Source organism: Onychomys torridus, chromosome 17 (genome assembly GCF_903995425.1).
Source record: "Onychomys torridus chromosome 17, mOncTor1.1, whole genome shotgun sequence".
Lineage (NCBI taxonomy): Eukaryota > Metazoa > Chordata > Mammalia > Rodentia > Cricetidae > Onychomys > Onychomys torridus.
The window spans coordinates 40,366,525-40,510,703 of NC_050459.1; the positions used below are offsets into that span (position 1 = coordinate 40,366,525).

Genomic DNA, 144,179 nt, shown 5'->3' on the forward strand with positions numbered 1-144,179 from the left:
ATGAGGCTGTAAAACAATGTGGAAAGACGTATATGACCAGATAAATGAAGCCAACCAGTGTGTGGCATTGCCCGTCGATGACACCCTAGATAAAATGAAACCTTGAAGACAGTAAGTTAATCAGTGGATGCAAGGGCTTTCCTGGGATGAGGGGTGGGAATATAGGAACATACATGACTTTTAGGGAGGTGAAAACATCCTTCATGGTAATGTAATGGTGGACACATGTCATACTTTTTTTTTTTTCAGTCTAACAGAAACTATACCAACAGTGAAGCTGGATGTAAATGATTATCATGTATGTGGCGATGGAAGTCATCAAATGTAACACACACACACACACACACACACACACACACACACTCACACACAGTGAGGGAGGCCAAGAGTAGGGGGTTATATATGTGGCATCGGGGCCGTATAGGAAATCTCTGGTACCTTCCTCGGCTTCCTGCGAATCTAAAGCTGGTCTGTGTTCTAGAAACTAACATTTCAAAACACAGCAAAGATCTGAAGTCGATGTTTAGTCACTTATTTGATAGAAAATACTGATTTTCCTTGTACCAACTAAGGGGCATTTTACTCACCATGCTTTTATTTGAGGCTATTTATGACATCAAATTATCTTATTAACACACACACACACACACACACACACACACACTTTTGTCAAATGTATGATTAACTTTCTAAACACTTTTAAAAGTATTTGGTTTGCAGACCTTAAGAACAATATTGGATTAAAAGGGAAAAGGTCATTGCAACAATAATGGTCTTGATTTTAATTACTATTATTAATAACCACTAGTTGTCCACATTAATGGACTTGATGACCTGGTGATGTCTCAGACTCCGTTACAGCTGCTTCTGTGAAAGGTCTTTGTCAGATCGGTAAAATACTTCCATTCTGAAGCACAGTGGTCTCAAAAGTCTCAAATAAAAGATGTATACCTATGCCACTGAAAGCAAAGAGTGGGCACTGCCAAGAATAAACAATAGAAGATGGTGGGGGCAAAGAGAGAGGGGATAAATCTGAAATCTGAAAGGGTGTTGTTGAGGGAGGCCAAAGAGTCTGCTGGTTTCCCTTCGTGTGCCCAAGGGCACACTCCTCTGCCTATTTGAAGTCCAGCTTTTCCTCTTCCAGATGAGCAGTCTGTGACTCTGGAAAGAGTTGGAAGCTGCTAATTCTGTCCCTCCTTCAGAGTGGTTCTCGGTCGGCCACCACCAAGATGTGCAGATCTCCTATCATGATGTTTTAAGTTGACACACTGCTCTGTGTCTCCCTTCCCATTTCACAGTTTAAATGGGAACTCAGACATTTTCGTGTGACAACCCACTTCTCCTAAGAAACAGTACCAAGCACGTTGGTTGATGTTTAAATGATTTTTTTTTAACATTTCAACTCTTTTATAATTAATAGTTATCATCAATCAATCAATCAACCTTTCCCACGATGATGTCTACTTATCCGGCAAAGACATAGAGGAAGAACACGGGGTCATTTGTTTCAGAGAGCTGAGGCAGGTTTCAGAATGGCTTGCTCTTCTCTGTTGTGCTGAGATCACCTCCCTTGGTCTCTGCGGAAGATAGAGTTCCTTTGTTACCTTGGATCATGGTTTAAATTAGCTTAACTTCCCTCCTTTTTCTGATTTATGTGATGGGTGATTGCTTAAAGATGGCGATTTCCCTACGGTCCAGATCCTGACAAATGGCACTCCTCTGTCATCTAAGACAGAACCTTGGGAGTTATTCAATAGCCTTCCCTTTCCCTCACCACCCACATGCTCAATTAATCACCAAGACTTGCTGATTTTTAAAAAATGTTATAACAATCGTCTGTCTGGCCTGCAAAAGACATAATACAAATGGTGTCCATAAGCCAACCTTTGGGCGTGTGGAATTGTAATAGATTGTCAAATTTTTAAATAAATAGAACATGATGTTCAAAGACGCAGCACGTTGTTGGATTTCCCTTGCACATTTGCTGTTGCTATAGTGCATTGTCCACCTGTGTGTTAACAAGCTTGCTGCAAGCCTCTGACTGCAACTGGTTTATAACATTGGATGTTGGCCTTGAGATCACACCAAAAACTAAATATTTATCTAATTTACTTTTTTGAATGGTTATATAAGATTCCATTGTACGCACATGCATGACATCTATCAATTACACATATTCTTGTCAATTAATATTTAGAATTGCTTGTAATGTTTTGTCTTGGCAAACAGCGTTGAAATAAATATCCATGGACCTATCTCCATGTATAAGGAAGCTTACCGATGGGCCGTAGTGGAATACATACGCTGGAGTTTTGCAAATGGGTTCAGGTGTGCAGGCTATTTATCTCTGTAAGTGGGACAGGTGGGCGGGGCCTGAAACATCAGGAAAATCTGGGCACTGGAGGTTGCCTCCACTTACCCCCACAAGCAATGTCAATCATCTGAACACTATACTAGTTAGCATTCATTGACAGCAAGATACAGCCTGAAGTTACTTGAGAAAAGAGTTTCAATGGAGTGGGGACTGCCTAGTCAAATTAGTAGATGTTCACATCTGTAGGGGTTTATCTGGACTGTTGATTGATGGAGGAGGGTCCAGGCGGAGGTGGTGGTAGCATCCCTTGTGGGGTGGATCTGGGTTGTATAAGGAAGCCAAGCAGCATATTTCCTGTGGTTTCTCCTTCAAGTTCCTACTTGGGTTCCTATCCTGACTTCTCCCTGTGATGGACTGTGACCTGGAAGTGTAAGCACCACCCGCCCTTTTCTCCTCTGAGTTGCTTTTGGCCAGAGTGTTTGATCGCAGTAACAGAATGAAACTAGAACAGATACCACATATAGAAGGGTTTCCTTTACATAAAAATTACCCACTCTGAAAAAAAATGATCCGCTCTGTACTCAAAACAGCCCTATGGGCAAGCATTGGTTTCGCTCATTTTACAGACAGGGAAACTGAAGCACAGAAAGAAGCCAAGGAACATGACCAAGGTAAGTGATGAATGAGTGGTAAAAATGGTGACTGGTCCCTGAGTGCTGCTGAGCGGGGATGCTGCTGCTCCTTGGTAAGTTTGTAGAAGCAGAGGTCTAACCGAGTACCTGCAAACTCACCAGCTGGTGCCACTTTGTTTTGCAAATGCTTCGTACCGCTGATGTAATGAACTGCCATGGTTCCAGTACCACTGGAGACTATGCATTAGAGACGTGGCATTTTCATTTGAAATAGACCTTTATTTTCCAGGAAGGAATATCAACGAGCCGTGTTCTAGCTCTGAGAATCAGCATCGTCTGTTTCTACCGGCTGAGCAGATTACAACGTCAGGGTGAGACATCAGGCCAGGTTAGTGATTCATCCTCCCCAGGCAGGCGGACCGAACCAAAGTCCTATGAAAAATGGAGCTTGTATTTTCAAGTGACTACACTTTCCATGGGTTCCTTCAACAAACGTTTAGTGTGTTGGTTTGCTTGCCTTGGGTTAAGGATTATAAATAGTTTGTCGCTGGGACAGCGAAAGTGTCTCCACACTACAGAAAATCTCCCCCTACTTCAGCGACGACACGTAGACACTTTGCTATGGCAAGGTGCAAGTAATTGTAGAGTTGGTTCATAAGGTAGCTGGATAGATAACACTTTGAGTAAGCCTTTCCTCCTAGCTTCTAAACAATGGGCAATTGTTACTCTATTGTTTGTATTTTGAAAGACACTTTTATCCTCCCTGTGACCTCGTACTGATGACTAGGATTCTAATTCCAATTAAAAACAAAACAAAACAAAACTTTGTGTTCCGGAAAATTTTTAAATTTCCTGAAGCATTTCCAGCACAATGTGGATAGTTCCCATGAACTTTGTTTTTAACATTATAATAAAACATGGTATTGTTGCCCAAACTAAGAAATTAGTATTGTTGTAATAGTGCTAACTAACTCTTTGGCATTCACTTGGATTTACTGAGAACATAAAAAAAAAAATTTTTTTGATCTCTCTCTCTCTCTCTCTCTCTCTCTCTCTCTCTCTCTGTGTGTGTGTGTGTGTGTGTGTGTGTGTGTGTGTGTGTGTGTGTTCATCTATGTGAGCATGTGTGCATCAGGGTATGTGGATACACAGGGGTTCTTAGGCATCTGGAGGCTAGAGGTTGACATCCGTCTTTCTTGATGCCTGCACACCTTATTCTTTGAGGCAGGGTCTCTCACTGAACTGGAAGCAGGATGATTTGGCTAGACCAATTGTCAGCAGACCCCTGGGATGCTCCTGTCCCCAGTACTGGGATCATAGGTACATACCACCACCCACAGCTTTTTTATGTTGTTCTGGGGGATTGAACTCAGGTCCTCATGCTTGCCTGCCAAGCACTTCAGCCGCTGAGCCATCTCCACAGGCCCCTTTTATGATCCTTTCTGATTGAGGATCTCATCCAGGATTCCATATTGCATACAGTTGTCATGTCTTCCCAGTTGCCTCTGGTTTGTGATAATTTCTTGGTCTTCCTTTGTTTGTTTGTTTTTTAATTGTTATTGTTCTAAGAGTCTTCAGGAATACTTGCCTACTGTGTTTCCCAGTCTGGGCTTGTTTCCCATGGTGAGACTGGGATTATGACATTTTTGGAAGAGCACCATTGATGAAGGACCTTTCACACCTTACTACATGAGGAGGCCTCTGACACCCTCAAGGCATCCAGGTGACAGCAACCTTCTTCAATTAGTTCTTCAGTTATGTCTGCATGTTGTAACCAAATGACTGACAGTTTGAGGGAGGAAGGACTTATTTAGCCTGCATTAGCAGAATTTCCACACACCATGATGGATTGGCAAGGTGGATTTTTTGACTCATGGCACCCAGGAAACAGAACAAAGATAGAAAGGGGCCGAGGGAAGATATATCTTTCAAAGACACACTCTCCAGTGACCCACTTATTCCAACAAGGCCTCCCTTCCCATAATTTCCATCAGAATGCATCAGTGGATCAAAGCCTTAATTAGACCATCACTATCATTTACACCCCTCTGAAAACATTTGTATAAACCCAGAGATATTCCTTATTAACATAGGCATCTCTCAATCAAAGACATTGACATTCGGACCAGTCACCACACTGTGTCCATGTCACCCTTGCCAGGTTTCTCCACTGCAAAGTTATTTCCCCTTTTGACTCTATTTCTGGCAGTGAGTCTATCTACCCTCACCAAGGAGGAAGAGGATGGTGGGGATGGTATCTCTCTTACTGCGATGGGGAATAGCCTTTTTTCAAAATGCATTTACTCAGTTGTTTACCTAGACCAGTTGAACTTCCGTATTTATTTTTATATGTTGGCTTATATTCAGAAATAACATGGCTTGTTCTTTGGTCTAAGCTGTCTGCCTTCAGTCACTGAAAGTTCTTCCAGGTTGGCTCCTGTGTTTCTTTGACATCGCCTTATGTTTTGGTCTTCTCCATAATTTCACCACTCACCAGTAAGTGACGCCTTCAACAGCCGCTCCTTTCAAATTCTAATGGTGATGTTTTGGTTTTCCCATCTCAATTTAATCAAGATAACTAAGGATGTTTAGAGATTTTTTTTCTTTAACACAGGCTGTGTTCGCCTTCTGAATTTCAGTGACAGAATGTATTCTCCTTCCTCCAAAGAGAAGACTATCAAAGAAACCTAGGTTTTCACTCCATCTTCAGTACTGCAGGTTATCTGTTGTTAGCATTTTCTAAACCGTGATTTCCTTTATGTCAGCGAGGTGCAAATACTCTCAGAAAAGGTTGGCCGCGGGATGGAGAGATGGCTCAGCAGCTAAGAACATTTGCTGCTCTTCCAATGGACACAGTTCAGTTCCCACCTTGGGCAATTCACCTGGAACGCCAGCTTCAGAGAGCTCCAACACCATTAGCCTCTGTGCACACTTGTACTGGTGTGTCTACACCCTCCACCACACAATTTAAAAAAAAGAAAATCCTTTAAGAAAAAGAAAAGGTAATCTGTTAATCGGTTTCCATAGTTTTTGTTTTTTTGTTTTTTCCATACTGAAAAAAAAATTCTCTGGTTCTTTGTAGATATCAATTGACCATCTCATAATCTAACTTATTTTAATGTTAACTATGTGGGTTTAACACAGACCTCAATGTTAAGAGCTCAGTCCCACAAGACTGCCTCTACTTCAGATGGCATTGGAAAGTACAAGGATATCCCTTGTCCTTATAACTGACTGGATATAAGGCAGGGCCTCTTGGAACCCATCCCTAGGGTTGATAATTTTCTATGATGGCCATAGAATCTCAGGGAACCACTCACTGATACCCTTTTGCCATAAAGGGCACAGTTCAGAACTGCCAAACAGAAGAGGCATGCCTAACCCTTTCCCTTAATACATCTCTTCCCATTTGCTGTTCTGAATTGTGCCCTCTATAGAAAATGGGCACAGAGCACCTAAAGCTGGACATTTCTACAATGGGAGGACTGAGGGGTAGTTTTAAATTATTCATAATAAGCTCTTTTCAACCACGCCTGAGTTTATGATAACTCTTAGAGAATGGGGCATGTAATTAGATGGTTGGAAATTTCTGTTTCCTCTTTCATGAAGGTAAGGGAGAGGGACTACCATGTGGGTTAATCATTCATAGTGATTATTGATCAATCATGCCTGTATAATGAAAACTCCATAAAAATTCCTCACAGTGGGGTTTCCAGGTTGGTGAATGCACAGTGGCACTGGAGAAGATGGGGAGGGCAAGGAGACTATGGAAGATCTCCATTGTAGAAGCTCTGTTCCTGGGGCTGTGGACCGGGACCAGATACGTATTCATACAACCTTACCAAGAGCTCTAGCTGATGACTGCATGTGAAATTCTCTGTGCTACAGGACATGGATATTACTGTTCTTGCTTTCATCTGCAGTATTATTGTCTCCATGCTTCTAAGGCCTGCTTCTCACGGCTTAATTTTTTTTTTGCACTTATGTATTTATGCTCACCTGTGTATGTTTGGAGGTCAGAGGTCAACAAGGACAACAATGAGAGAATCATTCAGGAGCTGATTCTCTCCTTTGGTGATTTCCGAGGACTGATCTCAGGGCCTCAGCCTTGGTGGAAAGTTCCTCTGCTTGCTGAGCCCATCTCATAGGCCCTAAAGCTTGTTTTTCAAAATGTAAGTCTAGTGATGGCATGATCTTGCTCAGGCTCAGCCTTTGTGTCTTGCTGTAAGTGGTGGTACCCAAGCTCCACTTCTGGTAATATATATGCGTGTGTGTGTGTGTGTGTGTGTGTGTGTGTGTGTGTGTGTGTGTGTGTCTGTGTCTGTGTCTGTCTGTCTGTCTGTCCATCTATCTAATTTTACTCTAGATCCTTTGACTCCAATTTTAGTAAGGCGAATCTATGATCTTTTCTATATAGATCTTCGCTGCCTTTTAATTGTTCAATGGACACATACAATTATCTGAGTGATACTTCAATCTCTCCCAAGGCCAGCAGTATGCTGTGTGATGCTCAAAGCTGGGAACTGGCACTGAGCTGTTGGTGTTCACTAACTCTTAGGTACACCATTTAACTTGGAAGACCTAGTTTCAATTTTGAGGCCAGCCTGGTCTACAAATCAAGTTCCAGGACAGCCAGGGCTGTTATACAGAAAGACCCTGACTGGAAAAACAAACAAACAGACCTGGCTTCCTTGCTTGTAAAATAGGAACAGTCAGATTGTACCTGCTGGTTAGGTATTAGCAGACTCCAGGGTTGTTAGGGATGGTCCCCTCCCTCATAATCAGCTGCCTGTAAAACCAGGAACAGATGTTGTAGGACTTTGATTGCCAGCCAAAAGAATAGAATCTGAGTCAGATCTGTGGTCCAGAGTTGAGACATATATTTGAGCTGCTGAAAGGTCATTAATAGCTGACTGTAGAATCCTTATAAGATTTCTGTCTATCCAGAGGCTTTCTGATAGAGAAACTCCCTCTTAAGAGTTAATTCAAAAGAGTTTGTTGATCACTTGCACAGGAATATGCTTCTGTAGAAACTGACACAGAGACTGTGGAAATAGTATAAAGCCAACCTAAAATGTAGGCTAGCACAATGACCTCATCAGCCATTGTCCACTCTCATCCCTTTGAAAGAGTGCTTGTCTTAGTTAGGGTTTCTATTGCTGTGAAAAGATACCAGGACCATGGCAACTCTTATAATGGAAAATGTTGAATGGAGGCTCACTTACAATTCAGAGGTTTAGTTCACTATTGTCATGGCAGGAAGCAAGGCTGCACGAAAGGCAGACATGATGCTGAGGAGGTAGGTGAGACTTCCGCAGGCAACAGGAAGGAGTCTGAGTGTCACAGTGAGTGTAGCTTGAGCAAAGGAGACCTCAAAGCCCACAATGACACACTTCCTCCAAGACTATACCTACTCCAACAAGGCCACACTTCCTAACAGGACCAGTTATGGGGGCCAATTACATTCAAACTACCACAGTGCTCTACCAGAATGACCTTGGTCATACCAACTCTCAGCCCTGAGTGTGTGCCCTAGATAAAGGTTTGGTTAGCCATTGCCCACTCTCAGCCCCTGCAAGTGCTCTACTTTATAACAAACCCTACATATCTTCTACAATGCACTCTATGTGTCTCATCTAAATTCTTTCAGCCGAGATCACAAAGACTGGAGAGCTGATGGGAAGCCATAGCAGGATGGCAGACACATTGTGGTCCCTGATGTGATGTAATGATCCTCTGTGGTGCACTGTGTTGCTGAGCTGTGTTTAGTAGGTCTGATGTACTAATTGAATCTTCAACCTTTGGTACTTCTGCCTCATAGGTTGGGATTTTCGGAATATAATATCTTCATAAATCGAGGAATATCTACACACGATTTTCTCTAAAGGAAACAAATACTTCTTTGTTTTTGCATATTGGAAACAACACACAAAATGAGACACTTTCTAAAAAAAATTTTTATTAGCTTATGGGTGTTTCACCTACATATGTATGGCCATGCACCATAGCCATGGAGGCCAGAACGGGGAATCAGGCTCTGGGGACTGGAGTTACAGATGCTGTGAACCACTATGTAAGTGCTGTGAATTAAACCAGGGGGTGAGAATAGGTAAAGTCAAAGAACGTTCTGGTAGAGCACTCAGAGATGAGAGTGGACAATATCTGATGGGATCATTGTGCCAGCCTACGTTTTAGTTGGGCTTTGAACTATTTCTGCAGTCTCTATGTCAGTTTCCTACACTGGTTCAAAGCCAGTGCACTTAACCACTGAGCCGTTTCTTCAGCTCCAAGTCTCCCCTACCTCCCCCCCCCCCCCCCCCCCAACACACACTTTTAAAGAAAGTTTATGCTCAGAGTTAGAAACACAATATATGTCCCAAATATTCAAGGTGGAATTTCCAAATTGAATTCCAATGTGAGATAGGAGAGAAAGGTCTCTACTTTCATATCTGGAAGCCTTCCCCTCCTGGGGCAGTGTGGGGTTGGAGGTGGGGAATCAGTGGTTTAGTATATTCAAAATAGCCCAACACCTTATTCAGAAATTGTAAAGTGGCCCACATTGATGTCTCCAGGAGTACCCAGAGACACATCTCCAATGACAGGGCCTGAAGTAGATAGCCCTCCACAATTTGTATAGCTAAAAGACAGTCCTGTCTTAGGTGATTTCTGGATGGGGAGGGAGTGTTAGGGCAAAAAATTGGCTGCTGGGGCAAAGGTAAGGTATTATTATTACCAGGTAATTCCCCGGTAGAACAATCCCAAAAGTCAGAAGCAGAAGACATATGGACCATGGGTTTAGACTTACTTATTTGGGACTGGCTCTTGGGGTCTTTTCTAAAAAGAAAATGTAAGGTCTTAATTTATTCTCTTATATTTTACTGTGCGTATTTTCTGAAATATTGGGCTTTTATTTTGGACAGATGAACCCAGTTAGTGATTGCTCTGGTTGATTTTTGTCAATGGGACATAAACGGGAGTCACTTGGAAAGAGAGAAGCGTAACTGGGGAATGCCTCTATCACATTGGCCTGTGGACCAGTCTGTGGGACACTTTCTTGGCTAATGATTGATGTGGGAGGGCCCCAGTCCACTGTGGGTGGTGTCGGTTCTGGGCAGGTGGTCCCGGGATGGATGAGAAGGCAAACTGAGATGACTATGAGAAAGAAGCCAGGAGGCAGCGTTCCTGTATGTCCGGGGTTCTCAGCCTTCCCAACGCTGCGACCCTTCATACAGTTCCTCATGGTGTGGTGATCCCCAACCATACGATTATTCTCACTGCTACTTCAAAAGTGTAATTTTGCTACTGTTACAAATTGTAAACACCTGATATGCAGAATATCTGATATGTGACCCCCAAAGGGGTCACACCCCACAGGTTGAGAACCGCTGCTCTACGGTCTCTGTCCCTGCCTCCAGGTTCCTGCTTTGGCTTTCCTTGATAAGATGGTGGCCAGTAACCTGGAGGCCAAATGAACCTTTCCCTCCACAAGTTGCTTTGGTTAGTGTTTTATCACAGCAACAGAAAGCAAATTATGACAGTAATTCCCTAGAGTCTGGTAGCTATCCGGGTACTTCATAAGTCCCAATAGGTCCTCTTTAAAGCTAGTTACATGAATGACTACCTCTGTAGGTCTTTAGGGGAACTAGGTCCCTAGCTGAACAGGGTTTGGATGAGAATCCTGGGCAGGGGTTGTTAGAAATTTGTTTTGGTACACAACTAAGTAATTTACCTTTTGGTTATACATTCCTCTTTGGTATTTAAGACCATGTAGGTAGCCAAAAATTAACATCATCATCATCATCATCATTGCCAGTCAAGACTGTGTAGGGATGACCCTTAGAGACCTATTATAAACAGGTCTCTAAGGAGCATCCCCAGGGCTCCTTTAATTTTTTTTTTCTATCTAGTTGTGTTATCTGGACTGGGTCCAGGTCTTGCTGACTATGTGGCTTCCCTTGGAAGCCTCGAGGATACTTTTCTCTGTAATTAAATTACCCTGATCTTTACAGAATGCACACTGACTATAGTCCGACTGCCGGGTCTCCATGACCTCTCTGATAAAAAACAACAGGCGACTCACCAGTCCTTCTGAGGTCCTGGCAGCTGGCCTGGAAAAAAGGCGAAGATGGAAAGGGGGCTCTTTTTTAAGCCCCTTCATCTTTATTAGTCTTGGCGTCTTACGGCTCTTGAAAACCTGGAAGGTCAGATACACCAGTCCTAGAGAGTGAGCAGAGACTTGAACTGTTGTGTAACATTTAGAGCAGTGTTTCTCACCCTTCCTAATTCTGCGGCCCTTTAATACAGTTCCTCATGCTGTGGATCCTCAACCATAAAATTGTTTTCATGGTTACTGCATAACTGTAATTTTGCTGCTGTTATGAACTGTCATGTAAATATTCGTGTTTTCTGATGGTCTTAGGTGACCCCTGTGAAAGGGTCCTTTGACCCCAAAAGGGGCCGTGACCCCCAGGTTGAGAACCACTGATTAAGATAAAGCTTATGAAGACAGACAGATTTTTAAATAAATCTCGATTCTGTTAAGACTCAGTTTCAGAAATCACTCAATTAAAAATTGGCAATTATCCACCTAAAGAATGAATTCATTTCAGACATTTTCACTCTAGTGATAATTGGAAATTTACATAGCAATTCTATTGTATCTAAAAAGAATATGTTCATGTAAGAAAAAGCATGCTAATAAACATTATTACTTTAAAATAATAATAAAGATGATTACTTAAACCAGAAATGATGCAAATAATTAATTCTGCTCTCAAGTATCATGGGGAAAAGCAACGAAATAAAACTATAGGAAGGAGAAAGACTTTATTAAAAGTACAGGTTACGTCAATTAACGAGAAAAGAGCAGAATTTATAAATACACTGGAAATCTTAATAATATAATTTAAACGCTTGTAAGACAAGACCCGAAGCAGCGGTAAAACCAACACATTGGAAGACAAAGTGAAACCAAGGAAGTGTGTAAACTGGCAACTGGGTAACTAATCCTGGGAGTCAGGACGAGCTAGGCGGATTAGTAAGCATGTAAACTTTTTAAGAGAAGACTCAATTTCCTTGACAAACTTAGCAGAAAACGCAATTATCTAGATGAAACATTAAAACCCTCTTTATCAAAGCCAGTTATCATAAATGTTGCCAAGAGCGGATGAATAACTCGATATTCGAGTGGGAAACTGAAGAGGCTGATGTCGAAAAACGTGGACACGTGAAGTGTTGAATTCCTAACAACAATAACAGAGCCATGTTGCGGAGATCAAAAGGCCAAGATGAAAAGCCAAACTAGAGAGCAAAACCGTCCACTCTCTACCAAGACAGAGAAATGTAGCCGTCATTTTACCCGCTTTTTAAAAGTATGAACCCTGATTCTCTCCTAAGCTCTCCTAAGCTCCTGAGTTATGTGGACTTGCCCAGCTAGCAAAACTCAGGTTTCAGGGTCCAGCTGAGTCTGCAGCTTCCTCGAGCTTCTTCATGGGAAGAAGGTCTTTCAATATGCACAATGCTCAGGGCTGGGCATCCGGCAGCTGTTAGCATATTTCCCTCCCCCCCCCCACTTCCATCTTTTCAATTTTTCATTCTTTTCTTCCCCATCCTCTTCCTTCATGTCTCATCTTTTCTATGTAGTGAAGTGATATTATGTTACTATTTCAAATAGATAAGAATAAAATTGTGTAGCCAGGAGGTGGCAGCGCACACCTTTAATCCCAGCACTCAGGAGGCAGAGGCAGGCGGATCTCTGAGTTCAAGGGCAGCCTGGTCTATAGAGCGAATTCCAGGAGAGCTAAGGCTACACTTAGAAATACTGTCTTGAAAAACACAAAACAAGAATAAAAATGTGTTTTCAAACTAAGAAACATCGTGAGTAAGCTATCCTTTTTCTATTTTTAATAAAAAATGAGTTTAATTGCAAAAGACAAAAATGGAGTTTCCTTCTTGCCTGCATCACCTAGATGTAATCTGGCTAATTTCTTTTTATCCGTGGTGCCGCGTGAAGGTTTGGCTTTAAACACAGGGATGGTGACGCAGGAGGAGGATGTTAGCCAGTCAGAACCATGAGGATGAGTAAGAGTCACCACAGCCTGACCGGCCTTGTGGTTCCCTCGGGATCCGAACAACCCTCTAACACTAATACCACCCACTATTTTCTAAGTCGCTTCTGTGGCCACACATATTTTATTAGCTTTTATATAAACATCTCATTTAATGTTGCACCAGATGAAAGAGCCACTGTAGAGGGTTCCTGTGACCTGGAGACTTAGTTAGTCCTTGCCATCTCCTTGATGAACTGGGCCTTCTTCTCCTTCCCGGACTCCTCCTGTGATGGGCTCCTCTGCCTACTTATTCCTGTGTAGGAACATGCTTGGTTGTTTCAAGCTCTTTTTAACATGACCAAGTCCCATCCTCCATCTCACCTTTACCCTCATGCACAAGGCTGCCTCAGTCCAACCTGTCAGGCCTGACCTCTTCAGAACCATTCTAGAATCTTCTCTCTGGCTCTGCAGCTCCTCTCTTTCTCAACTCCTCCTCCGGGTTGAGTGTCAGGCACAAAGGGTTTATTTGCATTTGAAAACTAGAAACAGCAACCCTGTGTTTAGGGGCATACGAAGACAAAACTCAGTAGTGGAGACCTAGATAAGTAATTTGTCTTTAAATGCTATGGCTAAGACAAGACTGCATAGCTCACAATAGCTCACCTGAACATATTCTCTAGTTTATCCCCTAAGACTTTGGGGTTGCTAAATGATTAAATGAAGAGGTCAGATGGTTTAAATGAGGCAGTACAAGTTTACAGACTTCTCTTTTCCCTGGCTCCTCCCTTCAGCCAACACAATTACAAACTTAAGTGTTGACTTGGTCATCTTTTAAGACTCCACCTCTCAGTGGATGTTTATATTTATAGAACATTCTACTAAAAACAATAAGGTTGTATTTTCTCCTGTTAACTCTAGGGTGTTAGAGAATCCAGCCTATCCAGAGGTAGTCAGACTCTGGACTTTGTGAGGGTGAGCAGAAAGGTTTTTAAAAATGGAGTGCTGTTCCTTTAAATTCTGCAAGTGAACTTGGCTTCAGAAGGCCAGCAGCTCCAGGTCCAGCCCCTAGAAGAGAGACCAGCTCCAGGCTCTCCATCTGCAGACTTTGCAAGGGGACCTTGGTGCCAGCTGGCTCTGGCAGGCTTTTGGCAGCATGGCAGTAAAGCTTGGGGCCTTCCTGCTTGTGTTTGGGCTCAGCGTGGTGTGGCCAGCTTCTGCCCACCGGAAGCTCCTTGTGTTTCTCCTCGATGGTTTTCGCTCAGACTACATCAGTGAGGAGGTCCTGGCGTCCTTGCCTGGTTTCAGAGAGATTGTGAACAGGGGAGTCAAAGTGGATTACTTGACTCCGGACTTCCCCAGCCTCTCCTACCCCAATTACTACACCTTAATGACCGGTGAGTACCCACCATGTCCACTTGTTTGAGAGGAGGGCACAGATGCCCTCTGACTTTGGGAATCTTCATGTTCATATGTCCCGAGTCCCTCAGGACATGAAGGATGGGCAGGAGTCTGTGGTCCCAGCTAACTCTTTCTTTTTGGCCATAGCTGTGTCTTTCTACAAACGTCCTCCCGAGGAACTAGTTCGCACTGTCTGTAAAGAGAAGAGATGATGATAACAAAAAATGGAAATTGGAGATTTTAAAAAGTGGTTATTGTTGTTTGCTTCACGGACTTTAAAAAAAAAATAACATCACATCTTCTAAGTTCAGGTGTAGAAGATGGACAGGTCTCCGGGAATCTATACCAAGTCCCTCTGTCTCTTTACTGCTGTCTGAATTCTTGCAGATTGACTTATCAATGTGTAAGACTGATGATGACTCTCGGGAACCCTCAGCAGGGAACTTCGTTTCTAGACAACTTGGAAGGGACATTTTGGGTCACACTCTTCAGTGTTCTCCAGCCATGCCACTCTCTGCTTTGCCCTTTTTTTTGGGGGGGGGCTTGTAAAATGATATAGAGACGAATTGTTTTTGTTGTGGAATTCAGATTGCCCAGCATCTATGAAATGGGGGGGGTAGGCAAAATGTAAGCACGAACCCCTAAAGAAACAGACAGAATTCCAGCCGCTCATTTGGGAAAAGTGGGTTTGGCTAAAGATGACCTCCCCTCCATCTGGAATTGCCTGAATGTCAAAGGTGATTCCAGAAGGCTGAGCCTGTCTATGTGATGATTCTTAACTTCTGCTTTTTTTTTTTTTTTTTTCATCTAACCTTGCAAAATCAGCAAGAGGTGTTCAGAAAGTTTGTTTGTTTGTTTTCAGCCAGCTATCCAGGGAGGCTAAGATTGCAGTCATCGCGAGACTTCACTGTGTACTCTGAACTCACTGAGAACTTTGAAATTACATTACCAGACAAGACTTGAGAACTGTGATATCTCATTAAATAGCTTTATAGAACTCCAAAGCCAAAGGAGTCTGAAAATATGCAATGTGTCTTCAACTGTGTGTTCCAACCATAGAAACAATCCAATAAATGATGGTCACAGAGAGGGAGGGGCCAGGAACCCTGGGGTTTCTGTCTTGTATGGGTGTCCTAGGTCTACATAAAGTCACCATGAGCTGACTTCCCAGATTAAAGGGAGTATACACTTAGGAGAACTGGAAATGAAGATATGGGGAAGAAAAAACCCAGGCTGCACACAAGCAAGGAATTCATTTGTTTCCCTGCCTAACAGATAAACCAGTCTTTAAGATAAACAGTTAACAAAGGACTATTGGCCTTCCCTTGGCCTGTCTGTCCATGCTCACTTACTTGCTCATTGGGAAGCAGTTGGCAGGCTTCTGGGTTACACATAGATGTTATTGTGTGTCCCAACCCGATTCTGCACGGGGAGTGTCACACACACTGGCCACCTCCCTCACCACTTGTCTTTCAGAGCCTGCTGCGAGACACAATTCATAAGCTGCCCTGTGCAGCTTTTTCAACTGCAGTGGAGAATGAACAAAATCCGGTTTGTAAAGTCTGACCCCAGTAAGTAAAAAGGGACTATTGCAAACCCACATAGACGGGGAGTCAGCGACATGGACGTTTGTTTTTCAGACCCACGTGGCTGATATGGCACAAGGATGAGTTTGCATGAAGCCTCTGTAAAGCAAATACACACCTTCTTTTCAGGCTATAGGTCTCTAGGGGATATGGGCTAAGTGATCCCATGAGCGTTGTACATCCTCAGGCTGTGTCTTAGTAGTCTCAAGAGAGAAAGCTATCCCACGGGGAAAGACTATATCTCCAAGCACACAAAACTCTTATGCTAATTTTGACAATAAAGCTAGCTGGAGGAAGAGGAGAAGGAGGGGGAGGAGGAGGAGGAGGAGGAGGAGGAGGAGGAGGCAACATACACCTTCTGTCTATAGATTTTCAGATGGTAAATACATGATCTGATTTGAAAGTCTTCTTTTCTGTTTGTTTCTAGAAGTGATTCTAGATGTAGGCTGTGGCCAGCCGGATTCATGTTTATGCTGAGATGTCTTTGGATATGATTCATCCTGCACCTGAGGAGTAAACTCACAGTTTGGGGGAAGAATTTTCAGACTATGAAATCTATCTGTATCATTTTCACTGTCCTGTAACTGACCAAAGGACAAATTTAGACTTTTTTTCCACTTGATGTCGAGAAATTCCATTTGCGCTTGCTTCTAAGGAAGAATATACCCATTGACAATTCTATTTAAGCATATGGTTTGAGCATCCGAGCATTTTATAAACCAACAAAATTGTTAGGTAGATTATACCCAAAGATAGGCTGTTTGGATTTCTCAGAATTCACAAGAGAAGCTGTTCTTGCTTCATTATGTGGATTAGTGTGCCTAAGATCAAAAGCCCTTAATATTTTTAATTTCACATAATGAAGGATAATGGATTATTGGAAGGAAAACACTCCAGCCTTGGAGTCAGAAAAATTTAGTTGGAGTCCTTGCAGGAAGGGGCTTTGACAATCCTCTGATTGCCCTCAGCCTCTGTATCCTCGGCCCCAGCATAAAATAAGGTGAACTGCCAGGTCTAGATCTCTCCTGTGTTTCAGGTGCCGCTGGATGCAGGAATGGAAGTGAGTGATGTACAGGAGTTCAGGATGTTAGGATTGGTCTTCCGTCTGTTGTTTAGATGTGGCATGCTCCACAAGGCTTTCATGTGCTGGAGGCTTGGTCCTCCGTATAGTTATGCTGAGAAACACTTTGGAAGCTCTCAGAGGGAAGGACTACCAGGAAGTCCTTGCATCAATGCAGAACCTGCTCTCAGGAGAGAAATTAACATAGTTCTCATGGAATCGGTGAGTTCTCACAAGATTAATTTACCATAGAAACTCGAGCCTGACCCCTAAATGTTCTCTGGATTTCTGATGTGAGATACGTTTTATTTCTTCCTCGTGTTCTCCTGCCATGATGCTAAGTGCCGTCAGGACTTTGACAAAGACCAAATCAATGGAATCACCCAATCTGGGACTTACAGCCTCCAGGACTATACCAAACAAACTAATTTTCTTCATAAAATCCTCCGCCTCAGACATTTCATGGTAGCAACAAAAGCCAGATCAATATAACCTTCTAGGGAGGCTTTCATACAGACATTAACAAATGCCCAAGACAGAATTTTCTAGAGTAGTCAGTGGAATATCATGGTAAATAAACTTATTTATAAGCAGCGTTTCTCTTGCCTCATCTAACAGGAAGAAGCCATTGTGCTGATTATCTCCCCCGCCCCCAAAGGTGTTTCCAACAGGATAACTGTGAACAAAATTCTGATAGTGATTAAGAAGATCAATCAATTGATTGCTGTAATCATGGAGTTTTAAAACAAGGTTTCTCACCAAGGAGGTGTACACTGCATTTGAAGAAAAAAGTCACTCAGAGAATAGATACCTACTAATATTCTAAAATATATCACAATGTGTTGTGAGCTCAGTTGCCCATATGCTGCCCAAATTCTAGGAGGCATTCCAGTCCACGCAGTATCGGAATATGACTAGGTTTGTAACAAGGTCTTTAAAGAGTGATTTTGTTAAGATGAAGTATTAGATTAGGGCTCTGTTACGCTATGACCAGTGTTCTTATAAGAAAAGGAAAAAAAAAGTTGTAGGTTTTTTGTTTTTTGGTTTTTTTTTCCAGCCAGGCGGTGGTGGTGCACACCTTTAATCCCAGCACTAAGGAGGCAGAGGCAGGGGGATCGCTGTGAGTTTGAGGCCAGCCTGATCTTACAGAGTGAGTTCCAGGACAGCCAGGACTATACAGAAAGACCCTGTCTCAGAAAGAGGAAGGAGAGAAGGAAGAGAGGGAGGAAGAAGAGGAAACTCCAGGTGTGTGGTGTGTGGTGTGTGTAGAGAAAAGGCAAGGTTATGCCACAGCAAGAAAAGGTTCAAAGAGAAACTTCAGAACAAACCAAATCTGGCATCTCTTTATGCTTGAACCTCTGGCCCCCAAACTGCGAATGAGTTTACACGAAGTCACTCCACCTGGGGTATTTTGCTACGGTATTCTGTTTGGGTCTGAGCTTGTCGGGGTCAGGGTGGGGAAAAACTGGACTAACACAAACAGACAGGATCCAGAAACAGGTCAGAGAGAAGAACATTCTTCTAGTCACAGGAGCATGAGGAAGTATTTTTGTTGGGACTGAGCCATGTAGCCCAGGTTACCTCTGAGCTCCTGATCATCTTGCTCAGCCCACTTTTCTTGATATTGGAATTACAGATATGCTCTTCTATGTCTGGCTATGAGAAAGCAAGGTGAAGCTTAGATTTGAGTGGGTGTAAATAGGCAGAAGCATGGCTTATGTTGCTGTAGCTACCTTTCTGCATAATCTGAATCTGAAGTTAGGTGTGTGTGGATCAAGTTAATGTTAGTTAAAATGCAACCACCGTTTCAATGCTGTTAGAGGACATTCCGCTTAAAGTTCATTTTACTGGGGATCTTTCTGGAAATCGAGAGTTTCCTTGGTGGGCAAATTCACAGTTAACTTGGTGATTTCACATAAAATTAATGGAGGAAAAGAGAGTGATTTGTTCAATCCAGGTCATGGGTCAGAGAAAATGCTATCCAGAGTAGCATAGCATTGTTTTGCTAAGGCCAATGGAATGCTTGTTTGCCAGTTTTTGAAACGCTTGGCTAAGAAGTTCAAGTGGTCCAGAAGTGTCCTCTGTAGCAAGAAAGCCAGTCTAGAATTTTAGCTTCATTTTTAAAAGTCTGCCAAGATATGAAAATGTGCTGAAGCGGTCATTTCTACACTTAAAAACAGCAAATAAGAATTGAGGCTGAGTGTTGTGCTCTAAGGACCACATAATGTTAGCAGGAGAACGGGCTAGAAGGGTAAGCATCAGAGACCGAGTTTGCCTAAGACCTAGGACAAAGGGTTCCTCAGGATGGGTTCAGGAGGCGGCAAGAATCTGAGTAATGATGCTTTGTAAATCCTTTGTGGGGATCAAAGCAAAATCCAGGGCGCTAACTGCCCCTTGTTAGTATCTGTGCCAGTGTGCTTCCTATCACACTCCCAGAAACTGCATGTGATGTAAATTCTTACCAGATACCAAGGACACAGCACTCTAGGGCTAATAGACTGCACGGTGAGACATGCTTCCCTACAGTTTAAGGAAAATGCCTGATGTAAATTAAAACCAGCCATCACTTGGACCAAAGGAGATCAGTATGGGAAGTTCTTAAACAATCACATTTTGAGAAAAGCACCCATTCAGAGGTTTTGCAGATTTCAGGCTGTTGTGGGGGTAGGGCATGAGGTCCATGAACCTCTCTATCCACCCATAGCACCAGGGAGAATGAGAAAACACCCTTGGCTTCCTCTCCTCTCTGCCCTGGAATTCAGCAATGACACAAACCCACTAACCTTGGATGTAAAGCTCCTCAGATTTAAATGCCTCTACTAGTGAGTGTTCTGTAACTAGGTACCTTTTTCTCTTGTCCCTTTCTCTCCTACCAACCCCTTGAGCTTCTGTTTTCACAAGTGACATCCTAGTGATCCAGGCTCCATTCCTCACTTCAAGGACCTGGCCCAGGACCAGCATTGGGCACCCCTAATGCTCCCCCTCTTTGAAAGCCCGTCTAGGTGCTCCGTGTCCCCCTCTGCTCTCTCTGCTTCCTCTTTGTTCATTGGCTGCTTGATCCTGTCTCCTAGCTCTTCTTCATCTTCCTGATCTTTCTGTCTCATGGCTGGAGTCAGCTGCACTTTCAGGGTTCATCCCCAGTCTGTGTTTCTTCCATTTCCCTTGCCAGGGTCCAGTGGAAACCATGTCCATGGTTGCCAAGAGTCGCTTCCCTGCTCCGGCTCTTCTGTGTCCTATCATCACGTGTCAGAACCAAAGAAGTCCTTGGAAAACATGCATCTGTCTGTGTCACTCTTCTGTCAAGACTTCCAGAGAGTCCATTGTCACTCCAAGAGACCCCAAGAGAGTCCTTACAAAAGCAGCCCCAAGCTGCTCCCGTTTTACCTTGTCCCCGACCACCCTCCCCAGGCTGCTTCACATCTGTCATCTTGGTATTCTTGCTGAACCAACTGTGTGCCCATCTCAAGACATACTGAACTGCCTGCTTCTTCCCAGCACCCTCAAAGCCCCCAAGGCTGTCCCTCTGCCTCTTCTGATTCCTTCTTCAAAGCTCTGGTAGCAGCTGCATTTTTCTCACCCTCCTGAACTGGAATAGCTGAGTCCCACTCCACCATTCTCATCCATTCTCTTCTTCTGTTTCACCAGAGCACAGATGCATGTGTTTCTATCTCCCCAAATAAAGCTTGTTATCGTGAAGAAGCATAACGTCACAATGACTCAGACATTCAGAATCTCAGAGTAAATGTTCCTAATAAGGAGGGGGAAAAAGCCTAAACTCATGGTCAAATGAAAGCAATTAAGGTGCACATTTATATCTAGTCATAGATCTCAAAATGTATCTTTTAGTTTTGATTGTAAGGTTGGAGGTACAAGAAGACTAGAGGGAAATTTTCCTGGGAGAAGGGGTTGTGCCAAAGGAAGGTATCCAAGAGAATGTGACACGGGCAGAAAATTTAACCAGAACACTAGTAGTCACCACAGCCCAAAGGGGATCTAGTTGTAGTCAAGATTTCAAAAGCCAAGGAAGCAGGTGAAACAGCAAGACACAGACTAAGACGAAGAATCTAGAACCAACACAGAGAACTGCAGGAAAGGAAGGCAGGCTTATTTTCGTGTAGTCTTGGCTATCAGGCACAGGGAGGCAGCTGGCTGCTTCAGGAGTCTTTGGGGCTGTCCCTGTATTCTTGGGTTCCAATCCCTACTACTCAAGAGATGGTTGGAACCCAGATAGGTATAAAGGGAAGACCATGTGAAAACACACAGAGAAGATGGCCATCTCAAGCCTAACAGAGAAGCCTCAGAGGAATGAACCCTGTTGAACCTGAGTCGTGGACTTCTGGCCTCCAGAACTTGAGAAAAAAGTAACTCTTCTGTGTAAACTACCCTATTATGACCTTGTAAATGGACCAAACAAGATGGACACCTGTCTGTCATTGGAAGAGTTGAGAGTTTCCAGACAGGCTGCATCCATTCCCAACCCTACTTTGTGAGAATTTCTGGAGACTTCTGCCCTGAAATTAAGGCACTTGTAGAACTTGAGTTTCCTAGGACTTCCGTAACAAAGACTAAAAATAAGGTGGCTCTCATCAACTGGTATTTATCTCCTCAGAGTTTTTGTGGCCAAAAATCTAAAATTAGAGTTGTGGCAAGGCTACATTCTGTAGTCAGAGGATTTCCTGTGTCCTGGCCTGCCGGTGGTCAAGACAAATCTCTCCCACTTGAGTCCCCCAAGTAAACATAGAGGCTTATATTAGTTATAACGGCATGGCCATTAGCTCAAGCTTCTTACTGACTAGCTCTTACACTTAAACTCAGCCCATTTCTGTTAATCTATATGTCATCACTTGTTCTGTGGCTTTACCTGTGTGCCTTTACATACTGCTCCCTGGACAGTGGGCTGGTGGGAAGAGGATCTCAATAAGGGATTGTGTACATTGAGTTGGCCTGTGGGCAGCTCTGTGGGAGGTTGTCTCAATTGCTAATGCAAAATGATGTGGGAAGACCCAGCCTACTGTGGGTAACACCACTCCCTAGGCAGTAGATCTGCAGCCGTTCAAGAGAAGAGGAATTGACCTGAGTGTAAGCAAGCAAGCAAGCAAGCAAGCATGTGCACATTTATTGTTCTCTGGTCTTAAGTTGGATGTGACTAGCTTTTGAAGTCCCTCCCTGCCTTGGCATCCTCAAAATGATGGACTGTGACCTAGAACTGTAAACTGAAACAAACTTTCCTATCCTTAGTTGTTTCTCATCAGGGTGTTTTATCACAGTAACAGAAGTGAAACTGGGACATAGGCCTCTTACTTCTCTCCAAAGCGAGGTCACATTTGTAGGTTCTGAGGACTAGAACTTCAACACATATTGTTGAAGGATACCTGGAACACATGGTATAGTGGAAAGAGTGAGGGATTTGCTACCAAAAAATACAATTTGTCTTAGTTATTGTTCTATTCCTGTGAAGAGACACTATGAAAAAGGCAACCCATTAAAAAAAAAGCAACATTTAATTGGGTGCTTGCTTACAGTTTTAGAGGGTTATTCTGTTATCATCAAGGTGGGAAGCATGGCATCATGTAGCAGGTGTGGTGCTGGAACAGTAGCTGAGAGCTTTCCATCCTGATTCACAGGCAGCGGGAAGGAGAGAGGGAGGGGAGGGAGGGAGGGAGGGAGGGAGGGAGGAAGGGAGAGAGAGAGAGAGAGAGAGAGAGAGAGAGAGAGAGAGAGAGAGAGACTGACTGACTGACTCTGGTCTGGCAACGACTAATCCTGTCCCAGTTCTTCTGCCTGGGTACCTAGCATTCAAACTCATGCGCCAATGGGGACCATTCTCATCCAAACCACCACAGACCAGAACAAGAGATATCCTAAAGCTGAAAACGGAATAATTTGAACAACATGCAGACAGGTGCCTGGACCTGGGAAGGAGTGGGTGTTATGGGGAGTTACAAGGATCTTGACCATTTTCATAGAGAAGCTGGTATAGAATTAAATATTGTAAGATAAGCAGAAAGACGTTTAAGTAGGAAATTAAATTTGAACCAGGTATTCAAAGAAAAACACCACTAAAGGAGGGTCATGGCATAGACCAAGAGAAGCAAGTATGAGAAGACGAGCGGAGAGGTTAAACACACTTGTCATGTAGGTGTGGGTTAGCGGGATACAGAGAGATGAGTGTGTAAATTTATTCTAAATTTAAAAACAACACATGTGGCTGGTGGGAGACTTCGAAAACCCAAGGAAGGATCATGTGGTGAGTCCATCCCTCCTTTCCTCCACAAGCATTTAAGCAGTCTTTCTGCGTGAAGGGGGGGACTTGAGTTGGAAGACTACCTTTGAGGAAGCACTTACTGACCGGCTGAGGGGTGGATGTAGAAGAATTTAAGGGAGGAGGGTTGGAGTAGTTTCCAAGGCTGAGTTGTGCTCTCTCTGCTTCCCATGCATCTGAGAGAGAAGAGTTCTCACGAACGCACAGCCAACACCTAAAAGCATCTTTCCACATTCCAAAGGAAAACCCCATCTCTAGAAAGAGCCCCATAAGGCTTCTGAAAACACACGGGGTAGCTGAAGTGTGGGGCAACAGAAGCCCTAGAGAGCTCTAGCCATTTCATACCTTGAAGGGAGAAAAAAGGGTTGTAAGTATTTACAAGGAATAATGTCTCCCGGCACATCATTATTTAAGCTCCCATCAATGACCTCTCCACACTGAAGTGATGCTTTTCAAAAACTGTGTTTCTCTCAGCCTCCATGATGATGAGGAAAGTCCTTACTATATAGCACTGGTCCACTGGAAACCCACTCCCTGAAGGAGCCTTAAAATGTGTCGAAAGCTTTTGATTACAATAACAGCAGGCCTTTTTTTACCCACAGAAACTTCATCCACATGGCGCCCTTGTGGTCTACAAACCACGGCGGATCTAGGCCTGGTCTTGTTTGCGATAGGACCACATACCTTTTCCTAGGGCTTCTGGGAGTTTGGTTAGACTGGTCTGTTCTCAGGACCTGCTTCATCCTGAAATCCTGTGCCAACAAAATGGGTTAAAATGACTTAAAGTTAGTTTGGAGGGAGCCTAGTTCAGCAAGTTAACATTCCTTTCAGAGCCCCTCTAACAACACCTACTTGTGTTTCCTTGGGTGAATAGGGCCATTGCCTCCACAGTGTAAACAGGCAGGTCTGAGGCTCAGGTCCTATGGGTAGCATTTGACTCTTCCTGGACACTTATCTTAATTGTAACTAACACATATCTTCAGCCCTTTTGAGAACAAAGACAGAAATTCCAATAGTCAGGTCTTGGAGTGATTTGTAGGCAGACATTGAGACAAAGAGCTACACGCCCTGGAATTATGAATGGACTTGTGGTTTGGAATACTTCAGATACTTTGGCCCTGGAAGAAGAAACTCCCCATGGTGTGCCTTTGAGAGGTAGTGCCTCTGTGGTTGCTCAGTCTGTGGAAGAATCCATAGTCGTGAGAATGTATGCAAGCATCTACAACAGGCCCACATACAACCCGTGTGCCGTGCGTTGTAAATGGGTTGGGCCAGGTGTATACTCATCAGTCATTCACCTTCAGCTGTGAGCAGCCTTGTCTACTCAACCCAGCATACCTAGTTAGAGTGACCCACATGGGACAAGTTGGTAGACCAGAGAGGGCCCATGAAAGGGAGTTTGAAATCAAGTCTCTTTTCCTGATGATGCCACAATTAGCTGAGATTTTTGGATAAGCCACAGTAGCATGCTAGTCCTGTGTCTGAAAAGATTGTCAACTATGCATTAGTGATGATGGCCAAGTGTGTGCTAAAGGTGTTGTAGATGTCAGAAATCTAGTAGTGAGGCTCCAAGAAGAGTCTTAAGGGCTACAGAGGGAGCCGGGGGTGTGGGTGTGCTGGCTAATTTTATGTCAACCATACACTGCCTAGAGTCATTTGGGAGGAGGAAACCTAACTGGGAAAATACCTATATCAGCTTAGCCTGTGGGGCATTTTCTTGATAAATGATTGGTATAGGAAGGGCCAAACCCATTGTGGGTGGTGCTGCCCTGAGTAGGTTGTCCTGGGTTCTCTAAGAAAACTATCCAAGCAAGCCATGTGTAGCAAGCCAATAAGCACCACTCTCCATGGCTTCTACATCAGCTCCAGCTTCCAGGTTCCTGCCCTGACTTCCCTCAGTGATGAGGAGCTGTAAGCTGAAGTAAACTCTCCTGCCCAAGTTGCTTTTGGCCATGGTGTTTTATCACAGCAATAGAAATCTGAACTAAGACAGAGGGATGATGATCCATGATGAGGTTTTGCAGCCTGGGTTATAATCGCAACAACTTCACTTTGACCTACTTCATGCATTCAAAGAAAGCTGTTTGCAGTATCTGTACTGCACACAAATTAAACAAATACACTCTCTGGCTCCACAGCATGTCTAGCTTTCCCCAAAATATATCTGTATGTTTAAATGCTTGACTTTCACAGGTGGACTTGAGAAAACATTCTGCTTTAATGCTTGAAGGCAAAATAAACTTAAACAAACATCAATGCTTTGGATGAAACCTCAAGTGCTGTATTCTTCAATCACTCACTAGTATAGTCTGGGGACCTAACCTAGGACACACTCCCCAGGGCCCCGCCACCTCTATCCAGTGATTCCATACTGGTCCAAATTTTCCCTAGACACATTCAGCATCCCAAAGGTGAAATGCAGAAAGTGCTCTAGAGGGTCTGGTGTGTTCATCTTATTGAACAGAACAGGACACAGAGGCCAAGACTCAGGTCCAAGAGCACACCAAAAGCAGGTATCTGAATTGGGAACAGGTATCCTCTAAGACCATGGATGGAAGCATGGGGAGTCCTTCTCTGTGCTTCCGGCCTTTTTTTCTTGCCTTGTCCCCAACCCTCATCATTGCTGTATGCTCTTGCATGGCTAACCATACCTGGGTTGCTGTTGCTTCATTTTTCATTCCCAGGGTGTGCAAATTGAAACAGAGATGTGTTGTAGAATATTACTTTAAGGTGTGTTGATTTTGTTTATGTTGCATTTGTTTAACTCTGTGAAGCTGTGTTACTGTGCCTGGCTAAAAGACCTGATGGTCTAATAAAGAGCTGAACGGCCAATAGCAAGGCGGGAGAAAGGATAGGCGGGGCAGGCAGAGAGAATAAATAGAAGAAGAAATCTAAAAGAAAGGTCAAGGAATGAGAGAGAAAGGAGGAAAAATTCAGAGGCCAGTCAGCCAGCTACAGCCAGATGTGGAGTGAGCAGGAAAGAAAAGGAATACAGGAATAGAGAAAGGTGAAAGCCCCGAGGCCAGAGACAGATGGAATAATTTAAGTTAAGAAAAGCTGGCAAGAAACAAGCCAAGTTGCCGGGCGGTGGTGGCACACACCTTTAGTCCCAGCAATCAGGAGGCAGGTGGATCTCTGTGAGTTCGAGGCCAGCCTGGTCTACAGAGCGAGATCCAGGAAAGGCGCAAAACTACACAGAGAAACCCTGTCTCAAAAAACAAAAAACAATCCAAGTTAAGGCCAAGCATTTATACTTAAGACTAAGCCTCCATGTATGATTTATTTGGAACCTGGGTGGCTGCTCCCCCTCCAAAAGAGTAAAGAGCAAAAACAACAACAACAACAACAACAACAACAACAACAACAACAACAACAGAGATGAGATTCAAGTAAGGAAGGAAGTGGAACTGTCTAGGTCACACACTGCTTAATGTTCAAGTCAGAGTAAGTGCATTTTCCCCGAAGCATTCATCAGTTCTTTCTTCTAGCTGAAGTTCTTAATTCTGGAAAGAGCTCTCACATTTTCATTTTATAGCAGGTCCTGCAAACTATGGAGCCTGCTTTTCTTTCCTTCCTCCCTTCCTCTCTTCCTCCCTTCCTTCCTTCCTTCCTTCCTCCCTTCCTCCTTTCCTCCCTTCCTCCTTTCCTTCCTTCCTTCTTTCCTTCCTTCCTTCTTTCCTTCCTTCCTTCCTTCCTCCCTTCCTCCCTTCCCTCCCTCCCTCCCTCCCTCCTTCCTCCTTCCTTCCCTCCCTCCCTCCCTCCCTCCCTCCCTCCCTCCCTCCCTCCTTCCTTCCTTCCTTCCCTCCCTTCCTCCCTCCCTCCCTCCTCCCTTCCTTCCTTCCTCCCTTCCTCCCTTCCTTCCTCCCTTCCTCCCTTCCCTCCCTCCCTCCTTCCTTCCTTCCTTCCTTTCTCCTTGCTTCCTTCCTTTTTTGCTTCCTTCACCTTTCAGCCCTTTTTGTGGAAGATGAAGCAATATTTCATTATGATTTTAATTTACATTTCCCTAATGACTGATGGTGTTGTGTATCTTTTCATGTGGTTTTTTTTTTGATATTTGATAATTTCATAAGAGAATTGTCTAAATCCTTTTAGCCTTTTAAAAAGTTGGATTGTCTTTTTGAACTTTTTCACTGTAGGAGTTCATGTATACTCTGGGTATAATTTTTTTATGAGATATATGATGATCCAGGTTGTGAGCTGTCTTTTGCCTTTTTGATGAAATGTCTTGAAGTACAAGCTAAATGCGAATGGAGTCTTATTTATTAGTTTTAAAATCACCCTTTATATTTTTTCTGTCATATTTGAGAAGTCATTATCTAACCCAAAATCCTGAAGATATCCCCTATATTTTCTTCTAAGGCCTTTATATGTCTAACTCCATTTAGCTTTGTGAATTATTTTGAACTAAAAAAAGAAAGAAAGAAAACAAAATATATGGTAGTTCTTTTTCTACTGATTTTACAAAATAATCCTTACCAAAAAGTGAGCATAACTGTTGGAATTTACCCTTAGGTTTGCAATTTTAATCCACTTATGTATATGTATTCTTATGTAAGGATCATGTCATGATTGCCACATGGCTTTGTAGTGGTTTTAAAAGCAGTATGTGTAAGTCTTCCCATTTTGTTCTTTTTTTAAGTTCTGTGTGTGTGTGTGCCTGTTCTGAGTTTTCATACAAATTTAGAATAAGTTTGTCAGTTCACACCAAACAAAAACTAACAAACAAAAAAGAGCATGCCAATCAGAATTCTAATAGGGGTTGTATTGAATTTTTAGATCAACTGGGAGGATCTCTTAATAAATCCTCTGATCCATGAAAATGGGATGTCTTTCCATTTCTTTCAAGTTTCTATCAACAATACTTCGTAGTTTTTGTTGGACTAGTTTTGCATTTTCTGTGTTAAATATGCCTATGTATTTTGTTCTTTGGATGTTGTGCATGGAATTATTTTCCTAATTTAAAATTTCTAGGATACAGGATGCATGAGATCTAGTGTAGATGTTGTGTCTTGCTACCTTCATGATTTTTTAAATTAATTCAAATATTCTTACGGATTCCTTAGCATTTCTGCACACAAGAGCATGTTTTCTACAAATAAAAACAGGTATTTCTTCCTCTCTGGTCTTGATCATTATAGGCATCTGGGAAGTTGCATGGATCCTTATAGAGGATAAAGCAACTCTAGAGAAGACACATAGCTTCTCTAATATCATGTAGCCAGGGAGTGAGTACATCAGAGTCGGGAGAGAGGGCGTCACCACCCCTCTGTTGCTTAGCATTTTTACCCTGCCACTTCCAGTGGGGACAGTCACTCTTAGAAGACATTGGACAACCTATGTTCACCGGCATTCTGATGGTCTTCCTTTGTTACAAGAAGATACTTTAGTCAAGCAGGATTTCCAGACTTTGTGTCATGCTAAGTACGATACACATTCAAATACAACCCTCATAGGAACCCTGTAGGATAGTGACAATCGTTCTCACCTCACAGATGGGGAACCTCAACTCTGAGATACAGAATTACTTGTCCATGATCACAGAGCCTATAGGTAGAAAAAACAAGGTCACAAAATCCTATCCCCCTCCCATGGCATCATGTGGCTCTTCCTTCTTGGTTCCAAGGACAAGCTTTGCAGGGCAAGACTGTCCTAAGCATCATTCCTTCAGAGATCTTATTGCTGCCTTGTGCACACAGCATCTGCCTGTGCACACAGATATCCTGCACTGTCCACACAGGACAAAGATCACTGCCTTTCCAGGCTTCCTCCAGGCTAAGCAACCTCATGTCTCCATGCATTTTTAAACCTTCCTTTGTGCGTCTCAATGGACAATGTGAACAATAAGTGTGCCTGGTGTTGAATATAAAAGAGAGGATTCAACCTCAGACACTCAGCTACTTATTCCTAACAGCCAAGGCAGTACAATTGTGAAAACTGGTTTAAACAGGCCTCTTTTGATAATCCACATCTGGGACACTGACCCAGACCACCAATGTGCAGCTTTAGGCTAGTTGCTTCTTCTTACACTTGATCTTGGGGACATGGGATGGCACAGAGTCTCAGTCAGGGCAGAGCTGGACTCACTTCCCAATCAGCCTGCGACATGCTCTCTGACACTTTGTAGAAACTCAGTAAAATAAATACAGGCTCTTTGCTTAAAAACAACATTGATGTGTGTGTGTGTGTGTGTGTGTGTGTGTGTGTGTGTGTGTGTATGTGTGTGTGCATGTGTGTATGTGTGTATGTGTGTGTGTGTGTGTGTGTGTGTGTGTGTGTGTGTGTGTATGTGCGTGTGCATGTGTGTGTGTGTGTGTGTGTGTGTGTGTGTGTGTGTGTGTGTTTAGGACTCAGTTCTCCTCTTTCATCATGCGGGTCCTGGGGATTGAACTCAGGTCATCAGGCTTGTTACAAACACCTTTCCCAAAGGTCTTTTTCCAGTCCCTTCTTCCCTCTTATTATAAAGCCATTGGTAGCTTCTTTACCCCATATAGTTTCTCTTTTTAGCTGTTCCTTTCCCCACACGTAGCACAAAGAAAGGTCTTGCTACCCATCTATTTAAGTGACAATTTCAGCTGAGGAACAGTCCAAAGGAATGTGGCAAAAGCCACCTCAGACCCAGCTGTCTGATTCTCTTTGCCCTCTCTGCCCAGTGCCAGCCCACACTCAACCCAGGATCCATTCTGGGATCTCCAAGCAGGAATGGATGTAATTAAGTGTTTTGCTAACTCTTTCAAATGTCGTAAACAGCAAGGCCATGGAGGCCCCACAGTTTACCTTTATAGAAAATTCCAGATTGGTGAGTGACCCAGCACTCTCGAGCTTAAAAACAGCTCTTTCGTATCACCCAAGAGATTTTCTTGCTTTGGGAGTTTAAGCCATTTGAAAGCCAGAGTCTGGGAAAATCCTCAGGAATAGCAGCTCCCTGAGGCGACTCGGTGTGAGGTAGAAGATATTCTGTGTTAGTTCAGCTCCTATTTCTGGATGGTTCGTGGTCAGCAGGAGAATATGAAATTTTTAATAGCATGAAATAAAAAGCCAATGCTTCTGCCAAAACGAGATCACCCCATGTTTTACTTTGCCGTGTTTTATAATCTCTCAGTTGGCTGCCAAATCCAGTGACTTACCCCCCTTCCTCCCTATCCACATCCACATGTAATCCAGGGCAGCAAACTGCTTGCTTCTCTGCCCCTTGAAGAAGTTCTTGTGATGAGAGATTGATGGACTAGAAGCAAGAGACACAGGTTCTTGTCTGGGCTACAGAGAGATGCAAATTTTGTTTTCTAAAACAAACAAACACAAAACAAAACCCAGTCACTTTGGATGCTGTTTGTTTCCTTACACCAACGCGGGGGTGAACTCCAAGGAGAACATTCACAGGTTACTGCCAGGGTCCTTTTTATCTCGATCCTTTCTGGTCCGTTTCCTTCTAGAATCTTCTGACTTTTGCTCACACCAATTCAAAGGTTACTGCTCAACCCTGTGACTATACCCTCTTCACGTCTGTCACCACTACGTTGAGCAAGACCCTCAGCAGATAAATCCCCATGGCTGCACATTTACTCTTTAAGACATAAGTTTAGTCTGAGTGAGCCTCTTCTACTTAAAGCTCAAGTTATAACTGAAGAAAAGAGGAGGAATGTTCTGGCTTGAGGTAGGATTTGTGGGGCTGGGAACCTAGGCCAAATTTTTCTATTTAAAATCCTATTCTTCATGATCAATTCCCCTGAGGAACAAAGTTGAATCCTGTTTTGGGAGATATCAAATGGCCTCCGCCACCACCAACCCCACTTCACTGTAGAATCACCCCTACTTAGTCAGAGTCATGGCTATAAAGCAAGGGCTGATGGGAGAAGGATCCCTTGATGTACACACAAGGAACTATTTATTATATCAGCCCCAATCTACTTCCCTAGCGGAGCAGAGCTGTTGAATTCCTAGTCTCTGCTTGACCCAAGACCGAGTGGACACCCTGATGCAGTCACTGGACCCAAGATCGAGTGGACACCTTGGTGTAGTACAAAGGGAAAGTCCAGGAAATTAACTTTCAAAATAGTGGCAAACACATGTATTTACTTACTTATCTGTCATTTTGCTCACTAAAGTCTTCTGTTTCTATTCAGTTTGAAGTGGTTGTGTCCATCAGGCCAGGGTCTGACCTCTGCATGGAAAGGAGAGTCCCTTCATCACACAAAGTCACAAGTAAAGGCAAAAGCTGCTTTATTCACAGGCCTAGGCAATTCATGTTTAACTTCACAGTTGTGGACTTGTGGAATCTTTATTTTAAAATTCTCTTCCACCTATAAAATTACTGGTGTATTTTTCTAAATCTTTCTTCATAAGAACTACTTTTTCTTCTAACTAAATTGTTCCTAAGTTTTTAAACATCTGAGACAATTAGAATCAGCTTTCTTCCTGAATTTTTGTTTTGTTTAGGGTTTAAAAATAGTTATTATTTGTGAGTGTATATGTGTGTCTTTACATGTACGAGTGAGTATGTATATGCACCACATCCTGATGCGGAAGACTGAGGAGAACTTCGTGAAATCAGTTTTCCTCTTTATATAGGTCCTAGGGACTGACTTCAGGTCCCCAGCTTTGGGCAGCAAGCATCTCTACCCACTCAGCTATCTTGCTGTCCCTTAGTTGGGTTTTAGGAGACAAGGTCTCACTCTGTGGCCTAGGCTGGCCTCAAACTCATGGCAATCCCCTTGCTCAACCCTCCCAAGTGCTGGGATTTAGGTACAAGCATGCATCACCACACCCCATGTGGCAACACTTTTTCCATGTAGATTCTTCTGAACTCGCTTTACCTCTTCCATGAGTTGAGCGTCTGCGGGCCAATGACAATTATTCCCAGTAACCTCAGCCTATAGACTAGCAAGACAGAAACAAGTGAAGGGTGAAGGCTTCCAGCCCGTGCTGCCTGGTTTCTAGAACTTCAAATAAATTCAGGGGTGGAGTGTGTATGTGAAAATGGTGAAGAAATTACCTTCCTAGCTTAAAACGCAAACCTAGGGAGATATTTGATTTAACTAAGTAGAATTGGGTTGATAGCTTAAGAAAATGTTTGCTTTCTAAGTCCTGAAATTTACCCCCACAGAAGCCAACTGGAGATAATATTTTCTTAAGGAAACACCATTAGGAAAGGCTTCAGACACAATGTCAACCCAGACCCGGCTTCCAGAATTGAAACATAAATGCACGAATAAAAACAAAAGACCGCTGGATTTGTTCCACTGGTTTCTCATTACGTTCTTTCCTGAGATGATGCTCTGTGAGTGTAGGCTCCTTTAAAGATGGAATAAGTGATCTGTAAGGAGATATTCCCACTCCTATGAATGACTGATTCTAGCATCCAATAACCAATTCTTATTAAAGAGTGCAATGCTCCCTGGGACTGGGAATACAAAGTCTTGTTCAGCTTTGTATTCCAGCTTCGGGACAAGTCCTGACCAACTCATTCATTCATTCATCCATCCGTTCGTTCATTCATTCATTCATTCATTCATCTATCCATCTATCAATTCATCCATCCATCCATCCATCCATCCATCCATCCATCCATCCATTCATCCATCAGTATCTTCAGAGTGCTTGCTATGCCTATATAATGGGTTGTCATCATCCATTTCTTCAAAAAGTTATCTATTGCCTTCTACAGATCCAGAAATAGTCTCTTTTAGGCCATGTGTGTATGTACGAACCAAGCAGGGCTAAGTGTCAAACTCCAAGTTGGTGAGGGGTTGGTTCCAGACAGTAAACAGCTGGCTGAACTTTGAGCAGTCAGAGTCCGTGCAGAAAGGGAGCTCCTGCAAGGACTATGTCTTTTGATCATGGCCCTCCCAGAAACTGCTTGCTCAAGTCTCAGGAAACTGAAATTGAAGCCTGATCTCTGAAGGAAGACTGAGCAGCCTGTTAGGGTGTCTGTCTGGTCCTTTCAGTTGACGCTTGAAATTAACCATGAACTGTCTTTTGGAGCTCACAAAAGCTTCCTAGTGAGATCTGAGCTTGCTTTACCCAGCAGGGCTGCATTAGGGGATGGCTTGACCACGTGCATGGTCACCGGGTGTTTGGGATGGTCTGCACTTGGCTGTGCTGGGGGGGAGGGGTCTTTTGCTCTACCCCTTGGCATTCCTTTAAAAGCCCTTTAGCAGAGACAGAAGGGGCTGGTGACCCAGGCCTTCCGGAGGCTATCCTGAGTTTCTGTCTGTCTGTCTCCTCTATATTTTTATCTACATATTCCTTACTTCTCCTTGCTCAAGAGTACCCTGAGGGGGAGGGGGGCAGGCCCCAGCAACTGTTGCCCAGTACACACATGCACATGCATGCAGGAGAATGAGTGTGACTGGGAACATTGTATTAGTGAGATATACCAGATGCAGAAAGACAAACACTGTACGTTTTCTCTCATATGTGGATCCTATGTTTTAGTGTGTGTGTGTGTGTGTGTGTGTGTGTGTGTGTGTGTGTGTAGGGGGTGTGCAGGTCATGAAACTAGAAAGGGGACCTTCATGGAAGGAAGCAAAGAGAACTAAAAGGGAGAATGATAGAATGTGTGATGGTAAAAGCAGAAAGGAGAGCCGGGCGGTGGTGGCGCACGCCTTTAATCCCGGCACTCAGGAGGCAGCGCCAGGCGGATCTCTGTGAGTTCGAGGCCAGCCTGGGCTACAGAGTGAGATCCAGGAAAGGCTCTAAAGCTACACAGAGAAACCCTGTCTCAAAAATAAAAATAATAATAATAAAAGAGCAGAAAGGAGGCTTTGGGGGGGGGCAAAAGGAACCAGCTGAGGTGGGGCATTTACTGTTTTCTCTTAATTTCAATGTTTCCTAGGCCTTTGCTGATTGCCCTTATTATAACTTCTTCAGTCACCTTGAAACCGTTTCAGCCACTCTGTTGATTATCTGTAGACCCCTTCCGTGCAACAGTACTCAAGATATCAACACCATTCTTCAGAGCTCAGTGGCCCCAGCCTGTTGGTTCCCAGGAGTGCTCTGCTCCTTGGCAAAGTCCTTCCGCATTATAGACTGGTAGGTTAGACTCGTGTGGCCCCATGGAGAAGCAGGACATCACACAGCTCAAAAGCCCCACTTCCGTGTCAGAATGGCCTCTGTTCTCCCGAAGATGGGAGCAGACCGTTCAGCCTCTCTGCACTTCTTTCTACTCACTGATTTTAAAAGAATGTAATAGTTGTGCCTATTGCAAGAGGGTTAGCAAGGAAATTATACAAGTAATTCTGAGTGTTTTACTCGCATGTATGTCTATGAACCATGTGCATGACTAGCGTCCATGGAGGTCAGAAGAAGGCTTAAGATCCCCTAGAACCAAAGTTATGGAGGGTTGTGAGCTTCGATGTAGATGCTGGGAACTGAGCCCAGGTCCTCCGGAAGAGCAGCCAGTGTTCTTAAACACTGAGCCATCTCTCCAGTGCCTGCCCTGGTCTTCTAATCTGAGTCCCCTTTCTCATGTAGCCCAGCTTCGTTCTAGGTTTGGTGGTGGGGATGCAGACTACCTTTGTTGTGGATAGAGATGCCTGCTCCTCAATGGCCCTAATTGAAAACACATCTCAAGCTTCCTAGTCATTGTTAGATGTTCCATTTAGAGACTGCCTCGTTGTAGGTTCGCAGCCTGATGAGGATTCTGATTCTTTCCAGTTGTACAATACAATGCTTTCCTCTGGAACAGTAGGCATAAATGAAACTGTTCTATTGCTTAACACAGGCTCCGTGGAGGAGTAAGGAGGAGGAGAACAGGGAAGGTCTGAGTTCTCCACTTATGAAAATAAAAGCTACCATTAAGTCAGCGAACAAATTTTCATAAGTTGAACCCCTGATCCTAAAAATGCCTCCATCGGATTGCCTGTGGGCAACTCTGCAGGACTTTTTCTTTATTAGTGGTGGATGTGGGTGGATTTAGCCCACAACGGGACAGTGCCTTCCCTGGGCAGGTGACCCTGAGTTGTATTAATAAATCAGGCTGAGCAAGCCAATAAACAGTTAAGCATCCTCCACGGCTTCTGCTTCAGTTCCTGTCTCCAGGTCCCTGCCCTGACTTCTCTCAGTGATGGAGTGTGACCTGAGAGACATAGAGTGAAACAACCCCTTCTCTCCTCACATTGCTTCTGGTCGTTATGTTTTATCACAGCGGTAGAACCTCTACCTAAGACACTGGTCATGCCCTGACTTTGAAAAGGGGAGTTGATCTTCATTTGTTCAAGTGTGGAGATGGATGTGGGCTTGAGGGTTTGCACGCTTGGGACCAGGGACTCACTGACCTCCTCTGACAAAGCAAAGAGAAAACGGAGGCTGGGGCAGATTAGGGTGTGGTCAGGACCCCAATCTAAACACCCTAGAGTGAGGAATGAGAAGAGTCCTGGGAAGACAAGGTAAGACTAGGAGACCTGGGAAGGTTTTGGAGCAAGTGCTGGGTCCAGCGGACTGTTCAAGAGTCTCTCGTGATGACCCATGTGTCACTCAGCAACGCTTTGGGTGGATGATTTGCTTCCTGTCAGTGCAGAGAAGCAGCAGTTTCAGCTTCAAAGTCATCACTGAGTGTAAACAAGAAGGCAGCAGAGTTAACAAAAGCATCCACTACCTGTTCTTCCTCTTCTGATGAAGAAACCAGGAGTCATTCAAGATGACTGGCAGGTAACTGGTGAAACTGGCCTGCACTCTGGATCTCCTTCAGTGCAAAGCTTGGGCAGTAACACAGTCCGTGACGTGGTTCAAAGACCGTGGTCAACATCGCTCTCCTGTTTTGGGTCTCCCAACTGTAGACACGCATAGAGCAGTAAGGTCAAGTGCAGAAGACTTAGAGGTGAAGCTTGGTGTTAAGCAGGTAGGGAGCTTAGACCGCGTGACCGAAGTTTTGAGTTCAGCCTCCAGCTCTGCCAAAAAACAGTGTAAAATACTTAAAGATACCACAGGGCTTGAAATTCAGTGGCTTTACCACTTAATGATGGAGAAAGCAGAACTTACTTCTCCCAAGTCCTAGTTCTTTGGCATGTTAAATATCTGCTACAGAATGTTGCTATCAGGTAAGAATTCTGGAAATCTCTCAGCACAGAGCTTGGTGTGTAGAGAAAGTTGCTGCTGTCACCCGTTATCATTAGGAGTGTCCCCAGCACACTACATCTCACATATTTCATTAGTTTGGAACAGAGTTGAAGCACTAGCATGCCACATGTTGTTTCAGAGGTGATCGACAATTTGGTTGCGTCCCTGTATTATTTATTTCCAAATGAACAAAAGCTTCTGAATTCCTGACTCAGCTTTTCACTAGAGTATGGCTCCTTCGAAGCCATTTTCTTCAGAGCTAGGAGAACTACAATCAGCAGGGTCCTCTACAATGGGTGATCAGCACAGGCCCTCATGCATCCTTTGTACTGTCCTAGTATTTTTCACATGATCCCTGGAGGGCATTTACCATATGATATTGTCAGACTTCCCCTAAAGCTGGGATCCCATCACCTCCCCATCCTTATGCTTTTCCCAGCACCTGACACCATGCTTTGAAAACAGTAAATACCACAGGAATGGGCAAGTGTTGGAAAAATGTCCCTAGTGGCCTTTTTAATGTTGACTCTGTCTTTTGAGAATGAGTCCCAGGAGACTTACCTACTCCCTTAGTGGAAAACACAGGGAACACATTCAATACTTCAGATTTCACCAACTATCATGGTGCCCACCAAAGGCTTCTAAAAATGAATGACTTGTCTTGATGTAGTTAAAATAGTTTTTTGTTTTGTTTTGTTTTGTTTTGTGTGTGTGTGTTTTGTTTTGTTGTTTTTTTTTGGTTTTTTTTAGACAAGTTTTCCCTGTGTAACTTTGGCTGTCCTGGAACTCACTCTGTAGCCCAGGCTGGCCTCAAACTCACAGAGATCCACCTGCAGTTAAAATAGTTAAGTAAAAAGTAATGTAATCTTGCACAAGGCACCATTAATCCCAGCACTCAGGAGGCAGAGGCAGGTGGATCTCTGCGAGTTCGAGGCCAGTCTGGTCTACAAAGCAAGTTCCAGGACAGCCAGAGCTGTTACATAGAAAAACTGTGTCCTGATAGATAAACAAACAAACAAACAAACAAACAAACAAACAAAGTAATCTCACTTTAATTCTTTGGCCTTTAAAGCTATAGGTTGAAAGTAATAGAATCCAAGAAGGCAGAGAAGGTGGTGAAATTGGTTTACTTGAGGAAGTATATACAGAGACACACCCTTTTTGGAGGAGCCACTGAGGAGTGTTTATCAAGGTTCTTAAAACTATCCATTGAACTCTAGCATTGCATAATTCAATTTTTGGATGTCCAACAAAAAAGAAAAGGATCAAAAATGAGATTTCATAAATACAGATGTTGTAGAATATTATTTGAAGGTGTGTTACTTTTGTTTATGTTGCATTTGTTTAACTCTGTGAAGCTGTGTTACTGTGCCTGACCAAAACACCTGATGGTCCAATAAAGAGCTGACCAATAGCGAGGCAGGAGAAAGGATAGGCGGGGCTGGCAGGCAGAGAGGACAGATGGAGGGAAAAATCTGGAAGGGGCGATCGAGAAGGAGCGGACATCCGGGGCCAGCCACCCAGCTACACAACCAGCATTAAATGTCCTGGGAAAGTATGCACGGCCGGGCAAGGACTAGGGTGGTGGCGGCTTGAGAGGATGAGGACACAGAATGATGACTTGAGTCAAAACCAGTCAAGTCCCAACGCTGTCCTCCAAGGCCTCTGGGAACTATCTGGGTCAGTACTCGTGACATATGTAGGATAGTCCCAAGCTGAACTTGAGGAATATTCAAGACAGGAAATGAAAAGGCTGACCAGGCGGGCGGCAAGGCTCAGGAAGCTAGACTCCGGCTACCAGAGAGGAGTGGAGATTTTTTTTACCACCAGTAGAGGGCAGTGTCAGGCCAGGCATTTCTCAATCTCAGGCAGATGCCTTCTCAGCTATGCTGAGCCCTTCTCTGGTCCTTTACTGAGTCTAGACGGCATTTCCTTTCCATCCTTCTAGCTTCTCTTAGTCTGTCCGGAGTGAAGTGTGGGTAGTGACGCTTCTCTGATTTATCTTCGGGGAGATTGGGAAGTAAATACCGTGCAAAAAACATACTGCCTATCACCATCTCTTCTAGATACCATTTAAAGGTATGCCCTGCTCAATAAGGCAGTCCTTTAACGGGTATATAGATAGCAGATGCCCTGAGTTACCCTGGGCATCTGCCAACCATCATTTAACCCTGCTAGAAGGCGTGGCGATATCTATTTCTCAAATAAGCAATTGGACCTATGGGCGTAGGTCAGTGGTGGAGACGTGGCTTGTGCAAGGCCCTGGGTTCCTCAGAACTTAAAGAAAACAGAAAGGAGAGGAGAGGAGAGGAGAGGAGAGGAGAGGAGAGGAGAGGAGAGGAGAGGAGAGGAGAGGAGAGGAAAGGAGAGGAGAGGAGAGGAGAGGAGAGGAAAGACAAGACCTCTCCGATGGGAAAACTTAAGGTTGGTGAAGCTCAGCGGGTTGGGTCAGGTCCCAGGGCTAGTGAGTAACATATAGGATTTCAGCTTCCGTCTATTGGCCTCCAAAAGTATCTGAGGCCACAGCCTACTCACAGGTCCTGAATTCCTGTTCTCATACTTCCTAGAGCTGCCCTTAGCTAACTTAAAACCACACACACACACACACACACACACACACACACACACACACACTGTCCCTTTTCAGTTGTATGGAGCCCTTAAACTGAAATACTGAAATTATCCGTGCAACAAAAAGACACTTCCCACACCTGCCAAAGTGCTGAATTGCTCACTGAGTTAAGTCTTTCAGCCCCCAGGCAAATTATCGTTCAGCACTGCATCCAGGAAACACAACACACCCATATTATTAAGCTGGCCCCGTGTCTACTCCAAGTACATCTGTTTCTAGTCTGATCACTGCTGGCCGCTGACTGGGACATCTAAGCTGTGGCTATACTGGGCTATGATGCTGATGTTAGCTCTAGGGATGCTGTTAACCCCTGACTAAGGAGAGAGAGGCTAGTCTGGTGTTGCGGGAGTCTCTGGCCCGAGAAAGTGAGCTTAGATAGGCCAGCATTCTATCAACTTCACAAAATCTAGCATCAACAAACTGAATGAATCTCACTGACAAAAATGAGCTTTCTACAGGGTGACGAGATGGTTCAATGGCTGAGACTGTCTCCCGCCAAGCCTAGTGACTTGAGTTCAATCCCTGGAACTCACGTGGTGGAAGGAGAGAACCAACTCAGCAACCAGACTGCCAGTGTGCACCATGGCACTCATGTACACACGTACACACACGTACACACACACACACACACACACACACACACTCACTCACTCACGTACAAACATTTCAATGAACTTTCTTTAAAAATTGATAAGGTGCCTCCTGAGTGCTGAGATTAAAGGTGTGTGTCACCACTTAGGAAGTAGAGGCAAGCGGATCTCTGTGAGTGAGTTCAAGGCCAACCGGGGCTACAGAGTAAGTTCCAGGAGAGGTGCAAAGCTACACAAAAACAAAACAAAAAATAATAATAAATGTAGGGTGCAACAATCTGGGTCATAATTAAGGCTCTGCATGTTTTTATCTTAAAAATTATCAGAAGCCGAGTCATCCGGAGACTGGCTTTGAAGCTGCGGGGCCGCGTTCCCTGCTGCCATAGCCTCTCAGATAACAGAACAATGAAATCAGCCCAAATCTGGGGGTCCTCTGGGGTGGTGGTGCTGCTGCATTTCTCTTTAGAGTGTTGAAAACCCTCAGAATTCACAAGGAACTGGTTGGTCAGTGTCTTCCCCAAATCATGCGGAAACAGCTAACCAAGACTGCCCACTGTTTTGGCCTCATCTACCTGGTCATTAAAAGCAAGCTAGCACAAGAAACAATAATTGTAGCATGAATATTAAAAGGTCTTATTAATAAAAACAAACCCAGAGCCAGTTATTGGGGTGAATGCTGGAAGATCAGAGAAGCAGAACAAGCCACAGCTTCCTCACCTCGCCAATTCCTCAGCTGAGGAGTTTCCTCAGCCTGGAAGTTTCTGAGTCCACATCCAAATGGCTCTCAGCTGAACTGTTGCTCAAAAGCCTAAAAGCTTAACCAGCCAAAAGCTTCTAGTTTCTGGTCCTCATGCCTTATATATCTTTCTGCCATCACTCCCTGGGATTAAAGGCTCACTTCTTAGGATTAAAGGCGTGTGTCATCACGCCTGGCTGTTTCCAATGTGGCCTTGAACTCACAGAGATCCTGAGGGATTTCTGCCTCTGGAAAGCTAGGATTAAAGGCGTGAGTGCCACCATTTTCTGGCCTCTGTATCTAGTGGCTGTTCTGTGCCCCGACCCCGGATAAGTTTATTAGGATGCACAATATTTGGGGGAACACAATACCACCACAAATAATCAATCTCATGGGGTCCTGACAGAATGCTCAAACAACTATGGAGACCCTAATGGATAATTTTTATGTCCCCTGAAGCCCTCACCTCCGAGGAGATGATTTTAAGAGGTAGAGACTTTGGAGGTACATAGTTGAGGAAGGCAAAGCCCTCTGATATGATTAGTGTTCTGATGAAAGAAAGAACAGACCCAATAGGGACCCCTCCCCACCCTTTCCTCTGTGTGAAGAAACCCCCAATCTGCTGCCTTCAATCTCGGATTTCTCAGCCTCCATAACTGTGAGAAATGGCATTTCTGCTGTTTAATAAACAAGACTTTTCTTCCATGTGCTTCTCTCTCTACAAAAGGGAGAGGGTTTGGCTGATTGGCTGGTTCGAGATTCTTGATTGAAGCCATTGTTAGTTCACCCTCCTAAAAGAGCTAGCTTTGATCTACCAATTGCTAGTGTCTCGGGTTACTGGGGTGACGATTTGGAATCTGATCATCCTTTTTAGAGATCACCCATGGACCAATTAAAAGCTCGACTGGAGAACGTGGCTTGGATCCAAGACCTGACTCTGCCTTGCTCTTCGTTAATTAAATTCTCTGTCCTTACTTCCGACTCCTGCCCTAGGCCAGACAGCTGGAGAACTCCCTCCAGCTTGAGACTTCCCATCCTAGGGAAGAAAGAGGGGTTCCCACCTCCTGCAGCCAGGCAGCATTGGAGGGATAGGAGCCTGGGAGTCTCAAGTCACCATCTCCATAAGTTTGAGAGGCCTTGGGGAAGAGAGAGTAGTCGAGCCCCTCAGAGAGGAAGCTGGCGGCTTTACCGCAGGGCAAGGCCATTGGTGGGATTCCAGGGTACAGGTGTTGGCGGAGTTCCATCTATGGGAGGAGAGGCGATCAAAATGAGTGATTTCTCCTTCCAAACCCCTTACTGTTGTTTGGGAAGATACCAATGGGTCCAAAGAAATCCTTTTTCACTTGTAATGAACTCAGCCACTTTCCAAGTTTGCCCAGAGATCGCAGTGGATGTTACCATCTGGAAACTATTTATTTTATGTTTGCTATTCTTTCAGACAATGTATCTCAACTGCAGTGTCCTCTCCTTCTGCTTTTCCCAGTCCCCCCCCCCCCCATCTCTCCTCTTCCCCAGATATTCTGTTTCTCTTCAGAAAAGAGCAGGCCTCCCAGGGCTACTGACCTAACACAACAGAACATGATATAATAAGACTAGGCACAAACCCTCATAGCCAGGCTGGGCAAGGCAACCCAGGGGGAGGAAAAGGGTCCTAAGAGCAGAGTCTCCCCCAAACACCAAGCTGAAAGCCACAATGTGAGCCGGGAAGTGGTGGCGCACGCCTTTAATCCCAGCACTCGGGAGGCAGAGCCAGGCGGATCTCTTGTGAGTTCGAGGCCAGCCTGGGCCACGGAGGGAGTTCCAGGACAGGCACCAAAACTACATGGAGAAACCCTGTCTCGAAAAACCAACTAACTAACTGAGTGAGTGAACGAACAAATGAACAAATAAATAAATAAATAAGCAGACAGATAAATAAATAAATAAATAAATAAATAAATAAATAAATAAATAAATAAATAAAAGCCATAACCCATATGCAGATGACCTAGTGCAATAGTGTGGACCTATACAGGCTCCTTGATTGCCACTTCAGTTTCTATGAGCCTTGCTTAGTTGATTCTGCAAGCTATGTTATCCTGGTGTCCTCGACCTCTCTGGTTCCTACAATTCTCCCAGACTTCTTTCAGCCTCCCTGCTCTTGTTGTACTGAGGATTGAACCCAGGACTTTATCACTGAGCTGCATCTCTGGGCTTTGATTAAAACAAACCTTCCAAAAGTAAACAGGTTCAAAGCAGAAGTCCACGTTTTCATCATTAGGGAATTGCTCAACGCTGTTGAACCCTACGGAATCATGAAACAGTGCTCCCCCACCAGCTTGCCTGGTGACCTCAAAACTGTGGGTGTGAATGTCTCCAAGGAAAAATCTCTTTTAACATTTTGGGTGTTTTTTTTTTTTTTTTTAATTGCAGTCCTTACACTTCACACTATAATCAAAGCCTGCTATCTTCAACTTGCAATATTTGTGACTCACTCTAATCATGACCCCGTCTGGCATACATATCGGTAGTCACTTAGAAAGAGGTGCAAACTGTGAGCTTCCTATTTCAACTTCACCTGGCCTGTTTCATGCAAAATGACTTCTTTACCTTGATATACTGAACTCCATCTTAGGACAAGTTAAGAAAATAGGATATATTTCCCAACAGGGGTGATATGTAATGCAAATTTCAATTTGTAAGTTCAGTGCTTGCAGCAAAGCGTGGTTAATTCTTTTACATGTCTCCGCTGAAAGGAAGTTATTTGCAAAGTTCACTAACCTAAACAGAGTCTAACTTAATCCTTAGCCTCCCAAATGCTCCAGGATGTGTGCTTCAGGGGCTCTAATGTGTAGCGATCTGACTTACATAACATATCCTTAAGCTGCCTGGCTTGGAACTGGATATATAAAGATATTTCTTGGCACCATGTCAGTGCAAGGGAACATGTATATATGACCAGTGTCTAAAATGCATTAACCCGAGACCCCAGATTTCAGAACTCTGGGAGCCTCTCTTTCCACAGCTGGACGCTTTCCAGAGGGAAAGGAAACCTGAGATCATAGTCTCCTTTGTCTGGCAGCATCCCACCCTTAAGAGGTACTTACAAGGATGCTGTGTGTGTATGTGGGGGTGGGGGCAGTTGGTTGTGGGAGATCACGGTCTGTCTGGTATTCTGGAGTTCTGTGTGCGTCCAAGTGGACAGCTTGGTGTCTGAGACAATTGCTTTGAAAATGGCCAATGCTTGGAGGACTGGGCTGGCAGTAGGTTTTGGTACCAGCAAGCCCGTAGATGTTGAGGGAGAGATTCATTTTGACCTCAACGCTCTGCCCTCTCGCCGGCTGTACTGCCCCAACCCCAGCACTCAGCCACTGTGATCCTTTAGTTTCCCCACCTGAAAATCAAATGTCAAGAGTGTGTCTGTGTCTGAGAGAGCTACACCAAATGCCACAAGGCCAAAGCAACTGAATTGGGACTCATTCAAGGTGACCAAGGACTGGTAACAGCGGCTAAACTACCCAGCAAACACCAGCCAAGCCCCATTTCCCACCTCACTCCCCTCCCCCACCCGGCCTCCACTCTGTTATAAACTCCACACCAACAGACCCTCACTCCAGCCTCTGGGCCCAAGATACCCCAGGGGAACGGCTCCTCTTGCAGACTTCAACTCCGGTCCTCGTACTCTGGCCTGATTTGTTCCCTTGAATTCCCCCATTGCTTGAGGGTGATCGTTTCATAGATCACCTAAAAGTAGCCACAAAAACCATACCATATCCTTTTTGTGTGTGTGTGTGTGTGTGTGTGTGTGTGTGTATGTGGGGGGGGGGGCATCAAGTGTGGATTATGCTTGAGGACCTCCAAAGGATGCCTGTCACATTACTGGACCAGATTAAACTTTGTACATGCTATGCTACTTTCTCCATACAGACTTAGAAGAAAGGGTGGTTTGTAAACCAGGCACAGGAAGAGGCTACCAATCACATGAGAGAGCGACTGTCACAATCGGCTGTAATAAAAGTTCTGTTGGGGAGCTCTCTCGGGCTTGCTCTGGGGCTCCTGCTCCTGCGCTTTCTCACTGCACAACACTCCTGTTGTTCATGGATCTCTAGGAAGCCATTCTGAATTATGGCTGGGGGTACATGGTGAATTCTCATGCCCACTGGTGACACAAGACATCCCTTTGTTCAGTGTTTCCTTGCTGTATACACTACCTCCTTCTTAGTTACTTAGTAACCATGTTATCCATTGACTTTCTCAGTATCATGGTGCTTGCATTAAGAGTAAGCCTTAGAACAGTGTGCAACTTAAAGCTTCAGGATTACTTATTTCTAGGATATTCCATGTTTCTAGGCTGCAGTTGGTTTTGAGTAGCTGAAACTAAGAAAAACAAAACTTGCACAAAGGAGGACAACTCGACTGAGTACTCATTCTTACCCCACGAATCAAGTGTTAGGAGGTCCCAGAGGAAAGGAGCCACGTGAGGCCCATTCCAGTTCCGTCAGAGATGTGCCCAGTGGTACCCTGAAACTTACATATCTGTGTTCAGGGGGTACATGGCCCATGTGGCCTCTGATATTAAGGATGTCCGTTAAAGCTATCAATGTAAATTAAAAAAAAAAAAAAAACCTTTGGATTTTGTTTGTCCATGTGTGGGGGACTTCATCCTTCACAGCAGGCCTATAGCCGACAGAAGGGGGTTTGATAGACAGAGGAGGGTCCTTGATGATGACACCCTTGCTCTTGCTCTTTGGCCCTGGACCACTCTAGTCCTCCCCACTAGACAGCCCTAAGTTAAATGGCACGAGGTGTTTATTGCTGGGATCTCCAAGGAGTCCAGCTTTGGATATGTTTAGTGTGCTGAGCCAGCACAGCTTTGAGGGACCGCTCTTTCCAAAGCAAGTGAGGCACATTCTTATTTTCATCAGCAAGTGTGGTTAAAAAAAAAAAAAAAAGCAAGCATCTTTATTTTGTCCTAAGAAATAACCTGTGTCTCACCTCTTTATTCCTTTCTAAGGAATCTTCTTGCGTTGTTGTTGTTCTGTTTTTGTTTTTGTTTTTTGAGACAGGGTTTCTCTATGTAGCGTTGGTGCCTGTCCTGGATCTTGTTCTGTAGACCAGGCTGGCCTCGAACTCACAGAGATCTGCCTGGCTCTGCCTCCAGAGTGCTGGGATTAAAGGCGTGTGCCACCATTGCCTGGCCACTTTCTATGCATCTTTGTGTGGAGTGTGGGAGAAACCTCACTTACCTGTCAAGCCTTCCTTGACCCTTCCAGACAGACTAGGCTGTATGCTCATGTGCCTTGTGTGTGTTTCTCTGGGCTGCTTCTTAGCCCTGCTGTGACTACAGTCAGTAAAAAGAAAGAGATGATCTTCATAGCAACAGGTGAAGTGATCAGGGCATGCAGTTATACCTGACTCTTTGATAAGCAATAAGGAATTCTTAATATAGCAAGCCATGGGGAGCAAGCTAGTAAGCAGCACCCCTCCATGGCCTCTGCATCAGCTCCTGCCTCCAGGTTCCTGCCTTTGGTTCCTGCCTTGACTGCCTTTAAGGACAGATTGTGACCTAGAAGCTATATGATGAACCAAACTTTCTTTCTCTTCTAAATTGCTTCTGGCCAGTGTTTTATCACAACTGGGAAGCAAGCGAGAATGGGGGAGTGGGTTTCTCCCCAAACCAAGTAGCAGTATTCTTGCTTAAACTGGACTCCATAAGAGGGAAGCTGAAGTCAGGTATGGTTGAATAGAAGGCTCAGAGGAAGAGGAGCCTGGTAAAGTTCAGCCAAGAGAAAGTTCTGGTGACCACCAGTGACAGGTACAATTCACAGAGCCTCTTTTCTCCTGTGTCATGTGAATGCTGTCGAATTCCACAGTAGTAAGTAGAAATACAGAAAGCCTCTGGGGATGCCATGGCATCAGAACACATTAAATAAGACTTTGCATCGCTACTGGAAAATATTGAGAACTGTGCTGCAGAAAGTTTCTCCTAACGCTTTGGGTAAATGTTCCAGATAGCCAGCCATAGCAAGGCTCCATGGAAAGCTCAAACCGGAGAAAAAAATCAAGCCCTGCCTAGGTATAAAAATAGATATGGGTCAGGCAGGAAGATGGAGATGAAACACTCTGTAGGCTGTGAAGCCGGTACACTGTGTTTTGTTTTGTTCTGTTCTGTTTTCACAGCTACTACTTACACACACACACACACACACACACACACACACACACACACACACACGCACCTGCAATAAAATCGCAAGAATGAGTTGTAAAAAAGAGGGAGGCTAGGTAAAGAAATCTGCTGAAGTCAGGGATCAGGCTGCTCCAAGCACAGCGACCAGCCTCGCTGTGCTCATGGGAGCTGAGCTGGGAGAGAAGAGAGAGAGGGCAGATGGGCTAGGGGCGTCCAGCCTCCTGCTGGCTTTCAGAAAGGCAGCTTTTTCTGCAAGGAAGGGCTAATCCTGGGGACTGGCCCAGCACCTGCTCTTCAGCCTTTGAACAGTAAGGACAGTCCACCAAAAAACCCAAGCTCGGAGCTGAATCTGAGGTGGTTCTTTGTGGAATGGCTGGATCCCCCCAGAAAGGCTCTCCAGGCATACCCTCTCTCCTTCTCCCCACCTCTCTTTCTCTCTTCCTTCTTCCTTCCCTGCCTCCCTCCTCTCAATCCAGACACAACAGCTCTACAGCGTCCTAACTTTTCAGCTAGACAGCAGAGAGCCAATGAAAGGTGGGAGGGCTTGGACTCCGGATTCTGCGCACTGGGGATGGAGGCGAAGGCAGAGGGGCTTGCCCTGGGACTTGGCGTTCGGCGGTTGTTTAAATTACTTTAGAAATTGAATTTGATTGTTTTATGCTTCTTGACACTGAGCATCTTCTGTGAACTACCTTTGCAGTGTCTATTCTTACGATTGCCTCGTGGAAACATGAGCGAACAGACATGAAGAAGATAAGTGTCTGAATTCATTGTTCTAAAGGAAGAACTCATAAGCGCTTTTGCTGGAGGGGTGGGGTGGGGGCTCCTTAATGGGCTTCAACTTTCCTGAACTAAACGTTTTGAATCAAGAAGAAAGATGTTTCTACTTGATGAACTAGTCAGACCATACTCTTCTTTCTCCTTAGCAACAGGGACATCACTGATGGTCATGAGGCTGAAGGGAAGCTGCAATCTGGTCCCCTTCCTGGCTTCCTGGGTCCCTGGAAACCGGTCTCGTTTATGCAAAGATCCTCTGCTGGGTATTAAATTAAAAACTACTTGAAGATGGAGACCATGCTTCACATTTGACTCTCTATGCTTATCACAGTATATGGTAGATAGGTGTGTGTGTGTGTTCAATTAGTGCGAGTCAAATTCCTTAACCGAGGAGAAATTGCTTGATGATTCTAGTATCTCTGTTCTGTTTCACTTTGAAATTTTATTAGTTCATAAGCAAAACCCTTAGTGGGGATAAAAATACTAATGCTACAGCTTTGGGGGAAAACTCTTTTGTTTAGATCTTTGGGCTTCATGTGTAAAGCATGGTTTTTGGAATGTCTGGCTTTCTGTGAGAGAGCAGGCTTCCCCTTTTTAGACATTTTGGTGTTCAGTGTTTCAAAATTGTCCTTGGTAGTTCCTCTTTGTTTTTGTTTAAAAAACGGGGGTTCGGGGGCTGGGAGTCTAGAAGAAATAATAACATCAAACAAACATAAAACACTACTCTGACTGCATTTGCTTGTAAGACTTGCTTAAGTGTGTCCCCTGCCCCCTCCCGCCCTGTGCCAAATGACTCGCTCAGATTGCAGCGATTTTTGATGCCCTTGCCAATGTTTGTGTTATTTTTAACTTTAAAGATGTAACAGATTGCTCTAAAATAAATAATTTAATCTAATTGTTCCAAAGAGTCCCAGCGCTCGCGACTCTCACTTCTGGCTTCTCCACTGGGATGGAGCTCTGTCCGACAGAACCAGCCCTCGCTTTGGTACCTCACTCCATGTGGAGGGGTGTTTTCTTGCTCCCCCCCCCCCAAATGGAGTTTGTTTTGCACTCTTTGGTTCCATATGTTATAGGGTGGATTATTGTTTACCACGGAAGCAGTAACTTGTCTCTTCCAAGAAAGGAGAGAATCATGTTCCTTGCAGCTGGATCCCCGATCTTATGGGAGGAGACTAGAAGGGATGCAGAATCAAAGTCACAAGAATCCACTCTTTCCAGACTGGTGCATATGTAGCCCTCAGGCTAAGAAAAAATGTGGTTCGTGCATGCGTGTGTGCTTGTGCGTGTGCGTGTGCGTGTGTGTGTGTGTGTGTGTGTGTGTGTGTGTCACTCACAGAGGACCAGAGGTCAAAGGATAACTTGAGAGAACCAGTTCTCTTCTTCCACTATGTAGGTTCTGGGAATCGAACTCAGCTTCTCAAGCTTGGTGACCAGCTCTTTTACACACTAAACCATCTCACTGGTCTCCTCAATGTAACTTGAAATGGGGCGGTTGGAAAGGCTTAGCTTTGTGCAAAGGATCCCACCCTCAATCAACTATCGGAGAACTGTTTTATTTTTGAGATAGGGTCTCATCACACTGCTCTGGCTGATCTGGAACCTGGTGTGGAGACCTGGCTGGCCTCAAACCCAATGGTGGCTCTCTTGTTTGTCCCCATGGCATCGTCTAAGGAAAGGACAAGTTGTGGGACTTTCTTTCCTAAATGAACACGAGAAGCTCTTGCAATCAGATTAAACAAAGATGAAAAACAAGGAATAAAGTGACCACGTGTTCCCTCATCCCCACAGGCCGCCACTGTGAGGTCCACCAGATGATCGGGAACCACATGTGGGATTCCAGAAGCAACAAGTCCTTTGACATCGGGGTCAACAAAGACAGCCTTTTGCCGCTCTGGTGGAATGGGTCGGAACCATTGTGGATCACTTTGATGAAGGCCAGGAGGAAAGTCTACATGTATTACTGGCCAGGTGAATGTGCTGACCTCCAAGCCCCTCCCCTTTTCCAAATCTCAAACACCATGAAGTCTGCCCAAGAAAATAAGGCCAAGTCCTTCAAAGACCAAGCTTTGGTTGAAATATGGGATTTTCACTTAATACCCATGTTCTAAGGGCTCATTAAAAATTTTAGGAATTTTTAAAATTTAACTTAAATTTTTCTTGAAGGCATATATTTTATATTGAAAGAATTCCCTCCTCTATCCCTCACTGCCCACTATATTACCCTCTCTCTACCCCATTATCTCTCCCCTCTAACACCAATCTCCTTTGTTCTCCTAGATAATTTACTTTTATTTAATGTATATAAACACGGTTTTCTGTGACTATAAAAAGCAGAGACAGAACATGAGAGAAAACATATGATCTCTGTCTTTCTGAGGCTGGCTTACTTTGCTTAATACATTTGTCTCCAGGTGCATCCATTTTACCACAGATGACAGAGAAACCACCTTGTATATATGCTGCCTTTTCCTTATTTCCTTATTTTCTCTGCTGTTGCACACCCAGGCTGGTTCTATAACTTAGCTGTTGTGAATCACACTGCATTGAACTGATACGCACGGGTTTCTGGGATAAGACTTAGAAGTCTTTGAATCAACACTCAGGAGTGAGGGATTAGACTGGCTTACATGCCTGCCAGCAGAGCACAAGGATTCCCTTTTACCCACACCTCTGCGAGCATTTGTTCTTTTGTCTTTGTTTTCCTGGTGACTGCTATTCTGACTGGGATATGATGGAATCTCAGTGCATTTTTATTTATATTTCTATGATAGCTAATGAGGCTGATTCCCCCCCCCCCAAATTTGTATTTTTCTTTTATGAGCTGTCTGTTAATGTCACTATCCCATTTATTAGCTGGTTGCTTGTTTTCTTCTTGCTTTTTTTTTTTTGAGTTCTTTGTATATCCTGGATAGTAATCCTCTACCAGATGTATCAATGACAAAGATTTTCTGTGGCACATCTTAAAAATTGAATGCTTCAGCTCTGTAGTATCTGCAGGTACAATGTCATTTCCTGGTCCCTTACTACGGTGTCATACACTTGAATTTCATGTACAACATTTTCAATATAGAAGAGAAATCAATTTTAGTTTGCTCACTGACTTTTACAAAGGAGTTGAATACCATTTCTGGACATTCTAGACATTAGAAAGAATGTTTTTATTTATTCTTTGAGAATTTCATCCAACATATCTTGAATTTCTATGCACCTTTAATTTTCCTCACAGCATTGAAAATGGAAAATCAAAGCACTCACAACTGTTTGGTAATGACTTAGAGGACTCCTCTTACTGTTGATGCATTTGATACACCTAGATAATTGGAAGCAAAACTATTTTCCTATAATGAAGTAAGTGGTGCTACAATCTGTCTTGGCTACCATGAAAGCCGGTGGATACGGTCATCCTGTCCATTGAATCATTAAGAATGAGAAGATTCAGGGGCAGCCAAAGGAATTTGCTACCAAACTAGAAGACCTGAATTCAATCTCCAGAACCCACATCTTGGAAGGCGAGAACAGACTCCAGCGAGTTGTCACACACACACACACACACACACACACACACACACACACACAGGTAAAAGTATGAGGGGATTCAATGTTGACACAAGGATACCTTTGCTACAGTGGCTTCATTCCTTCGGCAGGTGACATACACTATGTTTTTTCCAAGCACATGGCTATGGCACTTTCCCCCAATGCTGTAAGACTGATTCTTATCATCATTTTACCAGCTATTGGTAAAAGCCTAAAGGAAATGCAGGGATACATGAACAGTAGCCTGGTGGGAGGCAGAGAAAAGCAGCAGAGATCTCACTGACTTGGGCTGGGGCGGGATGGGGGGAGAGCAGGAACAGATGAGAGAATTGTAAAAGTGCAATGGATTATGGGAGAGGGCTGCTGACAAGTGTGGGGGACAGTGGAGGGAAAAATGACTAATCCAGAGCTGAGTCACAGATGGCCTGCACCGAGGGTGTTGGGTGGATACTGTCTGGAGGTGGCCACATGGAGAGATGCTCAGGGTGCTTTGCAGATCTCAAAGGATCACAGGACACAGCAGAAGGCAGCCCCACTGCTGAGCTGTGATGCAACCTTTTAAGTTGTTACAGAGCAGGGACAAGCATCCACAGGGAGGCTCACGAAGGCCAGCACACACAGCATTAAGTGCAAATTGGGCCGAAGAACTAACTGGCTTATTCCACCAACAGGGGTAAATTCAGAGTGACACCAGGGATTCTGTGCATAAACCATCAGTCACCTAGACTGACATGAGATGCTCTGGATCAAGGGAGGAAGAATCAGTTACGTTTGTCGTCACTGTGACCAAATATTTCTGACAGAAATTACTTAAGAGAATAAGGGTTTCCTTTGACTCTTGGTTTCAAGGATTGAAGACCATAGTCACTTGGCACCATGCACTTGAGTAGAATGTTATGGTTCATGGAGCCCATGGCAGAGAACAGCCACGTACATCACAGTAGACCAGGGATCAGACAGCAAGACAAGAACCAGAGACCAGACTAAAGCTGTCAAAGGCCAACTCCTAGTGATCTACTGTCACCTAGGTCCTGTCTCCTAAAGGTTCTGCAGCATCCCCAAACAGTGCCATGGGAATGGGCATCCAAAGCATGACTCTGTAGGGGAACATTTGTGGCTCAAACCATAACATAAAAGTTTAGGGGGCACTCCTTTATCTAAAACAGAGACCCAACGGGGGCTGTGAAGACTGTTGTTAGATTAAAGAAGTATAGGCCAATCTAGGGAGGCTTGTCTAAAGGGCCAAGTTCAGATTTAAGCCCGTTATGGTGAGGTCTAAAACAGAAAAGAACACTTTGCGTAGCATTAAGGTTACTTTTAGAAACATTATTATCAATGAATGCAAGAGGTTGTATGCATAGGCACAGAAAGACTATGACAACTGGCTTGTCATTGGCCGAAGGACCACCAAGTGAATATTGCCACAATACAGCATAGTCATGTTCCATGGTATCTGGTTGGCTTTGTTGTTTTTACTGTGGACCTTAAATGCTTAACGTTTTGAAAGGCACTACCTGCACAACTATCACCCCTGACACACACCAACATTCACAGGCCTTGTTTGCATGCAGCCCTATCAATGGTGGTAGGTATAGCCAGAGAAGCCAGTGTTATGGCAAGCTGGGAGGAAATCCCAAAGTGGCCATATTCCAAAGCTCTTACTGTAGTCTTAGAGAGCATTGTTTTCCTTTCATCTGGGAGAATCTTAATTTATATGTCACTGAATATGTGATGAATCTCAAAGATAATTTCCCTGTACAATATCTTATTCCTCCTCCAGAACCTTACCTTACCTTATGGGTAAGAAGGGGCCATCACGCCTTACAAGCCATAGTTGAACAGCTAATAGGCACGGTAAAACGGCCTGATTAGCAGTTATGGAGTTAACAATGAGAAGAAAAGAGGTTTCCTCAGTGACCCACATGGAGGTTAGCCAAAGATCTGGACTGAGGCCTTCAGATAAATGAGACGAAAAGTCTGTTGTTCCTTAGACACTGTCTAGTCCTTCGAAACCGAGTACCCCACTGAGGTTTTTCTGAGTGCAGGCTGCCCAGCCCAGGCTGCAATACCCCAGTCCCCTTCATTCCTGCCAATAAAGGGCTGAGGGAGTCATGGTCACGGTTGTCCATTCTCTCTCCTCCCTGGTGCCTTCCAGCCTCAGACGGCGACCTAACAAGTGCTCATTTGTCTCTACAAGATTAAGTGAAGCGCCACGGGCGTCTTCTAAACATGCCTGGATTATATTTTTCTCCTTCTACCTCCTGTTCCCTTTTCCCCTCCTGATGGGACATTGCACAGACTTCTCGGTGAGGCCTGGACAGTCTTCATTGCTTCGGGGAGCTGTGTTATGACACTTTGAGTCTTGCCATTAAGTCAATGTTTACAAGTGTAACTTAGAAATGGCACTAGTTCAAGCCTTCCTGTCAGGTAGATAAAGCAACCGGGTGAAAAATTGAGTGACGGGGAAGAGTCCACCCTCCCTCAGCCCAAATCTCAGGACATTTAATAGTTGTCAACAGAGCCATCAAAGCTCTGCCCACTGGTGCCGTTCAGTTATACCAGAGGAAACCAGTCTCAGGAAAGAGTTCCAGGCTGAAACAAGCCAGACACAGTATAACAGGGACCCACCCACCGGTGCTCCAAAACGGTTAAGAACTAATTACATGTTGGTCACAAACTTTACCTTTTGATGCCAAGGAAATCCTATTTTGAAGGGCAGAAAGATGGTTGATATCTTCAGTTGATATTGAAGAACAACTCAAAGGTAGATGGCTGTCCTGAGGAAGAAGTCAGAGAATTGGGGCAGGTGATAAGATTGTATATGGAAAAAACATTTGGCTCCTCATATCACAAGTCCTACCTTATGGTGGCAACAGGTTTTAAGTTTATTCTTTAGTTGCCTATTAAGGGTTGGCATTCCAGGTCTGTGTCCCTTCATTATGGACTTTGCTGTTAATTTTCAACAGCCTGCTGCCAAGAAGACTTGAACAAAACCACCCGTTTACCCTAGGATGATGTTAGGTGTGCCTTGGCTCAATGCCACTGCCTCTTCTTGTTCTGTTCAAGTGTTTAGACCAATAAGCTACTTTCTATGAGGAAAACACACATGGTTACCAGCCTTCTCTCTCTCTCTTTCTAGAAAAGTGTTGTAGGCAGCTTCTACTCCACTCAGATCCAGTTTGGGCAGTTACAATCATAGTGATTTCATTTGAATTAGCAAAAGGAACATACTAGATGTTGGTCAAGAGTTATGGGTCACATACAGTACCTTCATCTACCCTGCCATGGTGTCAAATTGATACCCTTCTGTCAAGTTCACCTTAGATGCATGTCATTTGGGCACAGGTCAAATTAGAAGCCAAGCATCCACCACACACAAAAAAGTGTGAACCAACATTATAACTCCACCATTGCCTCTGTGTATACTACACCAAATATCTGGATAAAAATTGCCATTATTTTTATTTAAGACTACAGATTTGACACACAAATAAAAACAATCTGAATGGTCACTAGATTTTCCAATACCGTCACCAGTTTGGCATTAGTCTCTGAGAAGAATGTCATTTTAGAACTGGAAAAGGCCTTGGTCTGTACTTTGTTGGCTCCATCACTTGGTAACTATGGACTTCTTTTGGAAACTGATGAAAACTACAATTTTGAGGATTGAGGGTATAAATAAGTAAGTGGCGAAGAACATCTTTGATATGTGCCAGGCTCTAGGTTAATCTCCATAACCTCGAAAGAAAGAAAGAGAGAGAGAGAGAGAGTGGGGTGGGGGAGGAAGGAAGGAAGGAAGGAAGGGAGGAAGGAAGGAAGGAAGGAAGAAGGAGGAGGAGGAGGAGAAGGAGAAGAAGAAGAAGAAGAAGAAGAAGAAGAAGAAGAAGAAGAAGAAGAAGAAGAAGAAGAAGAAGAAGAAGAAGAAAAGGCAGACAGGTTCCTTTCTGAGAAAAATATATCCACGTCTGGGGAGGTAACTCAAGCCTGGAGACCTGAGTTCATGTAAAGGTGAGAGGAGAGAATCGGTCCTTCAAAGTAGCTTTAGATATTTGTGTTATTTTCCATATTTATGCTTTGGTGCACTCTCACCCTCTCTCTTTACAATAATAACTACATTTTAAATATATATGTATATGTAAACACTGCATTTATAATTATTGACCATGTAGTACATGAGAACGCAGCAGAATTGCAAATAGTTTTTGATGCAGTAGCATGTACATACCTGTGGTATAAAATGGATTTTATTTGTAATATGATATAAGCAAGGCAAAAGTCCATCAAAGTATCCAATGCAGGCTCTGTCACTAACTTTTCTGGCAAGGGTAGGCTTGGATCAAAACTCTGTTAGACTCTAGGCTGGTATGACATTGCATCATTTCCTTTGACTGGAACTTTGCAAGCTCCCCAGCACTGATGTTGATGGTTTGTGTCAGGAAAAAAGAAAGATTACAGATTCCCCATTCCAAATATGAGACTGTCTCCATAAGTGATCCTCCAGAGCATTCTATAGGACTCCCAAGCATTGGCCATTTCTACTGCGGAGACCTCATGGTAACACTTCTTGGCACTGCTGCTCACAGATGCCTTTCTTCCAGCCCTTAAAATTTTAACAGTTGTCCAACCAAATCCAGTAAGGTGATAGCGTGGCCAAAAGAGCTTATAGTCTCTCTGCTGAATCTTTTATGTTCAAGCAGAAAGTCTTAAAGAAAATTCCAGGGCTGCAGTTCTTTTTAATCACAAATTGTGGCAAAGCTCTTCCCTTGTAAAGCATCTCTAAAGGATGTGACTTGTGGCTATAAAATAAGCTCCTAGAAGACAGCCGGGAACTAAAATGGACACAGGTCCTCACTTATGCCCTCCTGCCATGAGCTTACTCTCCAGAAGATGAGAGAGGTGGTTATGCAGTACTCAAACATATAGAGAAGCACAATTATGAAAGATGTAACAATGTATATCGTCCATCTAGTAAGGGACAAGGCATCATCTGAGAAGGTTATCAAAGGAGGCCCTGGAGAAAGAGGTAAGTTCACAGGAAAGAAGACAAGTAAGGAGAAGGAATCAGGAGGCTACCAGGAAGGGGCACACACATTGAAGGAAGAGCATGCCTTCGGGTGTGTTTCAAGAGACTGAAAGAGGGAGGCTAGATGTGATGTGGATGAGGCAAGGAGAAGCCTAGGCTCAGAACACTATTCCACATCTCAGAAAGACTTCTCCAGCTGCCAAGTGCAGGATGGAATGGAGATGTTAAAGCAAATAGATGAATAGAGATGGACAGTTCAGGAAGTTATTGAAGGTGCTGCTGCTTGGGAGACATATTTATAAATTAAATGCTAAGACTTAATAGTGGATTGGATTTGGGGTTGAGGAGTCAGTCAGCGATAAACACGACACTAAGTTTCCGGCTTATAGAACTATCTGGATGGCGATTTTCTACTGAAATTAAAAGACTAACGACTTGGAGGTGGAGGAGCATTGCCTCTAAGTCTACTCTGAGAGGTGAACTGGCAGGTTTGGAGCTCAAACAAGAGAGTTGGAGATCCATTTGTTGGTGTGGTAGAGGTCAGTTAAGCTCTGAGTATAAAGACACCCACCCAGCGGGAGACTAAAGCAATTCAGTTTGTTCCAACTAATTTCAAACATGGCCCTGAGAAAATTTCATTTTTAGTGATCCAGAAAGAGGAAGATGAGCCCCAAAAGGAAACCAAAAGGGATGTGTAGCTTGAGAGACAAGAGGAGAGGACAGAGTCAGGAAAAGAATAGCAGAGGGAAGAATGATGTCGTTCTTATCCGGTAGGATTGGGACAGTTTCTCTGAGCAGGTGATACCAAATGAAACGTCTTCACAGACATGTGTACAAAGACCAAATGGGCAGGATGACTTCAGGAGAGCAGTGGGCATCACTGCTGTTTTAGGTCATTAAACTGTATAGAGATTGCAAACAGAATATGCAATTAACTCCTGAGACATCACCAGTAGACTCTGAATTTCATAGCTTGTAAATTTCTCCAACATATCCAGATTAGATTAAAGCAATTCCAGTTGTTCCAACTAATTTCTAAATATTCTAAACATTTTTCAACATCATTTGTCACCTTCCAGGAACATGTACATAGTTACACTGTATTGGGCATTACCTGGGATCTGTAGATGATGGCAAGCTCACAGAAGGTGAAAATAGGTTAAATGTGAGTAACTCACCAGTTTTTGGTAGGGACCTAAGCAAGTATTGTGCTACCTTGTACCAGGCTTTTTCTTTTGGGCCACCAACTAGCTCTCAAATCATGACACAGAGACTTATTAGTTTTGAATGCTTGGCCTAACTTAGGCACATTTCCGGCTAGCTCTTATAACCTAACCTGTTTCTCTTCATCTGTGTTTTGCCTCAGGGCTTCTTACCTTTCTTACTTCTGTATATCTTATTTCCACTGTTTCTCTATGTCTGCCTGGCTGGAGTGTGTCCGGCTTCTTGCCCTGAATGCGACCCTTGTTCTCTCCTCCTTCTCTTATTCTTCTTCTCTGGAGCCTAGATTTCTCCTCCTATTTATTCTCTGCCTGTCAGCCCCGCCTATCCTTTCTCTGCCTAGCTATTGGCCACTCAGCTTTTTATTAGACCATTCAGGTGCCTTAGGCAGGCAAGGTAAAACAGATGCAATACATCTTTACATAATTAAACATATGCAGCACAAACAAAAGTAACACATCTTGATGCATTTAAAGTAGTATTCTGCAGCAGAAACAAATGTACCACATCTTTGCCTAGTTAAAATAATATTCTACACCATTATTCTAAAGGGAACTGGAACTTTCCTCCTATAGAAACTGAGGGATAATTGTACATAAAGCTGATTTGATCTAATTTGTGTATTGATCAAATTATTTTCAGTCAAATTGCTTTTCTCTAAATTTATTTCAACTAAACTGTATGTCACTCTATATACTCTGAAGTGATTCACTTGGCCTCTAAGGACCTACAGTGAGGAATGCCTCCATGTATTGGAGGACATCTACCAGAGATCTTCCATCTGTGTTCACTACCCTCAGTTGTCACAGCTATGCCTTAGAGGTTTGCATGTTGGAAATGCAGGGGGTAGCTTGGAGTGATTTGGTAAAAACGTATCACTAAAAATGAAATTTGGAATCACTTGGGTATACTAGTCATTAATGTCCTCCTTCCTTCCTTCCTTCCTTCCTTCCTTCCTTCCTTCCTTCCTTCCCTCCTCCTCCTCCTCCTCCTCCTCCTCCTCCTCCTCCTCCTCCTCCTTCTTCTTCTTCTTCTCTCTCTCTCTCTCTCTCTCTCTCTCTCTCTCTCTCTCTCTCTCTCTCTCTAAGACAGGGTTTCTCTGTGTAGTTTTGGTGCCTGTCCTGGATCTCACTCTGTAGACCAGGATGGCCTCGAACTCACAGAGATCTGCCTGCCTCTGCCTCCTGAGGGTTGGGATTAAAGGTGTGCGCCACCACCGCCCGGCTCCATGACTGCTTTCTTGTGTGATCTGTATTCCTGACGCACAGAATACAGACTGGCTGTGCTATATACCCCTGCTACCAAGCAGCTTAGAGTCTGATGGTATCACCAGGTAGGCAAAAAGTAATCACTTCACAGCACGACCACAAACAGCACTCACACAACCCCCTCTCTGCTACTCCAGCACCGTTTGCTCACACCTAACCTGACCAGGAAGTTTCAAGTACTGTTGCTGCAGTATCCCAGGCCATATAATACTCAGTCACCCCTGTGCTGGCCTAAGTTGAAGGAGGAGCTAGCAAGAGGATTGCAGGCTTTGAGACTGACCAGGAAAGGAATGCATGTGCTGCAAGACCAGGCATCATCCTCAGCGCTTGATAGCTTCTCCCCAGACTTATGTCTGGGTTCCAGGCATTCTACCAGCCTGTGAATTTGTGAGTTTGGGGATCATTCTCACCTTGATTTCATCTGGCTCAGACCAGATGTTGATGTTATATTGGCGCTCAGGAACACAGTAGGTCTGCTGCCCCATCTCCATGGGTACCCAGGAAAAGGCACTAGACTGCTATGAGCATCAGCCTGCCTTGGGTGCTCCAGTCATAATTCCTCTTCCTGGAGGGGTCTCTGGAAAGGATTCTAGGGAAATGTTTCCTTGTCCATCTCGCTCCCTAGCTCAGGGAATAGCTGAGAGAATCGATACTCCAAGAACATACAACCCAGGAAGCAAGCAAGTCACCATCCATCCTATCTGGCTCCAAATCCTTTGCAAATTGCCCTGAGCTGGTCCTGAGGATACAGACTGAATTGGGAGGGATGGGAAGGAATCTCTTCATCAGGGGCCAGAGATCCAGGAACCCAAGTGAGTTGTGCAGGAAAATGCTTCACTGGTATGTTCTGTTCTAAGTAAGTCCAGCCTTCTCTCTTTCAAAGGTCTCCTTAGGGAAGGAGACTTTGGTCGGGATCACCACATAGTGCAGGCTTCCCTGGTAGGGAGGAGTCACATAGACCTTTCACAGTCCTATGAGTGAGATATTCTTGACGCAACTGCCTCAGACATGAAGATGCTATTTCTGGTGTATGCCAAGGGGCCTTCAGGAGCTATGACTCTCATAGAAGCTGCTCTATCTTCATCTTGTTCCCCTGGGGAGGAGGATAGTCCCTGACCCTGGTCTAGAGGACTTTTTTCCTGATTTAAAGCCAACTCTGACCTGTTTGGCCTAGTAAGCAGAGCCTTGGCCCTGTGGAGCATGCTTACTCTCTCACCCTGGCTTCCTGTTAGTCACTTTTTATGCCCAATTGGGCACTTTTTGTCAATCCCCTGGACTCAAGTGTCACAGATGAGCTGCTTCTCATCTGGTTTGTCCTCCTTAGCCTGCTCTCACTTTGTACACAAGGCCAGTCTTCTACAGCACAGCCAATCTCCATACCCCTGACATCAGAAGAAACCTATGATAGTTCTTCTGGCCTTCTGGGACCAGGCCAGCCCTGGGGAAAGGGTCTCTGAGATCAAAGGCCATGCTTCCCTCCCAAGACTTGTTCCCACAAGCTCCTGTACCTCAGATGTGTTTTCCTGGAAAAGGTTGCGTGTTTCTATGAGAGTTAATTGGCTTAGCTGCTTTAATAAGCTCTCTTGAGACATGTATTCAACAGTTGCACACCTGCCTCACATCACATAAAATGCAGCTCACAGGAGTTATTGTTACAAGATGTGTCAAAGTTGGCAAGCGGGAACTCCACTTGGAAGGCGAGACCTGTGCTCTAGGAAGCTGGGAAAAATGTGACGTTTATGGTCTCGGGTTGGTGGTCCTTGGAGAGAGTTGCTAGGAAGCCAGGCGCATTGAAGAAAACAGTGTGTGCGATGGAAAAGCACCAGAATTAGGAGATCAGATGGTTGGCCCACAGAGAGGCGTTGGGACACTCACTTCTGTCTGAGGGTTTTGTTTTCACAGCTATGAAAGAACAGGGTTTGATGAAAGCCTGTTGGGTATTGCTTTGAAATATTTCCTTCCACAAGGATGCTGTGTCTACATGACGCATCGTCCACACTGGATTTGCATATTTGTTTGGATTGTTTATTTTGGGTAATGAGGCCTTGTTGTGAAAAAAATAAGTATATTAAAATAATCTTCTGATAGATGAAAGATGAGAAAAACTGCCTTAAAATATTTAGGGCAAAAGTGCACAAATATAGTGTGGCCCCCGGTAGTTGTTCCTACTATTTATATTCTTATCAGAATACTTAGTAGTACAAGGTGCAACTACTCAGCAAGAAGCTAGGCTCTAATAAGAACAAGAGTAGGTCTTGATGAATGTACCTTAATTAAGGACAATTCCCTTCAAAGTCCACTAGTAATAGTGAGGAAAAGGATGGAAGAAAAGGAGAGATCATGTCCTCAAGGTTGTTATGAAAACAAAAACTGACTTCCAGACCATGCTTCATACTTCCCTCAGACCTACTTAGGTGACCTGTGGTGACCGCAGTGGACAAATTCCATGTTCTCTGAGTAACCACGAAGCAGGCCTGGAGGTAGCAGCCTGGAAGTTGAGAAATACTTGCCCACACTCACAGATCCCAGAGTGAGCCTGTGGCAGATCCAGAAGGAGTCCACAGACTCCTGATTAGAGAGCTGTCCACACAACACCCTCTTCCAGTCTGCTGATTCCTATCAGACAAAGACCAAAGAGAACAAAACAAAGCACCCACACAAACCCACCTAGCAGTAATTAACTCTGCTCTCTCCGAAACCAGTGGTTTCATTTATACCCTGTTCCATTCAAGGCCATTGTCTTTTGCTCCCTGGCTTTCCTTTGTTAGCCATTTACTCATTTGTGGCTTTGAGCATCCCCAGTAAGGTGCAATGTTTTTGTTTTTGAGAATTCATTCAGGAAAGACCATGGTAGACTGATAGAGAAGAAGGATTTCCTTGCCCCAGACTTGTCTAGTTGGCTACTTACCCAGTTCATTTTGTGAGGCATATGGAGGTATGTGGCTTTCATCCAAACTGATGGCACCCTTGGACTTGCATTCAGAACATTATTCAACTGGGGTAGGACTTCTTGCTCCATTGTCTGGATCTCTGACCTTGAATGATAATGCTCAATTGGCCCTGTGGGGATGGTTATTTCTCTTTGCTGTGCTTACAGAACTTGGGTTGTGCATGACCTCAAGGTAGACTGTCAGTCATAACCCATTTCTCATCTCCAGATCCCAACACCACTTCATGTTCTGTTGTTTTCTGGACATTACACTTTGGTACTATGACTTTTCTTTCCTACTTCTGAGCTCTTCAAACTGAGTTCCCAAGCAGCTCCAAGAACAAGACTAGTTTTGATGGAGTGTTTTATAGACCCCCCCCCTAAGTTTTATATTTGGTATTAAAATTATTGTGATCGGTATATGCCTTTTTCTTACCTTAAATAAGAAAGAATATCCCTCACCCAGAATCTCACTAAGGCACTTTGTGCTCTCCTGACAGTGCATAAAATCTTCCAGCACCAAACAGATCCACGGCTCAAATACCAGCGTATTTGGAAAGTAAATGAAAAAGTAAGTAGTTGCTACTACTTGCTCTTAAAGATATTTAAGAAAAACTGAATTGAATTGTCAACTGAAATACTGTTTTAAAGTTCATGCTGGATCACATTTTGATATTTAAAAAAGTAAATTACATTGGTGCAAATGAATCCTAGTTCCAACCATGTAGTTGTGTGAACAACTTTCTTAGCACTCAGACTAAACAAGGAGAAACCATATTGATTCTGAACTGGTCTCATTCAAGAGATTAGTCATTTTTAGCTGCGGATATATGTTAGCTTTTAAAAGCTTCTTTGTTCCTTGAACTAAGAAATGTCTTTATAATAAAATGTCATGTTCTTAATATTTAAAAATTGTTAGAATTTGGGGTTCTATTTGGTACAAAGACATGCTAAGTAGTTTGGAAACATTTTTTTCCTCTAGGCATAACTAGATACTGAACAGCTGATGTATCTGTGCTTGTGTAGTAGATTAGACACACACACACACCAAGACCTGAGAGGGAGGTGTGTTTCTCATCAAGATTCTTAATTGCTCTGAAGAGACACCATGACCACAGCAACTCTTCTAAAGGAACACATTTGATGGGGGCTAACTTACAGTTTCAGAGGCTTAGTTCATGATCATTCTCTTGGGTTTTGATTCTTAGACATCTCTGTTGTAGCTTCACTTTGGAAGAGCATTTCCAGAGTTTTAGGTTGATGGTTGCTCTATCGTGTTGAGGCTGCCGTCCCACTCTCTCCCTGCATGCCAACACATCTGCTGTCACTCCTATTGTACTTGGTTTGAGCAGCGTTCTCTGGCCAATGTTAAGCTTCCCTCATCATCTTTAGTTTCCAACAGTTCTGGAGCCCATCTCTTCTTTCCTCTCATTCCTGACACAGCACTCTCTCTCTGTCTGTTGTGCTGGGAATTGAATACAGGTCCTTCCTGGATTCTAGTGCTTTCCCATGCACCATGGTTCCTTATTTTTTATTTTGTTTTGAAACAGGATCTGGCTGACTTGCCCAGGTTGGCCTCAAACTCCCCATGTAGCCGGGGATGGCTACTTTTAAATATCAGTTTATTGTAACTCAGAATCATCCGGAAAGAGACTTAATGAGGAATTGTTTGCTTTGATTTGGCTTTGGGGCATGCATACCTGTGAGGATTGAGGGGGCGGGGGATGACACACCCTAAATATGGGTGGCACCATTTCATGGGCTGGGCCCTGAGTTAAGCAAGAGTGGGGAAGGTGGGCATGCTTGTATTCTCTCTCTCATCTTGACTGTGGATGGACTAGCTGCTTTGAATTCCTCCCTTGACTTCCTCTCATAATGGACTCTATTGGAATTGTGTGCCCTACCCCACCATGTTGCTTTAGTTTGTTGTGGTAGTTTATCATAGAAGCAGAAATGAAACTACAACATAGCCCAAACAGGCCTTCAACTTGTGATCCTCCTGCCTCAACTTCCTGAACGGCTGGCTGGGATGAGAGTCATAGCCCTTCTACAATATGTGTTTAGGGTCACTTGTTAGTTTAAAGTTTTTCTTAATCATTTTCTCTCAAATATCACTTCTCTCCCATTCTGTCTCTCCTTTCCTGTACATTATCACTATGTGTCCTTTACATTACTTTCTGTCTTTTTGTCTTTTGCCTCTCCATATTTGGCCTTGATGACTATCTTCCATCTTAGAATTATCTTTTTTAAAAAATATTCTAGTTTACTAGAGAACTTCCATTTTGTTCTTTGTACAATAGTTCTTTTGAAGTGCATGACTAATATCTGGGTTGGTTGTAGAGTTGAGTCTGTTGTCTAATTTATTTCTCTTGTTTTGGGAATGGTGGTCAATACTTATTTTCTTATTTTTTGTTGAATGTTGCATACTGGGTATGAAAACTTATAGATATCATATCATGTTCTGTATGTTATGTTTTTCTGGAAAGCATGCACTACTTCTTATGAATGTCTCTTAGAACACCCCATCTGTAGTATAATGAGGGAGAAAGATTATTCAAAACTCAACTTTGTGTTTATGAAGACTTTCACCTTTGTTTACTTCTACCTAATTCTTATTCCCCAGATAGTGTCCTTTAGGATGCCTGCTGGGTGTTATCTTGGTAGATATTGTCTTAGTTAGGGTTTCTATTGCTCTAAAGAGACACCATGACCATGGCAACTCTTATAAAACAAAGACATTTAATTAGTGTATAGGTAGATATGATGCTGGAGAAGGAGCTGAGAGTTCTACATCTTGATCCATAGGCAACAGGAAGTGAACTGTGTTCCATACTGGGCATCGCTTGAGCATAGGAAATCTCAAAGCCCGTCCTTACAGAGACACCTTTCCTCTAACAAGGCCACACCTACTCCAACAAAGTCACACTTTCTAATAGTGCCACTCGCCATGGGGATCATTTTTTTTTTTCAAATCACCACAGTCCACTCCCTGACCCCCATAAGCTTGTAGCCATAAATACATTCAGTCCAACTTCAGAAGTTCCCATAGTCAACAACAGTTTCAAACTTATTTAAAAGTCTAAAGTTCCAAATGTTTTTTTCTGAGATTTGTGCAGTCTCTTAACTGTAATCCCATGTAAAATAAAAATAAAAAAGCAGATCACATATATACAACATATAATGGCATAGGATATACATTACCATTCCAAAATGGAGGAAAGAGAGCAAAGTAAGGAAATACTGGGCTAAAGCAAGACCAAAACTCCAAACTCTGCATCTCCATGTCTGATATCAAAGTGCTCTTCAGATCTCCAACTCCTTTTATCTTTGTTGACTGCAATACACTTCTTTCTCTTGAACTGGTTCCATTCCGTCTTAGCAGCTCTCCTCAGAGGTAACCCATGGCTCTGGCATCTCTAACATCTTGGGGTCTCCAAAGCAATCTAGTCTTCAACTTCACCCAATGGCCTAGACATCTTTCTCATCCTCGGGAGTTCTTTTATGGTGGGTGGGCCTGTTCTTGCCTCAGAGTCTTCCTTTGGGAGAAGGGCTGCAGATGGCTGTTCAGTTCATCTGCCAGTGCTACTGCTGGGCTAAATCCACCTTCATTTTCAGCCCTTTCACATTTTAGTTACTCAAAGTCCAATGCAGTTTTCAGCCCCTCTGGCCCCTCCCTGGTGGAGGCTCTCCATAGGAGAGATGTGCTTCCCAAACAAAACCAATACTTCCAGGATAAACTCTAAACCCTCTTTCTTTGCAAAATTCCTCATTTTACTTTGCTCTTTCAGCCAGGCATATTTGTGTGTCATCACCGTTTTGATAGCAGCTATGGGATGGTCATTAGGCCCCAGCCACACATGGCACAGGCTAATGTAACTACAGCAGGACACATGAGGCTGTGGCTGCTATGGGGGGAGGGAAGGGGAGCATCCACTCACTTTAACAGAATTTACTGCTGGTTAACTACACACACTAAAATGGAAAATGGCTAATTTTAAAAAGAAATATCAAATCCAAATGTTGATAGGAGTAGAACAATGTTATCTCAGGAAGTGCCAATGGGAGCAGAGCCATTTCATAATACCCAATCCTGACAGTTCTGTTCATGACATATCCCAACAGGAACGCTCCCCTAAATGAACCAGAAAGCATATGTGAAAATATTTATGTCTGCATAATCCACAATTTAAAAACTGCCAACAAATGAGTGTCCAGCAGCTGGAGAATGAATAAATACACATAATGGAACTTTGGTGTTCTAACTGGTATATTAAAAAGAAGTTGGAAAGTTATCACTAAAACATCAGTGTTTGGTTTTTTAGGACAGACATTTGTTTTACAAAAGTGAGGTCAATTTGAATGAGCCATATGAAAATATTTAGGATAGCCAAATCCCCTTTATGTCACCAATTAGGAAGTGTGTTATAAATAATAGAGAACAGACAAAGAGTGGGCAGCACAGGGACTTGTTTGAACCACATGAGAAGTATTGCACGTGGGTTCTAATGCTTGTCAGTGGTGTTTTCAAAGTGCATACCCTGGGACTTTCTGCTTTGCTTTAGTATATTGACTTTGGAATCTTCCTCTTTGTTGTGTCATTCTTTTTAAGATAGCTGCCATGAGTCCAGGATTCTATCTTCACAACCTACACTACAGAAGGAGGGGCCTGCTCCCACAGTAACTCTTTATCTTTCATAAGGAAGCAAAGCTCCCCACCTCATGCTCCTCAGTAGACCTCCATGTCAGGATTGGGTCACATGACCATCTCTTCCTGAAGAAGCTGAGAGCTTTCCTCCTAGAGTGAAAGATGGGCTGTGGGGAAGGAAGTTCCACATGACTTCAGTTTGGATCTCTACAAAAACGGCTTATCAAGGCAGCCACAAAGATGTGTTCTTGCAGCCATTGTGTGATGTTTATTTCCCTTCTTTTGTTAGACATAACTGTGCTTTCAGGCTTTATGACTTCATATCTTACAATGTGTTCCTAGAAGTGATTTGTTAAGCAGAGCAGGACAATAATAAAAATAGTCAGAATGTTGCTTTATAACCTTTCCCTTAGTGAATGGAAGTGATTGAAGACTCCACACAGATATAAGGTTCATAGAGCATTCCTTCACACTATTTTAGCTACTTGTCAACTGCTATATGAAAGCATTAGTTGCAAAAATCAAGAAAGAAATGATTATTGAGTTTTAATATGTACAGCATTTGTGAGCTCAAAATCTCATGATGTCCTATTTTGTCCTTCTCAGAATTAGCAGCACCCCATTGCCTAAGTGTATTCACACTGTCAGTTACCCACGAGATAATCACTTGGAATCCATCTTGGTTACTAGATAGACTGTTAAAGTATCTCAGTGCTTGTAATCATGTAACTCTTATTTTACTTAATAAAGAAGCCAAAGCATAAGGGTGGTGGTGTGAGATATAAGCAGAAGAAAAGCTAGGAAGTACTTCCTTTAAATGAGAAAGGTACTCTGTGTAAGTAAATTTGTGGCAACTCTGGGTTTGATCCCAGGTTTGGGAACCAAAAATATGAGTTTTACAACTCTGGGGAAAGGTATCCTGACTCCTTGGAGAATCAGGCAACACCTTGGCTGTTTAGGACAGCTCTGACAGCTGGAGCTGCAAAGAGACTGCTCAACCATGGAGGACAAGTTTCCCGGACACCTCAAGCTGCTCAGGACAGGTCTGCCCTGGAGATGTCGTGGACACCTGGAGCTGCTTAGGACAGCTCTGATGGCTGGAGCTGCAAAGAGATAGCTCAGCCCTGGAAGGAAAGTTTTTCTGACTGCTCTGGAGAGTCAGGTCTGGAATAGTTTCAGCAGGGAAGGGTATCCTGATTATTCAGGGAAGTCAGGCCTGGAGCTGCCAGGAGCTCTGCAGGGAAAGGTATTCTGACTGTTCAGGAGAGTCAGGCTATACCTGGTGTGATGGGGGATGGTCTCCTTGCAGGATATAGGAATCCTGCTCCTCTCCTGGAGAGCAGCTATAGCTGGGCTTTTCTCAGCCTCCACTTAAGGACTCTTCCTAGAAGAGCTCTGCTTCTTTGGACTAAGATGTTGCTTCATTTGCTTCACTCTGAAAAAGTGGAAACCCCTGTAAAAATGTAGCAATCTCCTCTGGCTCTGGAGAAAAGTATTACTTTTTCAGCTCTTTCAGCTCTCCCTTGCTCTGTCCACTGAGGGACATCTCAGCCAGGATCTTCTCTATGCCAATGAATGAAGATCTTTCACACCCACCCAAAACTCTTTTGAAAAAGAAATTTATTTGGGAAGAAGTCTAGGAGAGTAGCTGCATCTACCAGGATGGAGAGAACAGCTCTTTTTTTTTAACTGGCCAAGCAGGGCAGTTTATATAGGATGTCTTGGGGGTGGAGTCAACCAGTGATTGACTTGGGGCCCAGAGTTCTACTGTCCTGCTCTGTGATTGGTTGGTTTCACAAGTCATTTGGCCAGGAGCAAAGATGGCTCTGATCTGAGCCAAACTGTCTTTGTTTCACTGGCTTTACTTAGCTTTTTGATACTAATTCTAAGGCCAGGGCACATTTCTTTCACTGACTCTGATTCTAGGGACCAGGAATGTTTCTTTGGCACTAGTTTCAGAGTCAGGGCATGTTCCCTTGGTTCTGGGTTTGGGGATAAAGTGTTTATTTCTCTGACTCAGGTCTCAAACCCAGGCTATATTTCTTTCCCTGCTCCTGGGCCCCAGGGCCAGGGTTCTACTGTCTTGCTCTGTGATTGGTTGGTTTCACAAGTCAGTTGGCCAGGAGCAGAAATGGCTCTGATTTGAGCCAAACTGTGTTTCTTTTACTGACCTTATCTGAGCCATCTTTCCCTAGTTCTAAGCTCCAGGGTCAGGGTGGGTTTCTTTAGCCAGTCTCTTTTACTATAGTATATTGTTATAATTGTTCCATTTTTATTATTGTTTTTTATCTCTTACCATGACTAATTTGAAGATTAAAGCATAAGTCTACCTATTTGTCTATCTATCTGTCATCTATCTATCTGTCATCTATCTATCAATCAGTCAATCAGTCTATATATCTATCAACATCATCTATCTAATCTATCTACAGTACAACTGAAGACAGAATGTATCTTGAAGAATGTGGTGTTAGGCAATCTTGTTATATGAACATTATATTGTGTATTAACACAAACTAAGGTGTCTGACAACATCACTAGACAATATAATCTGGTATACATGGCCCATTGTTAATAAATTTTGTGCATGAGTTTACATAAAAGGTTTCTATGTTCTCTGTGGTTTCTGGTATCTACAGATGTTATTATTAGAATTGTTCCAACACAGGTCATAACCCATAGTAAACAGTAATGTAAACTTGTGGCTTGCTAATCAACTTTAAAAAAAATACTCATGGAGGTTAGAATAGAAAAATATAAGTATTCATGCCCATTGCTCACAGTTTGGTGATACTTTTGTTTCTACTGTGAATGTTCATACTACTGTACTATGTCATAGAGTAAAATTTTTTATAACTATACATGTGTGTGATGGTCATGTGTGTATGCATATGTATCTGGAAGCTGGAGACTGACATCATGAATTTTCCTCAATTGTTCTCTACTCTATTCTTTGAGGCAGGGCCTCTCAGTTGGACCTAAAGTTCACCAACATGGTGAGTTAATCTAGCCAGCTTACTCTGGGACTCCCTTGTCTCCAGTTCTGGTTACTTGAACTAAAGGCAGGATATCATGACCATCTGGAAGTTGTATGCACTAGGGATATGAACTCAGGTCTCTGCACTTGTGTGGCCAGCATTTTAATCACTGATCCATCTCTCAGCCCTGCAAAAGTTTAGTAAAGACTGTCATACAGACACTCTTGGGCATACCTCCTGATTCCTAAATTTATTTCTATTTTTTATTTGATGAAAAACATTTTCAGAGCAATAAATTATAGCACTGAGGGAAACATTCTTGATTTGTGAAAATGTGTCCCTTGAAGTTGTGAAGTATAGAATTTTCACTGTTGTTAATAACTAGCCTGTCAACGAAGTTTTCATTTGCTCCGTACATCAATTTACATAACAGTTTTCTTTTAAATTTGCAAGTGGTTAGGTTTATTTTTAGTTAGCTATTATGATTAAATTCCTAATGTTGTTACCTGTGGTCAGGTTGTATGCATCATGTTTGGAACTTTTCTGCTCTTTGGGAACCATTGAGATTTTATTTATGGACCAGAATATGCCCCGTTTGTCTAACAGTTGTGTATAAAATTTTATATCCTATGCTCATAAGATTAAAAAAAAATCAAATCTATTTAGTTTATTCCATTGATACAAACACCCAAATTCTCCATATATCTCTGTTTATTTATTCTCTCTGTTTGTTTATTTGTTGTTTGTTTATGTCTTTGATACAGAGCCTCATGTAACTCAGGCTAGCCACAAACATTGTACAGCCAATCGCCAAACTGGATTTAACTCCTGATGCTCCTGCTCAGTCTTCCAAGTACTAGGATTGCAGACTGAATCATCTGACAATCAATGAATGCCAGACTACTCATTGTATCTCAAACTAATTTCTGTTAAGGTCAAAGTCTTGTACATACGTTACTAAGATTCCTTTGTGTGTACATGATAAATGAGCAATAATTTAAACACATAAATGTCTATGTTGAATCATGGCTTCTTCTGAATTTTCATGTTTGTTTTAAAACTAAAATCCTTGGTTTTGTCCTTTTTTTGTCATTATTGCTGCATGAATCCTTCCTCTTTTTTTGTTTTTTTTTTTTACTTTTATGAACTTAGATATTTAGTTTAAAATTTGACGCTTTATTTTTCTTCTTTTAGTGATTTAGTGGTTATTCATCCAACACCCCTTTGCATGTCCATATCTTTTAAAGCAATGTCTAGCATGAGATGTATCATAATTCATCTTCCCCTTTATCTGTAACTAAAACACTTCCCTTCCTTCCCTGGCACTCTCCCCAGTTTTTGTTGATATTCAGAGTTTTAGATTTAGATTACCATATTTAAAAATTTTAAATATACATCTCATTTCAAATAAAGGACTCTCACAAAGGTAATACTCTTCTTGGAATTAATTATACTTTACCATTCCATGGTTTAGTGCTTCATTAGCTTATGGCTCTGAAACCAGGACCCATGGTTTCTGAGGGTTCAGTCCATGGCTCTTGGTTCCATGCCCTTTGGAGCAGTGGGGTGAGGGTGGGAAGATGTGGCAGAAAAGTATCTCAACTCTTGGCAACTGAAAGCAGAGGAATCGGAAGGGGCAGAGACAAGAGACTCCTAACAACCTGCCCTCAGTGACCTTCTTCCTTCTTCTAGACTAGACCTCACTGTCTAGAAGTTCTAGAACCTCTTCAAACAGTTCCTAACTCCCCCCAACAATCCATAAGCCTTCTTGGGGATACTTCACATCTAATCCATCCCACCAAGAAACAATCTGATAAACTGGCCATATCATTGTCCTCTCCCTGTGTTTTAAGAACTGCCCATCCCTGTAACACCTCATTCTCTGCCTGCCAGCCAGCTCCTAAACAACAATGTGGAGATTTATTATTATGAAATCCTGGCCTTAGCTTAGACTTGTTTTTAACTAGCTCTTATAACTTAAAATAACCTGTTTCTTTAATATATGTTCTATCACACAACACCCATCCTGCTTCCTCAGTGTCTCCTGGCATCCCCTGTGCTCCTAGATTTATCTCCTACTCTCTCTCTCTCTCTCTCTCTCTCTCTCTCTCTCTCACTGGAAGTCCCACCTATATCTCCTGCCTAGCTATTGGCTGATCAGCTCTTTATTAAACCAATCACAGCAATATATCTTCACATAATGCACAAATATTCCATAACATGTCACATTATCATTCGTCATTCTACAGAATTCTATTTTATCTGATATGTTGTGATCATATGGTACTCAGTGTAGAGTCTGTGCACTTCAGTGGAATTTATCTGTATTCTCCTGTCACTCCCAAAGACTTTTGTAAGATGCAACCATGGTCCTCAACTAAGAAATACCCATTACAGGAGTGTGTGTGTGTGTGTGTGTGTGTGTGTGTGTGTGTGCTTCATCCTGTTATATTTCACAGATACTTCACTTTTGTGGAAACTAATCCGTTGGCCATTTTCTAAAACTTTGTGTGATTGTGATTATTTTCAGAAATATAGAATTTTAAACTAAAAGATATATATATCTTTTATAAACAATGCTGTATGGCATTCAATTATAGTATGATATATATGAAAATTTTATAGGCATAAAAAAGCCCAAAATGCACACGTCTTGCCTTATTGTGACTTTTTTTTTATTACAATTGTCTGGAACTAAATCTACAATATCTCTGGGATATATTTACATAATTTTTAAGATTAAAAAATTAATTATATAATAATAGTTCCACTTTCCTACATATTGCTTGTGCAGAAGTCTAGACATAATTAACCAGAAAAAAAACCCAGCTTGTATCCTATTTTAACCTAGGCCAAGAGTTAATTTCTCAGGTGAAGGATATTACTACATAAGTCTTAAGCCCAGATTAATTTTAATCAAATGAAAGTATCAAGAGAACACATGCTTGATATTGATAATACAAGAAGAAGAAGAAGAAGAAGAAGAAGAAGAAGAAGAAGAAGAAGAAGAAGAAGAAGAAGTAAACAACCTGTGGTTTGTACTAATCTGTTAGGCACAAAAATCATGCAGTTCATTCATCTGTAAGAGAATGATCAGTCTCATTACTTCAAAATTCCCACTCCCACATACTGGAAATGTGGAAACAGACACCTGGCCACACTGCAGATAGTGCTTAAACTCTGAAAGGGCACATGATGTCTGCTGTGTTTCTGGCACTAAGAAAGGTGTACATACAGAACAAAAGGCTTTGAGACGACAATCAAAATTTACAAGTAACTGTTGAGAGACAAAACACAGGTATTCAAGGTAAGAGGCAGGCAGCATTCCCCTTGCATTTCATAGTATTCTAGAAACTGTGAGCAGATTCATTCCTAAACTACACCTTTTTAAAATTATTATTTATTTATCTTCTTAGTAAGCTTGTCCAGGAAAGGAGAACTGCCTACCTCTCGGCCCTCCCTGAACCCACGATCTCAGGCAGACAGACAGGGTCTGGCACAGACTATTCCAATCAAATGACAATATGTTAATGAAAAGAGTCTTCCGAGGTGCTCACTCTGCCACCTTTTGCATCAACTGGAGCCCACCTGGCAGACGTACTCAGAAGTGCCTGCCAACCTGTTTCCTGGCAGACTTTCTCCTCCCCCACATTCTATGTCTCCCACTTTCACTCACTTCCACTCAGAAATCATTTTCCCTGGGGCTGCAAGCTACAGCCACATCTGGTGTGCTGATTCCCCTGGTCTGGCACTTCATGGTTCATAACTGTCCTCTGAACTCTGGCTCGCACTGCTTTCTTTGCCTTGGTACCCACCCTGCCCCCACTCCTACCTCCAACCCCCATCACCTTGTCTCTAACACTGAACCAGGGACAGGGATGCAAGCAGGTCTTTAAAGAGGCAACATAATGCTCCTTACTGAGTTCCACTGCCACCCTGGAAGTGGGCACCTTATTTCAGACCTCACACAGCACACTGTTTTTCTCTTTCTCATAAGACTAGACTCTGGACTGCTTTGAGCAGGAGACCCTGGCTGATACATTTTGGTTTCCTCTGCCTGAACAGAGCCACTAGTTCATAGTAAGTGCCAGTAAATATTTGCTCAACAAATGTAAACTGAGGCTGGCTCACCCCTCTGCTGCTCTGTGTTCTGATATTCTGATTAAGTGTCCCCTGCTTCTGCTTGTCTAGGAGTCTGGGGTAGACACTTGAGCAGATTCACATTCAGCTTCTGATTCTTTTATTGCATTTTGGGAGATGGAAGGCCAGCTTAGAACTCTTGCTTTAACTCAGTGAAATTGGCTTGCTCTTACCACTGTATGGTCCAGTTAGTCCTATAACTGGATAGGGAAATTTTTATTTTATAATTATCTGGCTACAAGGTACTATTCAAAGTAAGTCTCTTGAATAGGCAAGGGGACTTTAGACTAGATGATGGTAGTTATGGAAAATGTAGAGAAAAAATTAATTGAGATATCTTGGTATACTAATTCATATTTGTTTTGTTTCTATTGTCCAATTGGTAGCCATCATGGGACTCCAGTATTACATTGCAATGACATTAAGAAACTACTCTACTGAAGCAAAAATATAATGAAAAAATATGCTACCTACCAGGAATAAATTATTTTAGTTTATGAAAATTTACAATAATATTTTGACTGATGTTTGTTTTATGGAATAGGTTCATAGCCCTACTTCAAGTATTAGAGACAATAACTATTTTCCATATCTTTTCTTGTTAGGCTGTGAAGTGGAGATTCTTGGTGTCAGACCAACTTACTGCCTAGAATATAAAACGGTCCCAACAGATATCAATTTTGCCGATGCAGTCAGTGGTGCTCTTGACTCATTAAAGTAAGTGTCCCAAATCTTTAGCCATAACATTGTTTTTCCTTGTTTTTCTTTTAACAAAGAGATTATGTGTGTGTATGTGTGTGTGCGCGCATTCATGTGCACACACACAGTGGATGTAGGTGTTTGCAGAGAGGAATTAGGTCCTGTGTAACTGGAGTTACAGGCAGTTGTGAGTCACCTGACATGGGTGCTGGGAACCAAACTCTGGTCCTCTGAAAGGGCAGCAAGCACTCTTGACCACTGGGCAATCTCTCCATTTCCTCTTCCTTCTTGGATGAACAGCAAGTCCTACAATGGTCTGAGAGAGCTGGACCTAGGTGTAATAATACCTCAGTGAGTTTTATGTAGTAATTGTTAGGTGAGATAAGTGGGTTGTAACTGTGAGCAGTGGCATTGTTTGCAAATGGTGAATGGGATGCTAGCAATCCCCAGGGCTGGAGGACCTTCTTCTGTTGTTAAACTATAGAGAAACCACATAAGTTCCAGAATTTTCATACTGATGATTTACTGAGCAGGTATATTTCAAAGACATCAGTAAGTGTTTGCATTAAGGAAGGATCTGTGACCAGATGTGTTTGGGGAAATTGCCTTTTCAACACTCTTGTTTGAAATGTACAAAGCACGTTTCGTATTAGAACAAGGAATGGTTTTGGTTTTGCTTAGTTGTTTGTTTGTTTGTTTTCCCTTGCATACAAACAATGACACAGAGTGTGAAACACGCAAGGCTTAGTTCCTCTCTCCTGAATAACACATAGGTCTGTCAGGGAACTGATTACTAAGTCAAAGATAAAGCCTCAAGTCAACTGGAAGCAGTCAGGTCTCCAAGATGGGGGGCCAGCTGGGAGTGTGCTTTAGAAATCAGGAATGAGGAGGTGTTGGGGGCTCCCGTTTCTAGAGCTGGACTTGAGGTTTTCTGAGGTCATCTTGGCTGCTGAATGGGTTTCCTAGTGGGGAGTCAGAGTAGAAGACACAGAATCAGAGTTTATAGATTGGGGCAGGACCTTCATCATTCCAAAAGAGCACAGTTTCCAGGCAGGAAGTGAGAGGCCATCCTTCCTAAATACAGTTCGTGAATCACCAGCACCAAACAGTGATGCCTGGCTATGACTGAGATCGTCTCTCACATAGACAACCAACTGTGTATTACATTCTAAACTACCTCAGGTACAGAGATGAGCAACTGGGTGAGATTACCTCCTAGTAACTCAAGTATCTACTTAGTAGTGGGGTCTTCCTCGTGGTGTGAGATCACCTCAGTGCAGAGGTGACTGACCATGGAGGCCACACTTGTACTTCTTTTTCTGCCCCAACCTTCAGAGTAAATGGTTGCCACTCCCACAGGACTATCAAAGGAGATAACAGGACCCCATCCCATGCTGATTTTCTGACCATTCTCCCTGTGGGAAATCTATAAAGAGGGGTCTTTGGGTTACAAGATGCTTTAGCATGATTGACAGGCTAAAGAGAAATTGGCTTCAAAATATTAAACATCAAGAAGAAACAAACTTGTTCGTGTCATTTGGTTCCGGTGGTATTTGCAGGGGCAGAGTTAACCTAAGCAGCTATTCTTCGTACAGTTTATATATTACGTGTGTTGTGTGTATTATGTGATGCTGCCTGCTACTTCATCTGCCTTTTTTATTTCTTGCCCACAAGAGCTAGAGAGCCATGTGCAAGCAGAGCTGGTATATTGTGTTGCTGTCTGGTTAATGCAAAGCAGACTGCCACAGCACACAGGGCAGATGAACAGTGCCAGAACTTCAGAATTCCGCTATGTCTACTCAATCTTACTTCCAATGTGTTCCAAACCCAAACGCTATCCATCTCTACATCCTACTGCCATGGGAGATAGGAGAGTTTGGATTGTAATTGTCACATAAATACCTCCAAGTAGTCGGACAGCCTGCTTATCTGTGTGTTTGCATATCTCTCATATTTATCTTGTGTTTGGCACTGAATGGACTCTCTTTGTACCCAACCCACGGGTCACAGCAAAATAGCAAGCAAGGAGTACCATGAGAGCTCCAGGCTAGTGATCGTCAATTTAAACAGACATTCTCATTTTCATAACACCAGATTGCTGGAGGAATAAAAATTGGGTTCTATTTCCTCTAGAGAAGTATTGGCTTTGTGGTTTTTTTTTCCTTTTGTTTTTCTTTGTCAAGCAACATGGCAAAGGTAATAGGAGAAGCATCTTTATCTTGGAAACAGGTAAGATTTTCTGATTGTTGCTATAGTTCCTGGTGATAGTGGTGGTTGTATGTTTACATTTGGTAAAGGGATTGGACTCCTCTAGAGAGAAAAGGCCACAAAGAGCTGAAGTCCGTACAGTTACCTCAGACTAGGCTTCCATATGGTATGGTCTGGTGCTCCATGTTGCCCAACTCAATACCATTCATGTGCTGGGTAGTCTAGGTGCATGGTCTTGAACTCTATAGACCAGTGTTTTTCAACCTTCCTAATGCTGCAACCCTTTAATACAGCTCCTTATGTTGTGGTGACCCCAATCATAAAATTATTTTCATTGCTACTTCATAACTATAATTTTGCTACTGTAATGAGTCACAATGTAAATATATGATATGCAACTCTTTTTTAAAGATTTATTTATTAGGTATATAGCATGTATGACTGCAGGCCAGAAGAGGGCACCAGATCTCATTACAGATGGTTGTGAGCCACCATGTAGTTGCTGAGAATTGAACTCAGGACCTTTGGAAGAAAAGCCAGTGCTCTTAACCTCTGAGCCATCTCTCCAGCTCCTGATATGCAACTCTTGAAGAGGTTATGACCCACAGGTTGAGAACTGCTGCCATTCACACAGTCTGCAATCTAGATGATGCCTTTGGGTTTTGACAGTACAGACCTGGGCAGGACTGAACAAGGATAATGCTCTTGGGGTTGGGTGGCAGGGTCTTCATACTGCCAAAGTTAACCAGTAAGCTAGAAACAACCTCTTAAATAGTAGATAGAAAGATCATTTCTAACATGATCCAAGTCCTTTCTGTTTATGGACTGACAGAGAAGAGTAGAGATGCAAACTCCTGCTTGTCATCTCTAAGCTAGGTAGTATTTGGAATGAGAGAGAAAGGAAAGACCAGATGATACTCCTTGAGGAAGGCAGTGAGGATGACCTGGGTCCTCTTCCAGGAACAACAACAACCAAAAAAAAAAAAAAAAAAGGAAACACTCTCTTCAACTTTCACTTCCTTCTTACAAAGCAGACCAAAGACTAATGTTTGTAAGTCAATACTTTTATTCATACAAAAATCAAATCTGTCCTCTTCAGGAATGAATTGGTCAATAGTCTTAGCCAGATTAGAACAATCTAGAGCAATCAAGATTGCTTTGCATGTAAGAGCTTGTGCATGAGCGTGTGCATATGGCACAAAGGAATCTAATTCTTGTGGTAGGTGTGTTTAGGCAAAGCTGTGGCACTTAGGTTCTTTTGGTTTTCTGTATCTCAAATTCCTAATTATAATTTGAGGAGCATTTGAGAAGTCACACACACACAAGTGTGCAAACATACACACACACATTGCACTGAATCTGTCTTGTGCACAGTGTTCAACTGCCTTTCAGAGAGAATGGACATGGGACAGATATGACAGAACCTAAGAGAGGTCATTAAGACTTTGCCATGCATTCGTACCCAGGGGTGTTTCAGCAGGAGTCCAGACAAATCAAGGGGCTTCACGTGTCCAGACAGGAAGAGATGAGCCTGCACTTGAGTTTGACCTGGGCATTGCCTTGCACTGCCATATCCTTGTAAGATGTTACCTTTGAATTTCGATGACTTTTTTGCATATAAAAAGATTAAAGAAAAGGTATCATTTTTAATATCAATAGCATTGGGACAAAGGGCTTCATTTACATGAACCTATGTTGCTCTTTATCTACCGTGTTACATAGGCGCTATCTCTCCTCATCTGTCCTTGTTTGATTTTTCTGTTGCTGTAATAAACCTTATGACCAAAAGCAATCTGAGGAGAAAAGGGTTTATTTTAGTCAACAGTTATCATCATCATGAGATGTCTAGGCAGGAACTCAAATAGCATCCTGGATGCAGGAACCGAAGCAAGGACCATAGAGGAACATTGTTTCCTGGCTTGCTCAGCTACCTTTCTTACGTAGCCCAGGCCCACATGCCAGGGATGGTACCAGCCATAGCGGGCTGGCCTTTTCCTATATCAAACCAGCAATCAAGAAAATGGCTTACAGACATGCCCATAGGCCAATCTGATCTCTTCAACTCAGGTTCCCTCCTTGCAGATGTGTCTAGGTCTGTGTCAAGTTGACAAATTTTAATTAGGACACTATCTCATTAAAACATCGCTGACTATTGAAGGCTAACTGCCTTCTCTTGACCTTACAAGCTCTTAGGGTAGAGATTCAGTACCCACCTCTTTTGAAAGAGGCTTAGGTGGGCTAGGCTTCCTCCCCTATGTGTGAACTGACTGAAATATGGCTCCTTAATCCTATAACTTGGTCCATACTCACATCTCTATGGTGCCTTGAAGGAAGAACCAGAGAGATAGAGGAGGTTGGAAATCATCCTCTCTGAGCCCATCCCGGGGCTGGGACTCTTGCAGGTTGGAGGAATGTGTGGTGCTTTGAATGAAATGCCCCCATATACAGCTGGAAATTTTCCTGGTCCCACCCAGCCCCGCAGTCCCATAGCCACTTATAAAATAATCACCCAGAGGCTTATATTAATTACCAGCTGTATGGCCTATGGCAGGCTTCTTGCCAGCTAGCTCTTACATCTTAAATTAACCCATTTCTATTAACCTGTGAATCACCACATGTTCTGTGGCTTTACCTGCGTCCCCTTCCATGTTGCTCCTTGGGCAGCGGTTCAGCATCTCTCCTGGATTTTCCCACCTGGCTCCATCCTGCCCTGCCATAGGCCAACGCAGCTTGACGTATCAACCAATCCGAGCAACACATATTCACAGCATACAGAAAGACATCCCACAGCACCCATAGGCTCATATATTTGAATGTTCGGTCCCCACTTGGTTGAACTGTGTTTGGGGGAGGGATTAGGAAGGGTGGCATTTTTGGTAGAGGTGTGTCACTGGAGGTTTCAAAAGTCAATGCCACCCCAACTCTTTCTCTCTCTCCCTCTCTCTCTCTCTCTCTCTCTCTCTCTCTCTCTTTCTTCCTTCCTTCCTCCCTCTCTCTGCTTCCTGTGTGTTAGATATAAGCCCTCAACTATTGCTAAAGTGCCATGCCTGCCTGACAGCTGCCATGTTTCCTGCCATGATGGTCATAGCCTCATCCTCTGACACTGTAAGCAAGCCCCAAAGTTGTGTCTGTTGGGGCCCCCTTGCCATGGTGCCTCTTTGTAGCAATTTAACAGTAACTGTGACAAGGAGGTATGCAGCTTTGTGCATTCAGCAGCATCCAGTCCCACTCACTGGTGCTTCCTGAGCCCTGTCATCACACGTAAGGACTCAGCAAGGCAAGGTCCCTGTACACAATGCCACCCCCCCCTTCCAAAACACAAAGCAGTTCATGGTCAATATCTCTTGATATCTCTGTTTGGAAATTCTGTTTGCAAGAGGTTCATGGTTCAGTGAGGAAAAAAAATGTATCTGGTGCTAAAGACTAGATAGACTTAAAGAATAATTTGTGGAGTAAGATAAGAGGGATCATCAGGAGGTAGACAGTGAGTCCTGGCTTCACAGAGGAGATAGTAACTGCTTCCAACGTGGTGCCCAAAGCAGATTGTTCATGCGGCCTGGTCAAGGAGGCTCTAGAATCCAGGCCTGGTAGTACAAGCCCATAATTCCAGCTTTGCTGAGCCAGAAGGTTCACAGGTTCAAGTCCTGTCTGGGCCACGGAGTGAGCTCAAGGCCAGTCTGGAAAACCTAGTGAGACCCTGCCCCAAAATAGTAAGAAAGGGCTGGGAGGTATCATAGTGATAAAGTACCTGCCAATCATCCTGAATGCCATCCGAGGTTAATGGTCAGAACTGACCAGAACAGCACCACACAACAGACAGCATAGAACAGCAAAGAAAGAGCAGTGGATAGCAGCAGTGCTCACAAGCAATGGTGTCTGTTGGACACAACTGCAGGGGAGCTCCTATGGCAACTCTGAATCTCAGAACCCCAGCCACCGATGAGGTTAATGAAGGAATAGATGGATGACGAGAGAATTCTGGCCACCTGGGAAAGGAAGCCAGGTCAAGGGTTTTGGCTGGGTCCCTGCTCTCTATGGGCAGACTAAGAAGAGTGGAGATGCTTGCTGTCACTCAGTAGGGATCAAATTCTCCTCCATGCTAAACCTGCACACTCCAGCAAAGTAAGGAAGACATACCCGAAAGGAGACATTTATTTCCCCCTTCCTCCTCCCCTCTCTCCCTCCCTCCCTTCTTCCCTCCCTCCCTTCCCCTTCCTCCCTTTTTGCTATGTGTCCAGTACTACACCAACAGCTCACTTAGCATCCCAATGGCAGTGCATTAGTTACTTTCCTGTTGTGTAATAAAACAAAATGAGCAAGGCGACTTACCGAAGAAAGACTTTATTTGGGCTCATGGTTCCGTACAGTCAGAGTCCATAATGGCATCAGGCGTGGAGTAGGAAGCTGGGAGCTGAGAGTGCATATTTCAACCACTGCCATGAAGCGGAGAGAGAGGAGACTGAAAACAGGTAACACACTTCCTCCCCACACCCCGAAACCTCCCTCAACAGCACCTTCAGCCGTGGCCAAGGGCTCAAATGCATGAGACTACAGGGGACATTTCTCACTCCAATCACTGCTGCTAGGCTTCCCACACAGGGCAGGCGAGGTGTAGAGATACTGTTGCCATTCATTTGAGACATCGTCTTCATTGAGAAGAGAATCCAGGATCTGAAAGCATATTTGTGCTCCTGTCAAAAGTTAATTTTCACAATGAAATCAGCCATGTAGTATTCCATCACTTATGAGGATTCTGCCAAGATTTCAACCCAATTTGCTCCTGAAGGAGTGGGAATAACAAGGTGGTTAGAAGGAGAATATGAGAAACACATAGCTAAAAACAAAGGAAGCTGAGGAATGATGAGATGTGGCTATTCATACATGGAGAAATATCACTAATACTGAGAATAATCAAACTATAACTTCAGGGTTGTTTCCTCCATCAGAAAATTCAAATTTGACTTTTTATCAGGTTTCTGCTAGCTAGCAGCTAAGTTTACGGAACCTGAATGCTAACCACGAATGAAATGTGGTGACTTTTAAGAAAGTGTATGGGACAGTGTTCCAAGATGATACTGAAGGATCACACTGTCATTTCAGGGCTCTTCTTTCTAAATATTAAATCATCTTTCTTAACAGTCAATAACTAACCATACTTATAAATTGCTTCCATTTGTCTGTGCCCACTTCCTCTCTCTTCCCAGCCTACTTCAGTAAGAAAAATGCATATGACATTATGAACTCCTTATATTGCAAAGCAATCTAGACAGAATTATAAGGTGAAGGGAGACTAGGGTGTCCCTGAAACTCTAGGGTTGGAGGCCCCCTGCAGCTTTCTGGGAACTGGGTTTGATGGCCACATGTCCTTCTGGCATGGTTCCTGAACCTCAAAGCTGTAAATGGCCAACAGCAGACACGCAGGCATTTCTATCCAACTTGCCTCACCCAACCTCATAACAAATGAGCTGACCTGTGATAGAGACCAGACCCACATCGGAAACAGCTGGCTACCAAGAATTTATCTGCTAAACTCCAAACAGGCAGGAACTGTCAGCCCTGGGAGACTTCAGTCCCTAATGAATCAATGCAACCTTAGCACAGAAACCTCTCGCGTGTGTATTCCTTGTAACACAAGCACCCCAAATCACATGTTCCTGGCATCTAAGGTTGACAGCTTCCTGAAACAATGCCATCAGGTAAATTGTGACACTCTCCAGCTTTCTGACCACATGGAGATTTTCAAATGTGATAAACAGCCTTGGAGAAACCAGCCTATATTACAGTGCACTACAAATACGCTGCAATACAGTGGGTATTAAAATAAAGAGAGCTGGGTGTATTTCATTAAACTCCAATACCACAGTAAACCTCACTTTATTAAGACACCAATGCATTAAGTGGGATTTCCCACCATATCTAGGGCCAGTGCTGGAAGTGTGGACCCCTAAACAGATGATATAGTGCATGAACCAGCACATCTGGAATATCTAAGGGGCCAGTCCATAAAGCAGATAAATGTGGAGGCTTATCTCCAGGACAGGTTTTATGGAAATCGTCCATTGTGTTCAGATGTAGTGATGGAGGAAGAGGCCAGAGCCCTCCCAGTTATGGACCATGAGCGAGTTTCAGCATATGGATGAAAATCATATTGCCTAGTACTGACTTCTCCCTACCACCTACACACTATGAGGACCTAGAGGGACCTTTTGTGCCTGACTGTGTACAGATGCACAGGAGGTTTGAATTAGTCATCCTCACATTAGAGAGTATGAATAATGATCATACCATTTGTGAGAAAAATCTAAATACTAATATAACCCAATCCATACTGTGGAGGAGGGTGGCAATGGGGCTTATTACTGAACGGTCAGTTTGTTTTCTTCTAAAAAGAGAAAAGAACATCTGACTAACAATTTCACTTTGCTTGAAACCAAAGTTTCCTCAGAGCTGTTAATGATAGGCACCCCAGAATGTTCAATAGAACATAACGGCATCACTAAAGGGTGCTGACCAAAAAGAGGGTACCAGGCAGAGAATACTCTTGAATCTCTCCCCCAGTTTAGAAGATGGAGTAGATGTGGATAGACTTTCTTTCAAAGGCCCAGTTTACATTTCCAAGTTCCAGTTGTGTCTCAGAGATCTGCCAGGGAGTGAGACACTTCTAGAACCTTCCAAAGTCTACTTCTTCATGTGCAAATCTGGAAATGCTCTTTTGTGAGGACAGTTGTCCCAATAGCTCCAGGCCTGAAAACAAAGTCAACCCACCCACACAGAGCACCTGGGTGACAATGATGGTGTCTTCTGGTGTTACTTTTGCCCTTTCTCAGGGAGTTGGTAAGGTGTCATAAAACACCAGGAATTTCTAAAGTTCACTCAGGCTGGGTGGAATGGTTCCCCTTTGTCATGGGCTGTTGACAGATGCTGCAACCAACACAAAACCCAGCCACCGTCAAAAGCCCACTTAGCAGGTACTTGTTACTATACACTTAGCTGACAACTGTAGTGTGTTTACTGTGTGCCAAATGCTAAGCTTGAGCTGAGAGACATGGAGAATGAATCCTCATTCCTGATGTGAAGGAATCTCTAGTTTAGAGGGCGAAAGTATACCTAAAAGGGCCCAGAAGAGAGCAGACAGTCATGGGAGCATGGTGCCATGCGCCAGGGCCACCTGATTGAGCCTCAGGACACCAGAGGAAGCTTCCTGGAGGAGGTGACGACTTCCACAGATCTGAAAGAAGACTGGGTACCGTGTGACTCTGACCAGGGAAACCAGGCTCTCTAAGCATCATGAGGATGCTTCTCTCTAGGGGGACAGCAAGACCCAAGGTGCTAGCAGCCCCGAGATCACACTCTTCCATTGCTCATGCTGGGAAGACCATTTTAAGGGAAAACATGATGTGTGACTATGTGTCTGTGTGTCTGTGTCTATATACAGATGTGCCTAAAGCAGCCTTTTTCAAGAGAAATAAGGCAAATAGACGAGGATGTTAATACTTCCTCTTCTACAGGTCCAAGCAGGAAGAAAAAAAAAAAGATCACCTTTCATTTCTTTTCCATCCACTCATCTGGAGGCCATCTTTACCACCATCAATACCACTCCAGTCTATTTTGGGTGCTTGATGGGAAGATAGGCAAAGCCAGAGCTTGGAGAGGGGACGTCACAGTGGAAAGTGTTGTGTGAAGGACGAGAGAATGTTTCCTGGAATTATCTTCCCCCTCCCCATAAGCTATTCACTCTTCCTTATATCACTAGCTTCTGGCCATCCTTAGATCAGCATTGGGGGTTAAATGGTTTGGATTTTCACCATCAGTGCTGACCCTGGGTTTTTTGTTTTTTGTTTTTGTTTTTGTTTTTGTTTTTTTTGAGTTTATAAATGTACAGTTACTTTTGGGATTTACTCTGTGTCTATAGGAGAGCTAGCCTGTCACACATAGCCCCTGGCTGGTGGGTGTGTCTGAAGATGGTAGATCCCAAGGATTAATCTACTGACAGCGACAAAGTGGCTGTGGTTTCACTACTGTTGATATTCTTGTCAGTCAGACCCACAGTCTAGCATTTTATTAGGACTCCCTTCAAGTCCACTAATAACTTTACGGTAGTTATTTAAAGAATTGCCTCCACTTCCCTGACCTTCCAGTTCCAGCAGGTGATAAGAAGGGCCTCATACAACATCTTTCTGTGTTTGTGGACATGAAAAGCAATACAGTCTGGCCAGAAGAAGAGGTGACCAATAAAAGCACTCTTCAAATCTTGCCACCAAGCCGCTCAGGACTAGAAACCTTGAGTTCAGTATCTACCTACCTTGTTTATGTGGACATGTGGGTTGTGACTGGTCTACTAGGCAGGTCCGCTTGGGGGTTCTCACACCTTCACAGGGGGTCAGTGGGTCATGAGGGGGCAAGCTGCCAGAGGTCTCCTTCAAGTGTGGTCATCTTACTCTGTTCCCTCCAGGAGTGGCCGAGCCGATCTAGCAGCCATATACTATGAGCGCATCGATGTGGAAGGTCACCACTATGGCCCCTCATCGCCTCAGCGAAAAGATGCCCTCAGAGCTGTGGACAATGTGCTGAAGTACATGATCCAGTGGATCCAGGTGACCCAAAGCAAGGGCAACTGATCTGGCATTTTCCCCTGTCATCTCTTATCATCTCCATGACTGCCGCTCCTTCATACTTTCTTCAACAGTTTCTTTACTAGGCCAGTGCAAGGCTCTCTTTTCTTCACATAGCACTTTTTAGGGCACCAAGAGACTCCTTATTCCATAGGTAGTCAGTGGGATTTAATTCATCTAGATGTGTGTTTTTGCCTGGCTTGACTAGAGAGCTGGCCTGGTTTGTAGTAATACTAGTAAGTCTATTGACCAATTTAACCTGGACATGGCGGTTAAATGTGGGTTCCAACTTTAACAGTCTCTGTTCTCCTTTAATCAATAGCTTAAAAACACTTCTTTACAAGAATGTTTGTGTGAAAGGATCTTTCTTCAATCACTGTGGTGACTGCTCGTGTCCACCCCACAGGAACGAGGCCTGCAGGATGACCTAAATGTCATCATTTTCTCAGACCACGGGATGACTGACATCTTCTGGATGGATAAAGTGATTGAGCTGAGCAAGTACATCAGCCTGGATGACCTGCAGCAGGTGAAGGACAGAGGGCCCGTTGTGAGCCTGTGGCCAGCCCCTGGAAAACACTCTGAGGCAAGATACACCATGGTGGACGGGAGGTGACCTGGCCCCACTGGCCACTCATTTATGCTTTGTCTTATTCCTAGAGTTTTCATAGTGAACTATGTGACAGGGTAGATGCATAGACTTTGGGATCAGATGACTGAGCTTGCCGTTCACTTACCAAGTGACCTTTATAAAGGCCATTCATTTTCTATGTTTGTTTATTCTATACCAGTATCTACCTCCACTGAATTTAATAAAAATTCAAAGAGCTAAACGAGACTCCATACTTTGCAAATGCCTGGCACGTGTCAGCATGCCCTTATTAGGGCTCGTTTATTGTTGGACAAACTATGGAGGGGGCTGCTGGAGGTGAGCTCTTCAGAGTGAAGCTGCCTCTCTATCTGCAACCTATTCTTTTTCACCAGGGGGCTGGAGATATAAAGCTGACTAAAGAAGACAGCACAGGCCACATGTGTAACAGTGGGTCAGCCCCTGACTTTACGGTCACACCTCCTAGGTTCTGATCCCAGCTCTGTTATCAACTGTGTACAAGGGAATGGCGAGTCCGGCCCTTCTGCCTTCCACACGGAAACACGGCAATGGACGCTATCCTCAAACCCATGGGAGTACACAGAAACAGGCTGAGATCACAGCCAAGACTATATATGTGCCACTCAGGAAGACCATCAAACAAGAGGGTGCCTAGGAGGGTGTGGTCAACTTCCCACAGTGTGCAGACAAGGAACGAAACTCCCCTTCAGGAACTCAGTACCCTATGTTCACCCTCTCAAAAAAAAATAATGAGGGATGGCAGGGGATGGTAAGAATAAGGAGGATTGAGTGCCACTCTTGGCTGACAACGGAGTGCTCATGTTGCTTCCTTGCCTCCCAGTGCATGGATGCAGCATCTGTCCACTCCCAGGGGAGCTGACGTGGGCCAGGAAGCATCTGTGTTTCTCAGTGGAGGGGACAACGCCAGCCACAGGGGAGCCAGGAGGAGCCAGGGAGCCGCTGCCTCCCTTCCTCCTCATAGCTACAGAACTGTTGCCCCTGAACATTAGCCAGAGGGTCCTGGTGGAAGCGATGGTCCTTTGGCCCAGAGGCAGCGCCGCCACTACCTTGCTTGCCCTGATTTGAGGTCTGTCAAGGATACCACCGCTCTCTCACCATTCACTAGGGAAATGCTCCCCCTCCCCGCCACCGCCATGTTTTTCCTTGAGCTCCATAGCCAGGAAACGAAGTTTACAGTGTCCCAGCAACTCCCCAAATACGAAAACGGAAAGAATATGTTACACGTTGGCAGGTTCTTGGGAAGCAACTCCCTCTTCCTGGCAAGGAAGAGCATCTTTGTCTCCAATTTGGCACTTAGGCATGTGACATCTCCAGAATGCTTGGGCATCAACACTCACAGAGCTGAGAAGAGCATCTTCCAGGAGGATGCGCACCCCAAACACTGTAGTCAGCCAATAGCAGTTGGTAATGCTTCAAAAGTGGGGGCTGTGTTTGGTGACAGTCATGTCATGTGAGGGTCACAGCAATCTGCAGGACCTGCTCTGTAACAGCGGGTTTTTCACAGATTCGAAATAATTCTGCATACGTCGTTTTTAATCAAGTAGGAGAGGTTAATTCATGGAGCTATGAACAACTTTCTGTTCAGCAGCCCGAAGACTGTTTTTAGGGTGTGAGTGAATAAACACAATTTTATTATAAAGGAATGCATGTCTGACTTGGTTGGTGGACAGCAAACCAGCGTCAGCAGGTGGATTTTAATTTTAGCCACAAATATTTAAGTCTCTGCTAAATATTGGAAGTGTGTGTAGACTTTACATCTTCATTACGGAATTGGCAATGTGGTTAATAAACAATTCCTCATGTTTTTAAGAGTCATGTATGGGTAGGATATAATCTTGATGGCAACTTAAAGAACACATATATTTTCTCTGATTTTGGTGATATTCAACATCAGCAAGGCCACTTTCACGATTGCCACTTAATTTTCGTGCATAGAATTTTGACAAATAAGTTTTGTAATGTGCTCACTGGTCGCTGATTATTTATGAAAGAATATATATGAAAGTGTGTACGCAGTATAGGAGTATAGGATAGTGTTGGAGTGGTCACCTCATCTTTGAGAGAAATAGAATACTGGCATGACCTATGACATTTCCTGAAAGCCCTTCCTAGATCCCATGAGCTTTTTACCCTCTCAGAAAAACCACTGAGATGTAAGCATTTATTGTCAGGTTGTGTGGTTACTTGAGTTTTATGTCCTAAGAATCTCTGTGATATTTTCTACAATTTACATTATTTTTGCTCCGGCTGAGATCCCTGAGTCTTAAGAGCATCTTTGCAGATGTGGTGCATCTGTCTTTACTGTTCTTTATGGTGTCTGCCCCAGAACTGCACCAGTATCTCTTTACTATGTCTCTTCTGCTATGTGTCTGGGTTATTCTGTGTATACACTGTACAGGTGCACACACATGAGAGCTTTTCAGTATATTCCCTAGAGGGTCTATCTCTCATGTCCGAGAGCACATGATTCTTTAGCCTTCCTGGATAAAGCCAGCTTCATTTGCAAGCTATACAAAAGCCTCTCATAGCAAGATGTGGTAGTACATGCCTTTAATCCCAGCACTGGGGAGGCAAGAGGCAGGCTGAGCTCTCTGAGTTCAAGGCCAGTCTGGTCTGCATAGTGAGTTCCAGGCCACCTAAGGCTACTTAGTAAGTCTTCTCAAGAAAAAAAAAATCTTATTTTAATGTAGCTAAATTCTCTCTCTCTTATATACATACATATATGTGCATATATAGGTATATACACACATATACATATATGTATGTGTGTATACACACATAGATATCCTATCTCACAGATCTCACATGAGTGTTCAAACAGCTCATTCTTGGTTTTCTTTGCAGATATATCACAAACTCAGCACAGTGGAACACATGACTGTGTATGAGAAAGAAGCGATACCCAGCAGGTTCTACTACAAGAAAGGGAAATTCGTGTCTCCTTTGACTTTGGTGGCGGATGAAGGGTGGTTCATAACGGAGGTAATTATAAAATCGGTGCCCTTCCCCTCATTGTTCAAATTCTATCCACAGCCCACAGGTAAGTAACAATTACTGACATCTTTTCACCAGAAGTCCTCTGCTGCACCACTTCCTTGTTTAGAAAATCAAAAGGCTGGACCGGACAGACGTCTAGCAGAACACAGGCTTCAGGTGCAAACCCAGCATCGAGATTTAGACTTCATGGCTCCACATACTCTGTATTGTAATAAATTGTCCTCAACTCAGTTACCGAAGCTTCCACACAACCTGTTTAGCTTAAAGCAGGACAATTACTGTGATCTGAAGCCGTTGCTCCAGGGCAGCCGAAAGCCAGGGGAGCCCTGTGTTGTTTCCACTTCAGGAGAAATGTTTAGGAAACAGAACTTCAGGGACCCAGGCCCCCAAATTACCAGCTGGTTTTTACAGCAGAGATTATCTTTCCCTTTGGACCTGAGCCCTAACGTGCCCCAGGCCCGCCTGACTTCTTCCTCCTTGTCCTCCTGGGCCCCAGGCTCAGCAAAATCCATGTATGATACTTAGGAATGTATCTATGATCACACCAAGAATCCAGTCCATTCTGGAAGAGAGCATTCCTTCAGACACGAGTTCCAAGGTGGTCTGTGCTTAGCTCGGACTGCAAGATTAAAGGAGGTGTAGGTGGCTGAAGCCGGTGATGCCTAGGATTCCAGGTAAATAATATGCTAGAGGGAACAGGTTGCTTGTCCGTGGAAATAGGCATTTGGGCGAGTGAGTGGGTGACCAACAAGCAGGTCATGAAATGAAAGGGCTCTGTGACATGAACATCAGTTAATGAGCAAGACTGAGTTATTCCTGTGTGTTCACAGAGAGAAGTGTTTGGTCACCATGAACCGAAAACAAGGCAGATCTGGGTGAAACCACTGGCAACAGAAGCCAGAGGCCAGTCAGGCTCTGCTGAAACCGAATCCCCCTTCCTCTGCCATGTCATTTAGAGTCTCTAAGGCAGACACAGAGAGAGGAGGAGGACAAATTCCAGGCCAACCTGGGCTCTATAGGAAACCTTCAAAAATATCTAGAGACAAAAAGGGTTTCAAGAGACGCCTCTTAACACCACCACTTCTGGGAACTAAAATGTAACTCTTTAGTTTGTCAACCCGTTTGGAGTTCACATGGACTGAGAGAATTTTAAGCTATGACTATTATGATTTATGCACAGATGGGAAACCCCCAGCTGGCCGGGCCAGGGTATCCCACATGTGCAGCGGACCATGCTGGGCAGATGCAGTGGTGGGCTGGCGAGCAACCCACTCCACTCAGGGATGGCGGCAGGGTGTCGGGTGGACATTCACAACCCAGATGCTACATCCGCGTGGAGAGTTTATTATAATAGAGAGATGAAGAGGAAGCGAGACAGAAAGAGGTGGGGAGGGAGAGAGGAGGGTGCACACATTGTGGGAGGAAAAGCAGAACTAAGGGGCAGAGTTTTTCCTTAGCAAGAGGCTTCTACATCAGGACACAGGGTGGCCCCAAGGGGCAGGTCAGAATATTAACAATAACCTTGCCATGTATCTTTATCATTCTCTCTCTCTCTCTCTCTCTCTCTCTCTCTCTCTCTCTCTCTCTCTCTCTCTCACACACACACACACACACACACACACACACACACACACACTATAAAATGATAATAAGAATACAATCGGGCTGGGCAGTGGTGGCGCACGCCTTTAATCCCAGCACTCGGGAGGCAGAGCCAGGCAGATCTTTGTGAGTTCGAGGCCAGCCTAGTCTACCGAGCGAGATCCAGGAAAGGCACAAAGCTACACAGAGAAACCCTGTCTCAAAAAAAAAAAAAAAACAACAACAAAAAAACAACAACAACAACAAAAAAAGAATACAATCAGTTTTATTCATACATACATATTCATAATCTGTAATATACAAACACACATGTTTCTTAGGGCCCTCTGTAGAGTGCACAGGCAACCTGGTTAGAGGCCCACTGACATCAGTCCATCAAGAAACACCTCCCAAGTCACAGCAAAAAAACTTTCTTTTTTGTTTGTTCTTGTTTTGAAACGTCTTGCATTTTATAAAATTCTGGGGAAACTGTTCTGAAGTTCTGGAGGTCGGCAAGTTGTGAGGATGAATCCACAGCGGTCCAGCACTAGTGTGTTAGCCTGACTGGAGGCATCTGTCATTTGCTTTCTCGTGTTTAGTTCAAGTGCTGAAGGGCCGAGAGACTACAGCGTGGGAGCTGGGGAGACTGACAGGCTATGGGGTGACTTGGGGTACTTTGCTGGAGACAAGTAGGGGTGGCAAAGCCAAGGATCACCATGGAGAGGGTGGACAACTAGTGAGATGCCACTGCAATTCCAGTGAGACATGCCTTGGGTCCCCACAGGGGTGGACAGGCACTATGAAACCATTCCAGCTAGGAATGGAAATCTTCTGAGGGGGGAAAGGAGATTCCCTCCATTTTGGCAGAGGTTCTTCCCTTAAAGGAAATATGGTATCCTGCTGTGGTCCATTCAGGAAAAAGATGTCTATCTTGTTGAGTGTTGCAAACAATCCTGGGAGAGTAGAGGGCACTGGTTAAAAAGTGTTGGGTTGTAAGCCATGAGTCATTTGCCTTTCTGTTTTTATTTCTGGCTTCTTGAAATAAAGTATGCTAAGTTTCCCATACAGCTGTACTATGGGAGTTAACTCTATAGCTCAGGCTGGACTCAGATTCACTAACCTCTTGCCCTCAGCCTCCTGAGTATTCGGACTAAGGCATGTGCCACTGAGTCTGGGCCACAGGCCACTTGAATAATGGCTTCAATAATGATTTGCCATCTCATGTAACTGGGTCTGGAGACAATCAGCTCCATGGTTGCTTAATCCAGAAACTCAATGAAGTCCAGTCCCTGAGCCAGCACTGTGTAATTCTGCTTTGCTTTCAAGATCACAAAATAGTTGCTGCAGCTCGGAGCTGTATAGCTTCTTAAAACACCCCAACGCGGGAAAGAAATGTACATCTCCTACAGTTACGGGAGATAGTTATATATTTCAAAACTAGAGGTAGAAGAAGCAGGTATGTGGAACCCTGAAGATTATGGAATGCAGGTGGGGAGATACGTAATTATGAAGACAAGGTCTTTAAAAAAAAAAACCCACATACCCAATAAGTTCTTGTAGTGAAGTTTCTTTAAGGACCCTGAAAATCTGCCCCTGTCTAGAAACTATTAGAAACTTCCCCTAAGGTCTGTCAATCAACTGGTTGATATGGCTAGAAAATTCCTGCCTGGGGTGAGATTTGCTTCTGAGATGCACTGAACTGCAGAATAAAGGAACCTCAATCACAAAACCAAAGAGATGCAAAAGCTGGGGTTAAGAGACAGGGCCCTCAAAACTAAGCATTACGGAAGAGGGCATAGGGCATAGCACACCATTTCCCAGGAGATCAGCAATCCGCTCTAGGACTTCTGGGACTGCCTGAAAAAGCCTCCTCCTGTCCCCAGCTTTGGGCCCCACCTATCCCCACCCCACATGCAAGGGAGCTGAGTCATGCTTCCCTGGATGAAACTGGAAAATTATTATCTTCTGTTATATGGTTACATATACTGTATTATATATTACTTTTGTATGTATCACACACATTAGTTTAAGTTATTAAAAACTTAGAGTCACCTGTTAGCGAGGATGCCCAGGTATTTCACGATGTGGGCTTAAGAACAAAGAAAACCCCACTTAAAAAAAAAAAGAATCCACACCATGGACAACCACATGAACAGTTTTTAAAATCTATTATTAGGGCTGGAGATGTAGTTCAGCTAGTAGACTGCTTGCTCTGTCATGGAAGCCTTGGGTTCCATGCCCAGCACGACATAAACTGGCCATTTTGGCACACACCAGGAATCCCAGCACACAGAGGTAGAAGCAGGCAGAGATCAGAAGTTCAAGGTCATCCTTGACCACATCAGAAGCTCTAGGCCTGCCTCAGATGCATGAGATCCTGTCTGGAAAAAAAGTAAAGACAGGGAAGAACACAGGGAAGGAGGGAGGGATGGAGGGAGAAAAAAGAAAGATTTCAAGAGGGAGACTTGAGATATTAAAGATAAGTAAAACAGGAGCTGAGCAAGGTGGCACACGATTTTAATCCCAGCACTCCAGAGGCAGGCGGATCTCTGTGAGTTAGAGGCCAGCCTGGTCTACAGAGTGAGATCCAGGACAGCCAGGGCTACACAGAGAAACCCTGTCTTGAAAAACCAAAAATAAATGAATAAATAAATAAATAAATAAATAAATGAATAAATAAATAAATACAGATAAGATTATATATATCAGGATGAGTGGGAGATAATGGTAGGGGCAACAGTAACCAGAATGCATCAGAATGTATCAAAGAAGAAAACAAATAAAAGCTGTAGAATAAGAGAAGACAGAAATAAAAGTAAGATAAATCAGACAGGAAAAAATAAGGCTACCTCTGAAAGATGTGTGTTGACCCACCCTGTTGACTTAGCTAACAATGGTGGGACTACACACCAGTTGTAGTTGGTCATGCCTGAGTCATGCATTTTGAATGGCTCCTTTCCCAAAGTTTCTATGGTGCACACTTACAACTATTTAGCCTTTCTATCAGATAATAAATATATCCAGGGAGAAAAATAAGCACGGGTCAGTGATAACTTAACTAATTGCCTCCAGTTAGCTATCCTCATTTTGATTGTGGGTACCATTGGTCCTGAAACAAAGATCTAAGACCGGTAGATCTCAGGGCTTCTCAGCGCAGTCATATATGAGCACGTCTTTCTCCGGAAAGCCAACATTATCTGTGTCCTGAGAGAAACTGGGGTATCCCTGTCGTTCATGTTTATACCTTAGGTTCATAAGTGAACCTACCGTGATCACTTTATTCCTATTCTTGAATGTATTATACCTTTTTATTTCCTGGCTCTCATATATAAAAATTTCAAGTTGCTGATCCTACTCTAACACCGAGAAGTCATTTTCTGAAAAGTCCTAAAAACAAGTGTCTTCCGTACTTCTGTTGACTTTCTTCTACAGACCTGTACTGTCTGTGACCCTCTCCTGAGTGCACTCCACTGAAAACTGCATTCTGTGTCCTTGTTTCTGCTCAGGACCAGAACTGTTTATCGCTCACATTTCCATTTGCAAACTTCTCTCTGGTCAGAAGAAAAAGAGGCTGTGTTTTGCCCTGTAACCTGCACACCTGTCTGAGGTGCATGCTGTGGCATGACAGAGCACTTCAGATCTGCACGTGACAAAGTCTCAGCCCTGAATGCAATCTGACTGGGTCTCGTTTCGAAGTGGTTAGGAAAAAAGCTGAGTAAGGACAAGCTGATGGTGGCTAGGAGCCAATAAAGTAGAACCTCACCCCTCCCTCATGCCTTGGTTCCCACAGCTTCCATCCCATAACCACAAAAGTGTAAGGTGGGGCTTTCACAGCAGTGGCACCCAGCACCTTTCATTAAGGCTCTCACAGGATTGAGACAACCACTGAGGCTGCATTTCTTCTTATGGTCGCCTAGAAAGCTGCCACTGAAAAGACAGAGACACAGATTCAATTTGTCACAGGAATTGTACCATTATCCAGAGTGACCCAGGTGCTCAGTGACTCCTGAGTTCACTTCTACTCCAGGTGTTTCCAAATACAAGCTAGATTCCAACATCTGGCCTTTGTCTGACCACCCTTCCTCAGCCAGCGGAAATCTGAAGGTGTTCATATTTCCAGGGGACTAAACAGAAAGGGGAAAATGAGTCAACACTGAGGTCAAGTCCCACTGTCCCCCAAGCCAGTCACTGTTCCTCAGGACAGGAAGCAAGGTTCTTAACTCGTATTGTTTCTTTCTCTCAGGGGATGAGTGTAGCTGAAGTTTTCTCCAGTCCTGCCCAGCCCCACGAACCCCGCACCACTTATAAAATAATCACTCAGAAGCTTATATTAATTAAATTAATTAAAACTGCTCGGCCATTAGCTCAGGCTTCTTACTGACAGGCTCTTGCACTTAAACTCAGCCCATTTTTGTTGATCTATATGTCGCCACATTTTCCATGGCTTTACCTGTGTGCCATTACATGCTGCTCCCTGGATGGCGAGCTGGCATCTCCTGACTCAGCCTTCCTCTTCCCAGAATTCTCCTTGTCTGCTTACCTTACCTTTGCTTCCTGCCTGGCTACTGGCCAATCAGCATTTTATTAAACCAGTGTTCAAAAGCATTATTCCACAGCAGATGAGGTCACACTGGTTCCCAGAGTGTCAGAACCCTGAGTGATTCAGCCTTCACTCACGCGCTTCTGGGATTTTCAGGCAGCCATATTGCCACCTCCTTCTTCAGCAGGTATTAGACCAGAGAGCAGAGAGACTGGGACATCACAATGTCTGATGCCATCCAAGGGCACTCAATAGACACATCCAGTACTGCCAAATATCCCTGGCATGGGACAGTCAGGGACAACACAAGAAATGATTCAGGGAAGTTTCCACCAAGCTCATGTCTGCTCTTGCATCCTGAGCCATTAAGCCCCTGGGCCTATCAAACTCCACAAATATTTGCTTAGTGCCCACTCATGCAACGAACTGTATGACATGCTAACTCCACTGAGGAGGACAGGGAGTCCCTGGCTGCCTGATGCAGCCTAGAGAGAAAGCCAAAAATCACATCAGCTTTTGATAAGATTGCCATTTTTACTATGTTAATCCTACCTATCCATGAGCATGGGAGATCTTTCCACTTTCTGATATCTTCTTCAATTTCTTTCTTTAGAGACTTAAAGTTCCTATCAAATAGGTCCTTCACTTGTTTGGTTAGTTACCCCAAGGTATTTTGTATTATTTGTGGCTATTGTAAAGGGTGGTGTTTCTTTGATTTCTTTCTCAGCCCTTTTATCATTTGTGTATAGGAGGGCTACTGACTTTTTTGAATTGATTTTGTATCTTGCAACTTTATTGAAGGAGTGTATCAGCTGTAGGAGTTCCCTAGTAGAATTTTTGGGGTCACTTATGTATACTATCATGTCATCTGCAAATAGTGAAAGTTTAACTTCTTTCTTTCCAATTTGTATCCCCTTGATCTCCATTTGTTGTCTTATTGCTCTAGCTAGAACTTCAAGTACTATATTGATGGAGAGAGTGGACAGCCTTGTCTTGTTCCTGATTTTAGTGGAATCGCTTTGAGTTTCTCCCTATTTAATTTGATGTTGGCGGTTGGTTTGCTGTAAATTGCCTTTGTTATGTTTAGGTATGTTCCCTGTATTCCTGATCTCTCTAAGATCTTTATCACGAAGGAGTATTGGATTTTGTCAAAGGCTTTTTTAGCATCTAATGGTGGTTTTTTTTCTTTCAGTTTGTTTATATATGGTGTATTACATTGACAGATTTTCATATGTTGAACCATCCTTGCATCCCTGTGATGAAACATGCAGGCCATAGGGGTAAACAAATGTGATATTACAAATATGTTACACATTCTAAAGAAGAGGGGAGAATGCCATAAAAGACCATTTCTGGGGTGACAGGGTGAGAAGCTTTCTCTGAAAGGGGGCCTTGAGCTGAAACTAAGCACAGTATTCCTGGACATGTAAACAGGATTCTCAAATCTGAAGGAATGGGGTGTAACCACAGTTCATGCAAAAAGGAGAGTTACAGAATCGTCTTTGGTCCATCCTGGTAGAGCAGACTTGGAATCTAGCTTTGTGGTGGTGGTGGTGGTGGTGGTGGTGGCGGGTGTTAATGCTTCGAGGCAGGAGGATTGCAAATACACCCCTTCCCTAGGCTACAGAGAGGAAGACCCTTCTTCAAAATAAAAAGAATAATGATGAAAAGGGATTTGGAGAGATAGTTCAGCATATCTCCACTAGCTCAGTAGTAAAGCTAAGATCTAGTTGAATCCCCAGTACTGTAGTGAAAGAAAGAAAGAAAGAAAGAAAGAAAGAGAGAAAGAAAGAAAGAAAGAAAGGAAGGAAGGAAGGAAGGAAGGAAGGAAGGAAGGAAGAGGTCTTCATTTGTGTGTAGTTTCCCAACAAAGGAAATCCTGTTGTAAATATAAATATAAACAGGCTTACTTATACTGATTCACTAACTAGATAATCTGTATTTTTAAAATTTTCTTAAACTAGTGTAAAACATAATGTGTTTCAATCATGGCGTCTTCATACGTATGTGCCATTAGACTTGTTCACACCCTCCCTTCTGTCTGCTAATCTTTCTAGCTGGTTCCTATTCTCCCTCTGAATGGTTTCATGTCACATGTATCCCACCACCCTCCACCTTCTCAGAATTTGTTCTCCCTATCGTGACCCTCTTTGCAGTTTCCTGGCTGTCTTGTTGTTTTCCTGTTGCTGTGATAAAAACACTCTGGTAAAGCAACTTGAGGGAGAAAGGGTTTCTCTTAGCTCACAGTTGCAGGTAGCGATCCCTCCTGGAGGAGAAGCTGAGGCTTCAGGAGTTTGAAGCATCCCGTCACAGTGTCAGGAAGGGAATGATAAACACACACACATGCTAGTGCTCAGCTCACACTTTCCACTCTTACGCAGTCTGGAATCCCGTGCCTAGGGAATAGGTACCACCCACAGTGGACAGGTCTTCCCATATCTATTAGTGTAATGAAGATAATCCCCCACAGGCATACTTGGGAACCCACCTCCCAGGTGATTCCAGGTTGTGTTAAGATGACATTTAAAACTAATTCTATCACAGTAATAGATACACACACACACACACACACACACACACACACATACACTATTAAATCTAGGGTCTGCATCTGGCTTATTTCACTAAACATGATTTCCAGTTCCATTCATTTTCTTACAGATGCAGAAATGATGAACTCATCTCATAAACCTTTAAATAGCAATACTAAGCATGGGAAGAAACTGTGAGAGTAATCCTCCTTTGTCATGCCAGGGTCATTAAAAATCTAAGTAAACCTCCAACTATGCACAAAAAAAAAGGTTTCAATAATATCCTGGAATAAACTCATTTAACATTTTTCACATTGTAAACACATCAAGAACTTTTCGTTTGAAAATTCTCAGTCAACAACTGAATTCAGTCAAGGACTGAATTAAGTCCTTCCTAGCAGACAAACACCTTTAATCAGCCACCATAAGTAGTCAACAGGATCCCTGGGTTGTCCTAAAGCTCACAAAGTCCTTCCAGTCCTTCAAAGTCCAGCTGAAACCCCTCTCTCCCTCAATACATCCAGTTGTTCCTAATTGTCTTCATTTGGGACTTTCCTAAGACCTCAAATCCTTCTGCTGGCCACCAGTTTGCCTGCTTCTGGACTCTCTGGTTTCGGGTGGAAGTTCCTAGAGAACGAGCCCTTGATGAGGTCTTTTGACTTTGGCCTCTGCCCAGGAAGGATGTGTCCTGCAGTATACTCTGGAGCCACAGTATGTGTGAGTAGATTGGACAGACTAACAAACACCTAGACTGTTGCATTGGTTCCTTATTGTAAGACTATTCGCTTTATAGGTTGCTAAGCAATTACCAAGGAAAAGAGGGCTGAGTCAAGACTTCAACTAATTCTTAAGAGCTCTAGAAAAGATGCCAACTGGGAAAGACGGTGAAACTGTGAGCAACAATTCTGGCTTTAGTGAGCCCCAGACTGAACAGGACGTGTCAGCTCACCCGGTCGCTTGCCAGCTTTCAAGGGCCAGTTTCTGTAACCTGTCCTGGAAAAGTGTCTACTGAGCTAAAGAAAAGCAAGATGGTGCAAGAGCATGGAAAAGGACTGTGAAGCATGGTGCTTTGTGCTGCTCGTCCGGATCCCTCTGTTAGTTAAAACAGGTGGGGCCAGCACAGGCCTGGGCATCTACAAGAGGCCAATATTTGTCTACAGAGGAAAGATTTATTTTGAAGACTGGTAAAGGCTCTGACATGCCAGGCTCAATTCTAAAGCCTCTGGCTGAATGGCAGTTAGGCCTCACTCCAAAATATTTGGGGAAATCAAGACAATCTGGGAAGCATGGCTTCTGAGTGATTATGGCAGCGAGCGTGGTATTGTCCAGGCCCAACTAATTGAGCTTCAGGAAGTCAGATGGGAAATGCTGCAACAGCTTGCTCTCCACAGTGACTGGGGTCACGTGGGGAATCTGTCTGAGACTGCAGGCCCCCGCCCTGCTCCACCAATGATTCAACAAATGAGATCCCAGTAAAGAGGAAGAGCCCTCCCTGGTCCACGGTACTCCTTTCTAATGCTTCACTCTAGCCGGCTTCTCCTGACCCCTGCTGACTGTGCTGCCTGGCATTCACGTCAAGGATCAAACTGCGTGTGGCAAGAGACTCTCCAAGGTCAGGCCAGGGGACCAAGGCTGAGTAGTGAAGTCCTGTTAAGACAGAAACGGAGCAACTGTTAGGACATCTCTTGGGAGCTGCATGTGGTGAACACATACCCAAGTTTAAGACCGTGGCTCCCCAGGGGTTCCTAGGGACCTGACCCAGGAAGACAACCTGCGTAACACTTTTAAAAAGCAGTGGCATGAAAGCTAAGCAGCTGGGGCTGTGTGGCCTTTCCTCGGATGCAAACAAATGCCTTTCCATCTTAGGGCACTGATAACAGTCCAAAATAATAATTCCACAAACCAGTAAGGTTCCTAGGGGTACTGATAGGAGCGTTGGTCACCTGTTATACAGCCCAGGTGACTTGAAGTGACACAAGGCAGCTGCATGCCTGGAAAGCCTACCCCAGTAAGAGTAACCACTCACAGACACTGCATCCCTGGAGCTCCATGGATGATGACCCACAGATGGCTGCACCCCCCAGCCATCCCCTCTGGCCCGGCAGCCATCACCTGCCTCTGTAGACAACCTTAGAGAGGGCTTTCGTGAATCTTCCAACGCTCTGGACTTCTTAGCCTTGTAAGGGTAGGGAGCTTCCTGAGTCTCACAAGCCCCCCACTCTTCCCTCCAGGAAGAAATGCTTTGAGTTGGAGGCGATTGCTACAGAACACGTGGATAATAGGAGAAGGCACAAGTTCTTCTCAACCCCCGCACAGATCCAAGACTGTCAATATGCTGTGGCTCCCTGGAATTTTCAGCAGTGCTTCCAGTGACTGGGACATTGTTGCTCTTCCTTCTCCTCCTGAGAAGACACTATGTAACTGTAGTAGTTCCCCTCTTTTAGGAAAGGGTGGTTCCTGTGAAATGCATGACCTCGGAAAAGACGGCATGTTGATTTTTTTATTACTGTTCTAAAGCACCTTAAATGCTTCACATTTCATTTATTTTCGTTTAATTTCTAGAACATCCTCCCTCCCCTGCACCAAGATTTTTGGAAATAACTTGAAGGGGAAAAGATTTACACTCTTAGTGGTTTTGTTAGTCTGCTTCCTGTTACTGTGACAAACTAACCGAGTTAATCAACTACAAAAGACAGAAAGATTTACTTTTGCTCATGGATCCATGATTAATCAATCCTGTTTGGAGCCAACACATCACACCATGGAGGGAGCACATAGCAGAGGAGACCCAGTCACCTTTTGGTCCTTGTGAAGCAAAGAGAGAAGGGAGGGGCCAAGGTCCAAATACTACCTTCCAAGGCACTCTTCCAATGATCTAACTGCCTCTCCCCAGAGCCCAGCTCTTAAAGGTCACTTGCCCACGGTACCACTGGCTGGAGATCAAGCCTTTAACACACAGGCCTTTGGGGATCCTCCAGATCCAAATCCGATTACAGCAGTGGGGTAGTAGAAGAGGAAAGAAAGATGGTTAACACCCAGCAACCAGTTCTCCTTAGGCACCAGCCTAGGAGAACAGAGCCCATTGAGAGAAAGCCGACGGCCCAGCTATTCCACCGGGTCAAAGCCAACTTTAGGCTTGATTATGCCACGCCTGACGCTTTGCGGCCTTTCTTGGAAGGGCTTCACAAGCTGTACCCAGAGCCACATGGAAAACACATGATCTGACCTTGGGATAGCAGTGAGTAAAAACAAAGCCTGTCTTCAGTAAATGATGAGTTACCATTCAGTGATGCCGGGTGAATGCCTTTCAGGGTTTCCATGCTCCAATATGGGAAAGGTCAAGCCCTGTTGCACCCAGACCTACAGAAGACAAGCATCCAAGAGTGGAATGTAGGACATGCCCAGGGGAGTCTATGCCCAGCCTGGGTTCTGAGCCACCAGCATGCACAGTGAGTGTTCCCTTCTAAAGTTGGACACCACAGCTGTGGCCTCCATGGGAAGAAAGAATAACAGGCACCAACCAGAGGAGGACACAGGGAGGTCCCATTATGGCCCCTCTGGCCAGAGAGCATCCATCCCAGTCACATGTCCACATCACGAGAAGTCATTATTCTGTGGTTCAGGGCAGGACACGGAGGCCTCACGTCTCTCTCTCTCTCTCTCTCTCTCTCTCTCTCTCTCTCTCTCTCTCTCTCTCTCTCCTGCTCACCCTCTGCCTCCCTGCCTCCTCAGGGGTATGTTTCCCTGAGACTCAGCAATCTGTCAGGAGAAATGGGAACCAACGGGTGAGAACCGGACATCTTAAAGTGCTCCAAAACCCCAATGGTGAGTGAGTCAAGGGAGCCAATAGAACAAGACTCCTGCTTGTGTGCCAATAGAAAATAACAAACCCACGCTTGCTCAGGCTGCTTCCGCCTTCCATCCTTCCTCCTCTCCTCCCACCTCCACTCTCACTCCCAACCAGACATCTCTAGCCATTCTTTAATTCACTGCAGATTGACACCACAGAGTCCTCCATGGCGGAGTGTAAAGCAACAGCCCCCAGCAAGGCCGGAACAAACCTCAACTACTGGTCCTGACTTGAATGCATCTTTTCCTTATTAACACCAAGGATGGTTGAAACTAAGCCCTGATTTAGAAACTGAAACTCTTACCATTTATTCCTCTGGCACCCCAAATTCAAGTCTAGTGTATCGTAGGGGTTGTGGTGGTAGGCTGGAAATGGAGCACACACAACAGTGGAAGAAGCCAAGTCCAAATCCAAAACCCTCACCCATTTTTCCCTTGTACGGTGCTGCCAAGTTCTAGATCCTTCCCGTTGAAAATGACCAGAATGTTGATTGGGAGCTTTCCTGTCTATTGTACCAACCCACATGCATGGCAGGGCCTTGGGAGGCGCCAGAAGTGCCGGGAAGAGCACACAGTATGATGATCATTGAATTCTACACATAGTGTTAAATGCGGCACCACCAACTTGCTCTGGTTTGCCCAGGAATGGGCAGAGTGGTCCAGTTTTAAAACTAAAATCTTGAATCTCTCAAGTCCCCATGGCAGCACAGTGGGACGGCTGGTGACCATCCTGGGTTGCCACATCCCTAGGTGAGTGCAGAAAGTCCTGTGACTGTGCACTCTGGCTGGCTGTCACTTTCATCTGGTCTTGTCCCACGTGAGGCGAGCAGTGTAAAAGCCCCTCATGTCTCAGAGCCTCTTTGGGGTCAGGCCTGGCACCAGCGATGTCCCCCAGGTCCTGTCATGCAGGAGAAGCTGTGGGATATCTGCTCCTCTTGATTCGCTTCTCGTTGCAGCCTCCTCATTGTGGCCTCCTCTCCTGCAGCCACGTGCAACACAGACAGACAAACAGACGGATGGGTGCACACACACACACACACACACACACACACACACACACACACACTTCTCACCTTTGGCCAGATCTAGATGGTCTGGATACCTCCCCAGTGTGTCACTAGGTGGCACTGTGTGGCAGTCCATGGTAGGGGTCCAGATAGGGTCAGCTTCTCAATCAGCAGCCGGAAGACCCCCAAAGCTAGACTTTCCCTTCTCACTGCATAGTTCCATATGTGTGCTGTGAGAAGAGGATGCAGGTACAATATTAAGATGCCAGAAGCCATCATTTTTAAATTAAAGATGTGTTTACATGTCACCTGGGCCACCCCTTTAGTTTAAAAGAATCAATCCCTCCTTACATGATCAGTTCATTATTATTATTTATATCTGTAAAAATAGGGTTTTTTTTGGGGGGTTCCCCCATCTCTGGGGTAACTTGTCACTTTAATAAACAACTGTGATTTATCTGTGATTGGAAATCCCCCAATTACCTTAAGAACTAAGATTATCATTGTATTTATTTGTGTGATGAGAAATGGTAGCCTTGTAGACTGTAGTTTTAAGCTAGGCTGTCCATCTTCCCCTTGGCTATGGGGAACAGACATACTACAGGGCCCATCACAAGGGAGATTTGGAGAATCAAATCGGTCCACTTAGGACTTCTAGCCTTGCTGCCTTAAAGACAGAAAGTGGGAAAAGCAACAGATTAAGTTAGCTGATGAAGCTAAATTCGAATGTGTTGTGATCCTCACTACAGCCAGCTCAAAATCAAAAAATCAAAAGGCAGTATAAAAAGTTAGCAGTGCAGTGAAAGTGCGTCCGTGCAAAACTACAAGCCACAGCTGGAGGAGGAGGACTGAGGCATGACGGAAAGCCAGGATACAGAGTCTGTGAAAAAGTGACCTTTAGAAAGCAGAAAGGCTCAGGAGCGATTTATGGGGTGAGGGCGGAGGAGTATGCAGCGTGCTATGGTTAAATAAGCGGACAGACCTCAACCTCGCAACCAGAATGCCTTGCCCCACAGCTGGTGACCAAACCAGCCATTTGTTGAGTACCTACTGTGTGCCAAGTACTTAACACATAGTCATCTCAGCCTCCCAAACTCTACAAGGTGAACGTTGAGCATCCCTACATCCAACAGGGAGAGGGAGTTCAGATAAATGGCATAGCTTCGACTTGGGATCAGAGAACTGGAGAGCAGAAAACTAACTCCAACTCCATACTCAATCCAAGTCCAAACTCTCCTCTCTCTGCCCCATGTGGTGGGTAAAGACCCAGGACATGAGAAGACAGTTCATGGTCCGGTTTCACCAGGAGCACTATGGCTTCGGTTGGTGGAATGTGTATGATGACTGACAGACAGACTTGAGTTCCAGTTCTGGCCCTACCTCTTATTAGCTGTGTGATGCTGAGACTTTCATTTAACCTCTCTGTGCCAAGGAAAGGTGGGATTGTCCACAGTAGGATGTTGTGATGATTGTAAACACCACGATCAGCCTTGGGGCTGCTGGATGACTCAGTAAATACACGATACCAGTATTAGCTTTGAGGCTCACCCTGGAAACAGCTGGCAATTGTGCTGTTCTGATTCTGCTCCTGCATTTGAGATACTTGCTGAATTCTGCTCATCAGGAAGATCACAGAACTGCCAAAAGCACATGGTCTGTCTACAACAGGGTTGTGTTTGACAGGCTGTGAGCTGTTCAGGACCCACAAAAACTTTAAGCTCCTTTTTTAGCACAACTGGGCCTCTGGAGCCCAGGAAAATGTTGTGTAGAAAATGACAGGGAAATGGTGGCCCTAACACCCTTCCCCAGGTGGAGAGTAGCTGAGGGAACTGGAGATGCAGGAGGCTGGAGAAGAGGACTTTGGGAGCCATCTTCAAATGGCTAAATCCAGGGAGCAGAGGAGAATGAGTGTAACGGTGTCCCTGAGCGTGGAATTGTAACAAGACTGTTGTGATGTGTGTTGTAGAAGGGGCACTGGAGGGGCTAAGGGAGCTGTTGGGGTCCTGGTTGCTTCACTACAAAATGAGGTGACTCTATACACATCATATTTTCCAACAACCCTTCAAATCTCAGTACCTGAACATTCAATTTTATCTCCACACTAATGCATGGAGTTAGAGCAGACATCACAGGATAAGGAGTTCAGTCATGTAAGACTCCACTCACTTGCCAGCGACAAGCCCTGGGTCCCCAAGCTACCAACACTTATGCCTGATTTGGCTAGGGTTCTCACCATCTGACTCATTAGAATGGATCCTAAGACTCAGGGAAGTGTTACACTTGTGATTATAATTTTGTAATGAAGGACACAACTTGAGAACAGCCAAGTAGACAAATATGGGTGAGAAGAAATGGGCACACAGCTTTTATTCCTTGGAAGGTGTCTGAGCCATGCTTGGCAGGGTTGAATTTGTGGTGTCATTTTGTGGGGATAAGATATTGTATTGGTTATATGACAGGACTCAAAAGCCAGGAACCTCACTCTCTCCAGTGGTTGGGGAACAGAAATGAACATGCAAACCTTCTAATCCGGAGGTTTGTTCCAGAGGCTACCTAGTCCCCCAGTCCAGTGGCCATCTCTGCATAGACCCTGGTATGGGAGGAAGGGGCTCCTTAGGGATAACAAAAGCCCCTCTTAGCATCCAGGAAATGCCAAGGGTGTTAGGGGCTCTCTGGCAGGAACCCGGGATAAAGAGCAAATTGGCTTTTAGACCACAGACACGTTCTAACATCCCTTCTATCTCTAAGATGCTGTGTTTAGTGGTCCCAAACCTCATTACACAATGTGATTCATCTCTGGGTAAGCAAATACCTCCTTAGCCAGAGATGTTCAGGAATTTAGGAGGCTGCTGCTAAGGGTCGGAGCTACCTGAGGTAGAAAGTGGTCTAGCTGAAGCTGGATGACCCCAGTCTCAGGGATACTGATGAGGAAATCTCCACACTGGGATCCATTTGCCAACTGGTTGCAATTGTCCAGGAACAGTACACTATCATTGCCTTTCTTGATTTCAGAATCGAGAGGTGCTTCCGTTCTGGATGAACAGCACTGGCAAGAAGGGAGGCTGGCAGCGTGGCTGGCATGGATACGACAATGAACTCATGGACATGAGAGGCATCTTCCTGGCCTTCGGACCTGGTAGGGAAGGAGATAATGGCACACTTGTAGGCAGCGTTCCAAGGAAGCAGCTTTAACAGGGACTAACCACACTCGTACAAAGCTGGAGCAGTTCCTTTATGGACCCTCTTTATGAGCCAAGCTAAGCAAATCCAGCCGCTCTCCATGAAGCATCTTTGGCGGGCTTCCTTTCAGATTCTTTTTTGGTTTGGCAATTGTGGCCAAATACTTTTCCTTGTAAATTTTAAATCCTGAGTGTAGTGCCGAAAATGCGTTCCACATGTCTATGATTCATTTTTTACTTAATTCATCAAGACATTATTTTACAGCTATCTGATGTCCAGAAAGGCTTATCAAACACCAGTTTGCTGACAGCTGTGAGTCTCAAGGTTGACACTATTGCTTCCTGGACTCTGGCTCTTAAATAGCCCTGTTTTGTCTAGAGTATCCACTCCTGTGGGGTCCATTTAGAGTCCAACTATAAACTAGGATGTATTTAAGGGCGGGCTCAGAAATGACCTTGAGATTGATTCTGAGAATGAGCCAGAATGACGAGAGATATTTATAAAAGTAAATTTTCTGGTCCTTCCTTAGTCAAATTATATTCCAAAGGTCTAGAAAAAAAGACAGATGAAGAGAGTCTCTTTGGTCACTTGACTTAACTGATAGGGTACTGTGAATCTGCACATTGGAAAAATTTACCAAGTAGTCTACTGACCACACTGCTAGAAACATAGCCTCCAAGAGAGACATCAAGCAGTGAGAGAGAAAAGAGTAGTCACTCACTCCAAGGGCTCTCAGGCATCAGGTGACCAGTTCACAGCTGTCCTTTCCTCTACTGTCCAGTCCTTTATTAAACATTCCCCCCGACATCTGTATTCCAAAGGCATATTTCTGCCTGCTGATTGAAATGCTTCCGCTCAAGAAAGCTCACCTTTTCATTTCCAATTGTGTGTTATCTACCTGTGAGCTCTGTTCTTCTTGTCTGAGGATCGAGAGAGACCAGCCACGTCAATTCACTCTTTGTGCTTTGTCTGTCTCAGTTTACCCCGCCTACCACAAAAGTACAGTTGAGAGCCTGAGCTTGGCTGAAAAACAGTAGTGATGAGCCACAGTTAACCCCACATAGGATTCTCAAATCCCAAAGTCAGCATCAGAATCAGTGACAGCAAACATGTGTAGAGCACTGGCTGAGTTCCTAACACAGGTCCAAGGGACCAGAGGATGTCTGAGTGCAGGGGCCATTGGCCAGTGAAAGTCAGGAGAGCTCCCTGTGGGCCAAGCCCAGGCCTTGCAGAGCTTCAATGCAAGAGGAATTAAGAATGGAGCTTTTAGGACTGTGTTGAGGTCTGTTGTAGATCAGAAAGAAGACATTCCAAGGTCATGGCCTTCATTTGGGAGAATGTCAATCATCAGGATTTTCAGTCAAAAAATATCAGCACTTTCTTTCCCAGAAGAGGGAAGTAAGGTCAAGAAGGCTGAACAGCTGTCTGTTGGACTGTATATGAGCAAGTCTCATGTGTGTTTTAAACTATAAGCCAAGCCAGTCCCGCATCAAAAGTTCTAAATGAAATACCCAGCACTGCACTAACTTAGAGTTAAATTCACCAGGGATGTTTTGTCCATTAACAGAAGCCTCTGTCATCAGCTCCTTTCCAATGGAAAGCCCTCGGCAGTTTACAGACAGAAAGACAACCCCTGATGAAAATGGACTGGGCTAATTGCAAAATGTTTCCTTGAGAGCCTCTCACAAACCATCACATTATTCCAGGCTCCAATTCTCATGAAAGATTAAACAGCTTTACACACCGACTGTTTACTCAGAAGAAAATTTAAGAGCGAGCCCTTCAATAGCTTTCTAGCTGCACTTGCAGATAAAGGTGCTTCATCGTGCTTCTCACTTAGGGAGGAGGGCTGGGCATCATTGCGGCTGCCCAGATACCAGCCTTCCAAGCCAGTGAGTCTGGCCAGCAGAGAGAAAGGAAAATAATTCTGAAGATAGCCTCTATATGGTTAATCCCATTTTCTAATTTCAACTAACTACCTAATCTGGTTCTGGAGAACTCTGTATTCAGTATGAGATGGCAGAGGTAGGAATCAGCAAGTAGTCACAAGCCAGCAAACCTCTCTCAGAGCTACAGCCAAAGGTGGAAGGTGACAGGGCACAGCGTGAGCCTACAGGGCCTTCTCTTTTCGATAGATGAATTTTAATACCCAAAGCCCGTGTGCAAGCGTGTAGGAATAACTTAGAACCAGATCTAGGTTCAAAATGTCATCTCGAGCTAGTGAGACTTGTGGAAGCCTTCCAAATCAGACTAGGTTTTGTTCATCTACTGGGGAGTTTTCTAAAAGTTTGCATTCTTTTTACTTGAGCTCAGAATTCCATGCCTTGAGAACAGAAAGCCATGAACTAGATCAGAGAGAAGTCTGTGTCCTCCTTTTGAACAGGCATAGGCATGGGACACAATTTTGTGTTTTCAGTCATACTTCAAATATGAACATCCTCTCTAGGATGTGTGTCAGAACTTCATCTCCACTGTTTCTCTCTCTCTCTCTCTCTCTCTCTCTCTCTCTCTCTCTCTCTCTCTCTCTGAAACTCGGAATTTTGAAAGGTCAGAGGACACCTTGCACCACCCCACCACCAGATGATGATTTGGCCTCATGTGATGAGCGGTGTGACTGTCACATCCAGGTCACATGGCAAGTCAGGAGGACAGGGGAAAGTTGCAATCATAACCCTTGGACAGTCTTTCCATTGATCCGTTCAGTTGTGGTGGGTTCATGTGATGGTACTATGTCACCACCACCCTCATTCAATTATATAATTTGCCTTGACATTGAGAGATGCTTCCTTTGTATTTTCCCATGCAGCCATGTTCTCATTTCTTTAAGCTAGTTTTTTTATACTTTGAAGCAATTCCAGACCCTTGTTCTCCTTCCCTCATATGAAAATGAGCCCTCCAAGCCATTTATAAGATGAATATTTTCAACCCTAATTTTTTTCTTGATGCCACTTACTGTACTTACTTATTAATAATAATGGTTGTTGTGTCTGGCATTATGATTTGGGTGCCATTTCCCATGCCCTGTGGAGTACTGGTGCCTCTTCACACTGAATTCAACTTTAATTCTCCAAAGTTGAACTCAGTGAAAACCCATTTCTTGAAAAGCTGCTCTAGATCTCATACACTGGGTGCCAGGGGCATCTGTCTCTAACTTTCTTCCATAATTACAATTCCAGGGACAGAATGGATGTCAGTACTGGTGCTTCCAGAAGATACTTTCTCATGCTTTGCTTATGTCGTTGAAAATTAAGTATATCTGATCATCTTAGCGGAACATGTGAACTGATTGTTTTCTGAGATGGAAAGCCTGATGTGCCACCTCTCAAGTTTCCTGCCCCCTCTTTAAAGCTCCAAGATGGACATTAAAGGCATAGGCCTCTGATGACGGATCAAAGCTCAACTCTGAACTCAGCCTTAACATAGCTTGGGATATTTTGCTAGATATTTTCTTTGGGACCTAAAAACGAAAATTGCTGGTTTATATTGTGTTCAGATTGTCACTGTCTAAAGCAGTGGTTTTCCACTTATGGGTCATGACCCCTTTAGGGGGTCAAATGACCCTTTCACGGGGGTCACCTAAGACCATAGGAAAAAATCATATTTACATTATGATTCATAACAGTAGCAAAATTACAGTTATGAAGTAGCAAAAAATAATGTTATGGTTGGGGGTCACCACAACATGAGGGACTGTATTAAAGGGTCACAGCATTAGGAATTTTGAGAACCACAGGTCTAAAAGAAAAGGGCTCCATATTCATTTTCTGTCCCACAGAGAAGTAACAGGCATACCGGTCCAATTGGTTAGAGGGCCAGCTGGAGAAATGACTGTGCATGACCAGCCTGTGAGGGATTTACACACCTGTGTCTAATGCCCTCAGCTGGCACAGGATCTGGGTAGAGGCAAAATGCCATGACCCCCATAGGTCACTTGAAGTCTTCCCTGGAATCTCAACTCCAATCCCAGTTGCTCATTTTCCCTATAGCTAAATTATTTCATCTGTTCCCAAAAGGCTCCCAAGCAATGTTCAGTTAATTCTCTAAATACATTGAGAACAACATTACCATTGCTGGTGAGCTATCTCAGTTGCCAGGAGACTATATAGCTTCATAACTTTGGTATGGCAGGGAGAGACATTCTCAAGTGGTGGATGCTCTGGAAAGCACCCTAGGTATTTCCCCTGGCTAGCTAGAAGTTCTAGAAGATATCCATGATGTTTTCAAAGAGCCCAGCAAAATAGTCTACCTTCTTTGACCACACTGGCTCCCCAGTGCTGTAAAGAAATGGAGCAGCTTACTGGCCGGTCTGCCTCTGCAGGAATGCTCCATTGTAACAGAGGCACAGGGAGCTTAGGCACAAAGAAGTCTGTCTGCTAACTTGTCTTTTGAAGAGTCTCATCTCCATGTCCCATAGAAGGATGTAGACAGACTTTTCTTTGGGCCAACCAGCTCCCAAGTCATTAATTATAAAAGCTTTTAGCTTAGGCTTGTCCCAGTAGCTCTTTTAACTTAAGTTAACCCATACTTTTATTAATCTACTTTCTACCATGTGACTTTTACCTCTATCCTACTCTGCATGTCCCACTTGTTCTGCATCTCAGTAGCATCTCCTATGTGCCTCAATTCCTCCTCCTCTCCCTCTCTCCCCCCTGAAACCACACCTATCCTCCCGGCCTAGCTATTGGCCATTTATTTAGCTCTTCGTTAAACCAATCAGAAGGCTCCTTAGGCAGAGACACATCTTTATAGTAAACAAGTAATCTGAAACAGGTTTGTTCCTTACAACCTATAGCTGTCCACACTTATAATCCTCATTTATAAATCACTTAGCCACAGGCAATGATGGAGCTGACTTTCCCAGAGCCTGGGCAGAATTTCTCCATCTTTGAGTCAACCTTCCTTTTCTGAGTGACCAATCCTGACTGTCTGCTTGTCTGGTTTTGCCTTTTAGATTTCAAGTCCAACTTCAGAGCTGCTCCAATCAGATCAGTGGATGTCTACAACATTATGTGCAATGTATCAGGCATCACCCCACTGCCCAACAACGGGTCCTGGTCCAGGGTGGTATGCATGCTGAAGGATCAGAGCAGCTCGGCTCCATCTGCCCCACTGAAGCACTGTGCACTGGTCTTGAGTCTCCTCTTATACTTTGCATAACTGGTCATATTGCTCATTCCCAAGCACTGTTGCAGTAAGGCCTGCCACCAATATGGGACAGTTTTCATTTTCTTTATGAATAATAAGTTTATTAACACAATCAAGGCCATTGAAGTTGTAAAAATATTATTCTTGGATGATTATATACATAAAGTCCCTTCTTAAAAAAAAAAAAACTTTTTAAACTCTGTTTTACCTAAAAGTTTGACTTTTTGATCTTTTCATTCACTTCACTACACAAGTATTCTCCTTAGCACATCCTTACTGAAGATGAACAGTGTGAGCAGTGGTCTGTCCCAGTAACAGCTAGTCATCAAATGGAAATCCTGTAGTCATCCTGGGTCCCTCTCATCCTGCCTTGCCCTGTCAATCAGGCCCTCTGGGTCCTGTTCACATTCAAGGGCTCATACTTGGGATCTGCAGCCATAATTCTGCACTGTCTTTTCTATTCCAGAAAGAGGAGGTCTAGTTACAGGAAAGCAACATGTGCTGTCTGTTTCCACCCCAGTGCACGGCATTTTTAAGAACACAGTCTCAGAAAGCACATAGGCCAGTAGAGATCACCAACCAACCAATTAAAGTGTCAAAAACAACTAAACTCACAGAACTGGCAGAAGCCATGATTTCCTCTCTCAAAATCTGAGAACACAAATAGCTTCTCAGTTTCATTAGGTGCAACATTGTAGTATCCATGAGGCCTACTACGCAATCTCTCATGGTCTAAAGCCTAGTGAACCACAGGCCCTGAACGTTGATGTGTACTGATCATCTGCCTACCTGATTCTTCTGCCTATGACCACTTACCTCCTCCAGACACTGCCACTCTTTTGCTCTTGAGTCAGGGTGCGAGGCAGGTAAATAGCTGATATGTCAGTCTAGGCTTAGAAAGGAAGAGATGTCTCAGCAATAATAATACAAACATTAGAAATATTAACTCATTGCTAGGAATGGTGATATATCAAATGCAAGTTTCATATTTCAGGAGTCCAGAAGAGGACTATAAAAAGAGTTGATTGTATTTTTAAACAATTAGAGGCATGTGCATGTATGTGTACACACACACACACAGTCCTCTATATATGATGGTTAGACTTAGGTTTTTTATACTTTTTTATGGTGAGGAAGCAAGACACATTCAATAGAATGCAATCTTAATTTTGAACTTGAACATTTTCTCAGCTTAGTATTATGCAATGTGATGCTGTCTCACGAGGCTGGCCAGAAGCAGCAACAAGCCACAGCTCCCAACCAGCCACATGATCCTGGGTGTAAACACATAATATCCTAGGGCATTGTGTGCTGCTAAACTATGAGGTTCTGTAGGGTGGTGCATTAAATTCATTTTGACTAAATAATATTTCCAATTTACATTGGGTTTATTGAGATGTGACCCCATCATAAGTTGAGGAGCTTATGAATCTTGTTGCTTTGCATTCGAAATGAGTTGGCACTAAATGAGTCACTAACAGTGACACCGGGTTGGGAAAAGACAAAACATCAGCTCTCAGGAGGGGGAAGCTTTTGTTTGGTGCTTGCCTTGACAAAAACAGCTCTCCACAGCACCGGGTTTGGTAAAGATGGGCTTGCTACAGTGCCTTGAGTCAAGAGAGCAAAAGATCACTGCTTTAAAATGTCGAGTTTAGCCTCACAAAAGATTTCTAAGGATTTATGTAATGTGTTTTTTAAAGCTCCAACAAACCATGGAATCAATTGGAAAGAAGGCGAATCAGCCTTTGTTGTGTGGTTGAAAGCAAATTAGTACTTTCAGAACACTGCTACGAGCTGTGGACACAGACATCTATTGTTCAAAGTTTTCTTTTCCCTTCAAGAATGGTGTTTTGTTGAATTCCAGGAAGCTGGCTTGACTTCCTGTTCAGAAGGATTTCTGAGAGATATTCAAGTGATGAAATTAAAAGTGAATCATTAAAATCAAGAGGGGATAATAAGATTACACATACTGTTGCATTTTTCTTTCTTGGTCTGTTCTGTTTGCTCCACTCATCCTTAAAAACCCTCAAGTTGTATAACAGAAGTTCATATCTCTGTCTGATAAAGTATAATTTCTCAATAAGTGATGTTGAATAAATGAATGAGATACCAAAGGAATCTTGAGTAGAGGTCAATAATAAAATTTAGGAAAAACATTTTTTGCCTAAAACTAATGCATACATTCTGGTGACATAATTAGTTGGCTGAAATTTCCTTCCTTTTAGTTTTACTTTATAGTCTAATTATTTTCCCCAGTTAAAAATCTCCCACCCACTATTAACCCTGATTAGCCTCTGATGAGATACAGTATGTTCATGGTGCTATGAATGTACACTTCACTTTCTCTAAATGTGATGTGTTCTATAAAGTAAGATGTGCTGGGAATATGCACATGCATCCTTCCTCCTGAAGTTTTCTGAGACTCTACTGCTATCCCCAGGAGGGGGAATAACTGAGTAGACCTACCACAGAGAAATGAAAGGGATGTTCTTTAAATTAAAGATGAGACTAAGGGATACTTTCTCTGCCCATGTGCCTCATCTCCAGAATCCAATTTAATTAAGTTCTAAAGACCTAACCATAAACTACAATAGGTCCAGGGAATTCTTGCAAGCCTAGAAGAGTCTTAAATTATAAAGGCCCAATTCTCTTCACTTTCTGGAAATCCATATCAGATCTGAATTCAGCCACAGATAGTACCTTGCAAACCCTTCCAGAGTAAGAGGGATAGGGCTTCACACAACACTTGTAAGTCATAATAATGAAAGTTTGGGCTTGCTCCAAGGAGACGTGGGTTTTGACTCAATCCTGGGATATCAGAATCCCCAGAGAGCTATTTCATAATTAGCCAGTTTCTCCAGGGATCATCAGCTGACATTGGCCACTGACCAACCCCATTTGGGTCAGGCTTCTATCCCTCTAAAACCAAAGTGGGAGGCAGGGTCTGAAAACTCTTGGGGAGGAAGAAACTTGTGGAGGAAAGAGTAATAGCAAAGTCAGCTTCTGCATGCCCTTCCTTGTGGTTCTAAGAATCCCAACGGTGCTATCAAACCAACTTGGACATTGTTCAAGATGCACGCTCTTTTGTGGAATTTTGTAACTGTTTTGAGTTTGTGTAAGTGTCAAGAGATTTCCAAGTGTGATTTGTATTTTACCTTTTTAAGCAACTTGTGATGGACCCAAGTCAGCTACTATAATTTTTTTCTGCTACAGAAAAGAGGGGCATACTCAACGCCCACTGGTTATTAAACATTTAAAACTTGGTCTCAAGTTTACACTAAGGAGAACATGTGTTGCTTAGAAATCTAAAATAGCACCTAGTACAATGCCTTAAATGTTTATATTTTGAATGAAAAAAAAAAGAATAAATGTCAACAGGGAGACTTAAACTTCTAATATTCTTTCTCTCTCTTGTCTGTGGTTGCCCCAGTTAAGTGAATTTTCCACATTTGACTTGCTGTCTCTTCTTGTTTCCCAGTTGACAATATCATTACACCGTAGTTCATGGGCTAAATGTATTCTATCACAGGTACATAATTTAGATGGGAGGAAGGAAGGAAGGATGAAAGGGAGGGAGAGAGGGAGGGCGGAAGGGAGGGATGTTATGTGGCAACTTTATGTTAACCTCCTGAGGAACTGCCAAATAGTTTTCTGAGTTGACTCCTTTATTTCACATTCCTACCAATCATCTATGATTTTCTCTGCACCCTGGCTGACACTTGTAATTACCACTCTTTTAAGATTATAGACATCTTAATGAGTGAGCCATCTCATTGTGCTTATATCTGTGCTTCCCAAATGAAGCAACATGGTATTTTTTTATGTGCCCATTAGAGAAATGTCTACTTAAATCTTGTGCTCATTTTTCCATTGAATTGTCTTTTTCTGTATTGAGCTGCAAGAATAATTGATATATTCTGCATACTAATTTCATATCAGATATTGTTTATAAGCCCTTGTTCTTCTGTTCTGGGGCTCACATGCTTCCTTGATGGCATCCCTTGCAGCATACACATTTTTAGTTTTGATGAAATTTAGCTTTAGTCAGCTGTGCTTGTTGTGTTTCATACCTAAGAATGCTTTGCTCAATCTAAGACCATAAGAATTTCTTCTTAAATTCTTCTGTGAGTGTTTAGTTTTAACTATGATGTTTAGGTCTAAAATCCATCTTTAGTATATACATACATATATACATATATACATATATATATATGTATGTAGTGGTGAGAAAGATCTGTTTGGATACCCACTTCTCCATTTCTTTACTGCAAAGCAGATCTACTTTTTTAGAGAAATGTTACAATGGTTTTTTTCTATTGAACAAAAATAGTATTCTTTTTTAAAGACCTGAATAACTCCAGAAGTTTGTTTTTTGGGGTTTTTTTTGTTTTTTTTTTTCTATTTCTACATGTCCAACTACCTGGTACACAACTATTAAATAAATTCCCCATAAACTTGAGGAGAAATACCTTCTGTAGAAATTGAGCATTGGATGGTCTTGAAATCAGGCACATCCATTGGAAGAATGTTGGGACAAACAAGTCAGAAAGAGTTGACACCATCTTCTAGTTGTCTTAGAATGGGAGGCACCATCTCAATCACCATCTAGAATGAGTCAAAATCCATCTCTATCCATCTGTGCTATTCAAATGTACCCAGAGTACACTTATGGTTTCAAAAAAAAAATCAATAAGCCCTACATATCTCTTGTCTCCATCACTCCCAACAGCTTTCCTTCACCAATGTGCAATGGCCTCTTTTCACATTTCCCAAGGACCTTTAAGACCCCAGCTCCCTCACTTCTCTTCTATCAAGAGGCTTTCTAACATGCAATTGAGACAAGGCCATTGCCCTGCTCTTACTCCTCAATGGCTTCCCACTGTGTTAAGTCAACACTTTTAGTGTGGTTTATCTGTGTGGCCTGGATTTGCCAGCCCGCTGTATCAGTGAGTGGGTGTGAAATTCACATGTTTTTTATTGCACTTTCCACTCACTTTAATCTGCCCCTCCACCTCACCCCTACCCTACTTTATAGTAGACTCTAATTGAATCTCAGACTCTATTTGAATCTAATCTCCTGCACCTTCATACAGCCCCACTCTGTATTTCTTCACTTTTCCCCTTTAGTAACAAAAAGTGTTATACCTCACAACTATCTTTATTTCTATTTTCTCATATTCATTTGCACAATAAATTTGTCAACAATACATTTTCCTTTTATATCACAACAGATTATAGTTTCCTTGGGAACTCTACTATTTTTTTCTCTCAGTGTTTAGAATTTCAGGGTTCAAGGCACCCTGATCAAATCATTGCCATCTCCACACTGAAATAGACACAGGGATGGAATTCATTGAAATAGACACGGGGTTCAGCAGATTCAGGGAGAAAAACCATGTTTCTTCCAATAAGCCTGAAGGACATAAGTCATTTCTAAGCATGGGGGTGGTGTATGGATGCCAAGAAGAGAAGTCAGATGATTTAGAACTATATTACATTCCTGTAAATGGAAGGTGGAACATCTTTAATCATAAAAATGTGGCTGTAGTACATATTCCTACCTGGTACAAGGTCAAGAAGTAGCTTCCGTCACTGTATGAGTTGTGAGTTATTTTATTCATCATTATGACAAGTAATCTTCCAGGAATAAATGAAGGAAGGCATGCTCATGGTTGGGCGGGGGAGCTCTGTTCATTGTTGGCTGTGTGGTAAGGCAGCTGGTCATCCAAAAGTAGGCAACAATCAGAGAACAGCACTAGCAGCCAGGCTTGGCTATATCCCTCAAAGGCCTGCCCCACAGTGACTCACTTCTGCCAACTAGGCAACATTCCCAAAGGTTTTGGGATGTCTCCCAAGAGCACCACCTGCTGTGAGCCAAGAGTTTAAACCCATGAGTCTGTGGGAGACTTCACATTTAAACCCTAATTGTCACAGTGATATATGTTATGGAAAGGTCAGTGATAGCAAAGTCTGGACTAAGCTAGACTTACAGAGAGCTGATGGATGTAGGAAATGCTAACCATTTATAGATGAATCATGGCTCATTCTGGAGGACAGCAACAGGGTAGTCATGCTTGCCCATCTTGGGTATCAGAGGCTCACAGAGGCAAGGGTTTCAGTCAGACCTGTGTGGGGGTCTGGGTTTGAATGATGAAACTAGATGTTTCACTGCAGTGTTCACCATGTATTCCACTTCCCACACACCAGTAACTCAGAGTAAATGGAATAAAACATTTCCCAGGAGACAGCCAAACTCTTCACAGATGTCTTGACTCTCTTGCACAGGATTTTGGTGAAGTGTGCATGATGGCTACTTGCATTAAATTACCCTTCCATGAGTCCTGAACATAAACACCATGGGTTTCCAGAATTCGCTTTCAAGCCTTGGAATTAATTTTTTTAATGGTATACAAATGAATGTAAATATATTAATACAAAATAACATGAACTCACTTTTGATGACTTGGGGAATAAATACAACCATTTTTCATGAATGCCTTATGTTTACCATGTCGTGTCAGTAATTATTAAAGGGAGTGGAGCAATCAATTTGCAGCATGAGTAGAAACCATCAGCCTTTGATACATTGGGCAACAGCCAGAGATGGTGACTACTTGTGTGATATTTTGATAGCATTCTGATTCTCCCATGACTACCAATAAAGCTTGTTTTGAAACAGAGGGCAGTGCTAGCTACTATCTGACCAAAATTAACCATAGAGCTTTTAGAGAACTGAGGACAGATAGAGAGACACAGGAGGAAGGAGGGTGGGGCTTAGAGAGGGTCTTGACCCTTTGGATCCAGGAATGAGAGAGAGAGGAGATCAATGGTCACTGCTCCGATGCTTCTCTGATCATTGAGGTTCTCACCCCAATATCTGACTCCCAAGGTTTTATTGATAAATAATAATTAGATAAGTACTTCATCTGGCATCTAACTTGGGGCGTGAGATCACAAGGCATCCAGCCACTCACCGCTGGATTTGCAGCCACAGAAGCTGCCACCACGGCTGGTTTTTACCTCTCCTCCTGCATGTCTGTTCCTTCTGTGTCCATTGATGACTCTGCCTTTCTTCTTCCCAGAGCTCTCTCTGTCCAGAAGTCCTGCCTATACCTCTGGCCTAGCTATTGGCCATTTAGCTTTTTATTAAACCAATCATAGTGACACATTTTCACACAACAGCTACTTATTTCATTAAATGAATATTGAACTTTACCTGCAAGTTATAGTGTAACTGAGTCCTAATATGATGGGGTAACAGCTGAGAGACTGGGCAGGATTTTTTATTGTAAGTGTAACATTAGGCTAGTGCTTGTAATTTATCAGTGGGAAGCATGATCTCAGAGAACCCTCCCTTAGCTGTGACATACTATGAGTTGTCGAGTTGGAAAGCTACAGAATGATGTAACATTGACCTAAGGATTCATGATAGTGGGAGAGGAGTCACACCAGAAGGCTCCAGAGAGAGAAGTGAACACAAAGACAGGGTGGCTCTGGTGTCATTCTCTGAGGCTTACTAACTTCTGGAAGTTTCCAGAGAAGCTCCAAAGGAGCATCATTGCTGGTTCCACTTGTCTCCATGGTAATCCAGGAGGACTCTGGGTAACCCTGCATCATCAGGATCCCAGCTGCACCTGTAACCGGAGATTTGGAGGGTAGTGGCATATAGTTAATCTCCTTCGGGGCCCCCCCATCCCTGCTGGCATCAACTATCCTCCTGGTATGCTTAGATTCAGGGATTTCAAGTAGGGTTTCATACTCCTGTCAGAAGTCTTTATAAATAAATTCTGGCTGGGCGCTGGTGGTGCACGCCTTTAATTCCAGCACTCGGGAGGCAGAGGCAGGTGGATCTCTGTGAGTTCGAGGCCAGCCTGATCTACAGCGCAAGATCCAGGAAAGGTGCAAAGCTACACAGAGAAACCCTGCCTCAAAAAACCAAAAAATAAAATAAAATAAATTCTGATTCTATCTAATTACATTTTCCCAGTCACACATAGTCATTTCACTTTTGGACGACAACAACAACAACAAGATTGATTTTTACTCTTAAACGACATTAAATTATCCAGAAAAGTTTACTTTGCTGTTGGGAAATTGAAAGCATAAATCCTTGATTTGTTCAGAGAAGAGTCTAGAGGGGCTTTCTTATCTTTCCACATCAGACCCTAGGACAGTGTCAATCACGTCCTAGGTCAGCAAACTCTGGGATAATGGATGGATACAGCTTCTAGAAAAGAGATCTGCAGCTATGTAACATACTTAAAGTTCTTGAGTGGGCACTGGTCCAGCCTGCTTCATGTGGCATGAGTCCTCCCCCTCCCCCTCCCCAAGAGATTTCTAACAAGAAAAACAATAGCAAAAAGCCCACACCCTTCCTTGAGGGATGAACTGTCTTCCCCCAAACACACCTTATCCTCAATAAGATACCTCTGAATGTGAGTTAATTTGGGAATAGGATTTTTTGCAGATGTCATCAATTTAGTTGGCCATCATGATTTAGGGTGGGTCGTAATCCAATGACAGGTATACTTTATACAGAAGGGTAAATTGGGGCTCAGAGATACAGAGAAAGTGCTTAGGTAATGACAGAGACCGAGACTGGAGACAGCTGCAAGCCACAGCTGGCCACATGTTGCCAGCAATCTCAGAAGTTAGTTAGGAAGCAGGAAAGTAGGACTCTGCCGTGGACCTTTCCGAGGGTCATGGTTCTTCTAGCATCTCGACTTCAGACTTCTGGCCTCCAGATCTGGGAGAATACGTTCCCATTGTCCTAAGCACTCCCGTTTGTGGTAATTTGTCATGGCAGCTGGAAGAAATTAACATGACCTTCAAATTGCCTTGAGTCAATCCAGCTCATCGTTTTCCTCAGCCCCCCCCCCTTCCTCCAAGACACTGGGATGGATGTGTTCTGGGGCTAGAAACACGGAAACATCTGGGTATTGTTTTCACTGACCATATACTGCAGTCACTGCGTTCTTCCATGCTTGGGCAGAATGAATTCTCGATTTCATGGTACAAAATACCCTGGTTGCTAAGAGAAATGAAGAGGAACTCAGAGCAAACAGAAGGATCACAGTAGGACACACTAGCTCAAGTCCAGCTAGTGGATTTTAGCAGTCGGTCTGCGGCTTACTTTGATACCTAACTCACGACGTTTTTTCTGTGCCCTCTGGTTGGCTCTTGGTCTCTCCTGGATAATCCCCTCTATAAAACAAAGGTGACTGTGCTGCCTGCCTTCTTAAACAGCCCTCTTTCCTTTCTCGCTCCTACAGAATTAAAATACAAATTCCACCTCTGATAAATCTCTGTGATTCATTTTCTTCCTACGTCTCTTCACGTCCCAACATAATTCTTCAGTTGACCCATGGGTGGGCCATTCTCAACTCTCTTACCTTGTCTTTAGGCCCTGGGTATTGTAGTTGGAGAGCTTCTCACCAAGCCTTGTTAGTCCAACAACCCATTTGTAAAATAAACACACAGACATTTATATTATTTTAAACTGCTTGGCCATTAGCTACCATTGTCTAGCTCTTACTCTTATATTTAGCCCATTTCTATTAATCTATACTTTGCCACGTAGCTCGTGGCTTACCAGTACCTTATCTCTTTCTTGTCATGGTGGTGGCTGGCAGTGTCTCCCTGCCCCAGCCTTCATTTCCCAGTATTCTCCTCTTGCTTGTCCCGCCTACCCTATCCTTCCTGCCTGGCTACTGGCCAATCAGCACTTTATTTATTTTAACCAATCAGAGCAACACATTTGACATACAGAACATCCCACAGCACTTCCCCTTTTCTTTTTTTCAAAAAGTAAGGTTTTAACTTTTATATAGTAAAATTTCAGATAACAAAACAATTATCAAGCAAGAATTACAGTTACAATATTAAAGAAGATATCCTATCTATCTTATATTTGTGAGTCTAAGGTTTTATATCTAACTTATCTTTTATCATAATTGAGGATGATAACCTCATCAAAGTCTTCAACCATATCAAAGACCTCAGAAAGATATAATATTACCTGAGAACTAGGAGAAGGATGTAAGCAACTTTCAGAAGTCTTGTAGAGTAGACAGAGACAGCTGGCAGCCTGGATAGTCACCTAATGTTCCTTTGTAAAGTTGGGGCATTTGTCTTCAGCCCACAGGGCTAGAGTCTTTTGGTTACTTTTCTCAGTGTCCTGTAGAATGTCTGGCAGTTTTTTCTGTGAAACAGGAACCTGAAGGACTATTTTGTCAAGCAAAGTTCAATGGTCACCTTTCTATGGGTCCTGCATGTCCAGTTGATCAAGTAGTCCAGGCAAAAACAGTTTCTTGCCCAAATGGCTATTTTTGCCAAGGTGAAGATAAACTCCATATGAAGTGTCTTCAATGCCCATCCTCCTCTCTGAAGTAAATCTGGTGCTGCCAGGAGCATACATGTCTCACTGTCCAGAAAGTCTCAATTTTAAAAATATTTTAAATGCCATATTCTGAAGATCTTTGAAGTATTTGAAGATTACCTATCTATTTGAAATATCTCTGTGTATACCTAGAAGACTTAACTAACATGGCTACGAGTATGATTATCATAGATGACTAATTATTAATCTATCTTTAATTATCCATTGCAATTTTAAATGAGCTGTGAAAACATAATACCTTAAACAAGAGTAGAAATATACATACAGTATAACAAAATTAACTTTAAGTTTGTATCAATAGACTAAAATCTATACCAATGTAAAACATTTTAAACAAGTTGTTTCTCTTTAAAAGTAAGTTCATTAATCTACCCTTTCATCCTATTATATCTATATCATATCCCCTTTTCTTTTTTAGAAAGAGATCACATTTATAATCAACCTGATTTAAATAAAAATATTGGTTTTTCTCTGTCCCACATCAGAGGGCTCTTCTGATTTGGGACATAAGAATCTCTTAACCTTTTTAAAAAAAAATATATATATATATGTCTGGGTTTAGAGAAGGAGTGAGCCAATTCCATCTCCAAAGCCAGTTTGATAATTTTGGGAAATTAGGCGTAGTTTGTCTTACTACTTCCTGTTGGAGGGGGGCGCTGTATCTTATGGGGACACAAGGAAAATTTTAGGATTATGGAGTAGTCCATGGGGGTAAACCTCTGAGCCAGTTGCCTTGAAACCATTCTGGATGTTGGATCATCTGGACCATGGTGTCATCGGAGACCTTTCAGGTGGTCTTGGCTGATCAAACCTGATGTATCTTAATCTGGAACAAATCCATTGCCTCTGGCTTTCTGTGGAAACAAAAGCAGAGACTCTTTTCCAAAGCAACATATCCTTATATCCAAATTTTGAAGTCAAGGTACCTTTAAAATTTATATATTTGTTTAACTCAACAGCTTTTATGATCAAATCTTTTTCTGTAGTTAAAAATCCCAAAGACAAGACAAACCAGATTCTCCGTGTAATATCCATCTTTGTAAGACTGAAACGCTGCTGTGGCTGCTGGCTCCGCCCACCTTGGCTTCCCAACATGGCAGTGGTATAGTTTACCGCCAGATCTGGGTCTGGAACCATGTGTACCATCAACTATCAGAAGCAGTTCTATCAAAGTAGTGCATAGCCCAGAAACTTTTTTGTTTTTTTAACTAGCAAAGGCTAAATCCACCATGCAGCAGAGTAAAGTGTTGATTGTAGATTCCTCATTCCCGCCACACTGCAGGTCAGACGCACATGCCAGGAACCCGCCATAGTAGCTCAAACTGGCAGGCTGCCACTAACTTGAGAGAGACAACTAGGAAACTGTTTTTAGCTCTGTTTTAGAATCTTTTTTTCTTAGGTTTTAGGTGGAAACTCTAGCCAACACGTAGGGCACCATTTGTAGTTAGAGTTTTCCTACCTGGCCCAGAGTCAGGACAAATCTCTGTCACCCGCCAGGCCCATAGACGCTCAGACCCAACCAAGTAAACACATAGAAACTTACATTGTTTACAAACTGTATGGCCGAGGTAGGCTTTTTATCTACTTCTTCTATCTTAAATTAATCCATTTCTATTAGTCTATACTTTGCCACGTGGCTTGTGGCTTACCAGTACCTTATCTCTTTCTTGTCATGGCGGTGGCTGGCAGTGTCTCCCCGCCCCAGCCTTTATTTCCCAGCATTCTCCTCTTCCTTGTCCTGCCTACCCTATCCCTGGCTACTGGCCAATCAGCATTTTATTTATTTTAACCAATCAGAGCAACACATTTGACATACAAAACATCCCACAGCAGGGTATTTTTTTCTTACTCTGATTAGCAAACTCTTTCCTTTCTTCAAATTCTTGATTCTCAAGGAGTGGGGAATATATCTCAGTGGTGGAGTGCTTGCTTACTATGCACAAGGCTCGGGGTTCATTTCCTACCACAGCACAAACAGGAAAGAAAGTTAAACCCTAGATTCCCATGAGTCCCTTGTGCTTTTATAATCTTTTTACTGCTGTGTTTATTACAAAGCAAGCCACACTGGGTACCACGAATCTTAAAGGTACTTATTAATAAAATCAAACCTGAGCCAGGTATTGGGATGAATGCTGGAAGATCAGAGAAGCAGAACAAACCACAGCTTCCTCACCTTGCCAGTTCCTCATCTGATCCTGTTTACTCAGATTGGATGCTTCTGAGTCCTCATCCAAAAGGATCCCAGCTGAACTGCTGCTAGAAGCCTAAAAGCTTAACCAGCTAAAAGCTGCTAGTTTCTGATCTTCCACGCCTTTTATATCTTTCTGCTTTCTGTCATCACTCCCTGGGATTAAAGGCTCACTTCTTGGGATTTAGGGTGTGTGTCACCATGCCTGGCTGTTTCCATTGTGGCCTTGAACTCACAGAGATCCAAAGGATTTCTGCCTCTGGTATGCTAGGATTAAAGGCCTGTGCTACCACTGCCTATCCTCTATGTTTAAAATTGTGGCTGTTCTGTCTCTGACCCCAGATAAGTTTATTAGAGTGCACAATATTTCAGGGAACACAATACCACCACAACACTGTCTTACAATCGTTTGTTTTCCCAAACTAGGCTGTAAGCTACAGCGAATAATGGCGTAGAGTCTTTTCATGTTGGGGTTGGTTCCCCCTCAACACTCAGCAAAGTCTGCCATATAATAGTTGCCAACTCCCATGGATTTTGAGTAGACTGTTGATTGGCAGAGGCTAAAGCACGGCTTGGGTGAGCAAAGTCCAGTCAATGGGTGTGAAGCTAGACAGGAGTAAGATTCTGGTGTGCTAGTCCATAGTAGGGCAACGCAGAGAGCAGCACTGGACTGAGCATTTCACAAAGCTTATAGAATTTTGTGAAAATTTGAGTTTGTTGGAGCAAAGAAATGTGTTTACCCTGGTTTCAATGTTACACTGTGGGTGCATTCATTGAAATAGTATACCATGCCCCATTTATTTGTACAATCTTTTTTATTTGGCTAGAAACACATGATAAGTGACATAGTTGTCTTCTGAATGGATGGGCAGACAGATGCATGGAGACGGTGAGGGGACTCTGGATGGAGGATGATCTGAGTCTGGTCAGAGCTTTCTCAGAGAAGCGGTTGGTTGGAGAAGCCAGATGCAGAAAACGCTTTGCAGAAAGCAGAAGGGTTTGAGAAATGATAATCAGTGTGACCGGGAACCCAGAGGGCAGGGGTTTCTTTTTCAGGATTTTAGCAGCTCCCCTCATTAGTCATGTAGAGGAAGCAGAGCTGTGGAGAGGAAGGAAGAAGAGATAAATCAGCTCTGTCTTCACCATATTTGACTCAACTTTTCAACATGTCTGGGCTACAAGGCTATACCGCCATTTCCCCCAGGGCCTTAGGAGAAACAATGGGGAGGAGCCCACAGTGCTGACCACGCAAGATTTTATACACAGAGAGGCTCCCAATTGCCATCTCCTTTCTTCCCAATTTTAGACAGTGGGGTTTGCCTTTGATTCCCTCAACAGCCAGGGGAGCGGGTACAGGGGGAGTCGTTTATACTCCCTTGGCTATCCTGCCATGCTGCTGGTTAGCTGAGTCTGTGGATGTCAGCCAGAAGAGCAGGAAGCTGAATCTTCAGCCTGTGCTTTCTTCCAGTAGTTGAGGATGGAACTCCAGAAAGAGATGGGGCTAAAGGTCCGAGAAAGAAGAAGGAAGGCACTGTGCTCCTTTTAAATTGAAGGGGGGAAACTCACCTCGGTCCAGTCACTTCCGCCGTGTGAACTGAGGACCAGACTCCAGGAAGCAACGAGAAAGCAGCATTTGCTAGTAGACGACTCCAGGAGCTGCCCAGAGTGGCAGAGGGCCTCTGGGAGACCTCTGCCTTCTGGAATCCAGGTAGCTCTGTGGATCTGAAACTCTAAAACTAGCCAAGACTCCACCCAGTCCTTTACATTACAGTATCTCTTGCTCATCACAGACAACCAAGGAGCTTGGCAGCTGAAGGATTTGCTTGAGGTCACATAGCTAAGAAAAGGATCGGGACTAGTATTGACTCTGAGAAGGAGAGGAAGCCCTGTAGGGTGGCCTTACACTGTAGAAAAGCCAGAGGATTAGCCCCGCCAATCCTCTGGCATTTCTACAAGCCACTTCCCAAATGATCATGTCGGAGAAGCACTAGATCTGGATGTTAGTGTCCTCAAATTTGTATGTTGGAACCTGGATTAGTGACTTTTAGATTGCTGTGATGGAGTAGCATCACCAAGGTAATTTATAGATGAAGGAATTACTGTGGCTTACTATTCCAGAGGGGTAAGACTGCACCATGGCTGAGAGATAAGTGACAGTCAGCATCAGGCCCAGGGACAGGAGCGGGAGGTTCATATCTTCAACAGCCATCGGAATGTAGAAAGAGGGCAAACAGGAAGCTGGGCAGAGGCATCAAGTTCTCAAATCTGTATCCCAGGGACGAACTTTCTTAAGTAAGACCACACCTCCTAAACGTCCCCAAATAGCAACACTGCCTGGGGCCAAGTGTTCAAATACTGACCCTATTGGGGGGTGGGGGTGTCTTATTTAAACAACCACAGAGCCTAATGCCAACATGAGGCAGGCGGATATCTGTGAGTTCGAGGCCAACCTGGGCTACAGAGTGAGTTCCAGGAAAGGCGCAAAGCTACACAGAGAAACCCTGTCTTGAAAAGCCAAAAAATAAAAAAATTTAAAAAATTAAAAAATAAAAAATAAGAAGTGGTCTTTCAAGAAGTGATTTGGTCATGAGTATTTTCCTCATGGGTGGATTGGTGCCTTTAGAAACAGTTATCGTCCACTATATTAAGGTTTTTTTGTTTGTTTGTTTGTTTTTAAAGCATCATCTATAAGAAACAGGCATCACCAAATACCAAATCTGCCATTGCCTTGATGTTAGACTTCCCTGTTTCCAGACCTGGGAGATAAATAACACCCTTTATAAATGACCTAAAGTTTTGGAATGGCTACCCCAACACTAAAATGGGAGCAAACAGTTCCAGATATCAAACATACCCTTAGCATACCTCCCACCAAGCAGTCACCCACGTTCCTCTACATGATATTTTTGGTACCCAAAGATCACATAGGCTCCACAAAGCTCCTGAAGATGAGTACCTTTTACTTATGGCACTAGATAATTACGACACATTTAAATTTTTCTTTTTAAATTTACTTCTCAATGATGGGAATTGAACCCAAGGTCTTGTGCAAGCCAGGCAAGAAATCTACCAAATCAAATTTTTTTTTTTTATTTAAGTCACTGAATTAACTGAGGAAATTATTTCAAAGTACTGATGTCCAGGCTTAAGTTAGCAAGAGAGTGAAATCATCCTAGAGAGGGTACAGATGTTACCAGTGCTCCAAAATATCTCAGGTGGTTCTAATATCAAGCAAGAACAAAAATACTACTATGGGGGAAGGAAAAAAGAAAAAGAAAAACAAGTAGGAACCACATCCTCCTAAGACTCATGACAGAACATGAATAGCTGATGTACTTCAAATATTAGAACTTGTGTCTGGCAGAGACATGTTGAGAGGCTGCTGGTTGTAGAGCACTTGGTAATAGCCAATAACTGTTCCCATTTTGGAACTCATTGTAACAAAGATGAACCCTCTCCTCAGAGTGAAACAGAGGACCCGAGCCCTCCTCCAAGGACTCTTAGCACATCAACCTAGTCAGAGAAATCCCCTGGCCAAGCAGTAAGACACTTCATTTGGTATACCCAAAACAAAAGCTTTAGGTGAAACACATGAGTTTGTTCTGGGTTGCAAGATGTGACTGAAAATTTGTCTTTGGGAGAAATATCACTTACCCTAACTCACCAGTTGAACTAAGAAAGTTATATCCCCCGCCTGGCTGTATAGCGCAATGGTTGAGCACTGGTATAGCACACTCACGTCCTGAGTTCTAGTCCTAGAGCTGTATTTTAAAACTCTAGTAAATTAAAATAGCATTGCCCAGAGTAGGCCCAGTGGAGACCAGAGACATATATAAGGGGTATAAAATTTTTGAGTCTAACGTATGAAAAGTTAAGCAAAATCTAGTTAAATTCATTCTTAAAGAGCAAGAAGACAAAAAAATATATATATTGTAAACATAATAAAATGTTAAATCTCCCTAACCATAAAAAAAAAAAAATCCTTCTGAAGCAAAGGAGAAACTCATCAATGTCCCCAATGAACAAGTGGGTAAAGGACATAGGTTACTATATGTAAATATTTAATGGACATTTTTTATTGTACAATCTTATGAGTAATCAAAATTGTAAGCAAGTAAGACTTTATCTATAAAATTGGCAAGAGTTATTTCAATGGTTGTGGCAGAAGCAGCCAGGGCTGTTGCCCAACAGAAACTGAGCAACCTGTAAGGACACATCAGAAGGAAAAACAGGACCCTGCTGGTCTTAAATTATGTCCTCTGTTAAAAAACAACTTGGCCTTGAAAAGTCAACATTGCTTTAAAAATGTTTTCACAAGTACTAATGAAGTAACCCATGAACATATTTTCAAGGTCAAGTAGCATGAAAAAGATAGTAATAATAATAATGATGATGATAATAATAATAATAATAATAATAATAATAATAATAATAATAATATGGTAACCCCATATTCTATTTTTTAAGTCCTTTGAACTTGAAATGCTAGCAGTATTTTTCTAATATTCATCTCCAAATTCTGTCCATATGCAATACACTTATGCTACCATAGCTTAGATTTTTCAACAGTAATGGCTGACTTCTCCAGCATTCTGCATCCATCTTTTCCTCTCACTGTGGTGATTTTACAATTTTTAGCAACGCTAATCAGTCGTTTAGATAGCACAATTGTGCCCACATTCCTCACCTTGCCCTGATTAACTCCTCCACCACCACACAAGTTTTTCCTGATTTAACAGATCATTTGCTTTATTCATTCTCAGACTTGAAACACAATGACTTAATAATTTCCAAATGCTTTTTCTCATGTGCCATATGTGAAAATGTGTGGCTACTTCTGTCATGAGATGTGCTTTACCAAATAGGCCCCATATTCTGTTAAGCTATGTACCAAACATCACAGAATTTATGGGAGAGAAAATGAGGTTGAAGAAGACCTCCCAAAACGGATGCAGCTTTGTAATCAAGTGACCCAAATAATGATTGGCATCTTTGGACTTCACCTGGATCACCCAAGCAGGTAGCTTAGTTTGCTAAGAGTTTGCTTTAAAGGTACAAGATGAACATCAAGACACTACTATGGATGGGGGTAGAGTTCTGAACCCAGGAGGAAGAGCAACAGGCCATAAACCAAGAGTTAGGCATAGCTAATGATGTGCCTGGTTAGGTAGCAGCCTCAGGTTCAAAGCTCCTTTTTATGAATTTCTCAAAATACAGTTACTTAACTGGAGGACTCTAGGAAGATGAGCATTCATCTGGGGCTGTTTTGTTGGCTTGGTGGATAAAAGCCCCAAGTCTGACGAAACCTGAGTTTGGTCCCTGTGACTCATACAGGAGAAGGAGAGAACCTATTTGTAGATTGTCTTCTGACTTCAACATGTATTGGCACTCCCAATGAATAAATAAATGCAGTAATTTTTAATTGGTTTACAGATTTAACCATTCATAGACAAGTTCATGATAAAAATAGGTGTCAAGATATCCCCAAGAACTGTAGGACTCAGGTGGGAATTGCATGACTATTAGAAGAATGCACCTGTATTCATGAGGCCAGAGTGATGTCAGTTCTGTGGGAGAAGAACAGATGAGAGTATGGACTACATGACAGTCTCAGAAACAAAGGAATTTCAGCTAGTCAAGGCTTGGGCACTGAGAAGGAGAAAAAGTATCTGTTAGGGTCCTGGAGAAGTCCCACAGAGACCACCGTTCACATATGCAATCAACAAGAACGTTTATCATTCTTGCATGCTGGGACAGACCATCCTACACAAAGGCAAGTTGACAATAACCCCTAGAGAAGCTTGTGGGCTCCTTTTAAACATAGCCAAGGGGAGTTCCTAGGGCAGTTAGGTCATCTTAGATATGATTGGCTTAAGCAAGTGGCAATCATATTAGTATGCTCTAATTGGCTAGGAATGGTTAGGGGTTGGTCAAGGCTACAGCTTTTCCATTTGGGGGCAGGTCTAGAAAAGTCCCAGACTTTGTCTTTATTTGGTTATCACCTTGAGCTGCTGTGGCTCAAGGTAATACGTGCAGTACCAGGCTTCCTCGTCCTTGCTGTTGGGGGTGTTGGAGATTGAATGTCCTTTGTTGGTGGCATCCTCAGAAACTGTCTGCTCAGTTCCAAGAAGCAGGGACTGAGGCCTAGTTCTTAATGGAGTTATTAGGACAGGCTGTCATGGTATTTGCCTGGCCCTCGTAGGATCCACTTGCAGATAATAGCTGACAGTACAGAGGCCTTTGCTGGCCCCATAGAGAATAAGTACAGGGGCTCACAGATAATCCTGAAGGCTGGGATGGTGCTAGAATATGGCTCCTAGGGAAAGGATGTGTTTAGAGAAGGCTGCCCCCTTAGAACTTCTACAACTAACCAGGTCACGCTGGGTTCTAGGACAAAGCCCCAAATTCAGGAAAATCTGCTGGGAGGTGAGTCAAAACAAAGGAAGAAAGTAACAACAAAGATGAGGGAAAGAGAATGTCCTGGTGGCAGCAGCAGGAGAGAGATCCTGGAACATGTACTTAGAAGGTGAGCCACCATACTGGGAACTTGAAACACTTAGAAGGCATGCGGCCACAGTTCTGAATACTTTAGGCATCTTTAAACAAGAAGGTTAACAACTCAAAATAGCTTCAGGAAGTTCCTGAAACTGACCAGATTCACTAGACCTCCTCCCTGACAGAGTAAATAATACACTTGAGAGCTCCCCTCAGACAAAATGCTTTAAGAGGAAAATCCAGAGCAGAGAAACAGTCTTTACAGAAATGAAAGCATACCAGAAAGACCTGCTTAGAAAAGAAATAAAAACTATTCATTACTATTTCAAGGTAAGATGAACTACATTAAAACATCATACTGTACAAGATGGAAAAGAACAATATAATTCAAACAATAAAAACACAGAAAGGGTTAGAGTCAAGAAAGAATAAGTGATAAAAATATAATTTCAGAAACAAAGTCTAGAACAGATGGAAGAAACAAGAATCAGTAACCACAAGGGTGACTGCTTTAGGAAAAATAAAAGGTGAAATGGAGCATAATTTAGAAAATCAGAAACAAAATTAAAGATAAAATATTTTTTGAAAAAGTTAATGCTGAAAACAAGCAGGTTGTCTAACTCATGGATATCAGGAATCTAAGAAGAACCCAAACACAAAGAAAAAGAGCATATACTAAAGCTATTTACGCTAACAGCTTGTTAGTTTCTCCTTTTCATTGTTAAGCAACTTTTGAAATGCTCCTTTACTTTATTTTTTTTCCATTGAAGAAAAATGTGCTATAGCTTGAACATTTCATTTTTACAAATCTCCATTAGAATCAAAGATTTAGTTCAGAGGCACAAAGTTAGTTTATAAACTTATTGGCAATTTTTATCTTCTAACACATTTTATCTCATTGCCATTTTTGACCTACTAAAAATTTTACAGCAATTACCTAGAAACATTTTTATGTGAGCAATGATAGTTGACTCAAGCATGGTGGTACAGGTTGATAATCCTGTAGCACTCAGGATGCTTAGCCAGGATGAATTTAATGCCAGTCTGTGCTACAGAAAGTTCATGATCATGATAGTCTAGATAGTGAATTTAAAACTAGCTTGGACTATATTGCATGACCCTATTGTAACACACAAAAAGAAAATAATGGTAATTGTTCTCAGGGGTATGTATAAATGGCATATGTACATATATGTATATGTATTCCATTTATATTTTATATATAACAATACTATATGCCATCAAATATAAATATAAATATTTAAATTTTTAGTAGTGAAATATGGCTTCCAGGGGAAACACGTGTTTGGCAAGAGTTGATGATACTGCCTAAGAATTCAGGGGTTTTATATATAATTGATAATTATATAAACTAAAATAGAATATGAACAAGAATATTTAAAAGTAGTACAAAAATTGGACAACAATAATATAAGATTGAAACATACAGAGATATTCTGAGTCTTTCCTACTGGAGGAAAAGACTTCAGCTTCTCATGTGGTCACCACTCCAATGTGGAATGTTATTTGTTTATCCATCAAAGATTGAGACTTGTCTCAGAGGTCAAGCTACACCACCCTCTGTGCTTCTTAGACTATTGGGCACATGCTTCTGTCAGAAGCACTGAGCATGCAATCACTGTGTCTACATGTGTCTGTGAGAGGTTCATCTCTGACATCCTGGGCATGGAATTGTCAAAGTACTTGCTCTTATTTATGTTCTTGTGTTGCCCATTTTGCAACTTCAGATGACAGTCTACTGATGCCATTGTGAAGAGCAATAGGAGAAGGATGACCCAGGCAGCATGCAACTCTTTTGGAAGGACACTGACTAGTGACATCATTCTGATCACACTGACCCTTTGGCTTTCTAGCTATCTTCCTTTGGATTGTGCCCTCCGAGACAGGAACGGGTATCTTTTAGAAAATAACTGCTGGCCTGTGGTTCTTGTAAGAGTAGATATGAAATACTCACATCTTTAATTCTCCATGACTTCTTCACACAAATTTTCTTTCCTAAGACAAGATTTTTCTGTGTAACAGCTCTGCCTGTCCTGGAACTCGCTTTGTAGACCAGGCTGGCCTTGAACTCACAGAGATCCACCTGCTTCTGCCTCCCAAGTGCTAGGATTAAAAGCAGGTACCACTACCACCCATTCACATGAATTTTTACTGAAAGATGTAAAAGTTCATGACAGACAACCATGTCATGAAGACTGTTAGCTAGAGTGCCCACTCAAACACAGGGAAGTTATTGGCACTATTAGACTGCTTTATTTTCCCTATCTAACCTGTAGACATGGTCTTTAAATATTGTGAATGTAAGAGGGAAAAGCAAGAAAAGCTTCATAAAGCTAAAAAGAAAATGAGCCTGATACTATATATTGAGTGAATACTCTGTGTACCTATGACTACCAGTCAGAACAACTAATGCTGAAAGCAAAAGATTCTGAATTTTAAAATGAAAAAACAAAAACCAAAGTAATTCTTTGGGCATCTTAGCAAAAAGAAGAAATTAAGTATGATGATAGGATTTTTAAACACAATATTTTGGTGAGAGAATCTGGACTAATGTATTTAAAACACTGAAGGAAAGAACATGTGAGCAAAAGATTTTTATACCTAGCAAAACTGACTCTCTCAAATATGAATGGTAAAAACTGCTGAAATTTAGGTAATAGAGTTTCCATTAGTCTTTCCTGATTAATTTAGCAGAGAACAAGATACAAGCACAAAAATTATCAGTAATAAATACACAATGGTACAGTGCACAAGGGCAGTGGGCTTTGATGTTGCAGAGATAGTGCCAGTGTTATCTAATAGGGAGATGACAAAAGGAAAAATACACATTATATAAAAACCTATTTTCAGTCATTATTGTTAGTAGTATAAATATTTGGCCTATTATTCTGAGACTATTGTGCAACATGAAATAAAGCATGCCTATTGATACAGGATATTGTAATTATATCTTTCCCATGTGTCTAAGAGCCAGGATTCTTTATTATAGAAGAAAGGAGACACAAATGTACAACATAAACAGATACTCAGACCCCCTGTGTGATAACTTTTAAGTAGAAATGATGAGTTTAAAACATAGATTTAAAAAAATTTTTAAACATATATATTTTCGGCTGGGCGGTGGTGGCGCATGCCTTTAATCCCAGCACTCGGAAGGCAGAGGCAGGCGGATCTTTGTGAGTTCAAGGCCAGTCTGGTCTACAGAGTAAGATCCAGGAAAGGCGCAAAGCTACACAGAGAAACCCTGTCTCGAAAAACCAACACACACACACACACACACACACACACACACACACACACACACACATATATATATATACACACATATATATTTTTTTTCTAACTCAGTTCACAAAAAATACCTAGAACAAACTGAATGCTGTTAGCATCCTGGTGTCCAGCCTGTGGTTTTCTTTAAAGGAAATCAGGATTTCTGGAATAAAAAGCTAATTTCAAGTCATTAGTCATTTCAAACATGTTGAAAGAGAGAGAAGGAAGGGAAGGAAGGAAGGAGGGAAGGAAGGAAGGAAGGAAGGAAGGAAGGAAGGAGGGAAGGAAGGAGGAGGGAGGGAGGGAGGGAGGAGGGAAGAAGGAAGGAAGGAAGCTAGCAAACAAGCATAAAGAAAATAAACCCGAAGAGTTGTGATTTATAGCCAATTTAAAATTTCCTTTTTAAGCTTTCAATGTTTTAAACACTTTCTATTATGCATCTGTTTGAAGAAAATAAGACCTCTAAACTAAAAAGATGAAGAACAGAAGCATATTATGGAAACACACATGTAAAAATGAACATGTTAAGGTATATCTTTGGAAACATCATCAGTCACTAATACAGCAATCTGGAATATTCTTTAAAGGACTCCTTCTCTAGGGGAGCTGTGTACACACGCTTCTCTCTTGGCAGAAAGATTCTTCAAGTCTATAGGCAGAAATGGCCTTGGGACCAAACTAAGAACTGAGAGCCGGCAGCCTCTGTGTGAGACATGAAGCCCTCCCCGAGCCAGCTGCAGCAGGAGAATGAATCATATTCTGTCAGCTCCATGGGAGAGCAAGGGCACACGGAAGAGGCAAGACCTCAGCTTTCATTTCAAATGTGTATCACTCGGCTCCGGGGATTTGGGAGCTGGAGCTAAATGTGTTCCAGAAGACACAGTGTTCTGAATAAGTATGAAAGGGAAGAACATACCTCCCACCTGAAGCCTCCCATCACAACCACGGAGTAATCTTACCTTCCCTCTACATCTGAACAGGAAATAGGTAACCCACAGCATCCGCCCTAAAATGTATTCACCAGAAGTCCTTCCAAGTGGGTTTCAATGACCACAACAGATTGCAGCGGCCAGAGACCCGAAGGGACAGGTGGGCTATGGAAAGATCAAATGATTTAACTCTCTTCCATACACCCAAATTCTCTTTCCCAGTCAACTGCCGGGGACCTCAATTTCCTTCCTATAAAACGAAGCCGTTCTCACATGCTACCTCTTTTTCAGGAGTGCAATTAAGATTAATGAGAAGATGTTTATAAATAACTCTAAAGCCCCTGAGTGAAAAGGAGTTGTATAAGTGTGAAGTATTGTGTATGGAGAGCCATCTCGGAAATCTCAAAAATAGAGGGAACTGGGTTCAAAAGGACATTTCAACTCTTTAACATACAGCACGGGTCTGTTTCTCGGTTGCTCTGGGTGTTATGTAGGTCTCTGGCTGCAAGTGACTGAGAGCAATTATAGAATGTAGGGCACTGGCTGATGCCCAGCTTTCCGAGAAGGTCCTGTCTGCCGCATCTGCATGGGAGTGTGCATTGGCTATCATCGGAAGCAGAGCCAAGGACTGAAAGTGGAAATCCAGGAGTCCCTCCGTGGAGAAACGCTCCAAGTTATTTGAGGGTCCAGGGAGGGTTCTCAAACTGAGAATTTACAAGAGTATGAGGGATGTGGATACAAGCTGTTTCTCTCAGCCTCGCCTTCTGAAACGAACATCAATTGGACTAACGTTCTGCCCAGAAATCTGTACTTTAATAAGCTGATTTTTATTTGCCCCAAGCTCTGAGAGCCAGTTTAAACTTTACAGTCTGAAGGTCTGTAGTCAATTAACAAATCACTTGCAGAAGGCAAGGAAGTGATGGGGCTGCCTTAATTTGAACCCTAGTTCTGAGTTTTGTCAGAGAATGGGTAGTGAGTAAATTGTCATAACAGAAGGTAGAGAAAACTAGGCTTCTTAGAATAGACTGTAGCTGATTACTACACACAGTCATTCATCATGTACCCAGAACACCAGATGTAGACTATCTAAGGCTTGCACTTAGACGAAATAAATAAATTTTCCATAGTCAGGCTAACAGTGTATTCCATAGACACATGTGGCTAATAAACATTTAAAACATCATTAATTAGAGATATGGTTACACTGCTGTAGTATATATCACTTTATATATTATTTGATATTATATTTAATATAATGCATATTACTTCATGTTTTTATATTGATGATACATTGAGATGAAAATTTTTGAAATTGTTTTATTTGAGCTATTATAAATTAAATCCTCCCATTTTGGGGGGGTAAATATATCAACCTGGGGATTTTTTTTTAAATCACTTGTGTGATTTGTGCTATATTTCTGCTGGATATTCCTGTTCTGGATCAATATTCTGTCTGAGTCTTAGTTTAGACAACTCTTGATCTTGTTGTGTCCTCTGATTAACACTAGTGGGCCAAGATCTGTCTTCACTGTTCTCTTAGCAAGGTGACCTCAGTGTAACGGGTCCTCAAGAGAGACAAAGAGGAGGCAGGTCTGGCCTAACTCATTCATCAGCACAGAAAGCCTGCCAAATACAAACTCCCCTATAATATAGGCCAGTCAAAGGGTAGGGGCTGCTTAATAACTGGAAAAATAATAAAAATCCAGTAGTATTCAGAGCTCATGGTAACTCTACCCTATATCCGAGCCTCTAGCCCCCCCTGTCCAGTTCCTTCCTAGTCTGGAAGGGATGGGGAGGGTTCAGAGAAAGTTTGAACTACAGGATTTCTCCTTGTAGACCTTGCGTCTGACACAAACCTCCACTAGCCTACCGACCCGCAGTACTTTCAAAATGCATTTTTGAAAGGTGTTTCTTTAACTCAAGATATCAAAATCATTGTTTAGGTTCTTTTAATGACTGGCCTAGATTCCAATAAAGGTACAATTAAAGGATTAGCAAGCTTCCCTTTAAATGACAAAGCAAGCGGGTACGCTTGTAGGTTATCGAGAGCATGGTAAATTTTACACCTAGAGAGAAGTGTGAGAAGAGAAGGTTCTCACCTTGTTGACTAAGCCAGAACTAAAAATAAAGGCTCCCGTGTACTCTGACTTCTTGGCTGCTTGGCTGCCATGGTGCCCTAAAAATTCTAAAAGGACGAAAACACTCAACAGCCTCCATCTTCCCAGTGGGCTCATTAGAATCCCTCCTACTCATGATTTCTAATCTAAGAGTCCCAGAGATGTCCACAATGACAGTGACAAGCTCTCCACTTGAATTGCACCATGTTCAACACCGCCACACTGAAGTCTTCAGTCAGTGGTCATAGCAACTTTGCTTCATAACCCAAACTACAGCAGCATCTTTATTTCCAGAAAATACAATGTATGGTGGAGGTGGGGAACTCCTCAAAATTCAAACTTCATTTGACTCAGGCATACTTCAGTCACCCAACAGATAGAACAAAATTAATAATATGTGATAAAGAGGGAAACTGGGCTTGCCTAGACCAAATGAGCTACCTCTCAGTATAGGACCCAGAGGAGCCACGGGGTCCTACTTCACCATCATCCTAAATTGAATGTGGCTCTCTGGGTTGAGCAGAAAGAAGTAAATGAGAAAAATCAGTCATGTATTCTAACCACACACGCTGTGCAGCGACAAGGTATTCCTTGGCTACAGAGGTCAGAGGTCAAAAACTCTTCCCATTCCGCCATTTTTGTTTTACTTATTGTGGATTTTTCTGACAGGAAATGGGAATTTGGTTGATAATTACCAGGCATACAGATAAGGTTTCCTCATTAAAGTCTCATAAAACCATGAAAATAAATCATCCCAAGTGGGGAGAGAAAGACAGTCTGCTGTTTAGACTTTTCCACGGCCACTCAGACCAATTATTTTTCGCCTTGCAGTCAGCCAATTTTATTCTCAGCCAGTGTAGGGTCCGATAATCATAGGAAAGAATTTAGAGACCTCACAGCACTTTTCTGATTTCAAGTTAATGGCTTGGTATGTCAAGGACACGCTGAGCCTGACGGAGTAAATTATGGAACCACAGCTGAAGAAACACAGAGAAGGAACCCACGTAAAGTACATATACATCTGAAGACATGATAGAAACATAAATAAACAGGACAATTTTGAGAAAATCGAGGGGGTTCATTTGGCCAGACCTGGAAATCAAAGCTGTTTAGAGCTACAGGGACACTGATGGCACCCAATGAGGTATGACTAGAAGTCACAATAGACCACTTTCCTGCTCCTTCTCCAGTGTGTATGGGGTGGAGGTGGGGGAGGAGCCGGGAGGCTCCTTCCTTGGACAGCCCAGTCTCAACACTCTCCAGGAATTTCCCAAAGAAAATATAGGGTGGGAGGTTTTCAATTTTCCTATTGTAATTTCTATGGTCCTAAGTCTTAGTTGTCTATGCATTATACAAAATGTTACCATATCAACATATATTAGCCACGGTCATCAAGGTCCTACATGTAATCTCTAGAAAAAATCCCTCAACCTTGGAATGTTATGGGCACTCCTGGTAGAACAGATGCCCAGAACCACTTCATCAAACTGCCTGACCAGAGCAGGGACGGTAACACACTGTCATCCAACTGCCTGACTAGAAGAGAGACAGTAACACACTGTACAATTGCGTCATAATTCTGGAACCAAAGAAGTCGACGTTATCTGTAAGGTTTAAATGGAAATAGCCAAGGCAAGCCGGTAGGAGGAAAGGTGACCAAGTCTGCTTGGGACTGGGGCTTTCCAGATGGTGAGGGTTCCAGCATACATCTGAACGACGGTTGATGGACACACAACAAGAAGACCAGAGATGTTAACTAAAGCTCCAAACAACGCTCACGGCACTCTTTTCCTAGAGACTGAACTATTTCTTAAGCAAGTGACTGCAAAGTACTCGAGCACAGGAGAGTTGGATTTAATCTCTCTACGTCTTTGCTTTTGCTAGAGAGTAGGAAATGAGACACGAAAGCTGAAAGAGTATTGAATAATTTGAAGGGAGAACTGACTATCTGTGGGGACGTTTTGGTATTCCAACAGAAACCCAGTGGTTGGTTGTGGCTCCTGTGTACACCACTGGAGGGGTGGGTGATTTCTGAGTTCACAGAGCCTCTGAATGCCTTGAGCTGTGTTCAGACTGTACTCTGCTGACCAGAGAACAAAGCGCACCAGATCTTCAAGGACACAAAGCATTGAATGAGTTACAGGGCAGCTCAGCACAGTCATAGACCTTGGGTTTGTTTCTGAAATTCAAAAAAGCCAAGAAGGAGGAAAACCAATAACTTAATGTGTAGAAATCTGACAATGCTCATTCAGCCAGGTGACCAGAGTCAGCATGGACAGTCATAGAGGATGTTGATTATGAGCTCTTGCGGTGATAATTGAGCTCACAACTTTATATCTATATCCATTCTTGTGATGGACACCATAACTAAAAGCATCTTGCAGAGGAAGAGTTTATTTAGGCCTACGGTTCTAGAGGGAGAAAAAGGTAAGGTAGCAGGTGGTGGGAGCAAGAAGCTAAGACATCACATCTTTATTCACAAACACAAAAGACAGAGAAAGAAAAATTGCAAATGGAGTGACTATGTTCACCTCCCCAAACAGCACCAGCAACCAGGGTCGAGGTGTTCAAATACATGTGCCTGTGGGAGACGTTTCTCCTTCAAGCTTCCACAAGATCTGTGTGACCTGTCTTTCAAATGCTCACAGTCTTTATTCAGTCACGATGGAAACATCAAATCCCTACAGTGCGCTTCCTGCTGTGTGTGACTGAGCAGTGTTCCTCAAAACTTTCCAGGCCATCACAACAATAAAAGCCTGAGAAATTTGTCACAGGTAAGAGGAGCTTATGAATACACAATGAATAAATGTAATGTGGCAGCTTGAAATGAGTGAAAACTTAAGAAAACCAGAATAAACCATGAACTTAATAACAATGCATCAGTATAGTTTATTAATTATGACAAAAGGGCCATGCCACTATAAGGCATTAAAAATAAGGGAAATTCTGTGAAGGGCCCCGGGGATACTAGGAACTAAATTATCTCTTTCATTTTCCTTAAAATATTCAAAAAATGGTCTAGTAATAAAAAGGCACATGCAAGGCAATAATACTAATTTATTGAGTAGATGAGGGGGCATCAAGAATAAAGTACTTCTACACCCTTGAAACAGGAGAGCTGACTATTATGGATAAATATGAAATGATCTCCCACAGACTCATGGGTTGAATACTTGGTGCCTGGCTGACGGCACTAATTTGGAAAGTTCTGAAAATTACGGAAAGTAGAACTCAGGAAGAGGAAGTGGGTTACTATGTATGGAGGTATGAATAGAAATGGTCCCCATAGGCCATGTTTAGTCACCCGGGAATAGAACTCTTTGGTAGGATTAGGATGACTAAAAGGTGTGGCCTTGTTAGAGGGGTATGTCTCTGGGGCTGGGCTTTGAGAAAAAAATAAGCCCATGCCAGGCCCTGTAGCACGAATCTTAAAAGATCTTATTAATAAAAACAAACCTGAGGCCAGTTATTGGGGTGAATGCTGGAAGACCAGAGAAGCAGAACAAGCCACAGCTACCTTACCTTGCCAGTTCCTCAGCTGATCCTGTTTCCTCAGACTGGAAGCCTCTGAGTCCTCATCCAAATGAATCTCAGCTGAACTGCTGCTCAAAAGCCTAAAAGCTTAACCAGCCAAAAGCTTCTAGTTTCTGGTCCTCACACCTTATATACCTTTCTGCTTTCTGCCATCACTCCCTGGGATTAAAGGCGTGAGTCAGCATGCTTGGCTGTATCCTAGAACACACAGAGATCCAGGCAGACCTCTGCCTCTGGAATGCTAGGATTAAAGGCGTGTGCTACCACTGCCTAACCTCTATGTTTAATATTGTGGCTGTTCTGTTCTCTGACCCCAGGTAAGTTTATTAGCGTGCACAATATTTTGGGGAACACAATACCACCACAAGGCCCAGTCTCTCTCTTTCTGCTATGATCAGGACATAGCTCTTAGCTACACCTGCTGCCGTACTCCCCACCATGATGACAATGATCTAAGCCTCTGAAACTGTAGGCCAGCCCTTTATTAAATGTTTTCCTGAGTAAGAGTTGCTGACTAAGACACTAGGGATGTTCTCTGAAGATTGTAATGGATCCTGGTCCTCTTATTTATCTTTTTTCCTGTCCATCATGAGCTTAGAACCTCAACTCCTAACATGATACCCTGCCAAAACACAGAGGGCAGTCAACGGTGAACTGGACTTTCCGAAGCTCTGAGTCATAATAAACCCCTCCTCCTGTAAGGCGTGTCTGTCCAGTATTTAGTTAGAGCGATGAGAAAATCAAGTAACTCAGAAAACTGGCAACAGAGAGGCGAGGTCTTTGCCGTAATCAACCCTGACCTTGGGATGCTTGGACTTTTGCATTGTGGGAAGAGGAGTTTGAAGATACAAGGGAGAGAAATCTTAGAAAAGCACTGTAAGCAGTGCTTAACGGGTGGGTGATTGTGGTAGGCGGGCAGATGTCAATAGAAACGCAGAGCAAAGCTTACACTCGGGAGGGTTCATGTGAGAACAAGGACTCTAACGAGATTGGACTGGTAACCACGTAGGTTCCATTTTGAGAAATAACTTGTCTGTACTCTGTCCTTGTCCTGAGAATTTATGAAAGGCTACGTTTAAAGACAACAGGTGCATTCATCTCATAGAAGAAACTTGGAGGAAATCCAGCGTTCAGAGATTAGCACGGGAATTGCCACCTGCTTTGGGCCAGATCGGTAGTAATCAGAATCTCAAAGCAGAACAGAATAAAAGGCTTTTAGTTTGGTTAGAAAGTTAAAGCTATGTTGGGACTAAGGAAGGCACAATTTCTGAAGAGGCTAGAAACATTTTTAAAGAGACCAATAGTACTCATTGAAACAATAGCAAAAATTCCTTGAAGCCATCTCGGAAACTGGCTGGACCCTCCCCATAGCAGGCTCATGGGCAAGAAAGAGTGAAATCAGTTTGACATTGTTCCCTTGATAAGAGAGCATCTCTCAAAGGGCTACGTGGCAATCTGTCTCCCAAGTATTCATTTCACTTGCTCTAGTCACCTGCCTTGGCACCTCAGCCATAGGGATCCATGAGCACTTAAAACTGTTAGCAGATTTGGGTGTTGTCCCCCATGCTGGTTTATCAGCTATGCAGAATGAAAAAGTTTAAGGACATGGGACTTTCCACTCAAATTTCAAAAGAGAGCCTGGGAGACTAGGCAACGTGCTATAGGCATCCTTTTAGACAGTGTGTACAAAGCTGTGAGCGTGAAACCTAAAGCTACAATGTAGAGCCCAGGAAGTCAGAGATGCCAAGAGCATGGAACATCTTCCAAAGATGTTCATCACAGTCAATGAGATTTCTCAGGCCAAAGAATTAACCATGTTAGTTAAAAGCTGCAAATGGCAAGGCAGAGTTTCCAAACCTACTTGAGCCCACATGGAGGGATGCTGGACACATGGTGGTGGACACAGAGCTGTGGACTTTAATGTTCACACTGCTAGCTTTTAGTCTTCCTTCACTATTCTGTGCCTCCCTTTTAGAGTAGGAATATTTACTTCATGTCACTGTATGTTGGAAGGATGTAGGTTGTTTCTTATTTCATAGTTCATCACAGCTAAGAGACCCTGGAGTCTCGGTAAATCTTTGAACTGGGGCATTATTAACAGTGTTGGAATTGGGAGGACTTGGCGATGGATTAAATGCATTTTGGTAATGAGATGGCTATGAGACTTTGTGAGCACGGGATGGAATACTATGATTTGGATAGAAAGTGCCCTCTGTGGGCTCATGTATTAAATGCTTGGTCCCAAGTAAGTGACTGTTTTGGAAAATGAAGATTTAGGAGACAGGGCTTCTTGGCTCAAGGAAGTAGGTCAGTAGAGGTAAGAGTTTGAAAGTTATATTTGGTCCCCAGTCTCATCCTTGCCCTCTACTCCCATCCACCATGAGATGAAAAACCTCCTCCACTACAAATTTTGATTGTCATAATATTCTATATGGTGCTGAACCATCATGGACAGAATCCACTAAAAATATGAGCAAAGTAGATCCTCCCCTAGGGTGTTTATGTTGGGCGTTTTGTGTTAGTAATGCTGAAGAAAACAAGCGCACTGACTGTGGAGGCAATTAAGGACTCGATAATTTTACTAAACTTACTATTTTTAACTGTATCCATTTACCCTATCAAACAATACTTTAAAATAATCATAGAAGTCAAACACAAAGTGGCGCATTTTGATTCTAGTTCTAGAAAATATTCAGAATAGGTAAACCCATAAAAGTAAAACATGGGACCTGAGGCAGAGTTGATAGTGAATGTTAAAATATCACTTGATGGATACAGGTTCTTTTTTGCGGGGTATTGACAAAATACTTGGGGAGATGGTTGTACAACATTGTGAATGTACTGAATGTGAACAAATGCATGATTTGCATAGTTTATCATGTGCTATGTAAATTTTACCTCAGTAAATACATTGAAAATAAAATAATTTAATAAATTGAGTATTTAAATTAAATTTTTCTAATAATAATAGGCTGATGATTTCAGGTGTTTCTACTATTTTCTTTTTTTTTTTTATAAGAATTGCAGATATGGGTCTTGTGAGTGAGATGGTAGATGAGATGCTGCTTCCCTGGGATCCAAGTATGGAGAAGAGTCAGGATGAGAAAGGATGGATTTCACTCTGAAGGGACGTGGAGGAAGCACTTTGGAAGTTTGCAAAGATGTTGGTAGAAGGCTGGAAGTGCTGAGTAAGATGAACTCCATGCACCTTAAGGAGTGAGTCAAGCCAGGCACAGCTGGGTGGGTGGGTCTGGGCACGGGAAGCCAAAGCCTCATCAGAAAGTAAAGTTTCACCTTGTTGAATTGAAATTGAAAATTTTTTTACATATGGATTCCCTTTTGCACACAGATCTAATTTTGTTTATGCATTCATTATTGGGCAAACGTTTTTCTGTTCATTTTCTTTTTAAAAATTTTTCCTCCTATGCCTCCCCAATTTTCTCTCTGTAGGCTATAATTTTAGTTGAATTTTCACTTTATCTTCCTGGTTTGGTTTTTAAAAGTCTTTTATGTTCCTATCTTTTGTTCTTCTCTTTACACTTAACTCATTTTAAAATGTTTTCTCATTATGGGTTTTTTTTAAATATTCTCTAACACCAACCTCCGTTCTCTTCCTGTTCACAACATCCTTCTCCATCCCTTTGTTCTTTTCTCCTTCTTTTATTTGACCTGGTTTCTCTTCTATTTTCTCCTTTCTCTGCCTCCTTCTATTTCATTCATTTACTATTTCTGCACTTGCCAGGGAGTAATTTTGAACATCATAACACACTCTGCATTAGCTTTGCCGTTTTCTGTTTTGTGGTCCTTGGTGGTGCATTAGGGGTCTTTATTTGTTCTAAGTGCATTTCTATGCCTTGCATGGCCGGATGCTGATGATGCCTTCTCTCACTGTTGTCACTGCTGATTGAGCCCTCAAGGGCAGGCTACTCAATCAAGAGTCCCCCATGTAGAGAGGAATATATCCAAATCAAGTGATGTGCAAATTACAACACAGAAACACAGGAAGAAAGAAGAGCAGGGAACACGATTCCTATAAAATATCCTACGGTCTCAACCACGGAATTCAAAGTCACTGCATAGGCAAAATGCTGGGTGAAGACTTTTAAAAGTTTGCTAATAAAAATGATCAATAACTTCAAAGAAGATGCAAACACACAAATTAATTTAATCCAGGAGTTAGAGATGAAAGCCAGAAACTTCAGAAGAAAAAAATTGGCAAAATTGATGAGAAAATTGGCAATATAGATGAAAAAAATCAGTGGCATATAAAAATTCAGCAAGGAAATTGAGATTTTAAAATTATATCAAAGAAAAGGTCTCAAAATAAAGACTCAGTCAATCAAATAAAATAATGTAGTAGAATGCATCACCAATGAACAGTAACAAACCAAAGGAGAAATTGCATGGATGGAGGACAGGGTCAAGGAAATGCCATATTCAAGCTTCAGTAAAGAGAAATAAATGATCATGCCCAATATATAACAGTGCAAAGATAACAATCAAGAGAGCAAACAGGGCTGGAGAGATGGCTCAGAGGTTAAGAGCACTGACTGCTCTTCCAGAGGTCCTGAGTTCAATTCCCAGCAACCACATAGTGGCTCACAACCATCTGTAAAGAGATCTGGTGCCCTCTTCTGGCCTGTAGTCATACATGCTGTATACATAAGAAATAAATAAATCTTTTTAAAAAGGAGAGAGAGCAAACAAAAGAATCCACAGGCTATAAAGAATCAAGGCAAAAACATAAATATAGAGAATCTATCAAATATAGCAAAAGATGGCCTAAATTTTGAGCAAAGAGAAATAGAAATCCAAACACAGGAGTATTTAGAACTCCAAACATACATGTTCCGAGAAGAGCCTCTGTGCAACATATTATAATCATGATGTCAAGAATGTAAAACAAAGAAACAGTACTGGAAGCTTTAAGAGGAAAATGCCAACTCATATACAAAGACAAACATGTCAGAAAAACATTATAGCTCTTATCAGCAACCCTAAAAGTCAGGACAGCAAGAGATGACATATTTCAAGTCTCAAAGGTAAATAACTACAAACCAAGATACTATCTCCACCAAAGCTATCTTCCAAAAGGGACACATAACTTTTTTAGATTTACTCATTTTTATTTTATGTGCATGGGAGTTTTGCCAGCACACATTTGTGCACCACATGCATGCAGTGCTCCTAGAGAGCAGAAGAGGGTGTTGAGTCCTTTGGAACTAGAATTGCAGGTGGTTGTGAGCT

At 43.1% G+C, this 144,179-nt stretch overlaps 1 protein-coding gene across 3 annotated transcripts; it reads left to right on the forward strand.

Annotated features, from left to right (window-relative positions):
• Positions 1–14,072: 14,072 nt before the first annotated feature.
• On the forward strand, positions 14,073–111,020 carry Enpp6 (ectonucleotide pyrophosphatase/phosphodiesterase 6). Of its 3 annotated transcripts, XM_036166837.1 has the most exons (8): positions 14,073–14,389; positions 49,047–49,226; positions 73,605–73,716; positions 84,359–84,500; positions 84,925–85,104; positions 87,994–88,131; positions 104,667–104,790; positions 109,786–111,020. In XM_036166837.1, exons 1-8 carry the CDS (start codon positions 14,149–14,151, stop codon positions 109,989–109,991), a joined length of 1,323 nt encoding a protein of 440 aa, XP_036022730.1. In that variant the 5' UTR covers positions 14,073–14,148; the 3' UTR covers positions 109,992–111,020. The 3 variants fall into 3 exon arrangements, with proteins under 3 accessions (XP_036022730.1, XP_036022731.1, XP_036022732.1); XM_036166838.1 differs by lacking the exon at positions 49,047–49,226; XM_036166839.1 differs by lacking the exon at positions 104,667–104,790 and having other exon boundaries at positions 109,786–109,985.
• The last annotated feature ends 33,159 nt before the right edge of the window (positions 111,021–144,179 follow it).

Bases quoted from the DNA above. Each gene is read 5' to 3' on its own strand.
- Enpp6 (XM_036166837.1), top strand. From the start codon at position 14,149: ATGGCAGTAAAGCTTGGGGCCTTCCTGCTTGTGTTTGGGCTCAGCGTG. The intron at 73,717-84,358 runs GTAAGTGTCCCA...TGTTCCCTCCAG, and splicing joins GGTGCTCTTGACTCATTAAA to GAGTGGCCGAGCCGATCTAG. The intron at 88,132-104,666 runs GTAATTATAAAA...TCTTGATTTCAG, and splicing joins AAGGGTGGTTCATAACGGAG to AATCGAGAGGTGCTTCCGTT.